Source organism: Canis lupus, chromosome 27, assembly GCF_048164855.1.
Source record: "Canis lupus baileyi chromosome 27, mCanLup2.hap1, whole genome shotgun sequence".
NCBI classification, from domain to species: domain Eukaryota; kingdom Metazoa; phylum Chordata; class Mammalia; order Carnivora; family Canidae; genus Canis; species Canis lupus.
Genome location: NC_132864.1, coordinates 19,073,573 through 19,217,751, shown reverse-complemented (window position 1 = coordinate 19,217,751; position 144,179 = coordinate 19,073,573). Strand labels below are relative to the sequence as shown.

Sequence of the window (144,179 nt, the reverse complement as noted above, 5' to 3'; positions counted from 1 at the left end):
GCCATTTTAAAGTGAGTGGTATTTGGGGCATTCGCAGTGTTGTCCAACACTACCTCTTTCTAGTCCCAAAACATTTTCATTATTCCCAAGGGATATCCATATGCATTAAGCTGTGGCACCCCAGATGATCAGATTTTATTAGCTGTCTCCCCTTCCACTGCGGTCTGAATGCTTGTGTACCTTCCCAAGTTCATATGTTGAAACCTAACCACTCCCCCCACCCCTTCACATCCCCACCCCTGGCTGCTCCAAGGTGATGGTATTAGAAGGTGGGAACTTTGGGAGGTGATGAGGTCTTGGGGTGGGGGCAAGGCTCTCATGGATGGGATTGGTGTCCTTCCTCACCAGGAAGAAGCCAGACCACTTTGATCTTGGACTTCACAGTCTGTAGAACTGTGAGACGCGGGACACCAGGGTGGCTAAGCAGTTGAGTGTCTACCTTCGGCTCAGGACATGATCCCAAGATCCTAGGATCGAGTCCCACATCGAGCTCCTCGCAGGGAGCCTGCTTCTCCCTCTGCCTATATCTCTGCCTCTGTCTCTGTGTCTCTCATGAATAAATAAATAAAATCTTAAAAAAAAAAAGAACTGTGAGAAACACATTTCTGTTGTGTATGAAATATGTAATTATTATATATGTGGGTAAATATTTTTTACATATACATGATGATACATGATTATATATTTTTCTGCCTACAAAAACATTTGTAAAGAACTTACCCAATGTTGTTAATGGCGTTTTGTCTATGTGATGGATTATGAAGTGCCCCTTTTCTCATTTATGTATATCTATATGGATTGAATATTTTTAGCTAGTAAAACCAATACAGAGCCAAAAATTCTGTATTACTTAAATCTCTGCAGTGGTGGCAATTTCTCTTACTTGTGTCACTGTGCTAGATTCTGCAAGTGTATCCCTGACCATTCTCTCCTCGGTCCAGAGGAGTGAGTGAACCCACATCATCCTTTAAATCATGTTGCTTTCATTCCACTGAATCCTCCTTTGATCACCAATGACTCTTCCTCCCCATCTTAAAAGCCCTTTGAAAAAGCATGTTTGCTTTCTGCTGGCTTCTTTTTCTACTCTCTTGGCCAAGTCTAGGTCCTTTGGTCTATAGTTGCTGTCTCTTTCTTTCTTTTTTAAAAGACCAATTGCTGTGAAGTACGATGTTCATCGTGATATAGATGAATGCCAAAGGCATGGTCGACCAGTGTGTAATTGGATGACAGGGTCATGGGAGATGGTGCACGGTGAGAAATTTTCTGTCTCTGACATTAGAAAACCTGGAGATGTAGCGATTGTAGAAAATTGGAAGCATGAGTGGCAACCAGAGAACAAAAGGAAAATAAATCTTGGCTTGGGCCATGTGGCTGTTCTTCCTCACCTGGAGCGTCCTGCCTGGAGTGATTTCTTTACATGTCTCTTGGCACATGGTTACTCTTCTGGCTTGACTTTGAAACAGGTTTAATGGTAAGGAAATGAGACACAATTGTGTGTCTTTTTTTCCCCTATTATTCTGGTAAAATATATATAACATAAAATTTAACGTTTTAATGGTCTTGAGTATATAGTTTGGTAGCATTGAGTATATTCACAATGTGCAACCACCAACACCATCCACCTCCAGAACTTTCCCATCATCCCAAACTGAAATTCTATTCCCCTTAAACACCGACTTCTTGGTTTTCCCTCCCCCAGCCCCTGGCAACCACCACTACCCGCTGTCTCCATAAATTTGACTATTCTGGGTCATGTAAGTGCCATCATGCAGTATTTGTCCTTTTGTATTTGGCTTAGTTCACTTAGTATAACGTCTTCAAGGTATATCCACATTGTAGCATATATTAAAATTTCTGTACTTTTTAGAAAGGTTAGTGAATATTTCATTGTATGTAGATACCACATTTGGTTTATCTGGGCATCTGCTGATGAGCATTTGGGTTCTTTCCACCTTGGGGCTGTCACGAATAATGTTGCTAGAAACACGGATGTACATACATCTGTTTGAGTCCCTGCTTTCCATTCCTTTGGGCATCTATCCACAAGTGGAATGGCTGGATCAGATGATAGTTCTATGTTCAATTTCATGAGAAGCCATCACACCGCTTCCCACAGTGGCTGCACCATCATCCAGTCTCACCAGTGACAAAGCAGGAGGGCTCCAGTTTCTCTACGTCTTTACCAACACTTGTTATTTTTTCTTTTCCTTTATTTTTTTAATTTAAAAAACTTTTGATAGTAGCCATCCTAATGGGCATGATGTGGTATCTCCTTGTGGTTTGGGTTTGTATCACTTTTGTGTTGAATGCAGTCTGGGAATCTTTCTTCCTGAGGGTGTGGTTCTAGGCATCTTTTTCAGAACTCGGGAACGTGAAAATTGAGTTACAGATAAAATGTACTTTTTTAGGACTTTCCATCACAGACTGATAGGTATGCAAATTTCTTGCCTCGTTTAGGAAATTCTTTTCTCTCTACTTTAAAGCGTACAAAATTTTTTTGAAAGCCTCTTCTTTTTCTTGATTTCTTTTTTTTTTTGGTGTAAAAGTTGGAATAGAAAGTACTTTTTCTGTGTGTGCAAAGAATAAAAGAAATATATATCTCTGATTTCCTGATGTTGTCTTTCTTTGAAAAATTTTCCCAGTCCAGCTTCTGACACCTGTTTAATTGTACTAGGAGGACTGATTAGAAGCAGTTGTAAATTCTCAGTCTGTTTAGCACAGTTGACCTTTGAACATCATAGGAGTTAGGGGTGCCCACATTCTGCACTATCAAAAATCTGCATTTCACTTTTGACTCCCCCCATCAAGTATAACTACTAATAGCCTACTAGTGATTAAAAGCCTTACCAATAATAAAAACAATTAACACATATTTTGTATCTTATGGGTAGTATATGCTATATTCTTACAGTAAAGTAAGCCAGAGAAAAGAAAATGTTATTTAGAAAATCATAAGGAAGAGAAAACACATTTATAGTCTTGTGCTGTATTTACTGGAAAAAGAATCTGTGTACAAGTGAACCCATGTAGTTTAAACCTATGTTGTTCCAGGGCCAACTATAATTCTTTAAAACGTGCCCACTCACCACACCACTGTAACATGGTCTTGCCAAAAATAAACCATCTTCGAATTAATTAAGTCTCTAAATTCAACTGTAATTTGCAGGAAATATGGAGGACAGTGCTACATGTTAAAATGGCACCATGAGGGAACACCTGCAAAATTGATTTTGCATATTCCCCAGAACAAACAACCTGTGCCGGGCAGAACAACGGCTCCAGAATATTTCTACATCCAAATCTCTGGAACTTGTGAATATAGTAAGTAACCTGGCAAGAGAGAATAAGAGAGCAGGTGAGATTAAGGTTGCTAAGCAGCTGACCTTGAGATGGGGGAGATTCTCCTGGGTTACCTGGGTGGGTTCAGTGTCATAAGTGAAAGAGGGCGGGAGAATCCATTTCAGTGATGTGATGTACGAAAGAGTTGACAGGCCATCGCTGGCTTTGAAGATGAGGAAGAAGGTCGTGAGCCAAGTGACCGCCATGAGCTTGGAAAAGGCAAGCAAACAGATTCTCCCCTAGACCTTCCAGAAGGAGCACAGCCCTGGGAACAATCTTGATCTTAACCCATTGAGACCCGAGCCAGATATCTGGTCTCTGAACTGTAAGCTACTGCATTTGTGTTGTTTTAAGGCAATATTTGTGGTCATTTGTTTACAGCAAATGACTTGTGTACTTCAACAACAAAAAAAGCATGTTAGGAATGGAGACTGTAGGGGCGCCTGGGTGGCTCAGTCAAGATCCCAGGGTCCTGGGATTGAGCCCCACATTGGGCTCCCTGCTCAGTGGGAGTCTGCTTCTCCCTCTGTTTCTGTTCCTCTCCCTGGCTCATGTGCGCTCTCTCTCTCTCTCTCTCTCTCGCTCTTGCTCTCGCTCTTAAATAAATAAATAAATAAATAAATAAATAAATAAATAAAATCTTTTTTAAAAAATGGAGTCTGTAGCTAGCACAGTGCCTCCCCATGACGGTGGCCCTGGAGATCAGCCGTAGGCATACCAATGGCTTCCTGTGTCCTGCCTCTGCTTGAGGGTCCCCTCTACCTGCCTAGAAGGTAGGTGGGAAGCGCTGGGGTGTTAATGGCCAGGAACAACCTTCGATGTAGAGGGGACATGGGAGGCGGTGGGCGGAAGCTCCCATTGTTACCATCGGGTGGGCAGTTCTGAAGTGTGTGCTACAGTGTCTTGGAGGTCCCCTAGGGTACCAAGTCCAGCTGCCCAAATGGCTACGGTTTATTAATGTGCACTTTACTGGCTCCTGTACCTTCTTTGGGTTATTTTTGTGCTACCTCACCATGCTTACTGGGGTCACCTCCAAAATCAATTGTTTGTACCCAAATCTTTGTCTCTGGGTCTGCTTTTCCAGGAACTCATACAAGCACAGAGGGTAACCCAGAGATTGAGAGAGATTTAAGAGACACATCAGCCTATCACAGTCTATGCCTTGAATTACCTGGACCTTATCTGGATCCTGATTCAATACACGTTTAAAAGTCCTGAAAACAAAACAAAAGAAAAAGCAAAACCCCAACAATGCCATGAATGACATATATGAGATAAGCAGAAATCTGAACACCAGGTTGGACATTTGAAATTATTAAGAAATTATTGTTAAGTTGTTAAATTTGAGGATGTGATAATGGTGCTTTGGTTATATTAAAGTAAGAAGTTCTTACCATTTAGAGATACGTTTTGGAATAATTGTGAGTGAATTGATAGTGCGTCTGACATTTAGGATTTGCTTCAAGATAATGCAAGAGATGAAGAAAAGAGAAGGTGTGTGTATGTAGAGCAGGAATAGCTCTGAGCCGATAACCATCGAAGCTAGGAGATGCACAGAGGGGGCTCCTTTCACTACTGACTTTGCCTACTTTGATAGATGCTAGAAATTTCCAGAATTACAAAACGCCCACTCAAATTAGGTTAGAGTTAATTGTTGAGCAATTGTGACTAAAGGCATGGGCTTTGGGATCACATCAGCCTGGGTGAGTCTGACCCTCACTGATTCAGATGGTCGATTCTATGTGGGGCTAAGACAAGGGAGGTGGGGTGGAGAGAGAAATCGGGAGGGAGGTAATACAGGCAAAGAAAGTGCTTCATGAGTAAAGACACAGAAGTGACAACAGATGGGAAGAACAAGGCATGAGGCAGGGAGACTGGATTTGAGTCTGAGTCAAAGTCATGCATAATTAATAAATATAGATAATTTAAATATATGTGATATATATAATTTATATACAAATCTATAACTTAAAACTATAAATTCTAATTATATTTATAAATATGTATATAAATAGATTATTTAAATGTAAATGTATATTACGTGTTATTTATATATTTATCATTAAATACAATAAAATAATTAAATATAGAGAAACAGAGAGAGAGAGAACGGAACAGTGAAAGAGATTTTAAGGAATTGGCTCATGTGGTCTTGGGCACTGATGATTCAGTTTTTAGGGCAGGCCAGCAGGCTGGCTGGAGATGCAAGGAAGAGTTGCTCTTGCAGCTCAAGTCTGAAGGTAGCCTGGAACCTAATTTCTCCTCCCTGGAGAGGGACCTCATTCTTTTATTTATTTTTTTAAAGGACTTCACCTGATTGGGTGAGGCCCACCCACATTATGGCGATTAATCTACTTTAATCAGTCTACTGATTTATTTTATTTATTTATTTATTTATTTTTTATTTTTTTTAGTCTACTGATTTAAATGTCAATCTCATCACAATGACATCTAGACTGATGTTTGACCGAATGTCTGGGTACCACGATTTCACCAAGTTGATACGTAAAATTAACCTCCACGGGGCCATGTTGTGCTCCAGACAAGATGTGCTAAGAGTTGTAACCAAGGCATGGGCAGTGAAAATGTAGAGGTGGGGGCAGATGCGAGCACTGCTGAGGTAGTAGAATTGACAGCACTGGGTGGGGGATGGATGAGTAGACTCCGTTTCTAGTATGGGTTTTGGGGGAGATTGTGGTGATATTTAGCAAGATGGGAAGAAAGATGAGTCTAGGTTACTCCCAGGCTATTTCAGAGCAGCTGCTGTGTTCCTGGCACTGTGCTGGGTTCTTGGGATACGCAGCTCTGGAGGTCAGAAACGGGCTCACTGCACTGAAATCAAGGTGCCAGCAGGACCGTGTTCCTTCTGGAGATTCCAGGGGACAATCCGTTTCCTTGCCTATTCCAGCTTCTTGAGGCTGCACGACCCCCTTTTGCTTTCAAAGCAGCAATGGCTGGTGGGGTCTTTTTCACATCATATGACTCTGACACTGCCTCTCCTCCCTCCTTCCCTCTCCTCCCCCCACTGATTACATTGGGCCCACCCAGATAAACCAGGATAATCTCCCTACCTTACGCTCAGCTGAGCAGCAAGCTGAATTCCATCGGCTACCAGGAGTCCTCCTTGCATGTAACATAACATATTCATAGGTTCTGGGGCTTAGGATGTGGACATCTTTAGGGGTGCCTACCATACTCTCCAGTTTTCTTGTTGTTGCAATAAAATCTGCAGTTATGATGTGTGCGGTAGGAAGAGAAAAGGAGGGAAGAAGGAAGGACCCACAGTGTGTAGGAAGAAATTTCCTCCATAGATCATACCAGAATGGTGAGAGTCGTTGCCTAAAGCATCCACCTTGACCTGAAGGTTCCATTTCACTCTGGCTTCCCAAACCTGAGAATGGATCGTCCTTGGAATGTACTGGATATGTATGAATCAGTGTCTGGGGGTTATTTTCCCACTTGGTCCATCAGCTGCTGATGGATGAGCTTGGTTCCTCTTCCAGGGGAGATGCTGGGATGATGCTCATGTGATGGTGGTGCAGGGGGGTGAGGGCTCCCTTCCCCCCACTACCCTCCTTAGTGAAACGGAGCCCAACCTGTGCCTGATTTGCAGCTCCTTTCCTTGACTCTTGCTCGTCTTCTCTTTTCAAAACTCAGAAAAGAGAAAGAAGAGCATATCAGGGTGTGTGGTGGTAGGTGGTTAATTAAGGACACAGGTTTCAGATAAAGTAACAGCGGAGCTCCCAGCCCCACTGCGCCACTCAAGAGCTGTGTGACCTTAGCAGGTCACCTACCTCCAGCCCCACCTCCTCGTCTGTAGTTTGGGTGTGGCACCCACCAGTTGCTTGGATTGGAAGAGGTAGCCGTTTGCAAAGCCCTATGCGCATATAGTAGGTGCTCAATAAATTCTCATTCTTCTTACTGTTGTGTTATTGAAATTACCTACTTCACAGCCCAGCTTAAAATTTACCTCCTCAATGGGGAATGCTTTCCTGGGACCCTATTTCTGACCACAACTGGACTCTGCATTGTCCTAGAACAGTCAGTCTGTGCTCCATCGTTGCAGCCTGGAGGACATTTCTGACTTGGCAAGTTCCTGGGCAGCAGGGACCGAGCTTGCTGATGTAGGTCTAGGACTTGCACCCGGCAGGTGTTGGGCAAAGTCCTGGAGAGAATTCGTGGCCAGCTGCATGGCTTGTGAGCCTGGCTCACCAGAAGTCTCTTTCTCATGTTTTCCACATTATAAGAGTGAGAGATGATGGAAACAGGGCTTTGGGCCCCTCAGCCCTTTAATCGGGAGACTCCCACTTTGTCTGAAGCACCCCAGGTATATTTAGCATTACCCAAATTAATACCCAGCTACCAGAATAACCTCTAAACATAACCCTGGCCATCTCACTCCCTTGCCCCGAGGCTCCTCTACACCCATAGGATAACCTCAAGCTCATTAACCCTGACACGCAGGGTCCTCCCTGACCAGTCACCCAGCCAGTGTCACCTCTCCCTCTTCCCACCTCTCTTCTTCTCCCAGAAGTCTTGGTTTCCTTGAATGCACCATTTCCTCACTCACCTCTGGAAGCTCTCTGGCTGAAGCTCCCTGCCTTTTGCACTGTTCCCTCCCAGTCTTTGGCCAACTCCAATCACTTTTAAGCTTCAACCTAAACCTCACCTCCTCCTGGACGCCTTCCATGATACCTCCATGCTAGGTGCTCCTGCTCTGCCCTCCAGATGGCCCTGAGCGCTCTCTTTCCCAGAGCTCACTGCATCTCATGACAACAGCCTCATCCTTGTCTGTCTCCCAGGGACCCAGGTGGCTCCTGCAGGTGGAGACTGGGTCTCTTTCATTTGCTGCTGTGGCCTGCGGTAGTTTCTTGGGACTGCTATAACAAAACACCACAAAAACCAGGTGGCCTAGAGCAACAGAAATGCATTCTCTCACGGTTCAAGAGGCCAGACGTCTAAAACCAGGGTGTCAGCAGGGCTGGTTCTTCTCGCCAGCTCCAGGGAGACTCTGTTCCGGGCCCTCCCCCAGCTCCTGGCGTTGCCTCGATCCTTGGCATTTCTCGGCTTGTGGCTGCATCACCCCGATCCTGGCCTCTGTCATCACATGGCCCCTTTCCCTGCCTGTCCCCTCCTCTTCTTATAAAGACGCCCCGGCCTCCCAAACCCAGTAGATTCCAATTTAACTCGGTTAGGTTACATCTGCAAAGACCCTACTTCCAAACAAGGTTACGTTCACTGGTGCCAGCGCTGAGGATTTGGGCTTATCCTTCTGGGTGACAAAATGCAACCCAGGACAGTGCCTCCCACATCTACTCATCGTGCGTCTTTGATGAACCAATGACGGCAGAGAGAAAGGTGCGCGACCAGGACTCCCAGTTTCTGCAGGAAAAGCCCACCCTCGGTGTTGGTAGGTGAAAGGCTCAGGCTCACAGCCTCCCCCTCTGCACCGGGTGCTGCTCGGGGAGCAGGGGGCCTTGGTGGCCGGCGGGGACCCTGGGCAGCAGCCCCCGCCCCCACCGGCCGGCCGCGCTGCGGTGGGGCCCGGGGCACCGCTTTATGAGTTGTGATCCACTGTGGTTAATTCCCTTAATCTAGACTTGCTCGTCCACAAAGCCCAGGCCTCAAGTATTGGATTTCCCTGATCAAAGGGCAGCGTGCGGGGGGCGGCGCGGGGGGCTGGCGAAGCTCGTAAACGGCGGCCTGCGGGGATGGGCCGGTCGATGGCCCGGCGGCCCGTGAAATACGACTGGCTGCTTCTGGCTGCTTCTGGGATTTACGGCTGGGCCTGCGTCCGCGCTGCTTAATGCATTGACCTTTGCCATCTAGCAATTCGGGAACTGGCGCTGGTGGGGCCGGGAGCTAATTCCGTGGATTAAAGCAGAAGGAGCCCCCAGTGCCTGGAAGTGTAAGGGACACTTGAAGCTCCAGCCAAATGTCCCTGGCCATCCCCCTCGCCCAGGCTGAGCGGGCTTGGGCTCTTCTCCTGCACCCCCCCACCCTCCCACCCGAAGAGAGGGAAGAAGTGCCTTTGGCCAGACACAGTTTCCCTGCCTCCTCTGGCCTCTAGTTACTTAACTACTCCCTCTTCTGAGCTCCACGGTGCGGCCCATCTGTTTCTTCCCCCTGGGATGCTCTTCCTTCTGCACCCTTGCCTTGGATGTCTCACCTCCTCCGGGGAGTCTTCCTGACCCCCAAATCTTGCTAATGTCCTTGCCGTGACCCTGAGGTGGCCTCGAAATTGTCATTGTGATTTTTCTAGGCTTGCCACCCAGCAGACTGTAAGTTGCTTAAAGGCAGGAGGTGGATTGTTGCCCAAATCACCCAGACACAGAGCCAGGGCCGTGGCCCACACTTGATGGATATTTATTGCGTGAACGAATCAAGAGAAGCCCAGTGACAACGGAGGGTGCAGCTGACAGTTTCTGGTGATGCTATAATTGCATTTGGTATGTTGAGTCTTTTGACCAACCTTCCTCTGTCTGTGACTTGGTTTCTTCTCGAGTAAGTTGGGAATAAGGAGAGTGCTAAGCACACAGTGCTGTCATCAGTGCATTCATTCAACAAACGTTTGTTGAGGGCTTACAGTGTGCAGGCGCTGATCTAGGCGCTGGGGGCGTAGCAGTGAGCAAAACAAAGATCACTGCCCTGGTGGGTTGGTGACATCCTTGGAGGGGGAGGGATCATAGAGGAGCTGGTCAAGGAGAAAAAATACCAGAAGTGGGATATGAAGTGTTAGGATAAGGGTGGGTTGGAATTTTGGAAGTACTAGGAAGAGAGACAAGCAGCTTTCTGGGGGAGAGCACTGGAGACAGGGGAGCAGCCAGTGCAAAGGTCCTGGGGCAGGAGTCTGCCTCCTGTGCTTGTGGAAGAGCATGGAGGCTGGTAGAATGTAAAGGAGTGAATGAGCTGGGAGGAGGGAAGGAATGAAGGCAGAGGGGTAACTGAGGCTAAAATGAGTTAATATGAATCAGCACAGTGATGAACATTACCTCAGTCCATTCACACTAGAGAGTTCTTTGCAACTGTTAAAAGCAACAAGGTGGATTTGCATGGGCTGAAATAGGTAGGTCTCCAAGGCATGTTTTTAAATGGGAAAACACATTTTAGAAATACATACATATATATTAAAAATATTGTATTTCATAGTATTTAAAAAATTAAATGAGGGGCACCTGGGTGGCTCAGTTGGTAAGCATCTGCCTTCAGCTCAGGTCATGATCCTGGAATTCTGGGATCAAGCCCCACATCGGGCTCCCTGCTCAGCGAGGAGTCTGCTTCTCCCTCTCCCTCTGCCCCTTCCCCTGCTCATGCTCTCTCTCTGTCTCAAATGAAAACATAAAATCTTTAAAAAATTAAATTAGTGCATCTATGCATGCAGTATAAATGCACAAGAGAACATCTGGAAAGATACGTACTAAAATATTAATGGTTTCCACATCCGGAGAGGAGATAGGACTGGGGATGGAAAGGGTATCCTGAACTATTTCACTTTTTATGCATCTTTGCATTGGGTAAGGTTTTTACAACCACCACATTCTTGGATGTTGCTTGAGTGATACATTTATTTTTGAAGGTTTCAATACTCCTTTGTGGAAGAGCACAAGGTGGTCCAAAGGGCCCAGTGACCCACCTACCTACCCTGGAATTCCAACGACGTGTGCATTTCATGGGGAGCTAGCCAGAGTCATGGGATCATGAATCAGGGCCCTTGGAACTCTTCAGAAGTACCAGAGTGCTTGGTAAGCGCTGGTGTTGTGCTATTTGGGTTTATAAATCCTGACTTCTGGTAAGTCTTAATAAGCCATGCAGCAGCTCCTGGACAGAGTTCTTAGTTGAAAAGTACAGACCAAAAACCTATGGCATTTCACATCTTTTGCCCATGAGAACCAAACAGAGACTGGAATTTTGTGATTAATTCAAGGTCCACCAGAAACCTAGGGGGACTGGTTCTCTGGGAGCCAGCAATGTTTATTTCAGGGAAAGCTGTGCTTACAGATTTGGGCAAGGTTATCCTAGGGAATCAGGCCAGAAAAGAGCACGTCAGCATGGTAGGATGTAGAGAGCTCAATACCCTATAAAGCTTGAGGCTCGTGTTTCATCTTTGGGGAGGGCTTGGGGTGTTCTCTTTGGTAGTTTCCTAGTGTTGGCCCCATCTTTCTCTTGCTAGAAGCCTCCAGAGTGGAAAGACAGGGCCTACCCTCAGCCCCAGGGTTGGACCCTGACTGGCTCAAGTCACATTAACTAGCCCCATTCCTCTTAGGAGTGATTGTATCAGGTTGAGTGTATATCTAAAACTGTCAGATCTGAGCTAGAACCTCTTGTGACTGCAAGAATGCCCAGCCTTCGGATGAAGGGGACACTAGGTAAGGCAGAGTCAGAGAAGGAAAGAGACTGGATCCTGATGACAACACTGAACACCTAGATCAAGCTGCTCCTGAATCTTTCCTTTCTGCTATGTGTGTGATTTTTTAAAATAGAGGCTGACAGTGAGGTAGGAAACCATGAAAAGATATGCAGAAAACATCAGGATATTGCTAAGCGATTAAGCAAATGTGAAAAGGCTGGATACTGTATGAGTCCAACTATCTGTCATTTTAGAAAAGGCAAAGCTATGAAGACAGTAAAAGGACCAGTCATTGACAGGAGGCAGAGGGAAGCAGTAGCAGAGCACAGAGGATTTTCAGGGCCCTGAAACTATCTGCATGACACTGTAGTGGTGGATACACCTCATTATATATTTGTTAAAGCCTGTAGGATATACGCTGCCAAGTATGAGCCCTAATACAAACTACCGGCTTTTATTAATATCAGTTCATCACTTGCAACAAATGTACTGCACTAATGCAAGAGGTTAATAACAGAGTAAACCGAGGTGGGGTGTATGGGGGGGGGCATGGGTACGCGTGGCATGGAGAACTCTGTACTTCCTGCACAACTTCTCTGGAAATCTCAAATAAAATAAAGATTATTACCAAAAAATAATAATAATAAAAAAGGCAGGAGCTGTGTTTGCTGTGTTTTTTGAAAATGTTGTTGATTACAGGTAGGACCTTTTTGGGAGTTGGTGACAGCCACACCCTCCAGAATGGGATGGAGCCCACTGTCTGCATAGCTAGGCACTAGAGTCATGATCTGCAAGGTCTATAGGTTTTGATCCTACACTGCTCTTGGTAAGATTGCCAGTGCCTGTATACCTATTTAGGTGCGACTGCGTACATGAACAACAGTGTTCATTTATTAGGTTCTGTCCTCATATCCCTCTAATAGCAAAACTTGTGAAGGGTTTGTGTGCAGGTAGTTTACCTGGATGGGATCCCAGGTAGCAAGAGTGAAGGAGTAGGCGAATGGGGAGACGGGACAGAGGCAAAGTCAACATAATGATGTGTTTGTGAGTGGATTGTCCGTGAGGACAACTGGGCTTGATTTTGTCACTGGGCATCATCTGTCCAGAGGCTTAGAAGCTGGGATATTTCTCCATCTGTGCCTGCAACCCATCAGGAGTTACCTCCTAGACCATCAACACCCCTGCCCTTCCAGCTATGCTTTGCAGGGGTGCAGCAAGCTCTCCAGAAGTCGGCCAAGGCCCTGGGGCACAAAGCAGAAAGCTTCCAGGACTGAATGGAAGGTGGTGTGCTGGCAATGAAGACTCATATTGCACACAACCACTTGTCACAGTTGCAGCTGCAACTGAGCACGTCACAGGCATGGAACTTAGGGAACCAGAATATCTGCCACATTGCAAATGCACGGCAGGTGGAGCACAGCATGTGCGCAAGATGGGAACTTCCATTAGCATGGCATACAAAAGCAAGCGTAGCTCCAAGTCTTGCTGGTTTTCTGGCTCCCTGGGGGATCAACTTGTGTGCCTTCGAGCTTGTGCACCCCACTTCGGAGATCTGCTCCATAGAACACTGTCCACTTCTGCTATTCTACAACAGCTATGTTGGCTAAGCAGAAGCCATTTTTTTTTTCTTTTGGGGATTCACTGGCTATTTTAAATAGGAACAACGAGATACCACTGCATACCTATTAGGATGGTGCAAATCCAGAATATTGACACCGCCAAATGCTGGTGAGGACGTAGAGCAACAGGAATCCGTTCCCTGCTGGTGGAGATGAACGATGTCATAGCCACTTCGGAAGGCAGTTTATCAGTTCCTTATAAAACTGAACACATTCTTACCATACGATCCAGCAATCCTACTCCTTGGTATTTACCCAAAGGAGTTGAACACTTCGGTCCATACTAAAACCTACACACAGAGGTTTATAGCAGCTTTATTTATAATTGCCCATGCTTGGAAGTGACCAAGATGTCTTTCAGGAAAAGGAAAGGATAAATAAACTGTGGTCTGTCCACACAATGGAAGAGTATTCAGCGCTAAAAGGAGATGAGCTATCAAGCCATGAAAAGGCATGGATAAAGCTTCACTGCATAGGAATAAGTGAAAGAAGCCAACCTGAAAAGGCTGCTTTCTGTTTGATTCTAATCATAGAACACTCTGGAAAAGGCAACCCTATGGAGACAGTAAATAGATGAGTGGTGGCCAGGCATTGAGGCTTTGGGGGGCAGGGAGGGATGCAGAGGCGGAGCACAGACCATTTTCAGCACAGCGAAGTCCCCCTGTACGATACTACGATGGTGAACACATGTCATTATGCATTTGTCCAAACTCTTAGAACATACACCACCAAGAGCGAGCACATGGCAGGGGAATGTAAAGTATGGCCCCTGGGTGATGATGACGTGTCCATGCAGGCTGGTGGATTGTAACACACGTACCCTCCTGTGGGAGGTGTTGGTAACGGAGGAGGCCATGCCTGCCTAGGGGCGATGGGTACATAGGAAATGTCTGCACTTTCTGGTCAATTTTCTGTGAACTTAATATCGCTCTGAAGAACAAATCTATCAAGCCAACACTAAATATCAGAATCTTTCCTATAAGCATCTCAATTTCTCAGTCACCTTAAAAAGTTAGGAGATGAGGCTCCTGGGTGGCTCAGCGGTTGAGCATCTCCCTTTGGCTTGGGGCGTGATCCTGGGGTCCTGAGATCGAGTCCTGCATCAGGCTCCCCACAGGGAGCCTGCTTCTCCCTTTGCCTGTGTCTCTGCCTCTCATTCCGGCTTTCTCATGAATAAATAAATAAAAATCTTAATAATAATAAAAAAAGACTAGGAGATGTAGCCGCACTGGGCTCATGTCCTGATTGACAGCAAATGGCAGAAAGGGAGGCGAGGTGACCCTTTCCGATGGGGCATGTGGCTTCTCGTTTGCCACAGTCCCCACTGCTCCAGTTTGTCTGTTTATTAAGGATTCACACTCAGATATTTGTTTTCATTGGTTTGTGTTGCTCACACAGCATTGTCAGAGGAGGACACACAGGAAAGGGTCCAGGGTGCAGGGCAGGGCAGTGTCACCGTGGGCAGGAGGACTGGGCGGAAACTCCCAGGCTCCACGCTCTCCTTCCTCAGTGGACCAGTGTGCTTGGGCTGGGTTCAGCGGGACCTGCTGCACGTAGGCCTCCAGGAGGGGGACTCTGTGCCCTGGGGTTCTACAGAGTTACAGAGAAGAGCTGGCTGGTTATGGACAGATGGGGTCTTCCAGGTGTAGGGACAGAGCTGCTGGAGAGAGAAGCGTCCTGATCTCAGATGATCTCACTTAGGGGAGCTTGCATCCAGGACAACCTGTGCTGCCCAGTACAGCACGGCCTGCCATAGGTGGCTACGGAGCCACCTGAAGTGTGGGTAGTCCAAGCTGAGATGCGCCCTGGGTGTCACACACACACTCGCTTTCAAAGACTTACAAATGACACCACACAGAGACTATCGGATATTACTTAGGTTGATTGCATGTTGAAGGGATACCATTCCTCCTCTACGTATAAGATGCTTTGGTGCCGAAAGCTGTTCATGGAGACAGGCTGTACAGGCGGCTGCTAGAATGGAGTGAGATAAAATTGGTAGAAGACTTGCAGACTGTAGGTGCACGAAAAGTGTTTGTTAGTTTGAAATAAAGGATTGTACACACCCATGGGTTTGAAAAAAAAATGAAACCTTCCTATTTATAGAGTAGTGAGTATGCGCCAAGCGCTTTACACAGACCATCTCATTCAATTCTTCTACTGTTCCTAGGAGACTAGAAACATCCCTGTTTTATAAATGAGATACAGAGACGTTAAGTAAGTTGCCTAAGGTCACACAGCTGGTAAGCAGCAGAGATAGGATTTGAACCCAGGTATGCACAGCCTTCCCATACATCCTTCCGGTTTATCTTGGGATGATGAGTCAAGGGGTACTGGGGGGCAATGTACTATTTTCTCGATTTGGTCTTTATCTGGTTTCCAAGTGGCAGGTGGTATAATCCAGATTAATTTAGATACACCTTTATACGAATAAGTTAGGAAGCGTTCATCCCCACTCTGGGTCTGTGATAGTGGTCGGTGACATTCTCAGAGGAAAGTTCTCTAAGGTTACAAAAGCTGGGCCAGCAGCTTCCTTACTCTCTTCTCTGGGCTGTGGCCTGGAGGACTCTACATGGCAACAGAGCTGCGCTCCATGTACAGAGCCGGTTTGGGTATCTGCTATCCTGCTTCTAGGGCTCAAGTGTAGGCAAAGCTCCTAAAGAGAGAGCCCAGACGCCACGGGCTCCAAACCCTCTGGGTTTCTTGGAGATAGTTTGATGCACTAGCTCAGACTCAGCTTCCCCTCTGACCTCACACGAGGTCCTGGATGGAGTAATGGGGAGGCCTTGGACTTTTAAGCCACAAAGACAGCGTTGAAATGCCAGCCCTGCCACCCTGCCACTTACCAGGGGTCCCACCAATGACCTGATCTTTCTGGCCTTCTGTTCTCTTGCCTGTAAATGGGTTAACAGTAATTTTTACTTGACTAAGGACTTTTAAGGGTGTTGTATTTCTCATATTTTCTGAAGTTTTACACACCACCGATGTCTATTATTCCTTCAAAAAATATTGGAGTGCCAACTATGGTCTGAGCACCACTCAGGTGCAGAGGACATAGCGGTGAATAAGGCAGACCGCTCAGGGGATGCACCTTCTGGTTTTGAGAGCAGGACAGGAAAGAAGCAGTAAGTACCATAAAGTCAATTAAAGCAGGATTAGGAGACTCTTTTACAAATAGTGATGAAAGGCCTCTCTGATAAGGCGACATTTGGGCAGAGACAGGTAGGAAGTGAGGGAGCGAGGCATGTAAATATGGGAGCAAGGGTGTTCCAGACACAGAAGTGCAGCTATGCTGTGCCTATTCAGAGAACATCAGGGAGGCTGACATGGCTCAAGCAGATTGGGTGAAGGAGAGGGGGTAGAAAATGAAGTCGGAAAGGTCAAGGGCACCTGATCCTGCAGTAGACCATGGTAGGGACTTTGGATTCCACTCTGAGCAAGACGGGGGCTGTGGGAGGGTTTTGCACAGCGGAGGGACCTGATCTGACTTAGATTTTATGAGGCCACCTCTAGTGGCTGTGCTGAGGCTGGACTGAAGGGAGCAAAGGTGGAGGAAGAGGACATAGCGGATAATTGCACTAATAATATACATCAGATTATTAACGATGCTTTAGGGAAACAAAAAAAAACCCCACTGTATTGATTGTATGCATCTGTTTTAATGCATATTTGGATTTCAGACCTTTTTCTGAGAATCAAAGAAATATGACAGTTACAGTTTTAATTGAAAGGGTCTGTACTGGGAACTCAGTGTTTTTTCCCTTTGCTTCCAAGTTTGATCTGCACTGGCGCTGATCATAGTAGGTTTCCGTAGCCTCACTGGAATGCATTACAGAGCACGTCTTTATTCACATGCATTAACTTATTTGATCTGTTGAGAGAGATTTCAGAAACTAGATTATTACAGTTTTGTGACTGGCAATAGGAGGCATGCTCAGTGATGTATTCCTGAATACGGGATTCTGGTTAATCCAACATTTTGTGGACTGAGCTTCATGCTTTACGACATTCAGGGAGGACACTTTAAGTCTAATGAAGGCAGGATGGGAACTGAACCTTAAAGAACCTGTTTGGCCCTGCAGAATTTTCTAGGTCCTCACTACTCCCTGCAAATGTCTGAGGACCAGCGGCATTGGCATCACTTGGGACTTTGTAAGAATGCATAGTCTCAGGTGTTGACCAGAATCTCCATTTTAACAAGATCCTCAGGAGATGTCTATGGTTTTTGACAACACGAGAAGTACAGGTTCAGTTTGAGGGATTTGCCCTAGATTAATGGTTCTCAACCCTGGCTGTGCATTAGTAACCTTGTGGAAGACAGATGCTGAGATGCTCCGCATAAGCCTTGCCTCCTGGTATTTACACCCAGGGTGTAATTCCCTCCCTGTGAGCATGGGGGAGGACATGTGACTTGCACATGGCAAGAAGATGGGACGTCATGTCTATGCTAGGTTACATAAGATCTAACTTCTGTCTCACTAGCAGGCTCTCTCCCTTGCTAGCTTCTGTGATGCAAGGGGCCAGGCTGGGAAGGCCCATGTGGGCAAAAAACCAAAGGTGGCCTTCTGCCAACAGCCATCAAGAAATTGGAACGACATCAGAGTTTCAGGAGAGTGGATCTTTCCCCAGCTGAGCCTTCAGATGTGACCCCCGCTCCAGCCAAAGCCTTGATTGTTGCCTTGTGAAAGATGCTGGAGCAGAAAGAAGCTCCAGCTGAGTCATGTCCAGATTCCTGACCCCCTAAAACATGAGATAATAAATGTGTGTTGTTTCGAGCTCCTTCCATTGTGGCAATTTGTTATACCGCAGCAGAAAATCTTAAAAAGAGAACAAACACAAGAACAGCTACAGTTCAGCATCCAAGGTCATCTTCTGGCAATTAAATTGGTGTCTCCAGGGGTTGGTCCCAGCAATGGTATTTAAGAGACTCTCCCCATATGATGTTGATGCACAGCTGAGGCTGAGGAGCCCTGCCCCAGACACTGCTGTTGGAAAGCTGTCTCCAATGATTATAGGTTCACTGTGTGCCCTCCCCCTGCCTCCCTACCCCAATCCGTGGTCACTTGAGCTTTCCGATTGCTCACACCTGGGCTAGCGAGAATATAATTTTTTCTCCAGTTTTCTTCCACTTGTCTCACTCTGGCATGAGGGGGTTCTGGTAGCCTTTCTGTCAGGAAGACAAAACCTTTGGGAAGATGGCATTGCTGCCACGATGTGTGATGCTGTCATCCAACCATCCAACCATCCAACCATCCATCCATCCATCCTTGGGAAAGGACCCTAATGCAGAGCCTGGGGCCGAAGAGGCTGGAGCCTCCATCCGCTGGGCCTTTGAAATCAGAGCTTTCATATCATATTCACACATCTGAAACAAATCAGAGGAGGAAGGACAGACACAAGGTAATGGCTCAGATGGACTCTGGCAGAATGGATGTCCTGAGGACAGATGAGAGAAGGCCTACAGTGACTTTCCTGTGTCCTCTTAATGGGTCAGGCTGTTTTCCAGAGTGGGCCAGTCTGCCACCATCACCCAGTCGAGATATCGGGAACACAACCTGGGACACCCTGTGTCGCCCAGCCAGCTGCTTTACGACTTGGCCTGCCACTCCCCTGGCTTATCCCGGGTCATGTTTTCCAAAGATAAGCAGTTAAGGGGCATGTCGGAGACAGGGGATTTATGGCCTAGAAACTCGACTTCCCTGCCCTAGGTGGCTGTCCCCTGACCTCGCCTGGGGCTTCCAAGACTGACCTGTGGAAGAATAATGTTTATAAGAGGATTTCCAGGAAGCCAGGTCAAGGGGAGGGGGGTGGTCCACACCTGAGAACCATGCAATCTTGAGAACTTGAAAATCTTGAAAAGAGCTTGAGCATTAACCAGTGGTGCTCTTGCACAAAATGCTGTAAGAATGTAGGATCCAACAGCCTAGGTTTCAAAAGCTGGCTCTGTCACTTGGGCAAGTGGCTTAATGAGCCACATCGTTCTCATCTGTAAAATGGGGAGACTAAGAACACTTAAGCGAGCTGCAATGTATGTCAGTGCCGCTCACAGCAGCATGGTATCTGAAAAGAATAAGTTCTCAACAAAATCTATTGCCCCACTTTTTCCTGTCACAGCTGGGGGCACGGGAGTTGAGGTGTCCAATGGGGGTACAATATCCTGGGGATGCTCCTGCAGAGTGGAGGGGGGCACACAAAATATCCCAGCAGAAGTCTGCCTGTCTGCTGGCTGATAACCTGTGTGAACAGACTTTTCCACACATTCAAGGATCTATACATTCTTTTCCCCAGGAACCAATGGCTCAATCACGGATAGTTTCTTTCCTGTTGTCCCAAAGCTTGTTTATTAAGGGTCTTTTCAAAATGGCCAGGTGCCTTGTCTTGTGACTGCACAGGACTTTTGTTTTCATGAGGCAAGTTCTTGCACACGAAGCCTCATCATTCGGCATCGTGGGGACCCTGCCCAGCAAGGTGTGAGAGTAAGACTCAGGACGAGGACTATCATCACGACAGCACAGCACAGGCTGACCTGGGGCTACACCGGGGGCCTCACTGGGGTTTTTCCTACACTTCCCATGGCAGTCTGGGCGAGCTTTTCACAAAACAGTGGTTTTAATGTTTTGTTTGTTTGTTTATTTGTTTGTTTTACAAAATGAGGAATGGAGGCTCAGAGAGTAAAGGTCAACACAGCCAGGACTCTAGATCCAGAGACGAGAATGCAGTATGGCTCCTGATCCATAACCAGTGACTTCCTACAAATGAAATTCCTGATAACCATGAATTATTATTCCTCCTTTGCCACTTGAGAGTGCAGACCCCAGGTTCCAGGTCCTGGAAGCTCCTCCTGGAAAGGTCCTCAGTTTGGGAGCGTGGACTTAGTGGGATGGTGTCCCCATGAGACCGAGGATGGCCCCAGAGTGGCAGGTGGAGGCAGCAGAAATTAGCACCGGTTTGGGAGCCAGGAAAGAGGAGTCCCAGTCCTGGCTTTCGCACTTGTGAGCCCTGTTTCGGAAAACCCTTTGGGTTTTCGTGGTCTCAGTTACCCTTTGTAAAATGGGGATGACAATACTTAACCTTGAAAGCTGGAAGGGAACCATACCTGGAAAAGCCAAGTGCTATTTAGATGCAAATGATGATATTATTCTGGCCTAACCAGTTGTCCTGGGAACTGTGCTCAGGTCATGCACACTGACCCATCCTCACCTTATTCCAACTCCCTTTCCAAACACTCCTTGTTGTCTTTTGGTTTGTGGAAGAAAGCAAACAAAGCAAAAGCCCCAGACTTCAAGTTAAAGCACTTTAAGGACTTTCTTTGCTGCTTGAACAGATGACTTAATCTCCTTGACCTGGGTTTCCTACCTGGGAATGGGATAAGCCAGTCTCACGGGTGTGTGGAGGGTGCTGAGCGAGTCAATCCATGCAGAGCACTTGTACAGTGCCTGACACCAAGGATGTGCTCAAGACATGTTAGTTCTGTTATTAAAGATTAATGTTTCCCAAGTCTTAGGGGACTCACCCCTGCCCTCTTCCATTTCTCCACTCCCCTTCTCCCTCTGTCCTCCAGCAAAACTCCCTGTAACCACAGGGCCTTTGCACAGCTGCCTGGAAACCTCTCCATTCCCCTGCTGGCCTGATTAACTCCTCCTCCTTTTCTTTAGCCTTCTACAATCTATCCCCTCTCCTGAACTCCATGGGCAGATGCCTCTGTAAACACTCTTATCATGCTGTTAACTTCCCTTAGGTCTACTCATTTATGATTTTTTTTTAAAGATTTTATTTATTTATTCATGGAAGACACAGAGAGAGAGGCAGAGACACAGGCAGAGGGAGAAGCAGGCTCCATGCAGGGAACCTGATGTGGGCCTTGATCCCGGGTCTCCAGGATCACATCCTGGGCTGAAGGCGGCGCTAACCCGCTGAGCCACCAGGGCTGCCCTCATTTATGATTTGAAATAATGTATTTATCTGTATGGTAAATAGATCTGTTAGTTCTGTGATGGAGAATTGTATATTCTCCCTTTTTATGTTTCCAGAGCCTAGAACCACTCCTGACACATAAAGATGCTCAATAACTATTGAAAGAATGAATAAAGGAACATATAAAGTGATCTTTCTGCTTGGGTCTGAGGGTACAATGGAGCTTGTGAAGTCCCTGCATCCAGTTTCTCAACAGAACAGTACGATTAGCTTGAGGTCACTGGTGAGATTTATGAGTGCCCCACAACTCCTGGTGCAATTCTGGGAAGCAAGGGCCGTGTCCTCAGGCCACTTTCCCACGGCTCTGGGGTAGGAGGAAGTTGCCCACAGTGTTCTCCTCCTTTGTGGTCCAGAAAAATCTTTGGATGATGGGTGGATGCCCTAGGAGAGATGCCAAAGAGAATGTCTGGGGGCTGACTGGGATGTAGGGAGACGAGAAAGGATGGGTCCCTTTATATCTTTCTTCCACAGTCAGAGAAGCCTGTGGTTAGTACTAATGTTTCCAGCTCACCCAATAAAAATAAGAAAAACAAAAACAAAAACAAAACCCCCTGGAGACCATATAAATGCTTCTTGTATGCCTAGAACGGTGCCTGGCCCACAGAAGGGTGTGGCAATGAATGAAATGAATGAATGAATACCAGGCATTGTATTAAGCACGATCCACACAGAATTTCATTTTATCCGCAGAACAGTCTTGCAAGGGAGGCTCTATTATTGTTACTCCCATTTTATAGAAAAGCAAACAGGTTAGAGAGATGCACTGTTGTGTTTCAGGTACTCTTAGTATTAGAAGGAATGTGATCTCTCTCTCTCTCTCTCTCTCTCTACCTCTCTGCATTTCTCCTGCCTGTGTCTGGGATCCCTGACTTCACCATGTCATCTGGAATCTTCTCTACTTTTTTCCTGCTTCTCCCAGCCCCCACCCGATGCCTGGGGCACGTTGGTGAGGATGGCATGTTGTACCTTGGACATTTGTTTCAGGGTGTGGGGATAATCTGTTTGGGGATCAAATTGACAGGCTTGTTGGACTGTTAGTGACAACAGCTACTGTTTACTGAGCCCTACCCTGAGTACATCCTCTTCCCAAATCTCCCTGTCCTCCCTGGGAGGGAGGTGTTGTCTTTGGACCCATTTTAAAAATGAGAAACAGAGGCTTACAGAGGAGAAATGAGGCGGCTTGCCTGGCATCACATCTGTGCTAGTTTCGAGGACAGCGAACATCAGTGGCTTAAGACAAAAGAAATTCATTCTTTTAGTTCAGGAGGCAGGGAGTCTGGAATCAAGCTGTCAGCAGGATGGGCCACGCGCCCTCCGGAGGGTCTGGGGAGGATCCTTTCTCATGTCTTCAGCTTCCGGTGGCTCCTGGTGTTCAGTCTCTGCCTCCGTCTTCCTCTGGTTTCTCTGTATCTCCTCTCTTTTCTGTCTCACATAAGGACGCCCATCAAAGGATATGGAGCCCTCCCAATCCAGGTTGACCTCAACTCGAGATGCTTACATTAATAACCTCTGCAAAGACCCTTATTCCAAACAGGGCCACATTCTGAGGTCCCAGGTAGACATATCTCTTGAGGGCTGGGGCGCTATTTAACCCACTACAAGGTCTGCCAAGTGCCGGAGCAGAGAATTAACACCAGACTGGACACACTCCAAAGCCCATGCATTAAACTGACACATGATACTTAGAACATTCACAAAAGTAGTGAGCTTTCTTTAACTTATTAGGGACCCATGGTTCTTGACTTTGGGCATCACAGGATATTGAGTCTCATCAAAAGAGATTCATAATTTTCAAACAAAGAGAAGAAACTTGACTTTGTGTCTAGAGATCTCTTCCCCGCCCCCTCCTTGCCACCACACACCACTGGACTGGCCACCAGGTGTGTCTGAGCTGTCTCTGCCTCCCTACCATCACATCTTTCACACCTCCAGGTGCGTCCTCGTGCCCTACCCTGTGACCCAGATGGAAGCCGTTATGGTGGCATTTTAGGCTGGAGCACAGGGGAATATTGTGATTACCTCTCATGGGGAATGTTTAGTCTACAAGCCATTTTCATTTGCAGGATGCACAGAAGGAAATTAGAAGAGCCTCCACACTGTTTTCCACAATGGTTGCACCAATTTGCATTCCCACCATCCATGCCCTTGAGTCTCCTTCCTTCCACATCCTGACCAACAACACCTGTTAGCTCTTGTCTTTTTGATAATGGCCATTCTGCCAAGGTGTGAGGTGATATCACCTGTGGCTTCAATTTGCATTTCCCCATCATTAGTGATATGAGCATCTTTTCAGATATCTACTGGCTTTTTGTATGCTTTTTTGGAGAAATGTCTATCCTGGTCTTTTGCCCAGATTTTAATTGGGCTATTTTTTTGTTTGTTTGTTTGTTTGTTTTTGTACTGTCAAGTTGTTTGACTTTCTTACATATTTTAGATACTGATCTCTTATCAGGTATATGGTTTACACATTATTTTCTCCCATTCTAAATTTTCAATTATGCAAGATGAGTAAGCTCTGGAGATCTCATAGTTAACATTGTATAATTGAAATTTGTGAAGAGTAGATCTCAAGTGTCCTCAACACACACGCATTCAAGCAGTTGGAGGTGATGGGTATGCTAATTAGCTTGATTATGGTGATTGTTTTACAATGTATATGTCTATCAAGATGTTAAATTATATGCCTTAAATATATACAATTTCTATTTGTGTATACGAAAAAGGAAATTAGTGTAAGAATGAGAGATTTGTGCCAACCCTGGGGCCTGGCAGGCTTCGTCAGCCATACAAAAATTTGACTTAAGAGTTGGTGGGATGTTGGGGACTTTGGGAAAGAGGCAGGTGAGATCTTCCACTTTGGCATTCTGCTTAGGTGATGGATTTACATTGTGGATTTTTTGCCTTTATGATCTTAGAACCTTTTCTTGTATCTACCTTCCTAATAGCCCTGAAAGAAGACAGAAACAAATACCAGCCAGGAATAAAAGAGCAGGAGCGTGGGAGCGGTCAAACAGGATATTCAGAGTCCAGAATAAATTGAAGGTTGGCTGATTCTCAAGTTCTTATGCACAATTGACCCAAACGCAGTCCCTCTTGGAAGAAGAGGGTCAAAACCTGTCTTGTGTTCTTTTCTGTTGTAAGGCGCTATGATTAAAAATCAGGCTCAGGAATCAGAGCTGAATCAGAAACCCAGGCTGCTTCTCATTTACTGGCTGTGCAACCTTTGGCAAGTGTCTTAAGGCTGCTGAGCCTCAGTTTTGGAATCTGTACAAAGTGAATATTAACATCAGGCTTATTGTGGGTATTCGATGAACTGCCAGGGATAGACTGCTCAGCCCAGTGCCTGGTGCAGAGATAACACTCAAAAAATGTCCGTTCTGTTGCTTGTCCCTGCCTTGTCCACCAGTCAGCCAAGCCATCGTTCCCTGATTTCTTCTCAGATCCCAGTGAGGTGGTGATTCATGCTCCTTCTCCCACCCAAATAGGGCAGCTGGCTCAATTTCCCGGTACTCTGTGTCCCTGGGCTCTGATCCCATCGTGAGATTGCCACCCTGTTCCCACCTCACCGTGCAGCAAGCAGCCTTTTCTCTGCTTGTTTGTTCTTTCCTGTTTGCTGAGAGTTGATGTCATTAGTTTAATACCGGCTCCCAGACATTAGGCTCTGCGTCTCTGTAACTTGCTCTGTGTTTATACTACAAGGATGCTTAATAGTGTTTGGTGACGACGGTGTACTACAAATGACAGCTGAGTCAAGAATGCTTTCCCACTGGCCTGAATCAGCCAAGGGAGGGCTTTAACCATCATTCTTACCGCAAACAGATGTTTAGCACATAATAGATGCTAGGTGGGAGGGATGTAAAGATGATGAGGATAGGTTTCTATCTTGTTTGTTTATCTGTAGAATCTGAGCTTTTGGAGGTCAGGGACCATGTTTTGAGCCCTGTCACAAAGTCCAGTGCTTAACAAAGTGTCTGGCACATAATGAGTGGCAAATACGTATTTGTTTTTTTCACTGTTCACTGTTCATTTGAGAATTATTTTTGAACTACCTACAGTATATGAGCCTTTGTGCTAGGTTTTGGGAATACAACAGTAAACAGTAAAAACATAAACAGTAAAAAAAGGCAGTCTTTTTTTAGGGGGGGTATGACAGATGTGTAAATGAGTAATTAAATTCACAGTGGCAAGTCCTAAAGTAGAAGGGCAATGGCACACATAGAACACTTAGTCAGTGCTCCTCTCATATATAAACATTTGATCTAGGTTTTTTTTTTTTAAGATTTTATTTATTCATGAGAGACACATAGAGAGACAGAGACACAGGCAGAGGAAGAAGACATCTCCCCTGAGGGAGCCTGATGTGGGACTTGATCCTAGGATCCCAGGACTAGAACCTGAGCTCAAGGCAGATGCTCAACTGCTGAGCCACCCAGGCATCCCTTGAGCTAGGTTTTGATGGAGAAGTGGGAGTCTACCAGATGGAGAAGGTGGTTCCATGCAGAGGACCAACATGTAGAACCTGGTGTTTTATGGAATAGCAAATGGCCTGTTATGACCAGAGCTCACAAGATGAGTGAGGGAATGAATCTGGAAAGATAATTTTAAGGCAAAAGGTAGCAATGAACGGATTTACATGGAATGCCTTAGTCAGATTTGTGTTTTCTAAAGACTGCTGTAGAGGTAGAATGGAGGATGGGTTGGGGATTTTTAACAGAAGCTTCTCTTGGTGGACATGGTGGAAAAACTCAGAGCCAGAAGACCTTCCGTATCCAATGGAACCTAACTTTCTGACTTGTAGCTTTTGTCAATAGTGTAAATAATCCCACTATGGCTGATTTCAAGCTATCAGCATGGTGTCACCAAATGCAAAGTTGGAAAGAGATGTGTATCATTTTTTTGTGAACCTTTTTGTGAACACGGTAGAAAATATCAGAGCCAAAATATTTCCCTGTGTCCCTTATAGAGCAGGCTCTATAGGGATAATGTTGGGGAAAGCTATGGAAGATGTACACAGGTAGCCCAAATGTGAGGTGGTATGTAGAGGGTACACCAACATTCAATCCACTCTTTTTCCATAAGCATTACCCGTGCAAGGGTTTGTCCTTCTAGACGTACGGTTTGGATGGGATTATCTGACACCCTGCTCCAAGCACCAGTAAGTGCAAGCAATGAGTGAATCCCCTCCTCAGACTCCAGTCATCGGCTTAGGGATGCGTATTTAGCTAATCAGAACCTGTGATATGAAGAAGATGCTTATTTGGGTTTCTGATAAAGACAGATTTTTTTTTTTTATCCTTTCCAAGGGAGCCACCAGAGGAGATCCTCCTTCTTCCTCAGAATGAGCAACCATGTCACTAACAGAAAGGAAGCTCCCAGAGCATGAGAAGGCACTGTATGAAAGTTCAAATCTAACACTTTCCAAGACAGAGTGGAGAGATGGAGAGAAGCTGGGTGCTTGTTTTAACTCCTGGGTATTTCTTTTAATTTACCTCATCTGATACGGATATTTTGGTTGTGTGGACCAATAAGTCTCCACTTTTGGTTAAGCCTATGTGTCAGTTGAGTTTCTATTCTTTCCAGCTGATGGTATGATCCTCACTTTTCACCGACAACCACTACCACCTTTATGACCCACTTAACTTATGAAATGACCAACTCTGAATGCACAGCCTGTCGAAAAGGCAGATCAAGCAACTACAACCTTGAGAAGATTTGAATAGTGCACCTTGTTATTGGGTAGACAAGGCTGTGAATCCACCCTAGTGGCATTCTAGAAGACATGGATTGGGTTTCAATGGCATTATTATTTACACATAGATGTGTAAGCATTTGCTATGTGTTACACCCTGTTCTAGGGGTTCAAGATGTAGCAGAGAACAAAAATCTGGTTTCCTAAAGTGGACACACCTTCTTATCTATTTGCTGGTTGAACTCCAGGCAACTATCTCAAGTGAGCAGGGGATATCTGATGGCCTTCTTTGCAGAAGAGGAAAAGCAAGGCTTAGAGAAGTAATTTACTGAGTAATTACTGAGTAATTTACTGAGGTCTCCAGCTTGTATGTGGTAGAACAGTGTCAAGAATCCAGGTCTCTAGACTTCTTTTGTGGTGTCCCTTCATTACAGCTGGCAACTGTGACCTTTTACCTATAAGCACACCCAGAATCCTCTTGTCCTTTCTTTTCTGAGCACATTGTTTATGTTGGATCTTTTCTGCTTGCCTCTCCATCTCCACTCCTCATCTTTCTTTGTGTCCTCTGCCTAAGTAGCTGACCTATGTGGATGGAATCAGTAGGCTCCTTTGCCCTCTGTCTTCTGGCTGGGTTTGACCAGTGGTGTCCCTGGAAGGAGATGGGAGGGAGGAAGGAGAAGGAGATTGCTATACTTATTCCATTGCCTCCCTCCCTTCTGTGTTGCCTTGGTCTGTCTGTGTCCTTGGACTCAAGGTTGCTACTTCTAACCAGGAAGCCCTTGCTACCCGACTCCCTTTCCTTGGGTCTGGTAACCACCTATGTGTTTTCCTCTCAGCCCCAGGAATGTACGTACCATTAGGCTTTTCAGCACTTAAGTCATGAGTTGCAGAGAACAAGAAGGGGTAGAGTACAGTGACAATGTCTGTACCTGAGAAGGAATTGCAGACCGGGGCTCCAGGGGATGACGTGAAGAACAGGCCATGTGACCTGGGTGACCACTGGGGCAAGGAGGATGGAAACACCCTTGAAACAGATCTGAACCCAATTTACAGCCTGGAGCTCAGAATCACAATCTAGAGCCTAAAGTCCATCCTAGCTCAGCTGGGCACAATCAGTTTACAGATCTGTGAGCATGAGAATAACCAGTTGTTCTTATAATCCAGTGAATTTGGGGACAGTTTGTTATGCAGCATTGTTGTGTCCTTGCTGACTAATACAGATGGCTGGGGTCACTTGGGTGATGGCTCTCATATGCAGCACTGTTGGATCATCACCCCTTGGTGTTTGCTAAAACAGTCAACTTTCCCATTGCAATGTTTCTAGCATAGTCATGGGACTGCCCACGAGCCTCATGCAGAATTTTAACCCTGTTCTTTCTTTTCCTGATAACTTCTGTACACCATGGTGGATGGGCCTTATGAGCATGTCATTGGGAACAAGACCTATGGGGCAATGAATTAAAGAGCAGGAAGTCCTTCCCCTCCCACTTTTCACTCCCCTTTTCTGCTCCCCATTAAGCCATGAAAGTTAGCATACCTCAGAGCTTTGAGTGACTCAGAATTCATTTGGGAGAAGGATACATGGATGGTGACATGTGGAAGAAGTTACTTATCCAACATGGATGATGTCATTGAAATGGAGGAAGGCAGAAGCCCGCCAAACCAGTAAGGGACATTTCCTCTAGGAAACAGCGTGCCCTGATGTATGGAGTGTTTGACTGTGTTCGGCACGAACACAACTTAGCTTTTCTTTTTATGAAAGCAATAAGCATTTATAAAATTCCACCTCTTCCACCCTTCACCTAACTTATGAGCCCTTTAGCTATAACCTTCTTGTGACCCGCAGCTTATATAGACCCAAGTCATTTAAAACTCAATCCAAAGTGAAACACGTTTCAGCCATGGTAAAATTAATTCCCTCACTCACCATTGGTCTGGACCTCATGGGGGAATCTGTGGCTTGAGGGGGGCTGGGGAACAGCAAAGAAGGAGAGTTTTGTGAATAGAAAGAGGCTTCTAACAGGAAAGATATTTATAAAGCTGCATTTGGGTACTGTTCAGTTTGGAAGGAATTTGTTATAATGGCAATATATAAATCTTTGAATGGCCTCATAAATCATAGCGTCAGGCTCAGCCAATCAGAAGCCATGAAAACCTGGCGCTTTGGAGCACTCAATCGTTACTAGAAAGATCCTGTGTGGCTCCTTGGAAGTGGAATCGGAAAATCTGGCTACATTTGGGGGTGTGTGGAATGTCTTGAATTACTTCTCAAACATTTTAGATTTGATAAAACCCAAGACACGGCTTTTCCAGCCCCACTTCCCTTCTTCTCCACCTCCAATAATTATTAAACCCATGTGTACATCAAGAGAGGCTTAATCCATGTGTTTCTGATTCATTTACACTTAACTCATCAAAATATTGTTTTTAAAGGGCTGTTTGTTGTCCAAAAAGCCTTTTCCCCTAAAGCTTGAAAGCTTAACTTCGCAGAAGCAGGAAGCTGCTTTTTGCCAAGAGTAAATGGGTGAGAAGTCCAAAGGGCTCGGGGTTTTGAAGTATGTGTAACGAATGTTCAAACAGGTTCTGAGCGGAGCCAAGTCTACTTTTCTATCTCTGAGAAATCTCAAGAGAGCCGTGGGGTGGAAGTTTCAAGGAACATCATCTCTTCTCAAACCCCATGAAATTGCATTCCAATGAGAATCAGGGCCAAACCAACCAGAAATACAAGATGCAGGGATGGGGGAGACTGAGGACAGTGACCCTGTGAAATGAGAACAGATATGCCTTGAATGTTAGGAAAAAAGCCACATGTCTTATGTCACAGCAAAGGTCACTAATGGTGCTTTTTTGTAGTGTTGTCTGACTGAAGGGCTGACATCATTGTGTTCTTACCCTGCTTCAGGCAGGGGTGTCCACACTTGCCATGTGTAAGGACTCACCTGACACCCTGATGAAGGTGGTACTATGAGTATCTCTATTTTACAGAGGAGGAAACTGAGTCATGGAAAAGTGGACTTCCTCTTTGGATAGGAAAAAATGAGGTGGGGTTTCAAACCCAGTTCATCAGCCTCTAAGACCTTTCTTAGAGGTCCTCTTTCTTTGTGTCCCTACACTGTGTGTGGCTTGTTTGTGACTGTTTCATTCATTAAACAGATGTGGATGGAGATCCTGCTACATGTTGGTCACTGGAGATTCTATATAAAGGAAGCGGTATAGTCCCTACCCCCGTGGAATGTAATTTGATGGTGGCAGACACACACATCAAGCAAAATGATCAATTTGAGCTCTGAGAAGTGCGCAGGTGTAATAAGGATGACTTGACTTGGGGTGGGGGGTGGGAGCAAGGTATACTTGATCTGGGGAATCAGGGAAGACAGTCTTGTGTATGTGACATTTTCATTCCAGGTTAGAGGATGGTATTATGAGTTGAATTGTGTCTGCCCTCACTCCCCCAATTTATGTTGAAATCCTAACCCCCAGAACCTCAGGAAGTGACTTTACTTGGAGATTGGATGATTGTGGATGTAATTTGTTAAGATGAAGTCATCCTGAAGACCCCTAGTCCAATATGACTGGTGTCCTTAGAAGAAGGAGAAATTTGAAGACAGACAAGCACACAGGGAGAACATCATGTGAGCATGAAGGCAGAGATTGTGGTGCTGCATCTACAGGCCAAAGCATGCCAGATATTGGCAGCAAACCACCAGATGCTGGGAGGGAGGCATAGACCTAGTACCTTCAGAAGGAACATGGCTCTGTCCACATCTTGATCGTGAATGTCTAGCAGCTAGAATGGTGAGACAGCCCAAGAAGTGGGTTTTAGTTGCTCAGTTTGTAGTGCTTTGTGATGGACACTCTAGCGAACTCATGCAGGTGGGAAGGTGTTAGTCAGGTGAAGAGGGATGGGAGGGAAGATTGAGTGAAAAGGAAGAGAAATCCAGAAAGAAGAGTGGGCATGTTCCAAAGCCCTGAGTGGGGAAGGAGCTTGATGCATGTTGGGATGTGGAACCAGGGGGGTGGAGAGGGAACAGGTGAAGATGGGGCAGATGGAAACCAGACTCTGGCATCTCTAATACGTAATGTGGCATCCATACTGGGGAATTGTGAAGGCTTTAACCAGCAAAGGGCCTTACGTAGGGAGGGACATGACTGGGTGTGAGCATTAGAAACAGTGCTCTGGCTACTGTGTGGAGGTTGAACTTGGGTGACAGTATGCAAGGATGGATGTAGAATTATTTGAACCTACTGTGGTTGCTCCCAGGAGTTTCAGCTAAAGTGTTCAGCTTGGTTGTCCCTAAAAGGCCATTTTCATCAAACCATTTCTCTACCCAGAGACATTTATTCACTCATGAAGTTGTCTTTTCCTTTTAATATGCTGGGTTCGGAAACCTCACTGTCCAATATGGTAGCTGCATGTGGCTTTTGAGATGAAAATGAAATAAAATTAAATATTTAATTCCTCCGTCTCAGCGAGATCAAATGTGCCTGAGACACATCATTGTGGAAAGTTTTATTGGACAGCCCTAACCCAGGGAAGCAGAGGAATAAGAGACCATCTCTACTTTGCTTTTAGATCAGTAACAAAATCTCAGGTGTTGGATTTTATGGACCAGTAAGAATTTCTAAAAATAGGTTAAGAGACTGGAAAGTCAACTTAGAGAACTGGAGAAGGTATTTGCAGTGCTCGTGGCAGAGAAGGGGCTCTGTGCAGAACAAATAAAGAACTCTCCCCAGATCAGAACACAATTTGAACAGGCACTTTCCAAAGGAGAGCGTCCAGAGAGTCAATATGTTTGTGAAGAGGTGCTCAATCTTATCAGTAGTCAGAATGCCAATTAAAGCCACAATAAGATACTACTCACATCCACCAGAGTGGCTCAGATTAAAAAGACTCTCAATACTAAGTGTTGGTGAGGATGTGGAGTGACTGTTGCTTTCATAACGGCTGGAGAGGTTGTCATGGGCACAGCCTCTTTGGAAGGGAGTTTAGTATTATCCACTAAAGATGGGGTGGCCATATCATTTATTATTCAAACTGGTTTACTTTGGGAAGCAAAGGGAGTTGGTTAAATGGCTCAACAGGCATTGATGAGGACTTATCCTAAGGGTATATAGCTGACCTAACCAAAGTTGAATGTATTTATACCTATGATTCAGGATTGCCACACCTCAGTGTGTGTGTGTGTGTGTGTGTGTGTGTGTGTATCAGCAGGAATGTATACCTGAGTGACAAAATGCATGTACAATGTGTTCCTAGCAGCACTATTGGTAATAGCTCCAAACCAGCAACAACTAGAATTGCCCATCATGCAGTGGAATACTGTATCAACAAAAATCAACGAGCTTGTGTTGGATACAACAATGTGGGTGAATATCAGAAACATGTTGGACAAAACCAAACCCAAGGTACAAAAGAACATAATTCCATTCAGAAAACTGAAAACAGGAGTATTATATCAGAAATCAGGCTGGGAGTTTCCTTTGGAGAGGAGGGACCTGGCAATGAAAAACAAGGGACATGAGGGAAACTTCTGGGATGCCAGTGATATTTGATTTTTTGAGCTGAATGGTGGTTACGTAGGTGTTCATTTTATGACAATTCTGTTGTAGAGCCTCCTTTTGGGCTCTTTTCTCTGTGTGTGCCATATTGTATAATTAGAGATTAAAGCAAAAATATTATCTGGGGCTTGTCATAGAGATGTTAGGTTTTTATTTTGCCTAACAAATGAATTTAAAAGAATGATGGTTACCTTCCTTCCTATAAAACCAGCACTTTATGAAGGAAAAATAATTAGACACCAAAGTAGAAGGGACATAATTTCCAAATTAAGGGAAGTTCTGTGAATTGGATAGGTTTTGTGTTTTGAAGAACTTACTAGATTGATGTTACTTTAATTGTTTCACAGAGGGCTGATAAAAACTTCAACACAGTCTGGCATTTGGAAATCTTATTAGTAGTCAGAATGCCAATTAGTGGCTATTGGCTTAGTGGGGCCTATTCACTGGCTCCTCATCACTTTCACAGGGTTTCCAACGTCTCTTCTTTGGAACTGAAGATGTCTTATGAAATAAATCAGGGAAGTGCTGGAGGTTAAACAAAGACCAACAGGTTTTCTTGCTGCCGGACTTATCAGAGCCTTTACTATTGCTCACTTTGACTCTAGGAGATGCATAGAAAATGCAGCACTTCCCAATCTTGTTTGCTGATAGAACCATGATTCGGTTGAACAGGGACAGGTGATCCAGGCAACATACTTTGGAGACTCTAAGAGAACATATGTAGCCCACAAAGCTTAAAATATTTATTATCTGGACCTTTACAGAAAAAGTTTGTTGACTCCTAGCCTAAGAGGATGTGGTCTTAACTCTTAAAGTTCAAAACTTTCCAGAATCTGGCCCTCTCCAATCTGCTTTTCAGTGTTATCTTTCTGTATCAGTCTCCTGTGTATGATACATCTGCTTCAGTCACGTGCATTCAGCAAAACTCTTCTGCTCTGTGCCTTTCCTTAAGCTATTCTCCTTGGCTGGACAGAGGGACCCCCTTTTCACCCCTGTCCCTTTCTCATTTCACAACCCTGGCTCAAGAGCCTTCTTCTCCGGGAAGCCTTTCCTGATTTTTCATCTCCATTCGACTCAGGACATCAGCTTCCTGAATCTCTCATTGCTCTTGCATTGAGTTCTTTAACGGTGGTTCCTGCATATGCTACTTAGGGATAAATTGATTAGAACAGAAAGCCCAGATTTTGTGTGCGTAAACAAGTTAGGTATTGATTTCTCTCTTTTGGAAATCCAGAGGTGAGCAGACAAGATTGAGCCTGCTGCTTTGCCATGGAAGCTTCCACTTCCAAAGTGACCTCATAGCCCAGTATGGATGCTTTGGGCCAAGCCATCATATCCTCATTCCAGCCAGCTAAAAAGTGAAGGTGTTTTGCCTTATATCCTTTTGACTAGAACTCAGAAATTAGTTACATGATTATACCTTGGTATGAGGAAGTTGAGAACTGTAGCCTCTCCACACCGACCCCAGGCATCACGTGTCTAAGGCTAGGGAGGACAACTGACCATGCGTTCCATGCACTGTGAGCTCTTCTGACTGTGTCCGCTTCAGCTCTGAGCCCTAGCATATCACCTGCAGTAACAACACTAGTTTTGCTTTGAGGGAGCCACCCTTCTCCCAAGGGTAGAATGCCAACTGAAGTGCTGTCTTCCCTTAGTTGTGGGCTGAGGGTGAGACTCAGGAAGATCAGCCAGGCTCTCCAGAAAACTGAAGTCTTGGGTGGATGCAAAACTAAATAGGGTTGGAGCTGATTTGTCCAGACTGCAGTGCCTTGAAGAGTGCCACCACCAGCTCCTGGCCCTGGCCGCGGTGCCCTGCTTCTTGTCTTTTTGGAGGCATTTCTTCAGGGTGAGTGGGCCACCCAGTAACTTTCCAAGAATGTCCTGTTTTGCTTACATTGCCCAGAGTTGGCATTTGTTGCTCATAGCTGAGAAAATCCTAAAGGAATACTCTTGTGTCATCAGGGCTGAAGAGTGGATGAATGGAATCAATCAGTCTGAATCATAAAGCGCTCCCCACGCTGGCCTCAGATGACTGTCGTGTTTGACCTGGATCAGGACACGGATGATTTACGTGACATGAGGCGCCATTCAAAGAGGAGGGAACCACTGAGCTCACAGGGTTTTAGATGTCACAACCCCAAGTCCCCTGGCCTAGGAGGGTCTCGTGTTTTACTTTCTTGTCAGATTCATAAATCTGAGATGAAGAAGGTAAAAAAAAAAAAAAAAAAAAAAAACCAAAACAAAACTAAGTAAACTCCCTGGAGGCTCCTGCCAGATATTTCCCTGGGATGGATTATTTATCTTTGGATGCTCATCGGTCGGGATCTTTGCAGACGTTGCCTCTGCTATTAAACATGCTTATTTCTGGACCATCAGAGTCACCTTAGAGTGTGAGACCATCAGGCAAACCTGTTAAAACCTGGAACTCTCAAATATTAGACAGCCACCCTCACCTTTCCTAATGTGGGGTAAGGTCAGCAGTGTCTCTGCAGACCTTCCTGCCTTGCCCGGCCAACACCAATGTCACTCCATCCTAGTCCCTGCAGGCTTTCGAGAAATTCAGGCAAATGCCAACTCATGAGCATTTAACTTATGATAAGTGGGAGTGAACCAACCAACTTATGGTTGGTGGGAGTGAATATGCATTTTACCATAGAAGCAATACCTGTGCAGAGTGAGAGGCATAGAAGGATCTCGTCACACACATAACAATTCCCATATATATCTTTATAGAGACATGAATATATATGGAAGTGTGTATGTGTGAGTGTAATTATATATAAATATATAATATATAATGAAATATAATAGTATATGATTTATTATATATATGTTAGAAGAACATACACCAAATTGTTAATTTTTGTATGATGGGATAGTGAGCGATTTCTCTTTCCACCATTTTTATTTACATTAAAAATGTTTTCCCTTCAATGAACATGATTAGTTGTATAATTAATCAACAAATAATTACATACCTATGAACAGATAAATATATTTTCTAAAGGTATTGCATGGGGATCCCTGGGTGGCGCAGCGGTTTGGCGCCTGCCTTTGGCCCAGGGCGCGATCCTGGAGATCTGGGATCGAATCCCACATCAGGCTCCCGGTGCATGGAGCCTGCTTCTCCCTCTGCCTATGTCTCTGCCCCTCTCTCTCTCTGTGACTATCATAAATTAATAAAAAATTAAAAAAAAATAAAGGTATTGCATGTCGCAGATCAGCACTCTTAATAATTTAACTGCAGTGGTTTTAGAATTAATATTTACAAACCAACCCAAACAATGATTTTACGAGTAAGCTTATTTAAAGGACAGCTTCTGAGTATAGCATTAGATTGGAACTACATGAATGCAGGGGTGTTTTTGACTGTGTATGATATTGTGGGTATTTAGCATATAATAAAGAAGGCAGGCAGGCAGGAGGGGAAGAAGGGACCATGTGGCACGGTGGAGGGAGATTCGAAGATGGAGTGAGCATGTTAGGCTTTTAACTTGACCTCCGTCTTGACCAAGGTGTGTGGCCTTGAGCAAGTCATCTCCCCCTTGGGCCTTGGCTTTCCCATTTATAAAATGAGAAGAGAGAACCAAACTGTTCTAGATCAGGGGTTGGCACACTCTGATCTGCGGGCCCATTCTGGCCCTCTACTTGTTTTTATCAATAAAGATTTATCAGAACAACCCATGTTCATATCTTTACATATTGTCTACGGCTGCTTTCAGGCTACACTGGCAGAGTTGCGTAGTTGGAAAGTCTACACTATTTACTGTCTGACCCCTGACAGGCGTTTGCTGATCCCTGGTTTGGAGGACTCTCAAGTGAATATGCATGAGAATCCGTATTGCCTACTGTTTGGTTCTCTCTGTTGAATAGGGTTTGTCTTTTGTCATGGGGAGGGAAGGTGGTACGGGACTGCCTATGAACTTCTGTGAGCCACCTTGGTGTATGGGCTTATGTCCTCACTCTCCTGACTGCTGCTAGAGGATGAGCAGAGTTGACTCATCAGGGAGGAGGAATCTGAGGGGTGGAGACAGAAGAATCTGCCTTTCAGGTGATGCTCCTCCTGTTAGAAGATTGCCTGAGTAATTCGTTGTCCTGTCAGCATCTTTAAACGATCTGTAAAATAGATACTCAGAGCCTTCCTGTCCTGTCTCTTACGCCAGCTTATGGAAGGTTCTGAACAGTGTCCTTCATCGATCGTTGGAAACATTTTTCCTTCCTGTGTAAAATCATCACCATCATTTTCCTGAAGACGATCAGGCCATGCCTATTCTGCATGTGTGTGTTTTTCCCTCTGTTGGAGTCTCCTTGCTCTTGGGGTGTGGGGGCTCCTGAATTATAAATTATATTCTTTTCTTTGCCTTTTAATTTGATCCATGGAGGCTGAAACCTTTTCGACTGACCCCTGCACTTTCCCCACTCTGGGCTTTGCAGGCAAGACAGTTCTAATTTTCTGGGCAGATGACCCCTTGCTACACCAGCTGTGTGCCTCATCACATTCCAGAGCCTTCTCCCCACCAAACATAGCACCAATTCAGAAGTATCCACAATTTGATTCCTTGGGAAAGACCGACCTCTGGTTCTGAAGGCCTGGAGACCCTGAGGCAGGGGGTTACCAGTGCTGGTAACTGACCCCCTTCCTGGGACATTGCAAGAGCTTATTACCAAGGACCCACTCAGCTCCCACTGAAGCACACCAGCCACGCCTCAGTGTACTGCTTGGTCTTGCATCCCCAGGGGAAGCTGTCCCCACTTGACTCCGATTTCTGGGATGAGCTGAACACAAAACAAAGACCAAGCATTTCTGAGTTTCCTCCCTTCTGAGCCTTTCTGACTGATAAGCCTTTTCCAGATCCAAATCTTTTTCCTGAACCTTGCCTCTGCTGCCCAACAGCCGCTGCGTTTCTCTGCAGCTGTTAGGGGAAGTTGGTTTGCGTGCAAGACAAGGGAGGGGGTGATGTGGTTGTGTTTTGCATATGACTCCACGTCTTTTAATGTCTTTCTTCTGAGGATGAAATAAAATGATGGGTACCAAGTGTTTTGTAGAGCAGTGAGTCTTGATGTACAACGTTCACATGGATCTGTTAAGATGCAAGTCCTGATGCTCTAGGTCTGGGTGGGGCCGGGGCTTCTGCATTTTTGAGAAGCTCCCAGGTGATGCTGCTGCTGCTGGTCTGAGAATCCCACTTTGAATAACAAGGTGAGGTAACGTAACAAGGCTTGAATAAATGGCATCTGACCAGATAAATGTTGGCCCCACTTACAAGTACACCAGACCCTCAGTAGCCCCTGATAGTGACAAGATGTGGGGCAGGGATCTAAAGCCGCATCTGCTGAAGCAGCCTGTGACAGTGCACGCGGGACTTCTGGTATACTTACATTATTTTTTTTAAGATTTATTTATTTGATTTTGTTATTTATTTGATTCTCTCTAGAAGTGGTGGCAGTGGGGGGATTCAGTGGGAGAGATAGAGACAGTATCTCAAGCCGACTCCACACTGAGCATAGAACCTGATGCTGGGCTCCATCTCACCACTGTGAGATCATGACTGAGCCAAAACCAAGAGTTGGATGCTAGACCAACTGTGCCACACAGCGCCCCTGGGTATTCTTAGATTATTGAGGATGGCCTATGGCTGGAAGGTGAGTGGTTCTTCTGTTCAAGCAACAGATAGTTACTGAGTGCTACTCCTCCTTCAAGCACAGTGATAATTCTAAGTTTTGGCTGAAGAGGTTTTAATATGACCTCATCTCTCTCTCGGGGTGTTTGTGTCTGTGTCTCCTATCTGAAAGGCTCTTGTTGTATGGCCCGTGCTGGCCTTTTAGGTCTCAGATCAAATGTCACCTCTTCTTAGAGACCAGTCCTGACCATCTAATCAAAAGTACCCCTGCCATAGTTCTCCACCATGTCACCCTATTTACTTCCGAACCTTTATTGATCTTCAAAATGGTTTTGTCCATTTCTTTTTTTTTAATCTTTATTTATTTATGATAGAGAGAGAGAGAGAGAGAGAAAGAGCGAGGCAGAGACACAGGAAGAGGGAGAAGCAGGCTCCATGCCGGGAGCCTGATGTGGGACTCGATCCCGGGACTCCGGGATCGCGCCCTGGGCCAAAGGCAGGCGCTGAACCGCTGAGCCACCCAGGGATCCCCCAGGTTTTGTCCATTTCTTGACTGTCTGTCTCTCCCCACTAGAACATCAGCCCCTTGAGAACAGGACTTGCTAGCCCTTGTTTACTGGGCATAATACCAGGTATATGGTGGGCCCTCAATAGATGCTTGTTGAATGAATGAATGACCCAGAAGAAAGATATACTAAACAAGGTTAACAGGGATAATGTTTAACTGACTTCAGTAATTCATTAGGACCACGCATACCCAGCAGGGTTTACAAAGCATCTACTGATGCAGTTATGAGGAATTAGTCTTACTTGGCCAGTAAAAGCTGCTCCCATTAAGACCTCTGTGGTACATCGGTATTAGCCGAGTATTAGCTAATATGTTTAATTGAAAGCCACAAAACCAGATACATTTGGTGCCATATCAAAACACCACAGACTGGGTGGATTAAACATTAGAAAATTTATTTCTCACAGTTCTGGAGGCTAGAAGTCCAACATCAAAGTGCCCGCAGGGTTGGTTTCTTGTGAGACCTCCTTCTTTGGCTTCCAGATAGCCACCTGCTCATTGTGTCCTCACATGGCCTTTTCCCTATGAGTGTGGAGAGAGAGACAGAGAGACACACTTCCTTTTCTTATAAGGTCACCAGCCCATGCTTACAACCTCATTTAGCCTTACTTTCTTAAGGGGGCTTATCTCCAAATACAGTCACATTGAGGGTTGGGGCTTCATCATAGGAATCGGGGAGGGGGGCACAATCCATAACACCTGTTTTTAAGAGATTTTGACTTAGGCAAACTCAAGCTAAATGGGCTCATGATAAAAATATAAGGGGAATCCAGGACAGCTTCTTGGTGGAAGGGGCCCTGGGTCCTCAGAAGCTAGTGTGTGATTTATAGTCCACTGTTCCACAAAGCTGTGCATGTGTATTGTACAACTTGATGAGTTTAGACTTGAGTATCCTCCTAACCTCTTTATTTTTATTTTATTATTTTATTTTTTATGATAAGAACACCAATTCAAGATCTTCTCTTGCAACAAAATTTTAAGCATGCAATACACTGTTCGGTCTAATCACTATGGTGTATGGAAAATCTCTAGGACATAATCACCTTGTAGATCTGAAAATGTGTACTCTGAGGACTGTTTCCCTGTTTCCCCCTCCCCAAGCTCCCGGTGACCACCATTGTACGTCCACTTCTAGGAGTCTGACTATTTTAGATTCCTGATGTAAGTGAGATCTTTTGAGTCCAGCTTATTTCATTTTGCACAATGGCCTCCAGGTTCATTCATATTGTCACTAATGGCAAACTTTCCTTCGTTTTTAAGGCTGAATAACGTACATCATATATATGGATATGCTGCATTCTCTTTACCCATTCATCTGTGGATGGACGTTTAGGTTCCTCTGTCTTGATTATGCGAATAATGCTGCAACGAATGTGGGAGTGAAGACATCTCTTTGAGATCCCAACTTCAATTCATTTGGATAAATATCCAGGAGTGGGATTGCTGGATTGTATGGTGTTTGCATTTTTAATTTCTGAGGAACTGCGGTTTTCCATCATAGCTGCACCAATTTACATCCCCGCCAACAGTACACGAGGGTTCTCTTCTCTCCATATCCTCGCCAACACTTAACTCTTGTCTTTTTGATGATAGCCATCCTAACAGGTGTGAAGTGACACATCACTGTGGTTTTGATTCACATTTCCCTGATGATGAGTGAGGTTGAGCACCTTCTCATATATGTGCTGACCACCTGTATGTCTTCTCTGGAGAAATGTCTATTCAGATCCTTCGCTTATTGGGTTGTTTTTTGCTATGGAGTGGTAGGAGTTCCTTACACAATTTGGATATCAACCCTTTACCAGATACACAGTTTGCAAACATTTTCTCTCATTCTATGGGTTGCCTTTTCACATGGTTGATTTTTTCCTTTGCTGTGCAGGAGATTTTTAGTTTGATGTGGATCCTTTTTTTTTTTCTTCTTCTGTTGCCTGTGTTTTGTCTTGCTTCTAATTGCATTCTTCTTCACCTCCAGTAGTCCATTATTTTTCCCCTTTCACAAGTCTTATCACCTGTTACCTTAATGGCTTTCTTTAAAAAAAAAATCTCTAAGCTCCCAGGGGCAGGGAGTTTGCACAGGACATTTTCCATGTTGCTCACTGCTGCAATTCCAGAGTCTCAAGGCACTCGGTGATTTTTTTTTTTCCTGGCTTAAAAGGACCGTGTAATCCCGTGTTATAATAGAGGGGTGCATTTAGAAACTCCAGAGCTTAGGGAACTATCTTGATTCCTTTCATTTGGGAAACCAATGAATATTCGTTGAGTGTTTATCATGTGCTGGGCACTTGTCAGGCTTTGGGGACACAGCAGTAACAAGAGAGACAAGGTCCCTGCCCTCATGAGGTTGCCTTCTACTGAGGAGAGAGGGATGATACACTCAACAAAGCAAATTAATTACAAAGAGAATTTTAGATAGTGACAAGTTCCCTCAAGAAAGTTCAACAGAATCACGTAGAAGAGAGTCGGCACACAGGATTTATTAGAGGAGTGAATGAATGCGTGAATGAATGAATAGAAACTATACACAAGGCTTTCCTGATTGGGGATTCCACTTAAGCAATCTATCCACATGCTGCAGGACAATCATCCACGCTCCCTACGTTCCCACAAACTAGTGCTGCTTTTTTAAGTATTCACCTTCTGTTGAATATTAATACCAGCCAAGTGAGTATCCTAAGTATAAAGCTGGATTAAATCTCACAAACCGAACACATCCAGATCAAGAAGCAGAACGTTATCAGCACTTTCACAACCCCCCTTGTGCTCCTTTCTCACCATTATTAACCCCATCCTGACCTGCAGCATTTGCTGGGTTTTAAACCCGTAGGCTTATCGAGATTGGAGTGGAAGGCTAAACAGCATGACTTCCCATTTGCAGTGCACGCTTTTGCAAATAGAGGACCGCAACCTGGGACATCTCCCCGAGTAACAGGCATCCGCTCTGTGCCGGCAAACGTGCTAGTGGGCACCTGTCTCCTCTCCTAACAGCAGCGTCAGCAGCTATACTCTCTCCTTTTAGTTCTAGCCGACAGCTTTTGGCAGATTAGGAATTCCAAGGATACTTCTGGACACCAACGGCCTCAGCACTCATGGTAAACCTTTCCACATGCAGGCTGCATGAGCATCAGGGAGCCAATGGAAATATTTTGCTCTCGGTTGATATCATTAAACATCTTCCCCTCTCTGCTGCTTTTGTTTTATTTTAAAATCCTGACTCAAATCTGTTTTGCCAGGTTTGAGTAGAGATGCAGGAGGATGTTCGAATCAAGTCCCCCACCTCTCTGGGAAAAATTCGGGAGTGTTATGTCAAAGGCCACATGACTAGTTTGTTTCTGGGGAGGGTTGGAAATGAGTTTCTTAGGATCTACCTTCCTGCCCAGAAGGGCTCAGGCCCTGCCCTCAAGTCTTAGCCAGAAGCCCTGGGGTTAATCTTCCTAAATGACAATTAACAGGTGGGACATCTTGAAATCCCTGCGGCAAGACCTCTAGGCCTATAAATCTGCAATGGGACCAATGCTCTGAATTCTTAATCAAGCCTGTTTCCTTTATTAATCTCCAAGAGCGGCAGTGATTTATAAGACGGGCTTCCATTTGGTCCAGAAAATGAAATTCATTTCACAAACTCCAAATCAATTGGCCACGATACTTTCCTATTTCATGCTCTGCGTCACACTGATCTCTTAACTTGATTGTTCTATTACTAAGAATTCACTTAAAAGCCTCTGCTGTGTCTCTTTGCCTCACAAAAACAATATTAGCCCCGGCACACTGATCACTATGGATGCTGAGATGGAGGCTTTCAGACACTTCAATTAAAAAGGGACAGGGGATGAGCTGCAAAAGAGGGAGAGGTTCACAGAAATTTGAATCACCCTGTGCTGAGAACTGATGGAGACCCGAGGGGTGGTGGGGAGCCCATTCAAATGTGGGTTTCTGGGTGCCACCCAAGCCCTGCTGAATCAGTCCCTCTGGGAATGGGAAAATGCTTTTCTTGAGAACCCTACACAGGAAGTCCAAGATTCTAGGGACAGAGGGATCTTGTCAGGTAAGTAAAGCCGGCTTGTGTGGTCATTCAACAAATGTTCGCTGAGCACCTCCTATGTGCCAGGCACTGTGGTAGGTGCCTGGAATACATCAGTGAACAACTAGACAAGAATCTCTAGCTTCATGGACATGGTGACCACTTAATCATGGAAAAAAAATAATTATTGACACTCATCTGAATTATTAGCACTCATATGAATATGCATAAGGATATCTTCTCTGGTCCTCAGCGTGGCTCTAAGTAGTGGGGAGTGCTGCCCCTCTCTTAGAGATAGGAACATAGGGACTAGAAAAGTCAAGTTACCCAAGGTCGATACAGAGAAGAAGTGGAGCAGAGAGCTGAACTAGCCTGCTGCATGCCTGGACCGGCTTCCGGGCTTAAAGCGGGGATGGTATAGGACAAAGCACACGGCCAGTTCTTCTGTTCAAGCAACTAACAGTTAACTAAGCATCTGCTATGAATAGGCCCCTTCCTCAGAGGTGGGGACCCAAGGGTGGGCGAGATACCACGTCCTGCAGATGAGAGAGGCACATGAAGGCATAAAGGAAGTGCTAAGGGCTGCAGTGCGGTTCGCACGGGTTGCTCAGGGGTGCACCTGGCTGGGGCTCCTGGCCAGGGCTTTGGGTGGGGGGTCTACAAAGGATTCGCGTAGGAGGTGCGCACATGGGAGCTGGCTGGGCCGTGGGAATGGCGTGGGCAGTGGGGAACCGTGTGTGCAGTGGTTCTCACGTTTTCGGCCTGGCTGGAGGGGCCGCTGGTTGATGAAGCAGGAGAGGAAGCAGAGGCCAAGTCCTGGAGAGCCCCGACAGTTGCTAAGGAGTCTGGACCTTCTTGAGGGCATTTGGAAGACATTGAGTAGTTTGAGAGTTTCAGACTTCAATCTCAGAAAGAACCTTCGTGTCCGAATGGATTCTGTAGAAAACGAGTTTAGGTGGAGTGAGAAGACCACTTGGGCAGGCAGGTCAGAGGCGATGGGAAGAAACGCGCCCCAGGGTTGTCTCAGCAACCCCACACCTGAGTCTGTCCAGAGGTGGAGACGGTCGGGAAACTGCTCTTCAGGGAAATGGTACGAGGGTACCCCTCAGCGGGGATGTAGCCATCTGATACGAATTAGTCACACTTGAGAGTGGCTTCCAGGAGGCAAGAGCCAGGACGAGGCAGGCGCTGCTGGTTCCATGATGTAGATCCTGGTAGCCGGGAGCCTTGTCCGTGCTAATAATCTCCAGATCATTTGGGCCGTATACACGCATTACCCAGCCAATGGCCCACTCGGCTGGGGCAAGAGGCCACGGGCCAGGAGCACGCCACATCCCTTGTGGGGTTTGTCGGATTCAGGGTATTTTTGCTGGTAGCAGGGGGAAGTGAAGAGCAGGGATGTGTAGGCAGAACGAGTGTTGGCCCCGCTAATGGGTGCCGCCTGGTGACCTTTGGGTGATAATGGTGTCAGGCACACGATAAAGATGTGATGGCAGGAAACACCCTATGTTTACAGAGCAATTTTCTCAGCATGGGTTCAAAGTGCAAAGTGCCTGTGTTAATTTGGAAATCCTCAGAGCAGCTCAGAAATGTGAGAGCATGTCTATAATAGCCGGGGTGCTATTGCTGGAGGTCTGAGTGCCGCAGTGTGTCACGTCGTGGTCGTCATCGCTATCAACCTCAGCGTCACCATCGTCACCATCATCATCGTCGCCTTCCCTCCACTCCTTGGAATCTCCTGTGAGCCAAACTGTGCTGATATCATTTCCTATGCCTGTATCCTCACAGTGACCACAAGGCTCTGCAGGATCTGACCCTTTGAATCTTCTCTGCGTCCCACCCTATTCACTCTCCAGCCTCAGTGACCTACCTCCTTGCTGCATTTGACTGTATTGGACATGCTGCCACCTCAGGACCTTTGCACGGGCTATTCTCTCTGACTCCCCCCCCCCCCCCACACTCTCACTCACCTTCTTCAAGTCCCTGCTCAAATATCTCCTTCTTGGGGAGACTCACCCTGACCACCTTATTTAATACTGGACCATTTTTCTCTCTCCCATACTCCTAATCCTGCTACTTTGTTCTACTTTCCTTCCAGAGAGCTTATCTTCTAACACTCAAAATAATTTATGTCTTTCTTAATGTTTATTATCTGTTTCCCCTTATGGGCATATGAACTTTCGGAGAATATAAGCTCCATAATGATGGAGAATTTTATTGGTTTTGTTGCTTTTTATATTCCCCAGTGCTGAGCACCATATTGAGAAGGTATAGGTATGCGCAGTTGATTATATGACTAATCTAACCCATAGAGTAATTCTATAAGGTAGAGGTTAGTTAGCCTCCTTTTATAGAGGAGGAAACTGAGGTTCATCCATTATCTCCAGGTGACATAGGAGAGTGGCTGATTTGAACATAGTTCTGATTCCAAAGAAGCCCCTGCCTACCGCTCTTTGTTGGGTTGAATCAAGGGAGGGGCATTGGGAAATCATTCAGCTAAGCCTAAAGTTACTTGATATGAAGAAAGAGATTCATCTTTCTGGAACCCTACCTGCATGTTTCCTATAGAGTCAAGCCTCTTCTCATTAGCAGCTGGTTTTTGATGTACCATGTGAGACATGGTGAAGCCACTTGTGTTGGAAAAATCTCGAAGGATCAGTATATTTCAGCATATCAGGAAGTGGGGTAAAACTCCAGGAGGAGATAAACCTGTCTAGATGACATCTCATGGGAATCACTGAAATCCTTCCTGCCTCTGCTCACCATCACTGAGATCTAGAATTTTCCATGTGGGAACCTAGAACACTTTGCTGTACTGACCTTATTGATGAGGTTTATAGGGACCCTTTGTTTCCCCTGACTTCTCTTTGAAGGACCTCCTCTGCTCACAAGTCACACGGCTTGGGTAGGGCTCAAGTCACACCTGCTCCCATCAGATCCAAAGCTGGGCATGAGACTAGGTCTGGCCTATGGGGGTGATCCATCCCTGGGCCCTGGTGACTGGTGGTGAGACACAAATGGGTCTAATGAGAATCTGCTCTGGGACTTTTTGCTGGAGCCCTCGAGAAAGAGTGATTCTGTTTTCCAGCAGGGAAATCCCATCCATTACCACCTGTCTGTGAGTTTAGCCCTCCTGGGTGGGAGCAGGGTGAAGCATTTTCCAAGCCTGTGTACAGTAAAAAGTTAGGGGAGTAAAGGAGCAATGGCAGTCCAGTCTGGGCCTTTGCATTTCTTCCTGTTCTTCCATCCTATGGGGCTGGGCGTTGATATGCTGCTGACCAGCAGCCGAGAATAGCCTGGCGCTGATCCCAGAGGCTGTCCTCCCCCATCAAGGACTCGGAGGACAGAACAATCTATGCCCTGTAGCAGTAGGTTTTCCACCTCGCACCTGATAAGCTGGAGCTGAATTTAACGAAAGCCCATCAGATGGGACACATTTTCAGGAATAAGACGCTCCTCTCGGTCCCACTGGAGGGTGATGGAGACACTGGTGGACTTAATGCGTTGCTGGCCCAGACCCAGGCTCTGGCAGTCCATTCCTCTCAAATTCCTCTGTAATCAGCTAAATTAGCCCATTGATAGAGCAGCTCATCAAGGGGCAGCTTGGAGGAGGGAGTGATGGACGGTCACCTTTTCAAGGAGCTCTGGGCTGGGGGATAAATGGCCTATTTACTCATGAGGTTGCAATTGAGTGCTCTCCCTAGGTCAATAATTTTTCCTTTCTTGCCCTCACTCTTCCTGGTCCTGGGCAGAAAAGAGGCCCATGCCACATCAGGTCTGACTCCTTCCTGAGCCGGAGCACAAAGCTGGTGCTTAACCCCCTCATTGCTGCCTGAGCACAGATGTTCTCTTAGGAGGGAGATCTCACCTTTATAAATACCTCCCATGCCCGATGGTAATGGGAGAGACCTCCCCACAATTATCCCACAGGATAGACAGAGTTGCGAATACATAGGTCCCTATAAAATCTCTCCTATTACGGGGTACTCCCATAAATATTTTATTTAGAGTAGCAAAGTCCTATTTGGGAATGATTTGAAATTCAAGGCTGGTTCTCTGTGGGGTTCCCACATTCACGTGTCAGAACCAGAGAGATGTGAGGGTGATTCCAGGAGCTATGACTCAGAACTGCCAGTGTTTGATGTCATGCAAACAAGCCTTCTTACGCTCACTTTACAAACAGCTCTGTAAGCAGTGATGTCGTAGAGATCGCAAATAGACAATTACAGGATAAAGAGGGGAAAACATAGCTGTCTCAACTGTCCCCACATTACAAGCGCCAGTACCTGTGGCCCAGGACCACATTTCCAGGGATGGGCACAGGATGTGCGTTTCTAAGCAACATATGTAGGAGTGAACGTGACATGAATTGGAACATCATGCAAGATCGTACCGAAAAGTGGCTTTCTTAGGACAAAGATGTAGGCAAAGAATTTGAAGTAAAGTGTTCCCTGATCTGTATGAGTGAGAGAAAGTAGATTCCCTACCTCAGCGTTCTTTTACGATATATGTCATTTTAAAATATGTCAAGTTTAATAAATTTTATATGATAAGTAAATATGTGACTCCTTCATCTAGTTTCTTAAAGTCTGGAAGCTCAATTAATGTATATAGGACTTTTAAAGATTGCTTTTAGATCTTCTCAACGGGAAAAGCGTGGATCACCTTAGATGTTGGAGCCATCTTCTATTTGGACGTGTCTTACATTCAGATGCATGTCAGAGGATCTTGGGTATTTCTGAGGGCCCAGGGGTAGTTTCTGGAGAGATCTGGATAATTTTTCTTGTGGTGTTAGCTTTAAACGTGTTTAACCTTTCCTACTGTTTTAAATGCACTTGGAAAAGCAAGCTAGAAAAAAGAACGCATGTTTGTTTTAGGATAGCATTTCCCAAAGTGAACTCCGTTCTGGGATATGCTTCATAAGAAAATAGTTCCATGATCAAATAAGTTTGGGCCATGCTGCACTCAATTGCACTCTCTTTGACATATCAAAAGCTCTGGTAAGTCCTGCAATAAGGGAACCTACGAATCAAAAAGAATTTAACCTAGGACTCCCTAAATTTATCATACTTTGAAAGTCTTTTCTTACAAAACACTTATTACCATCACACAAAACAAAACAGAGTGGTATCCAAGAAACAATTCAGGAAACCCTGAACTAGGGGTACCAAAATTTCAAGGGGGGGGGGGGACTCACAAAATATGAAAGAAATTGCATGATTCATTGGTGATATTTAGATAGTTGAGGGCGTCTAGGTATTTAACTGACCACAGTCAAAGTCTATCTCTTTCCCTCTGACAGAGTCTGCAGGCTGTTACCGTGTGCTCCGTGGTAGACTTGGACTCAAATTCTGGCCTTGCTGCTAAGTCCTGTGTGCTCTTGGGCAGGTGTCTTCCCCTCTCTGAGCCTCAGTTACCTCCTTTGTAAAAAAAGGGAACCAATAAGTACTCTCCTTAAAGGATTTCTATGGAAGTTGAAATGAGATGGTGCAGAAGTAGCTAGCATCGTGCCCGACACTCCTAAGTGCCCAGGCAATGATCTCCACTATTTGCTGCAATATTTCCTCTCAAAGCCCGTGAACTTTGTTGGCTTGTTCACGTGGCTCAGCTTCATTTGTTCAGGTTTCTGGAATTGAGCTGAGAAAAGAGAATGTGGGATTTAGAAAATTTGGGCAGATTTTACTGTCAAGGTATATATCTGGGAGAATGCAAATGACCTCCTGATTCCTACCTGAGAGAATCAGGGAGACTCACTTCCTGTTCTCCACTCCACACGGGGGTACCCCCCCCCAGGAGTGTGGCCGCATCATAACTAGCTCACCAGAAATGAGACTGTTGGAAAGTTCAGAATTCATGGGATTCCTTTTAGGAGAGAGGTCAGCTTTGTTCATTAAAACACACACACACAGCACTTCATTGTATTTTAATGACAAGAGTCAAATGCACACATTGTAGAAATTCAGATATGTATGTGTTTGCTGTGAACGGTGAGAACCTTCCTTTCATCAGTGTTATTCTCCGGAGGTGAACTTTGCCAGGTTTGTTTCCTTGTGGGTCTTTCCTATATAAAGGCAAACAACAATGACAACAATAATAACAAGAAGCATTTTTTTTTTCAGTGCTTAATATGTGTCAAGCAAATGAAAATGTTTTCCACGTACTCTCACTTCACTTCTACATCACTGTGGATGTAGGAACTACAGTTTCACCTTATTTTAAGGTGAGGCAATTGGCATTCAGAGAGGTTAAGAAAACCCAAGATCACAGTTAGCCACTAGTGGGGCTGGAATGTGAACTCCAGTTTGTTCAATGAGGGTCTGCATCCTTAATCATTAACACACACACACACATACAGGCACGCACCCTCATCTCCAACCCACAATTTCTTTTTTTTTTAAGATTTTATTTATTTATTTATGAGAGACCCAGAGAGAGAGAGAGAGAGAGGTAGAGAGAGAAGCAGGCTCCATGCAGGAAGCCTGATGTGGGACTTGATCCTGGGACTCTGGGATCAGGCCCCGGGCCAAAGGTAGATACACAACTACTGAGCCACCCAGGTGTCCCCACAATTTCTATCACTGTATAGGATCACATTATCCCCAGTGGTCTGCAACTCTTTTTTTCCTTAACAGTACATCATGAACACCCTTCCTTGACAGGACCTATAGCTCTCACTGCTTCAACATCTAGGCAAGATTCCATTATGGGGATGAACATAATTTATTTAACCAGTTCCCTGCTGATAGGCATTTGTCCATTTGCAACTCTGTACTGTCCCTCCTCGGCCCCAGAAGGGCTGGGCTTCCTCCAGCTCTCGGGCTTTAAGAGGAGACTCAGCAGAGTGTCTCCATCAATCTAAGCGAGTGGTCTTTAAAAATACATAACCCAAAAAATAAGGCTCCATTAAACAAACTTATAAAATATGAATGGGTTGCTTACCCTGCCCCTTGTCCAAGAACATAAGGGTCATCCCCTTGCACCTTAGGAAGGTGAGGCTTCTAGGGTCTCTCTGTGTATTTACAAGAGGGGTGTCACCCTGCCGAGGTGCTGGGGCTTGAGTCCAGTGAGACTGTGAACCTCAAATGGGAAAGGAGGTAATTTGCTGAGCTACGAAGCACAGCTAAAACGTGCCTAAGTGTGTGTAGGTGCATATGTGTGTTCATGCGCGCATGTGTCAAATCACACGCTAACCCAAAATGTGTTCAGATTAGCTCTTAGTGAAGCGGTGGATTGACCAGACACCTGTGCAGAGGCAGGGTCCTTTATGGTTAAGGCTGTGGACATGAAGCCAGCCTGCTTGGTTTGGAGGCCGTGTGCCAGCTTTGTAATCTTGGGCAAGTCACTCAATCTCTCTGTCTCAGCTTTCTCGTCTAGAAAATGAGAGCAGTGACACTCCCTACCCTGCAGGATGATTGTGAGGATCGAATGAGTTCAACAGGTACAGCAGTAAGCACCTGCATGCAGGTAGTATTACACCTGGGGTGGTTGGTATTGGTCTTAGATTTGCGTACGCCATTTAAAATCTTTCAGAATTACGCAGCTAACACATGGTCAGCGCAAAAGCAGGATTGATTAGGAAAGTAAGACACCACACCTTTGCTCCCTCAATCACCTGGAGCTCCACCATCTAGGAAAATCCACTGTGAACATTTTGGTTTGTAACATTCTAAACATTTTCCTTTGTGGGTATATGGCTTCTCTTTTGCACACCCACACGTGCACTCATACCCACACACTTACATTAGATATATGATGTCATTATATAAAACTTCTAGCTCAGGTACTCCTTTATAACTCATTTTTTTTTCACCTCAAACATTATCAACACGCCCACTGTGTTCTTTTGTTAGGGCTCCCATCACAAAGCAGCACAGACTGGGTGGCTTAAACAAGGGAAATGTATTTTCACAATTCTGGAGACTGGCAGTCTGAGATCGGGGTGTGAGCAGGGTGTGAGCTTTTGAAGCCTTTCGCCCTGGCTTGTGGATGGCCTTCTTCCCCGTGTCCTCACATGGTCTTCCCTCTGTGTGCATCTGTGTCCTACTCCTCTTCTTGTAGGGACACTAGTCGTATTAGATTAGGACCTAATGAACTCATTTTAACGTAATCACTTCTGCAGAGATTGTCTCTAAACACTGTCGTATTCTCAGGTACAGGGGCTTAGGACCTCAACATATGAATTTTGAGATGATACCACCCAGCTCATAATACCCATTATTGGGTCATTGATCACAAATACACAGGGATCCCAAGTACATATTATCTGTGTGAAGACTGGTCAGCTGGTATTGGTTGGGTGGAAAGGTCAGTGTTCAGAAGGGTTCTGAGGTCCTCTCTAAGCACACTGGAAAAGATGAAGCTAATGCCTGGTGTAAGTGAAAGCCTAGGGAGTGCTGCTACACTTGCAGTGGATTGTCCTTTGGGCTGAACCCAACGTGAGCTGACCTGCTTTATGGTTTGGTTTTACCCCATCACATCACAGAGAGCCATGCAGTGTGGTAGCCACATCCAAAATGTGACTTTGCCCACAGTGGTTCCTCTCATTCTCACCACTAGAGTGATAATGATGGTTGAGGATAGATGGACGTGGTCGGGTCCACGGCGCTGACAGTCCTGGCCAGGTATCTCTCAGCTCTGAAGAATCACCTGCAACTGGCCAGACTGGTCACCTCACTTCCCCTGCTGAAATGACCCCATTGCTTTGAGATCATTTGACAATGGGGGCCAATGCTTATTCTGCTGTAGCATTGGTAAATGAGGTCTGCTTTGGGGCAAAGAAATAAGACTGGCTCACAATTTCTTTTTTGAGAGACCTTAATTCGTCAATAGTTCTTATTACATTCTTCCAGTGATTTGGGGAGGTGCAAGAAATAACTTGTGGAAATAAAGCCTTCTGTATCATTAATTTCTTCCTTCCTTTCGTATCTTTTAATTCAACAGATATTTATTGAGAGCTTAACGTACAAAGCATTATAGCCCATTTAAGAAATGCAGGAAATGAAACAGAGGAAAGGTTAGGACCTTTCTCGTACTTGATGGTTAGTCCATTTTTCTTGACTCCCATCTCATTAATCTTTTTCTTCCTCTCTTGTGCAGAAACGTTGCTATCTCAGAGACATGAGGAAGATCCTGGCTCTGTGAAGAGTGAGACAACATGTCAGCAATCAGGGGAAGGTCCTAGTGATCAAATTTAGTTCCCTCATTACTCAGATGGTGAAATGGAACTTGCAAGAAATTAAATAATTTGTCAAGGTCATACAAGTAGCTGTTGGCAGAGGGTGAGCAGGGAGCTAGGCATCCTCATTCTCACCTTTATCTCACTCTTGTGCACCCCAATTATGACTCTCTTGGTCTCTGGAAAGTCCCAAATGCATAGAAAATCAGATCCCATTTCATTAGCATTTGTAAAGAGGAGTTACATTCGGATTCTCTCCACCTAAAGGAAATTGCCAGACATTCACCTGAAATGCTTGCACGTGGTTTTTCAGAAGGGCTGAAGGACTTTGCTAACTTACCTATGAAGGAGCATCTGGTTCACCTTGTCTCCATTCTTATTGGATGTAGCCGTTCACACTAAGAACAAACCACAGACACTAAGCTTTTCCTAATTCCATAGAGGGAAAATGGCATTGGAGTTGTTTCCATTCTTACTCTTGATTTACAGCGTGGTTAGGTATTTTCTGATATGTTAATTGCCTATAGATATTTATTCTGTTTTGGGTTGCATATGCATATGTTTTTTGCACATTTTCCTATCATGGGATTTTAATTTTTCTTATTTATTTGTAAGTATACTTTGTGTAGGAATTTTAATAGCTATTTTTAAAATTAAAATGTTAACCTTCTAGATGCTGCAAATATTCAGCATAGATTTTTGCACATGATCAAGAGAATTTTTAAAAATTTAATCTTTTCTATCCAAGTGGTTATTCCACCAACTCTCTTTCTCCTAATTTTGCATATTTTGCCCATTTTTTCTTGAATAGACCCTTTGGAGTTTTGGACTTCTAAATCTCTACTTCTTTTTTTTTCCTCCTCTTTTCTTCTTTATTAATAGTTCTTTGTATCTTCCTGTGGGTTTTTGTTGTTGTTGTTGTTGTTGTTCTTTTCTAACTTCCCGGATTGATGCTCAGCTCACTTACTTGTATCCTTTTAAACACAACGATGGTAACATTTAATACTATGACTTGTGCTTCTAATTACAGCTTTGGGCACATCCCTTTCGATGTTAAAAATACCCAGTATCCTCATCACTGTTATTTTTCTTGTTGTAATTGTCGGTTTTGTTTCAAATTATTTGGGAGCATGGCTTTAAATTTCTAAGTGGTCAAGGTTTTAAAAAACACTTAGAGTAATTTCTAGTTTTATTACCTTGTGGTCAGACAATCCAATTCTGAGTCATTGTTCATTGCTTGACGTCCTGAGCTCAGATGCTCACCTATCTGACACAGGTCTGAGAATGCCTCTGCTCTTTGGGAGCTTAAAGTCAGAAAAGCCCTTTGACCCAGGATGGATTTGAAACTGCTGAAATCCCCAGAGGGTTCCTGTCTGTAGTATGGATTATAGGGATGGTTGTTGAGAAGAGCAGGGTTAGAAGGGTTAGAAGCTTCAGAATCTGCTTTTTTAATCTCTCTGCTCCATATATATTTTAAATCTGGAAGGTACCTGGTGATATCAGAGGCTAGAATTTTCTCTCTTTAGGTAGACTGAAGTCTAAAAGATATGGAACATAATGTTCCCTCTCTGCAGGGATCCAGGGTTGAAAGCTACTCATGCTCCTTCATTCAGAGAGAGTTCCAGAACTGAATATATTCCTTGGAGATCTTAATATACCTTGTATGGGTTCCCACTATATTCTAAAAGAACTGTTGGTACAGTTGATTACTGGCTACCCATAAAATTGAGTTTTAAGAAGGAGCCTAGCTAGTTGGCTGAACCTACTTTCTAAATTCACTGGAAATGCATGTTGTTGAACCATGGATTTTCATTTGAAGAAAAAAGTGTTGCCCATTATAGACTCCACTTAAAAAAATACAGCAAGGGAGAGATTTTTATTTCCATATGGATTATGTTAAGGGATGTGTGTGTGTATGTGTACACATACATAAGAAAGAGAAATGGCCCTATTATGGGAAGCCTCATTAAAGAGGCCTGGAAAAGGTTAGTCCATTTGCAGACTATACATCTTAATCTCCCCACACAGCATAGGAACCTGGAAGGCGAGAGAGAATCTACAGCCAGAGAGACCTTGGCTTTAGTCCAAGTGCTGGATCAAGTAGACCTTGCCTTTTCCCGCCGGCTACCCCTCATTAGCACTCTATATTAACCTAGAGAAACAGTTCTCCCAAGGGGCTCCAGGAAATGGGAGGACATGCAAGCCAGTTCAGAGTGGGGGAGACCCAAGTCTCCCCTCTGGTTGCTGCTCATTTGCTGGCAGGTGCATCTGGGGATTGGGCCCCTAAATGTTGGGGAGAGGAAGCCAGGAGCGTGCTATAGCTTAAAGCAGTGCTGATAGGTTGAGCGGCCTTTCACCTGTTGCTGGCTGGTTCTCATCTGTGTTAACAGCTTCCAACTGGCCTCATTATTTGAGAAACTGGAAGCCTTTGGACAAGGGCCCTAAGCTGGTTCTGCACATGCCCCCAGATCCTCTCAAGGCACTTTTAAGTTTCCATGTTGCAATGCAGAGGCGTGGGAAGGAGGCATGAGCTGGCTTCTGGCTGGAGGCTTTACCCAAAGTGCAACCTGTGACTGGTTACTCACGCTTCCCACCCTCAGTTTCCCTATGTGAAATGTGTGTGTGTGTGTGTGTGTGTGTGTTGGGGGGTATGTGGGAGGTGGAAACAGCAATTCCACTTACTTCTAAAGTCATAAGGATTAAGGAGAGAAGGAAGACAGCAAATTTTTATTTTCATTTATTTTGTATATGGTGTGTCAGGCTTTGGACTGGTGCTTTCATGGAGATGCTCAGAACATTACTCCTTCTTTATCCTCTGCAGTGCAGCTTCCCCTCTCCCTTGTCCCCTTCTCCATCTTCCCACCTAGTCTGTACCAGGCATTCCTGCCACCGTTACTCAGCCCCTGGCTCTCCAAAGCGTGACCCATTGACCAGCACCATTGGTGTCACCCAGAAGCTTGTTAGAAATGCAGAGTCTCTGGCCCTGCCTCAGATCTACTGAATTAGACACTGCATTTTAACCAGATCCCCAGGTGACTCCTGTGCAAGGTGAGGTTATTGGTGCTGCCCAACAGACTCTTCTTCACTGGGTGTGTGTATTTGTAACATCTGGGAAGCTCTCATTGAGTAACTTCTGGGCATTCTCATCAACAAAAGGAGACACTGAATGTGCCATTCATAAAGGTTGAGGCACAAAGGGGACCCAGTTCTGGATACACATGTTCTCTCTTTGTCACTACTCTTTCAAGTTTTTCATGTATATCTGAGTACATCAAGAGGAAAGACTGTACTTGGAGCCTCTATGTCCTTAACACCTTGTAAAAAGTACCTGAATATGCAGGCAATAGCAGAGTAGCTGCCCAAGGCAAGGTTAAAAATGTTTCTGGCAACTGAAGACAATTAAATCCAGGGAAAGTGAGAGGGAGTCACCGGGAGTGTTTGAGCCTGAGAGTCCTACATCCAGATGTTTTCCTAAATATCTGGTCTTCTTAGTTAAAAGTAAGCTCCTTGACAGAGCAAAGCTATATTCAAAGCTTCAGCCTCCAGCCCCTAGGGATGCACAATATGTGGCCCAATATTTATTGCCTCAACCTGGATTTTAGAACCTGAGAGCAGGAGGGTATCATTGAGATACTCAAGGATAAGAAACACATTGCAAACATGCTCCTCTTTACCTGTGCCCAGGGCAGACATCACTAATCAATTACCACACTCTCCTACAAGGAGCCCAGACTTGGATCCAGCACTGTAGACTGTTGCCAGCTGATCAGAACTACCTTGGCCTGCATCAGCGTAGTTGGCCTGAGTCCAGATCTGTGTGCCAGATTTGCTGTCTATTGGGTCAGTTCCTGAACAATCCAGTTGAATGTTCCCACAAACTAAGAATTGGTAATAGTTATGGATTTAATGAGGATGATAAAATGTGATTTTGGTAAGAGAGCAAACTTACTCCTTGAGTATGAAATCGGAGGCAAGAACTCTCTCAAATAATTGATTCTGCCAGGAGAGATGCAACACTGGACCTGTCCTTCTTGTTATTCCAACACCCAGCATCTTAATTTTCTTCAGGAAAAACCCAACTTAAGAGTTCAACTTAAGCAGCTCAGGTGGGATAGATAGATACCACCTCTCTGGTCCAGAGGCTAGCACGTGACCGACCAGTCAGAGTGTTCCATCCTTCTGACATCCCTTCTGCCCCTCAGGGGGTATGTGACCCAAGCCATGTGTGTTAGACTACCTGACAAGGTTTAGTCCCAACTTGAAGAGGGTCAAGAGTAAGTCTTTGACTTGGTGGCAGGTTGCTGGCCCTGGGATGAGTGACTTGCCCCCTGGGCTAGGTCATGCTTCAGTGCTTACCATTAAAGAAATAGGAACTTTTTGCGTAGGTGGACATGCTTGTACTTACTTGGGTAGTGGAAACTACCGGCCAACCTATGCATCTCACCAGCTACTTCTTATTTAACATGTGTCCACATGTTTTATTTTATTAGTCTAGTTTTTTTTAAAGATGCTGCATCCTACAAGATCCACAGATGGATGCTAAGACAAGCAGGTCAAAGTTTGAGAAGCCAGATATTTGTGTAATTTCAACTATTGTATCTCAAGATATTTATTAATTACAAACAGGTGAATAGTAACTTTATAGTGGAGAACCATGGCAGACAGCTTATTAACCATGTGACCAAAGTTAATGTCATTAGTACTTAGACAGCTCATCTTACACCGCTTGTCATGATGGGCTGAGAAGGATACCATGTTATTTCTGGGGCATTTTTTGCCTCAGATGCAAAACCTCCATCCAATCATGAGAAAAATCAGTAAGTCCAAAGGGAGGAATTTTCTACCAAAAAAATCCAGCTGGTTCTCTCTAAAAGTGTCACAAAAAGGTACCTCACTAGCGCAGTAGGTAATGTGTCAGTCTCATAGAAGTGTCACAAAAGATCAAGACAGACAATGGGATTGTCACATATTGAGGAAGATTAAAGAGGTATGTTAACTAAACATCATGTGGAATCCTGGTTGGATCCTGGGATGGAAAAAAAGACAATGAAAAGCTAGAGAAATCCAGATAAAGTCAATAGATTCATTGATAGTATTGTATGAATGTTAACTTTCTGGTTTTGACCATTATACTTTGGTCATGTAACATGTTAGCATTTGAAACTGGGTGAAGGGTATATGGGAACTCTCTGTACTATTTTTTTACCACTTTTCTGTGAGTCTGAAGTTATTTAAAAATAAAAAGTTAAAGGAAAAAAACCCTGATGCTGCATTTTTATTTATTTGTAAGCCAAGAAGGTAGAACACTGGCATTTTCACACACTGCTGGTGAGGTGACAAATCGAGAAATATATAGAGAGGGTTAGCATTATATATCAAAAGCCTTAAACATGAGAACTCCTTTGACCTGGCAGTCACACCTTTAGAAATTGACTAAAAAAATAATAAAACTCAACAGAACAAAACAAAACAACAAACAGGACAAGGATGCAAAATACGGACAAAGATGTTCACTGCTGTGTTGTTTATAACACCGAACAATTGGAAACAGACTTAAAATAATGGGTAGCTATTCAGAAAAATGAGGTAAATGTGTTTATATTGCTAGGGAGAGATGCCTATCTATTTAAGTGAAAAATGTAGGCAACAAAGTATGCATAGTGTAATCTTATTTATCTAAAAAAAGAAAAAGCCATAAAAAGGCTGGAAGCACACATCAAACTGGCAACCACAGATTTCTATGGGAGGTGAGATTAAGGGGACATTTAAATTTTCTCTATATTTGAATCATAACAGTCATCATATATATAATATTATAATGTATCATAATATATTATGTATGTATTATATGTATACTATATGTCAAGGGAAAAATGAAGATATGCATTTTTGAACAACAGACACATGGACGTCTATGAGGAATATAAGAAGTCAGCCTCTCCCTTTGCTCCCCCTGTCAGTGGGGTTTTCCATGTGTGGTTCCAGACTTATCAAGCCCTTATCTGCCTGCAGCAGCTGGAGTGGCGAACCCTGCCAATGGCAGGTCATAAGCCTATTAGCAAACCTGCAGAATTGCAGGTGTTTTTGTTGACTGTGAACTCAGAGTAAAGGTGAAGGTGTGGGTCCGTCCGGGTAATCTCCAGGCAGGAAGTGATCTGGCCCCCTTGAGGTGGGCTTCTGAAAGTTTGAGACCTCCAGTGGGGACTCAAGACTCAGAGTGGGGAAGGAGGAGGGAATTCAGATGGTAAGAAAGGAAGCAGAAGAGAGTCCCTTGTGAACCTGGGAAGGACCTGGGAAGGACCACCACCTGACTCCTACTGTCCATGGAGAGATGGTGAATAGGGACTTTGGGGGAAAGATGAACTGATGGGGTGGGGGTGGAATTCAGTAGTAGGGCCAACAGCCACCTATAGCCAGAGACATGGAGAATGTACAGAGAAAGAGCTGTCAATCTGATGTTTGGGCAAGTCATGTAATCTCTTTAAGCCTCAGTTTCTCCATCTGTAAAATGGTCATACCATCTATGTGTGGTTGTCATGATGTAAAATGTAATAATGTAGAGGCAGCACTTAGCTCCGTGCCTGGCGTCTAGAAAGTGCTCCCAAATGGTACTTATAATGAACATTTCTGTTACTGGGCATCTTCCCTTTGGTCTTTTCTCACGGCCCCAACCAACTTGGGCCCCTGCCTTGCCTTATCTATGGTTTGTACTAAATACTTTGACCCACAATTACATATCACCTTCAATGGTTTCGTAAGTGTTCTGTACATGGTTTCCTCATATCTATGCCCTTCTCTCTGATTTGAGACTTCTCTCTGATTCGAAACCCAATATTCCACGTTAACTGCCAGATACAGCAGTGAGCATAGTGAAATAGCTTGGCCAGTAATAATGTCATAAATCGGTTAGAATTTGTCAGTTTCTGGGCCTTTCTAGGTGGGGTGCTGTTGGTCTGACTTCCAAGCTGGAATCAAATGCCTTCTTAAAATCAGAAAAGTTCTTAAATTTCTCTCCAGAACAATCCCTTAAAGGCAAAAGTGGGGAAGACCCAGATTTTCTGGGTAGTAACAGTGTATATAGAGGCCCTTGTTGATAATTTGAACACAAAATTATGAATGAGAAATTCCTAGGGCCTGGCAAGGAGCGTGTGTGTGTGTGTGTGTGTGTGTGTGTGTGTGTCCATATACAACAGTGCCATCCAGGATATGTCCAAGAATTGGAGTCATAGAGAGAAGTACCTCTGTGTGTAGTCTGGATGTTTGTCTATTCACTCACGAAAGTGTTAAAAACAGCTAAAGAGTGCAGCTTCGGTCCTTGTCCCTGCCTTCCTCATTTCTCTGGAATCACTTGTCTACTTCAAAGGGCCTGTGGAAAGTCCTCTCTTCCTGGCCCCAGGCTAGGAGCGGAGCACACGGAACAGAAGGAGGTGTTAACGCTGCTGCTGGCCTCACAGAGCCCACGGCCTAGTAGGGAGATGTGGGGAGACGGGTGCCCCAAGGGGCAATGACAGTGCAGGGTGATCCTCGCCCGGAGGATCAGGGTGGGGGGGGGTGCGCATCTAACCTGATGGTGGGAGTGAGTGCTTTCCAGGCTGAGATATGATGACAAGTTGCTGCCTGGAGAAGGTGAGGGTGGGGTGGGCAGGAGAGGTGCCCCAGGTGGGTGGGGACTGGAGACCTGAGCAAGGGGAACCTGCTGGGGGCTCCACAGTGGGGCAGGGAGGGGGAATCGACGATCCCTCCTGGGATAGGCCTGCTTGCCCCCACCTCTGCCCTTTCTGTTCTCTTTCCTCTGCCCTGACACCTCTTCCCACCCCGTCCACCCCAAATCTCAGAGGGAGAGCTGGAACACTCACTCGGGCAGTCAACAGTGACGCTCAGTGAAAGGGACACCGTGCCTTAAGCACAGAGCACAGCTTGACGCTCATTCTCCACGTGAGCCAAGGAAGAAGCGAGACAGGAAAGACTCCACACCTTAGCTCAGGCTGTGCCCCCCACCCCCACCTGAAGGCCATGAGCTGCTTTGGATTCAGAGTTGTCCCCACCTTTAGGGTAAAGGTCACTGCCTATGTGAAGCCTTCAATTCTTTGATTTCCAAGATGGAACTAACTTGCTGTTCCCCCAGCCACCCTTAGCCCCTCCAAGCCCTTGTACCTGCGTTTTAGCACTTAAAAGTCATTCAGCTGTGCACGGCAATAGTAAAGTGTGGCTGTCAGGAGCTTGGGCCTGGGAGTCAGACTCGGGAGGGGTCCAATGCCAGCTCTCTCTCTGATTTGCTGTGTGACCTTGGCCTGGTTACCTGACTCCTCTGAGCCACACTTTCCCCAGATGTTAAACAGACCAAATTTTGTAGAGATGTGGCACACATAAGGCATTGGGTGCAATGCTTGGCATACAGCCACCGCCAGAGCATTAGGAACAGCCACCAACCAGGGGTTTCCCTACCTCCTCCCTCACTGTGGGCCTCCTGAGGACAGGTCCCATCCCTTCTTCGCTGCTGCATTATAATAAGTGCCGGTTAATACTTAAACTGAAGCAAGCCTGGAGACTGCCTTCTCTACCCAGAACGGATTCCTCAGCAGCCTCCCTGGGGTCCTGCCATGGATTCCTTATTTCTTCTTTCAGTGAACTATTTATTGAATATGAGGCTCCAAGGGATTTGGGAGTATACAAGCCCAGCCACATAGAGATTATAGCTTATGGGGGAAAGGCTGGTATTAAAACAAGGACCCAAGCAATTATTTAAATATTATTGTGATAAGTTCCAGGAGGTATAGGCAAAGAGACCATCAAAGTATATGAAAGGGGCCCTTGATCCACTCTGGGAAGGGGGTGGCCAGTAAAGTGTTCCCAAGGAAGGGAAGTCAGAGGAATCCGGAAGATGCGTAGGAGTTACATGAGGGAAGGACTTTCAAGGCAGAGGGAATGGCTTGTGCAAAGATCCCCGGATAGACCTGAGCAGAGAATGTTAGTGAAAATGAAGGAAGGCCAATAATGTGGCCAGAGTTCAAGGCCAAAGGCAACATGGGAGGGGTAGGATCAGAGAAGTAGACAGGAACAATACCCTTTTGGCCATGGTGAGAAATCTGGACTTTATTTTGGGGATGATGGTCCCGAAAGAGCACTGGGGCCCGAATGGGCACTCGGGTGCCTTCAGAACCCCCGAGAATGCTGGAATGCCCCTGGCCCCTCTCCCACCTGGGGCTTATCAGAGAAATGTCTCAAGCATGGGAATTCCCATTTAAGGCCCAGGATGTGGCCAGCTCATCACCCGGTCCCCTGCAATGGCACGAACCAAGGAGGCATGGAGAGGGGGAGCAGAGGTGGGAAAATGACCGAGAATGGTGGGGATTTCCACAACTTCCTTCACACACCACGGGTAGGCCGAACCAGCAACGAGGACATTGTAGAGCAGCAGAGGCAGTGAGATTCACTTAAATCCCTGCCATGTGCTGGACAAGTTACTGAACTTGTCTAAACCTCAGTTTTCACCTCTGTAAAATGGGTATAAGAAGAGGGAGCATCTCATGGGACTTTTAGGAAATTACCTGAGATAATACAAATGTTTAGCACAATGTGGTGCTCAGCCTGTGCCCAGTTACTCCCCCAGCCAGGAGATGCTATCCCCCCTCCGAGAAAAACCCAAAAACATCAGGCCATGGTTGGCTACTGCGTCACCTTCCTGTTGTTGCTGTTGATGTTTTATCTGTAAGCATCTTTTGCATTTCTATTAGTTAAACGTTTGGGAGAGTATCTTTTTAAGCTTGGAACATGGAAGAAGAGTCTCCATAGCGGTTGTGTGTGGCTTCAGATCCCACTGGTGTGGAATCCTTTCCTTCCTAGCAAAGCTCCTCTTGCACCCTCAGTAACGTTCTCTACTCAGTCCCGTCCATGGCTTAGGCCCATGCTGCCTCCACCTGAAATACCCTTTCCGTCTCCTCTGGTCCAAATTCCATTAGTCTTTAGGACTCACTTCAATCACACCACCTTCCTGAACCCTCTAAATGTTCTACTCATCTATGCTTTCTTCAAAGCCTTATACATCTGTAATTTTATTCTTTCAATTTTGTCTGTCTTACTTTCTTTACTTGATCGTTGAGGTCAGAAAGAGGAGTCCTTCCTCATAGCTGCAAAATGGCTACAAGGGACCCAGACATCACATCCTCTCAGCTTCATTATCCAGAGGAAAAGAGTTTTGAGCTTCACTGGCAGGATTTGGGTCAAAGTTTATCTATGAACCAATCATGGTACCCACAGGATGCACAGGGTGATTAGGTTAGATTGGTGATTGGCAAAATTGTTCTTAGAGGGCCAGTTAGTAAATATTTTAGGCTGTAGATCATATGATCTCCACTGCAACTATAAACTCTGCTGTTACGTTAGAGCATGAAAAAAGTCACAGGCCATAGGAAAATGAATGGCCATGTCTGTATCTCAATCAAATTTATTTACAAAAGCAAGTGACTGACTCATGGGCTGTAGTTTGCTGACTCCTGGCTAAGACCAATTAAAGCCCCATGCTTGCAGCGAGATGAACCCAAACCAGATAGTCTGAGTGTGTGAAGAGTGAAATTCAGGGTGCTATTTTACCACAGGAAAAGGCAGGAAAAAAGCAACATATTGGCTACAAGAATCATTGTCAAGTAAGGGTCTCCAAGCCATCAATCGATCTCATTCAGTGTGTTTAAGTAGTAAGAAGGGAACCAAGTTTGTGGGCTTAGAGAACTGCCTTATTCCCAAGGGCTCCTCCATACTTCACGGGGAGGGGGCAGTTGGCTGGAAAACGCTCTCATTTATGTATACCCTCTAGCTTTCCAACACACTTTCAAATTTATGATTTCAAGGTCATAAAGGCCAAGTGCAGAAGAAGGTCAAGCACGGGATTATCCTCATTTTTTACAGATGTGGAGACTTAACTTCTAGGTGTGAAATGGAAGTCTTGAAGCAAGAAACAGTACATTTTAAATACTGGTCATAGAAGATGAGTAGCCATCCTACAAATACCCATACGTACCTCTGTACCACTGCTTCCCGCCCATCCTCATGGCAGACATCATTAATCCATCACTGCACTCTTTCCCACTGAGCTTGGAGGGTGTCTCCGAATCCTTACCATAACAGGGCTGGAGGCAGCCACCCACATTTGCTCTGGGTTAGCACATAAGAGAAAACACAATTGTTGATTTGAGTTGATCATGTAGTGCTCGTGGAATTACCAAGTTACTCAATGCTCTCACTTGTGGCTGTTATTTCAGTGCTTACTATCTACCTGGAGTCATGCTCATCTCATTTCTTTTTCAGAAGAATTCTGGGTAGGTGTCACAGATTCCCTAGTGCCCTTTTCACATCTACTCCAGTCCATTCTGATTTCAGCCTCATTGTGGTGGACAGTTCCCTGTGAACTCAGACACACCTCACGGTGACAATCGCAAGGAGCGACTCTATTTTGGCATTTGTCCCAGGGCCTTCTCTGATGTCCTGAGAGCCTGCTAGGTGGTACTCAGGCTCTGTGGAGAAGTGCAGGGACTTAACCAATGGATGATGAGAGTCACTGAAGAAAAACCACAGCCTCCTATACCCCGGGGTATAGTTCTGAGATGCATTCTGTATGCTTCTCAGGAGGTCCCTGCAAAATCAAGACGCTATTGCCTATGGCAGAAACCATGATAACACACTCACAAAAATGGCTTTTCTCCCTTTCTTCATTTGCTCACTCCTGCTTCTTGGGATTGCTTTTCCAATAAGTTTGTGCACGCAAGTTTGTGACTTAGGCTCTGTTTTTCAAGAGAATGCCCAGAACGACTAGGACAATTAGGACACCAGCTAGGTCAACCATGAGTCTCCATTTTATCTATCAGAAAACCAACTCCAGCCATTCAGGGGACTTCTCCAAGGTCACACAGCTGGTTTTTCTGATCCTAGACTTCATGTTCTTATCCGCCAGGCAGTACTGCTCTACCAACAGGACTTCAGATCACAGATGGGCACCAAGCAATAGTGTTCTCGTACATTCAGTGCTACATTTTGGTTGGTGAGAGAAGCTAATTGGATTTGACAGAGAGGAAGAGAGACAGTTTTCTCTCCTAAAAATAGCCTTGTTTTTAGTCATCCCATTCAGGAGCAACCATGCTCACCCAGGGAAACACTACCAATGTTTCAGAATTTCTAGGTAATTAAAGCACTCCACTAAGTCAAATCCCATGAGAAGAGTATGGCAGAGATAAGCACTTGAAAGCCCACAAAAAGGAAATTCCAGGGTCCTGGAATTGAGCCCTGCATTGAGCTCCCTGCTCAGCGGGGAGTCTGCTTCTGTCTCTCTCTGCCCTTTCCCTCTGCTCATGCTCACTTTGTCTCAAATAAATAAATAAAACAAAATATTTTTAAAAACCATACAAATCCCAACCATCATGAACATGGTCTCATGATCTCCTTTTGATCCTCAAAACGACCCTAGGAGGCAGGCTCAGCAGATATTATTCCCACTTGATGCATGACAAAGCTGGGGCTGGGGACAGGGAGTGACTTGCCCAAGGATTGCTGGTAAATGACAGAGCTAGGAATGCTATCAAAATGTCCCCTTTCCTGGTTCAGCCACTAACCAAGATATTATGTCCTCACTTTATTTTTATTTAAAGTTTTATTTATTTATTCATGAGAGACACACAGAGAGAGGCAGGGACATAAGCAGAGGAAGAAGCAGGGTCCCTGTGGGGAGCCTGATGTGGGACTCGATCCCAGGACCCCAGGATTACGACCTGAGCCAAAGACAGACACTCAGCTACTGAGCCACCCACGTGCCCCTACGTCTTCACTTTAAATACCATCACAGAAGTGCTAACGTTTACTGATTCTCACTGAGTGCCAGCCCCGACTCTAGGCATTTCACGTATGTAGTCTCATCTATCCCCCCACCATGACCCAGTGAGGCATGTTTATTTGTAATCCAATTTTACAAATGAGGAATATGAACCTCAGAGAGGATAAGCCACTATCCAAGGCCACTGAGTTCTTAGGTGGCAAATTTAGGATTTAAAGAGCCTTCCCTGAACTCCATGGAATGGATCCTCCAGCAGGAAGGATTTTCTGTTACCAGAGAAGAGAAAAAGAAATATAAGACTGACAAGACAATAATATCGTGTGCAGATGCTTAACTCTGGTGGGGAAGGGGAATCAAGGAAGCTTCCGGAAGAGGTAACATCTGTTCTGAGGGCTAAATGAGAGTGAGGCAGCCAATGAATGAGCAGAGGGCACTGGGATGAGGCTGCTCCAAGCAAAGGGGCAGCAGACTCAGATGCCCCAGGGGCTAGGCGTGCTGCAATCATTTTGATACACCCATGGGATGGGTTAGAAAGAAGCAGGTAAAAGAAATGGACCCAAAGAGGCCAGACGATGAAATGCTTTGTATACCACAATGAGGCCTTTGGACTTGAGCTTGTAGACAATGGGGAGCCACTGAAGGGTGTAGGCAGGGAGACATGATCAAATCTCTGGTTTAGGAAGATGGTTTTGGGAAAACTGTCTTGGTCACTCACAGCTGCATCCTGAGTGCCTACAACAGCAGTTGGCACATGGTAGGTATTCGATACACAGCCCCTGAACAGCTAGCCTGAGTACAGATTGCTATGAGAAAAATAGAAGGACCGACTGACTCCTGATATGTTTTAGTCTCATTCTTGACTCTGGAACAAACCTGGAGCCAACCTGGAGTCAGCCTGGAAGCCAACCTGGAAGCCAAGGTTATTAGAATCTCTGTCTCTCTCCTCCAGGATAAAAAGTAACACTGAGCCTAGGTTTAGAAATGCTTTCAGATTGGGGTTCAAAGCAGTGTGACAAGAATACCACTTGTTATCTTTCTCATCCTCTCTGCTTTCAAAAGCCTCTGACCTGTTTTATTCGTATCCATCAGATACGAATGGCAGGCCATTCGTATGGCAGGCAGGCCACCGCCTGCCTCATTTTCTTAGCTTCACCTTTGCGTTTACAGGTGGCCTGACCTATTTGCCCTCTGCACACAGGGGTGTTGATTCTTGGAGGTGAAGGGAGCCAACTGGATGCCTGGCCTCTGCCCTGGGAATAGCCACCACTCTCTTGAGATCAAACTACCTATAAGCCTTGGAGTTGCAGAAAGGAGACATTCCTTGTGTAGCAGGATGTGCCTGGGGTTAGTTCAGGAACTTTTTTTTTAAGGTTTTATTTATTTATTCATGAGAGACACAGAGAGAGAGAGAGGCAGAGACACAGGCAGAGGGAGAAGCAGGCTTCATGCAGGGAGCCTGATGTGGGACTCGATCCCAGGACTCCAGGATCATGACCTGAGCCAAAGGCAGATGCTCAACCCCTGTGCCACCCACGCGTCCCTAACTCCAGAACTTATAGGGTCAGGCAACCCCCTTGACAAATAAGAGCAGGAAGAGGGGAGAGAAAAAGCTATAGAAAGTGCTGACATCCAAGCCTATGTGTCATTGAGGTGGGGCACAGTCTACTCTAACAGGTAAACCTTAAAGTTACACAAAATGAGTTCAAATCTCCAGGCTCTGGCAATTATTGTGTGGCAAATTAATTGCTCTATGCCTTTACCTTCTAGCACAGTTGTGTGTATGAAGGCCAAAGGGCTTCAATAAGTGGTAATTACTGCCATAATAATTATTATTAATGTTTTTGGGGGTTGAGATGGGTGGTCAGGAAGGGATGCCAAGAAGAGATCTTAAGACAGACTCCTGGTGTTAGGGTTGGACTAGAGGTGATCTGACCCAATTATTTCATTTTACAGATGGGGAAACTGAGGCCCAACAGATGGCCGAGCCTGGGGTTAGTTACGTGAGGCACTGAGGAACTGCAAAGAGGAGACCTTTGCAGGAGACTGCGTCTGGAGCCAGTTAGCCCCGCCAAAAGCTTTCAGAAATTACAAGGCCACAAAAATGCTTTTTGGCTTGAAGCATCCAAATGGGCCCCACCCATCTTGCTTAGAGTCGGGCCTCCTTCTTCTCACTACTGGACCCTGTGTTGCCAGCCTGGTGAGTATGAATCTCTCTCTCTCTCTTTTTAAAAATAATTTGTTCTTGAAATTATTTAGAATGACTGGGTCTTTTTGTATGGGAATTAGAGCTTTGAAAGTCTTGGTTTATGGCATGACCTTTCCCTACTACTCATAAGATGTCTTCCTCCCTCCCTCCCTCCCTCCCTCCCTCCCTCCCTCCCTTCCTTCCTTCCTTCCTTCCTTCCTTCCTTCCTTCCTTCCTTCCTTCCTTCCCTCTTTCCTTCCTTCCCACTTTCCTTCCCTTCTTCCCTCCCCCACTTCCTCCCTCCTTCCCTCCCTCCCCTCTTCCAACACTGCAGCATTCAGGGCATTGTGCTAGGCACTGTGCCAAGGGCGGGGTCAAAGAATCACTGGTTTGCACGTTTACAGCATTTCTCAAGTTCATCTTATGTGCCTGGCCTTGTGCCAAGGACCCTGGGCACTCAGGATGCAGCAGGAAACAAAACAGCCTTCGTTTCTGTGCGCATGGCACGTGCCTTCTAGTATTTCCCATTTTAGAAATTGTACATTTAGTCTGAGTTGGTTGTTCTCAGTGAGAAAGGCTGGTGTGGGGCAAGGTGGGCAGGGCCCAAACACGGTGAGGGGCTTGGAGTTCATTGTGAGGGCAGGGGGCAACCACTGAGGGGTTTCTAGCAGGCGAGGGTCACACTCAGACTCATGTTTGGGAGCGGCGGTGATTTCTTCCCCCACCAGACTAACCTGTGTCTCTTGAAGCATCAGGTATTTCTCCCTTGTTGCAGTGATCACAATAGAAAAGAAATAATTAATGGTGTAATTGTTAAATTTAGCTTTTTGTGGGAGGTTATAATCTCCAGGTGGACAGGGCTGGGTTGGTCTTGTTCGTTTTTATGCCTCCGGCATGCAGGACAGTGCCTGGCACATAGTATGCACAATAAATAAATATTGGTTGAATTACAAAATGAGGGATAGAGAGAATAAAGGGGCTGATGGAGGAGGGGTGGTGAAGGACAAGGGAGGGAATGAATGAATGAACCAACAGGTGAATGAATGAAATTGCTGGCTGCAGTGTTTGGACCGTGATCAGACAAAGAGGCCTAAATCCAGCTGATACCATCTGGGTTTTGCAGGGTAAACCCTCCTCTGGCGTAGTCTCTTAATGGCCTTTTCAGCAGGCATAGGCCTTATGAATCATTTATTGGTCTTGCTCCATGTCAAGTGGAAAATCATTTTCATCACTGTGTCTACTCTGATCAATTGCTCCTGGCTGTGTCGCTAGAGCTCCGTGTTTGAGGAGCTGTGGGAGGACGCTGGGGCCCTGTGAACTCTGGAATCTGTTTGCAATGTCTGCCAGGAGACCTTAGGGGAAAGAGCATCACCTGTGCTTCCTCTTGGTTAGCTTTGGGCCCTGGTGGCAGATGTCCCCTGGCAGTAAAGCTCCTTTGAATCCTAAAACCAATTTCTCTCTCATTATTAGGAGAACTCACTGCTCTTTGGGGACGTGGCTGACCTAAAATATCAATTCTGCTCTCCCTACTTGGAGTGAACTATGTGAATTTTTCTCCTCTCTCATCCTCCTCCTTCCCTCCAACCCTGGTTTCTCCCGGGCTTCATCACGAGCCCCTTGAGGCACTACTTAGTCCCAACTGGGAAACTAAATGGACAGATTCAGTAGGTTATTTTGCCTCTTGGGCTGAAACCAGAGAGTAAATCAACTCCCCTAGGGAGAATTTCTCAAAGTGCACTGTGGGGCCAGTGGCAATAGGATCAGTGGGAGCTACTGGTTAAAAAGCAGCTTTGTGGAACTTACCTTCCTCCCTTACCTCTCAGTTAAACACCAGGCAGGTGGCATCATCCCTAAAAGGCAGTGAATGGGGTCTGGTGAGGACAGTGATTTCCTCAGCGTTGTAAAATGAGCCAGGGGTGGAGAGGAGGCCGACATGACCTACAGTTCCCAGTTCCCTTCAGCCAAATCCTGTTCCACTTATTTTTAGCTTGGAGTGGTGGAAGAGGCGATGGGTCAGCACTGGGGCCATGGATTTCTGATTTCAGCTACGCCGGTTATTAGTATATAACTCGGGGGCCTCAGTTTCCCCAGCTGTAAACTGAGTCAGTTAACACCATCACCACCATGCCCTTCCCTGTTAGAATCATCACGGCCACCATCATGACAATCGCCATTGGCATCATCTTCACCACCGTCTTCACCATGACCACCACCATCTTCACCGTTGTGGCCACCGCCTGCCATCATTCCCACCGTCCCCATTCGCCCCACCTCCTCCACCCTCATCCCTATCCTGGTAGCACTCACTGAGCGTGCTGTGTGCTCAGGCCCTCTGCCTAAAGCCCACCACGACCCTGTGAGGCAGTTGGGTACGTCTCTATCCAGGATACAGACGCACCTCGTGTTATTGCGCTTCGCCTATTGCGCTTGGCAGATACAGTATTTTCTACAAGTTGAAGGTTTGTGGTCACCCTGCCTCGAGTGGGTCTATTGGCCCCATTTTCCCAGCAGCCTCTGCTCACTTTGTGTTACATTTTGGTAATTCTCGCAATATTTCAGACTTCTTCGTTATCGTTACCCTTGTTGTGGTGCTCTGTGATGGGAGATTATGACTCGCTGGAAGCTCAGACGATGGTTAGCTTTTTTTTTTTGCAATAAAGTGGTTTAAAAAAATTAAGCGATGCACATGTTTTTTTAGGATGTAAAGCTATTGCACATTTAATATACTACAGTACAGCGTAAAAGTAACTTTTACATGCACTGGAAAACCAAAACATTCATTTGGCTCTTTATGGCGATGTTTGCTTTGTGGCAGCCGTCTGGAACCAGGCCTGTGACATCTCTGCTGTCTGCTGTGCTGTTGTCCTGATTTTCCAGGCGAGGACACAGGGGCTCAGGGAGCTCGAAGCCCCACTTTCCCAGGGAGTGGTAGAGTCTGAGTCACACCCAGGCTGCTTTTGCTCTTTGCAAGCAAACTCATGAAACTGCTCCAAATGATCTCTTAAGAGATCCAGATTTTATTTATTTATTTATTTATTTATTTATTTATTTATTTTTAAAGATTTTATTTATTTATTTATTCATGAGAGACACACACACAGAGAGAGAGGCAGAAACACAGGCAGAGGGAGAAGCAGGCTCCATGCAGGGAGCCCAATGTGGGACTTGAACCCCGGGACCCTAGGATCGCGCCCTGGGCTGAAAGCAGGCGCCAGACCGCTGAGCCACCCAGGGATCCCCAAGACATCCAGATTTTAAATCCATCCCAGAATTTAGAATTACTAGTGCCTTTTTCAGCTTGGGGATCTCTCTGGGTACAGACAGACAGAACACTGGATGGTTTTTTAAGAATGTGTTTCTTGCTTGAGTGAGGAGTGTTGGATGATAAGGTTATTTTATGGGACCCATTGTTGGAGAACCTCCTTGACTTTGAGGTAAACTGAAGCCCAGAGAGACACACCTTGTCCACCAACACACAGCAAACTAAGGTCAGTCTTAGAAGCAATTCAGGTTTCCCCAGGCAGGAAGAAAATTGGCAACCAGTCCCCTCACTAGTTTTCCCTATGCTCACAAGGGCAAGGAATTGGAAGGCAGGGTTTGACATCAAGAGTCTGGGTTCAAAATCTTGCTATTTTCTTTGCTATTGTATGGTCTTGGTTGGCAAGTGGTTGTACTCTCTGGGCCTGTTTTGTGACCTATAAAATGGGGAGCATAGTGCCTTCCTCATTATGGGACTATAAGCATAAAATAAGGTATACAAGGTACTTACTTAACATGGGACCTAGGATGTAGGAAATACTTGCTATACCACGATTACATTATTACAATGCACTGTAGTTTATAAATACGTGTCACATAGAACATAGTGTGACTATATCTCATATTAAATTAATTACTGCTCACAGCTTTCTCCCCTCTGCCCACCATTTTTTTTTTTCTCCAAGATACCATTCCATTGGGAAGAAAAAGGCAAATACAAAATGCAATGAATCCAAAATTCTTGCTTTAACAAGGCCTGCAGATTTTCAGTGCAACAAGGTAAACTGCTGAAATTGTGTCATGAGCCACCTCAAGATGTTCCCTGCCTTACATCTGTGTGCGGCTGAGAAATTGACTTTTTCCCTCCTAGCCAAATTATTAATTAGTTGCCTTATTGACTAATTTCTAAGCACTCAGTCAAATTAGGTAACCCATCCAATTTGAACGGGAGAACAGCAAAAAGCTTTAATTCATCCATTTTTCAATTGGGTGCATGTCATTGTCTGGAAACAAGGCCTCAAAACTCCACTCGAGCGTGGAAAACCCAGGGACGGTGAATTTTGAGAAGTCTTATCTTCATTTCTTCATTTCTTCGTGTACTTGATTTCCTATAATCCCAGTTTTAAGATGGGTAAGAGTGAGCTTGAAAAGCTATGACCTCTTCCAGGATTAAATATTCACTGTTGCGTGCCTCCTGTGACTTGGGTACTTTTGCTGATTAGGAATCATTATTAGGCACTTTTTATGCCGTTCTCCTGTACATTCTTTGTTATCCAGACCCACGAGATGTCAGGAGTGGAAGGGGCTGTCCTCGTGTTGTGTTTCAATCACAGTGTTTTTCATATAGCTGCTTGCTTTTAAGATCCTCATCTTCTCTGATGTTTTCTAGGATGGAAGGCAGTGAATATTGCTGTTGTTTTTACAAAGGTAGGGATATTAAGGTACAGAAAGTCTTAGCTGTTTCTGAAGAGTGACAAACACTTCCCCAACCCCTCGTATTGGCAGAGATCCTAAAACAAGCCTTTGAGAGTGAAACAAAGACCAAACGTCTACTGGCTTGTCGACCTGGCTCAGAGGCAGGTACTTTTCTCTTTCCCTTCTGGGTAGTACCGAACTACCAGTCTACGCATCGGAAGGAGCCCATGAGTCCCCTCTTTTGCCCATCGGAGTAGGGTGGCCCAAGTAGGGAGGCCCAAACCCCAGCACCTTCTTTGAAAATCCTCCTGGGGGAATCAAAACAAACACATCATGGCAAGCGGGCTTTCCATCTGGGGAGGACTGCCTGGCACCACCCTTCCATTTCAAACGTGCTTTTGATTTGCCTTTATTGGCTAGTGAAAAGAATCATTTACTAGTCAAGAGCCAGGCAGTGACAAAGGAATTCAGGTAAATTAGTTTCAGTTCTTACGTAGACAGTCCTCCTCCTTTGGAATTTGAGCTTTAGAAAATAAAGCCTTCTTACCACTGATTTCCTTCACCCACCCCTCCCTTAAGCCTTTTAAAAAGGATTTTTCTTCCCTTTTAAATCTCTTCAAGAAAGAGTTTCTTTTCTTTCATACAGAGGGGTTGAGGGAATTAAATTCACCAAAATATCCTAACATCGGTGGATGCAGAAAATTCAATGAAATCCAAATTAGGTGCATTAAAAAAAAAAAAAAAGTTATTTTGCCGGGATCCTTAAAATATGCAGACATACACCAAGAGAGAGCTTCAAAGCCCATTTTAATAACTAACTACTTAGCAGCTCAAAGCATCCACTCCCAGCCCCTTTCGCCCCAGCCCCAGATACTTAAAATGCAGTTAAAGTTTAAGTTTTTAGTCCCTGAAAATATCAACAGTCACTTGTACAGAAGCAGCGTGCAGCGTCCATAAAATCTACAAGCCTGGTTTTCCATTACGCCGCTGTAATTAACAATCCAGTAGTAAATTAATGATCTGGAATCTACAAATGGTGCGGAACTGGGGAGCCGAAATATTTAGAAAGGGCTCCTGACGGTGTGCTGGGCTCTAGAATCTGAGTTTGTAACTGGAACTTTCATAAAGGTGCAATTCCCTGAATGTTAATGTTTTTCCGGGTGTATTGACAAATAAGGGGGATCCCTCACCTCCGGTTCTCCACTTTTGCATTCTATCTATCATTTCCTTTTCATTTGCTCTGTATTCTTGGTGGTTTCCCTCCGCTCAGAAACCCCACGATTCTATGATTTTTTTTCCTCTCTTGGTAAGTTCTTTTTTTGCTGAAAAAGGAATTGTTTCCCCAGAAAACATTCAGTCACCGGGGCTAAAATGCAATATATACATTTCAGGTGAGACGAAACATGTACCAGCAAAGATAAAAAAATATATATATATACGTGGAGAAACAAAAGGAAAAAAAAAAGGCAACCCTCGCAAGGCTGCCTAATGTTTAAATAACAATTTGGTGTTTAGACATGAGAGGTTGGCAGTCAGGAAATTTGAGGTTCCCGCAGACATTCTGGGCTCTTAAATCTGTTGTCAGTAAAGAGGCACAATGGTGTGAATTTTTAGCAGAACATCAGTTGGACTTCGAATTTCCTGGGTTTTTGTTGGATCGTATCACAGTGAAACATTATATTCTTTCCCCCCCAAATATATATCTAATTTCCTTTACAGAGGGCAAAAAAAAAAAAAAATATTTTTCCCACCAGGGTACAAGAAAACACACATTATCTTTCCCAATGGGGCATTATCTATTATTGGGTATTTTGAGAGCTAAAAACATGTACAAAAATAATGTTCCAGACCCGTTTATTGTGTTTTGTCAGATAAAAAAAGCTGATTTTGATTTATTATTTCATGTAGATATTATGTAGACGTCCGTGTTTGACATTTCCTGAGAAATATTTCCGTTTCTGAGGTCTCTAAAAAAAAAAAAAAAAAAAAAAACCTGCATATTTTAAAAGACTTTAGGTTCCTTTTCTGTGTGTGTATATTTGGTGGCAGATGAGGGGGAGGTGCTTTCTAAAGCCCTTCATGTTGAAAATGTTTATTAACTTAAAAGAATTTACTGGGAAATTATGAACTTTATAAAAGACAGACATTTCTTGAGAGTCAATTGCTTCCAATAATCCCTTTTTTTAAAGCCATTTTTTCCAGTCTTTCTTCCTATAATTACCGAATGTTTTAAATGTAATTATACCTTGACGTATCTCGTGATTTAAAATGGACCTTTGAGAATGATAGTAAAGTGGTTTTGCATTTCGTAGGTCAATAAAATCAAAAGCAGTTAAAAAAAATAAGTATACAACTGGATTTGTTATTCTTTCAAAATCAGTCATACATATAGACCTTTTCCGAGGGTAGGGGGGAGCGAGAGGTGGGTGAAATTTCAGATTGGAACGAAGTTATAACCCACATCAGGAAAATCGGCCCTTTAATGAAAGAAATGAAAAAGACTTAATCACCCAAGCCCCTCCAAAGTGACACTTCAAATTACATCAGAACTCTACCCAGTAAGGCAAAATGAGAGTCTTTCATCTGAAAAATGAAATACCTAATGATTTCAATGAGTTCTTACCTCCCTAAATTTGAGATCTGCCTAGAGCTTGGATTTCTTTTAGATCTAGAAAAATATTTTGGGAAATGACTCTCTTCTCTTGTTTTCTACTCCCTTCACCAAACCACCTTACCCTTTTTTTTTTTACATGAAGATAATTTGTTTTCTCTGGAAGAGTGGGGTGACGGTGGGAGAAGAGCAATGTAGTTACAGAAAAATACCAAATGGCATTTCCTAGCTATCTGAGAATATTAACGTTTGAGTGGGTCAGACCTGCCCAGGGGCAGAAGGCATAACTTAAGATCATTTTTCTCAGCTGAGTTTTAATGATTGAATGGATTTGTCTGAAGAAAAAAAAAAAAAAGAAAAGAAAAGAAAAGAAAATGATTTAAATGTAGGAAGAGAGCCTAATGAACTAGTTAACATTCTTAGTATCAGGAAAGTCTAACCCATTCATAAATAAACAATTTTAAACCGCCTTTTTACCCACATGCATACACTCTCTCTTTCAGCTCCCTTTAGCAATTTGGAGTACAGGAGATTAAAGTCTTTTGGAAATTTCCAAGGTCAGACCTCAACTAAAATAGGATTAAGGGGGTAAGGGGGAAGGAAAAAAAAAAAAAAACACACACACCAAGAGAAGGGTTTTATTCCCTCCTGCCCCCTCCTCCTTAACTATCTGAAATAAATCGGAAGTTATTTCTCGAAATCCTCCTTTCCCCTGGCCAGAGGCAGCTCTTCAAAAGGTTCTGAGATTGTTTAAAATTTTTCCAATCCCCTTCTGCCCCCCTCCCTTCCCTCCCCATTGTAAGAAAAACAAGTAAAGAGTGGGGACGTTGGTCGGAGCTGGAAGTTAGGGTCCCTTGCAGGCAGTACTCCAGGGGGCACTGTGACATCAGGAACTTGGCCTGGGAGGGACTGCTAGTTTGAGGGTTGCCGAAAAGAAGACAAAGTCTCCCAACTTTGCAGCCCCTTTCTCTTTAGAGTACCAAGCCAGTATTCCAACAAAGGAAATGAAAAGGGAAACTGTGTTTCCCTTCTTTCTGTGTTTTATACGTAATGTTTAATTGCTGCATCAAGGACAGACACAGCTTTGAATAGGAGAACATACAGGGATTAAACAGCTCGGTAAATGTTTGTCCCTATTTCTTTCCCTCCCCTCCCTCCCTCCTTCCTTTCCTTCCTTCCTTCCTTCCTTCCTTCCTTCCTTCCTTCCTTCCTTCCTTCTTTCCATCCTTTTTCCCTCCCTCCTCTCTTTTTCACCCCCCTACGATTACTTCTTTCTTTCTTTCTTTCTTTCTTTCTTTCTTTCTTTCTTTCTTTCTTTCTTTCTTTCTTTCTTTTTCTTTCTTTCTTTCTTCTTTCTCATTTTCCCTTCTGTCACCTTCCTGCCTTTCTCTGCCTTTTTGGGATGCCTCTCTACACATAAACAACAAAAACCACAACATCTTTCGATCTACCTTGGTTGCATTTCTTCGTGTTCTTAATTTGATCCATTCCTCTTAAAAGTCTTCCTAGGCGCTGCTTGCCTGTTCATTCATCAGATTTGAGCAAGGAGCAAGCCTTCTCAGTACATTTTGATAGATCTTAACAGTAATTATGCAGCAACTTCAAAGCAAAACTGTTTGTGTGCTTTTCCCCTGTCTTTTTCTCTATCTTCTGCGCAGGCTCTCTCTTTCTCAATCCTAACCCCACTAAATCCAAACAAAAAATCCTTTTCAAACAGGGCAGAAAATTGGGTTGAAGTTAGCAGCTGGTATTTCAAATGTACGATGATTGCAGAAACCTCCCCAAATTTCTGGCGTTGGGTGGGGGGGCGGTGCGGGGTGGGGGGGAGAGGGGAAAAAAATGAAAGAACCCTGTAAAGAAATAGAACTTCTTTTTTAAAAGAGAAAAGAAATAGAACTTCTTACTTGACGAGTTTCAATTAAAAATGCTATTTGATCATGCCTCAAAATTTCAACATGTTAGACCAGGGACCATGAATAATATGCAATAGCAGAGAAAGAGAGAGACTCAGACATACATTTAATTCGGATCTGCCAGTATGGAATCGGGTGCTGACATAGCCTGGTTCCTAAAGTGAATGATTTGGTCCCAGCAAACTCGTGCCTTTGGAAGGGCTATTTTACCGCAAAGAGCAAACATTTTAAATAAAATCTTTACATCTTAAAACATTAAAAAAAAAAAAAACACAAAACACGAAACCAAAAACAAACCCACCCAATTCTGCCTTTGTGTCTGCCTTTAAATAATCAGGACCCGGTTTCCAGGTTTCAAGAGGAAAAAAAAAAAAAAACACAACCCATTCATTCAATAACATAATGAACAGCAAAGTTGGATGTTTCATTGACGAAATGTTTTCCAGGGATTTTGACTTTATTATAAATGAGGGTTTATCTCAGGAACTAAAAATACTTGAAAGGAAGGAAATGAACGAAGGAGCTGAAAATACTAGGAACTATTAACAAATCCTCCTTTTGCAGAGAGGACTGAAGCTTGTGGGTGCCTCTGAAAGCCTGAGCAAAGCACAAAGAAAAGAAACCATTAGAATCCCAAGGACTTGTTCAGTGTAGAAAGCTTGTGGACGTCCAGCCAGAGCACAGGCCTTCTCCAGGGCAGGCCCTTCTAAGCACGGGGACCGCGACATGGACAGTCTCCCATAGATCTGTCTAAACGTATGTAGGTGATCATTGAGGAAAACTTCCATAGGGTGCAGTTAGAGCAAGAATATCTGACTTTCGTGTGTCATCTCGACATGCTTCCTGGAGAACGTTACAAAAAAAATGCGTCATGGGTTCTTTTGAAGAAACGTGTCCCCTACCCTCTGTCAATTCTGCGAGCCTACAGTCTGAACCCCAAAGGGATATAGGACAAGGGAGCTCGAAAGCAGCACAGTTTGTTTTCTGTCTCAGGATAGGCAACATTCTTTAAAAAGGAGAAGCTCCAGTATTTTCTCTGTGTTTTACTAGGCTCCAAAAATGTAATAATCTGGAGAAAAGAAATAAGCCCGTAAGATCTTAAGTAAAGAATTCCTATTTTTCACATGAAACATATCAACCTAATCCCCCAAATATATGTTCGTCGGTTGCATTCTTGCTCCTTTGGAAACAGGCTCATTCATTTCAGTTTTATTTTATTCCTATATATATATTTTATTATTATTATTATTATTATTATTATTATTATTATTATTATTATTATGCCTTTGTTGTGTTAAGCTCTCATAAACTTGCTAGGGGGCCATAAATCCCTTTGCAAATTATGATACACTGATTTAGGGGTCCTGATTACGAGTGTGTAAAACCAAAGTTCCCAAGACTTTATTATTATCATTCACCAGTATAACACTGTAACAACAACAACCACGACGATAATAAAAGCAATTATAAGCAGAACCAATCTCTCCCAGTTTCCTGATTATGTCTTTAAATGCTTCAAAAAAAAAAGGTTAAAGAGAAGGAGGCTTTACTTCTAAATGCCTATTACAAATAATAGGATATTAATAGTCATAACCGTTTGTTCTCATGCCTGAAGCTACTATCAAATTCTTCTGGCAGTTTTGAAATGGGGGGACATTTAGTGGTTTGGGCAATGCACGAAGCTGTCTTATAAAAATGGCCAGCAGATGGCACTCCACCCCTGGTTACTGTGGTTGGGACTTTTTTTTTTTTTTTTTTGGGGTGATGTTCTTGGTCTTCTGGAGGAGGGTGTGGACAGGCACTTTGGGGCTGATTCTGGGTAGTCAACAATACCATCAAGAGACTTTGAGAAGGAGGAAATGAGTCCAGCTGAGGAGCTGTCTTTGGAGGTTGTGGGGCTGGCTTGCTTTTTTTCCGTGTGGGTGTCTTTTGGCCTGCCACCACGGAGCAGAAAACAAGACTGTGACTTTGTAGGATTATCCAAATCCTTGCAGGCATTCGGGGAAAAAATGGATTCTTTGATTAGTGGTGTCATTACAACACCTTCCCGTACCCTGTGGTAATGAAAGGCATTTTGGTTTTTCTCAAACCTTTTTAACCAACATTTTTGGCTAAAAAAGGAAAAAAAAAAAAAAGCAAAGACAAAGCAAGATAGACCATGAACACAGAGTGAAATGATCTGAATCAAAACGAGAGGCATGAATTATCAAAGGATTTTTCTTGACCACTTCTCAGTGAGCAGCAAGGCAGGGAAGCGCGATCTAGATCCCCCAATACTGTGATTTGTGGGTCAGCTGATGCCTAAGGAGTCATTGTTACAGAGCATTTTAAATTGGACAGTCATCCAGATCTGAGGGGTATTTGGCCACCATACTCTGGGGAGAAAGGGAAGAAAAGGAAGTTTTCATTTTCGTGGAGGCTCCAAGGTTTTCATAACATAGCTTCCAAATGCAGTTAAAAAAAAAAAACAAAAAAAAAAACCTCAAGAAATTGGAACTTGGCCAATCAGAGCCAAAGAGGCAAATAACCAGGAAACAATGGCTATCAGGAATGTATTAGCAACAGAAATAACACAGCTTCTTCACGATACATCCTGGAGTCACTGTAAACCAGGTTTTTGTCTTGTCTGCATTTGCTGAGGCCCCACATTTCTGTAAGACAGAAACCTCTATTTTTGTTTATCTGACCTACTATTTTAGGATTACAAAATCTGAGTGAGAAAAGACGGTGGTCTCACACAAACCATCATTCAAGAAGGGAACGGACTCCTCTGCAGGAGTAATAATTGCCGGTGGTTGGTACTTTGTGGACACCGGGAGCCATGCTCGGTGCCTGGTGTATATCATCTCATTTAATCTTCACGAAACTTCCCAAGAGGGGTCTGTGACTATCCCACGTTACAGACAAACCTCAGAGGGGTTAGTGCACTTGCCCAAGATCACACAGCCTGCAAGGTTCGAAGACAGAATTCAAACACCAGGCAGAGTGAGCTTCAAACTAAAATAGCTAAACATGGTTTTCAAGCATACATTTTGAGGCAAGAAAGCATTCTTTCTATTAATGAAGAAAACCTGCTGAGCCAGAAGTCCCTCGCACTTTTCTTAGAATTATGGCCTGGAGAAGAGAGGTTTGAGATACAGTGAGAGCAGAAGTGGAAACTTCCTGCCCTTGAGGATCCATGCAGGTGGGGACATGGCAACTCCCAGAGAGAAGAAAGATTCCGAAGTCCATTTACCTGGTAAGTACCACAGGTCAGAGCAAGCGAAGGGTAGCAAGGACCTTTCCTGGGACTCTGAAATTTAGAGGGAAAGGACACTCCTGGTTTTTAAGTCTTTGCCACCTGGTTCCCACTGCCTGTTTTTACTCAAGCTCTGGCTCTTTAGCAGTTGCTGGGCAGAAAGACAGAACCCAAAGCCAAGGAAAGCGAGCACTTCTTCCAAGAATCTCTACTTTCCCACCTTCTGTGCCTTTTTTTCTCACACCTACCTTCTCCATGACCTGGAAGGCTCGTTCCCAGTGGATTAATTGGAAGGCGACATCTGCTGTTCAGGCTGTGGGGCAAAGGCAGTGCTTAGCGAGCTGTGAGCAGTCCAGTTGGGCTGGCATTGCCTTGTAGGGACAAGTTTATCCCCTGGTTCCCTGTTGGGACCACGATGGGGGACATTTGGTCTTCCATGCATCCTGGGGCACCTGCAGGATCATGGTCAGTACTCTGCAGTTCAGCCATTTGTTTTTAAAAGATTTTATTTATTTAATCATGAGAGAGACACACACACATAGAGGCAGAGGGAGAAGCAGGCTCCCTGTGGTGAGCCCGATGTGGACCCGATCTCTAGGACCCCAGGATTATGCTCTGAGCCAAAGGCAGATGCTCAATCAGTGAACCACCCAGGTGTCTCATGCAGTTTAACCATTTGAATGAGGAAAAATCATTCTCCCTGTACTTTCTTCTGTGTACTTTCTCCTTGGATGCTATGCTACCTCCGCCACCCTACCCCATTCATTGATACTTATCCTGTTCCCTCAACAACTGTTCACGGAGGGCCTATTCTATGCCAGAGGGCCTCAGATTCACAGCATTCAGGATGGTGAAGGGGATGGAGAAATAAAGGGGCATTTACAATAGGGTGCCAGTGCTGGAGGGCATACACTGTGATAGTGCTGGAGAGGGCACTTAATTCAGTTCTTGCAGTAGGTCTGGAGGGGTGGAGCAAGGTAGGCTTCCTGGGGGAGGTGACGTGCAAGACCTGACACTGAGTAGAATTAATGGAGTGAAGATGACAAAGGGACACAGAGGATGTTTCAGGCATGGGGAAGAGAACATTGAAAGGAGCTCATGGGGAAGGGAGGAAGCAGGATGCTGGAAGCGGCAGATAAGTTACTTGACTGGGGCCCACGAGGGGCAGAGTTGAGGTCAGAGAGTATGCAGAATTGAGGTCTGTGAGCCACGCATTTTCCAGATGGCAATGGGGAGCTATGGAAGAGTTTAGGGCGAAGGGTCGACCCAACCAACTCCAGCTCTGTGTCTGTGGATTGGAAGAATCATGTTTTCCAAAGGAACATCATCCTTCCAAAATATAGATGCCATCTCCGCTTCACAGTGACTGTCGCCCCAGGCTCTAGGATGCAGGGACTCAAAGAGAAGAAGGCACAGAATCTCTGTGCCAACTGAGTTGTAAACGGTCAAACCAAAGCAGAACACAAGGGCCGGTATGCCCATCCCAGGAGCTGCAAACATCAGGAAGAAATACAACAAACCCAGCGACACAGTATCTTACAGATCGTTCTTGGTACTGTTTTGGGGAGGGGAAGCTAGATCTCAATGAGAAATGACTTTTGGCAGTTCACAGCGAACAGCCCACGCAGACAAAAGAAACAGATTTTTAAAGACACAGATTAAAAAAAAAAAAAAAAAAAAAGACATGGAGGCTGTTTTTTGTTTTTTTTTTATCTTTTTTTCCTCCCCAAAAAGGACCTTCTACCACAAGCATCTTTTTTACAAAGGGAAAACATCTTGCATGTTGTGACCGATTTCCCGTCTGCCCGGCTGTCCTTCTTCCATGGAAGTAATTGGGGGAGAAAGGTCTGCGGAGCATACGCTTTGATGTTTGGGGGAGGGGGGCACCTTTTCAACAAATGTCCGCCGCAGACACAGTGATTGAGAAAGGCACATCCGTTTTGGAAAATGCCTGCTAATTAAATGAATGTTTTCAACTGGAAAGCATGTCTGAGCTGTTAAGATACATCCCTGATGAAGTTGGAAGGAATGCTTTAGATGTTGGCCTGAGATGGGTGTTTCACATACCTTGGCCTCTTCGGGTCTCTGATACTACTACATCTTATTCATTCACTCATTCACCCACTCATTGGGCAAATGTTTGTGGAGCCCCTCCGTGCCAGGCACTGTGGTAGGCGTATTCAGCTGAGAGCGGAGCTTGTTTTCTAGTGCACAAGACAGAGCTTCGTTAAGAAGCTTTTTGTGTCAAATGTTCTTACCACTACACCTGAATCCAGAAGGGCCTCAGTTGGGTCTTTGGAGGCCAGCAGACATGGGTCCCAGTCCAGTCTCCCTTGTTTATGACCCATGGGACCTTGGGCAATGGCTTAGCACCTTCCGGGCTCAGTCTTTCCATCTTGGAAATGGTCCTAATGATGGGGCCTGTTTTCTAGGGAGAGAGTGAATAGCACATGAGATGGGGCATGGAAAATGCTTAGTTAAGCATTTGATCCATAGCAAGATCTTGACACATGCCAGTGTGTCAAGCCACATGCAAGTGTGTCATGATACGCCATAAGGCTTATTATGAAGATCAAGGACCTCAAAGTACTTTTATTTTTTTAAAGATTTTATTTACTTATTTATTCATGAGACAGAGAGAGAGAGACAGGCAGAAACATAGGCAGAGGGAGGAGCCATTGCCCTGCGGGGAGCCTGATGTGGGACTCAATGCCAGGACCCTGGGATCACGATCTGAGTCGAAGGTAGATACCCAACCACTGAGCCACCGAGGTGTCCCTCAAAGTACTTTTAAAGCGTAAACGTATACTCATTGTGGAGAAAAATCTAACAGCTATAGAAGTCCCTCAAAAAAAAAAAAAAAAAAGTGGAGGTTGTTCCCTTCCCCTACAGCCAGTGCCACCTATATATTAATGAAGGCTGCAAGTCACTGCCAGCCCCATGTGGCCTCAGCATGAGAGGGGAATCTACTGACTTAATACTCTACAAAGTCCAGGGTAGATAGATCTTCACACGCAGCTGCATCCAGAGATCAAAGCACAGTCAGCTTCTGTTTCTCTTACGGTCCCCATGGCGTCTTCAGAGTTGGGTTCTCCTTAGGCAGGTTCACCCTCCTGGCCTTAAAGATGACCCCAAGGGACCTCCAGACTCACCTCCTACCAAAGGAAAGAAGTGTCCTTGCTTCTTGATCAACGCAAGGCCCTGGCTTGACTCTGATTGGCTGGCTTGGGTCCTGAGCAGCCTGGTCCACTGGGCGGGGAGGGGTGGGGAAGCTGCGCTCTTATTGTCCAGGTCTGGGTCACATGCCCATCAGGCCAGCTGGGGAGGGCCGGTGGAATCGACCCATCCAAATCACCTGGACTGAAAGAGGGAGCATAGAAATTAGCTGGGGTTACCTGGAAATGGAGTCGCATGTTGCCAAGACCTGTAGATGCTGATCGCGGACATCCCAGAGGCTGTAACTTTTGGTGACACTCTGGTGTGTGCACTTGTGAACTTTTTCTTTATGTGGATATCTTTTTAAATTCCTATCTAATGTGTGTGCCTATCTACATATGATAATAGTCTATGCATGTGTACATTTTCACATATATTCCCCAAACGGGAAACTTGTCTTATTCATTTAACAAATGTATAGTTATATCATGGCCATCTTGGTACATTTGGGCAAATTGTGTTAATTTTTTTTAAATTGTGTTAATTTAAATAAGATTTTTAAAACTCAAAGAATCCTTGAGCTCATTTGGCCAAAGTGCCTCCATTTAACAGATGGAGAAACTAAGGTCCTCAGGTGAAAGAATCTTGTTCAAGGGCATTAAACGACTCTATTCTGCCCCTGAAGCTGCGAGACTGTCTTCCTCTTTAAGCTACTTTCTAGTGACCTCCATGAGCTCTGGGCAGCTGGGGTCCATAAGGGAGCCTCACACAAGAAGTATCGAGTGCAGGAGAGGAGGAAAGCTGAGTTTTTCTTTAAAAAGAGTTTTTTGAGTGTCTGTGCCTTGCCTTAGTTGACTTTTATTGCATACTGAGAGTTGGATCTAGCTGGTATTCTGGGGATGGTAAATATTGGACAAGAGAGTCTTTGATGAGCCTGGAAGTAAATGATAATTACTGGTAAGCTCACGGTAAGAAAAAAATCTGTGTGTGTGTGTGTGTGTGTGTGTGTATCTCCAAACTGATTTAACTGTGGGGGATGAGTAATCAGGCACACAAGTCTATAAAGAGCTTCTTTAAAGAGTCTATAAAGAACTTCCCTAACTAGGAGTTCACTGCCCTGAATTTTATTAATGGAAGAAGGGCTCATTATACCATTAGTTGTATGTGGCCATTTAAATTAAAATTAATTAGAATTAAAAATTCACTTTCTTAGCTCCACTAGCCTCATTTCCAGTGATCAGCAGCCACATGTGGGAGGTGGAGACCATGGTAAACAGCACAGATATGGAGCTTTTTTCTCTGATCACAGAAAGGGCTGTGGGGCAGTGTTGCCGTAGGTCAATATTTCGTAAAATAGCATCCGCCTCTCCACTTGCATCTGAACCATCTGGTAAGAGGGCGCTTGGTGAGAGGAAGATTTCTGGGCTCCGCGCCAGGCAGATTGCACCAGAAGTTATTTGGAGGTGGGCTGGGAATCTGCATTTTGAAAAAATACATCTCCCTGATGTTTTGAATGTACATTTAAGTCTGAGAAGCACAAGAAAGACAGAAAAGGATAAAGACACTGGGGGTAACAAGAAGTAGGCTAAAAGTGTTTGACGGGACCCATTGCCTGTCACAGAATAATCAGGGATGACAGTCAATTGGGTCTACAAGGCAATGGATGATTCATATCTGAGGTCATCACTCCATTGTCAGGGAAGCCTTCAAGGACACACTCATTATGAAAAGTTCCTTTGAAGGATCTGCTAGGTGGGCTCAGGGGAGATAGCATCATGAAATTGCAAAGGAGGACCCAATCAATGGTGTATGCCCTTTCCCTCCAAAGTTTCCATGCAACCCGTCACTGTTGTGCATGCTTTTCTTTCCTCATGTCTAACAATGAAAACCGTCTCACACTGAATCCACAGGGTTGTATATAAATTTTGTATGTGCAGTTCCTTGGTGTCACTTTTGTTTCCTTTTCAAGTTATAGCACGAAACACTACTTTATAAAATATTCTGTAGCAATGATCCCTTAGATGTTCTCCATGAGATTTGATCCAAAGGAGAAACCGTCTTTCTAGTGGTGTTGGGTTTATCCACCCATCATCTCATTGCCCCTGCTCTACCCTTTCTTCCTCCTTTCACACCATTCCTCTCCAGGGTGGTTGTTTGCTCCTCTCAGTTGCTGGAACTCATCCCATTCTTTGCACATTCTGTTCCCTCAGCCTGGAACAGTCTTCTCCTATCCATGGGAGAGTAGGCTTCTCATGGCCACTCTCATCATCTCGCAGGCATCTCTGCAGATAACTTGTCTTCAGAGAAGTTTTCCCCACCAGCTCATCTAGGTAGGGTTTCCCCTACCTCCTTGTTTCCTGTCCCTGAGCCTGGCTCTCACTTTTGTTGCTTTGGGAATAAGAAAAAGGTGAATTTTAAGAGCCACAGAGATCGATTTACAACAATGAAGGCAGAGAGGGATGTAGAACAGCAAGTGGACAGAAGCAGAAAAGAGAGGAAGACAAAGCCAGGGAGAAAGCACAGAAACAGAATGAGCAACAGGGGGCACGAAGAGATGGAAAGTTAGAGAACCCCCCAACACCTACTAGAGAGGGCCAAAGATGAACGTGGCACCCTGCTGAGTGAAATAAGTCAATCTGTTTTCTGAAAGGTATTGCTCCTCTGAAAGTTCGACTTTTTATGATTTACAGGAAAATGAAATGTAAGTCCTCGCGACTGATGGACGAACTGGCTTCGTCTGGAGCTGGGCTTTCCGAGAGGGTAGCTGCTCAGCCCGGGAGGCTGCTCAGATCAAAGGGACGTGTGTCTTAAATGCAAATAAAGCACCAGGCTGGATTTTGAAGATTTAGGGGGGGGGGGGGGAAGAAGCTGTAACATAGCTCATTGATAACTTTTACATTGATTACATGTTGAAAGTGATAGCATTGAGGGCATATTGAATTAAGTAAAATCAAAATTAACCTTCCTTCCTTCCTTCCTTCCTTCCTTCCTTCCTTCCTTCCTTCCTTCCTTCCTTCCTTCCTTCTCTCTCTCTCTTTCTTTCTCTCTCTTACTTTCTTTTTTTTAATGTGGCTACTAGAAAATTTAAAATAATGGATGTGGTCTGTGTTGTTTTTCTGTTGGCTAGTGCTATCCTAGATCCTCGCCCTGTCCAGGTCCCATGACTGTGGCTGGACATTTATGCACAAGACAGTGAAAAAAACAGAGCAAGTGTCCCTCCCTTCTCTCTGGAGTGAAGCCTCTATTCGTCCCCCTGTCCCTTCCCTACGTCTCCTGTGGTCGGAGGAGCCCCATCTGTGGCTCGTCTAGGTTTGCTCATTAAGTGGCAGTGTGTACAAAGCCCCTTTGAGGCCACCCTTCCTGTCACCCAGCCCGGGGCCTTGGGCGTGGACTATTCAGGGCCAGGCAGCCTTTTCTTGGAAGCGCTGAGCTGCCTCTTGGAACAGCCACTCACCAGGTGATTCTTTGCGGCTCCCAGTTCCTAAGAACTTCTTTCGAAAGCAGAAATGTTTCAAGTGAGTTTGGACAGACAAGTGTATTTACTGGAACAAATATTTTGCTCTTTGTCATCCCTCGATTATATCTGGCTACACTTTTCTCTCTGAACTGAGTCGAGAACGAGTTCATTTAAAGCTTGAAAATATTCATCTTCTCTTTCATTCTGGCCCTGTCTTCCTCTCAACAGCAATGTTCGTGCTTGGCTCAGAGCCTGCTTCTTCCACTTGTGCACACTTTCTCTCCTTGGTTTGTTTTCCAGAACAATTTCGCTTCCCTTTGGCCTGTGTTCGACTCTGGTTTCTATAAATCAGTCTATCTTATGATGATGATGATAATGATGATGATGATGATGATATGGCATGGGGAAGTACTTTCACATAACTTGATCATTTGGTATATGGGATCTTTGAGGTGGGGTTGGGAAAAAGAGCTTTGTGTGCAGTCACCATAGAATGAGTGCTACTCTGGAGTATATTCAGCGTGAAGAGCTTTTCCAAATTCATGTCACTTAATATGTCCCATAGCTTCATCAAGCAGATGCCATCCCCTCAGAACAAACTGAGGCTCAGAGCAATGAAATATCTCCCCCCCGCCCCACGGTCTTGCAGCTAGCCAGTGATGGAGCACAGATTTGGGTCTAGGTCTCTGGACTCTAAAGTCTATGCTTTTTGAACTTGGCCACAGCAACTTCTTGCAAGATACATCCATGAAGGCAAGAGATACAAAAGCAAAAATGAACTATTGGGACTTCATCAAGATAAGAATCTTCTACACAGCAAAAGAAACAGTCAACAAAACTAAAAGACAACCTACAGAATGGGAGAAGATATTTGCAAATGACCTATCAGTTAAAGGACTAGTATCCAAGATCTATAAAGAACTTATTAAACTCAACAGCAAAGAAACAAACAATCCAATCATGAAATGGGCAAAAGACATGAAGAGAAATCTCACAGAGGAAGACATAGACGGCCAACACACACATGAGAACATGCTCCGCATCACTTACCATCAGGGAAATACAAATCCAAACCACAATGAGATACCACCTCACACCAGGGAGAATGGGGAAAATTAACAAGACAGGAAGCAACAAATGTTGGAGAGGATGTGGGGAAAGGGGACCCTCTTACACTGCTGGTGGGAATGTGAACTGGTGCAGCCACTCTGGAAAACTGTGTGGAAGTTCCTCAAAGAGTTAAAAATAGATGTGCCCTTCGACCCAGCTGTTGCACTGCTGGGGATTTACCCCAAAGATAAAGATACAGATGCAGTGAAATGCCAGGACACCTGCACCCCAATGTTTCTAGCAGCAATGTCCACAATAGCCAAACTGTGGAAGGAGCCTCGGTGTCCATCGAAAGATGACTGGATAAAGAAGCTGTGGTCTATGTATACAATGGAGTATTACTCAGCCATTAGAAATGACAAATACCCCCTATTTGCTCCGATGTGGATGGACATGGAGGGAATTTTGCTGAGTGAAATAAGTCAATCAGAAAAGGACAAACGTTATATAGTCTCATTCATTTGGGGAATATAAAAATTAGTGAAAGGGAATAAAGGGAAATGAGAGAAAATGAGTGAAAATATCAGTGAGAGTGACAAAACATGAGAGATATCTAACTCTGGGAAATGAACAAGGAGTAGTGGAAGGGGAGGTGGGCGGGGGGGGTTGGGGTGACTGGGTGATGGGCATGAGGGGGGCACTTGGTGGGATGAGCACTGGGTGTTATGCTATATGTTGGCAAATTGAACTCCAATAAAAAATTTTAAAAAAATAAAGCAAATAATTTAAATATGAAAAATAAATAAATAAAGTCTGTGCTTTTAACAATTCATGTCCTCCATGTGTTCATACCAGGACCACAAGTAAGGACACGGTAGCACAAAGAGTTTAAGACTTGTAATTGTTCAGGTTCAGGTGTTAGCAAACCCAACTGAAATTGGATTTCACACAAAAGGAAATGCAATATAACTGAAAGCTTGACAATGTGGGTGAGGGGGTTCAGGCAAGTGTTGATCTAGGAGCTCAGTGTTTTTAAAGAATGTGATCTTACCGTTTTAAATTTCTCAGTCACTCAGCAAACACTCATTAGTACTGACTGCTAACCCAACACTGTGCTAGATTCTGGATATGGATAAGATCTGGTCCCAGCCAGGGAGGCCTCGGCTCCTAAAGAGTCTGATAGTTGGAACAAAATCCCAATAGAGCTTGGTATCTGTTCTCTCTCTCTCTCTCTCTCTCTCTCGCCCTGTTTTAGATACTTTAACACTACATTACAGATACAATTGAGTGTTCTGGTGAACCCCTCCATCCTTCCCTAATATGTAGAAGAGATATAAATGGACCTACTCTGGATGCACTGTGTTTAGAAGCTTGTAATCTTATTCATTTGGCCCCTACCAAGTGTTCAGGGTCCCCTCTGCGCTAATGTGGTGGTTTTTGAGGAATTCCATGTGGTTTTCTGTGGTCTATGAAGCAAAATTTTAAAACTAGTTTTTTAATTATTAACTTTTTTATTAGACTATAACGTACATGCAGAAGAAATGCACATATCATAAAGCAGGATTCAGTGAATTTTCACAAAACAATCCTTGGAAACAATACCCAGATCAAGAAATAGAACATTCCAGTCCCTTCCCTGGTCTTGACCATGCCAACAAGAATGGTGTGTTCTGCTTTCAACACCATAGATTACTTTCGCTTGTTTTCTACTGTATCCAAATAGAATCATATAGTGTGTACTCTACTGGGCATAGCATCTTGAATTCGATATTATGTTTGCAAGACTTCTGCTTTAGTTTTCATGGCAGTTTAATAGTTCTTCTTATGACTATCCCATAATTCATTTAATTGATCTTGTATTGTTAGAAGTAATTAGGCTGTTTGTAACTTTTGCTTCAATGTTTTCTTTTTCTTTTTGTTTTATTTATTGGGAATCAATGCATTTGCCCAAAGCAATGATAGAGTATTGATTAGACTGTATAGCTTGGAAGCTTGGAAGCAACAGAACCAACCCTGGCTTGCTCCAGACAGTGGTGGGTTCATCAGAGATGCTCAGAGAACTGAAAAGAAGGCTGAGGAGTCAGGCGAGAAGACGTGGTGGGCAGTCATGCCATCCTACCAGGTAGTATCTGGCAATACACAGCGACAATCCACCGAAGGGAAATTGGAGTGGGAAGAGGCTGGATGGTCAAAAACCAATGTCCCTTCTGGTGCACCTTTTAACTCTGCAGGAACCTGGGGTTGAAAGAGATGTTTGGGGGAAGAAAGTTCCTCCCAGTAGCCTGGAAACACCATATGGACTGGCTTACCAATTTCTAAGACTGCCCCTGGGTTGTCTCACTGTGGCATGTTCCAGGATGGAGATATTGGGTAGGCAGGATTTCTCAAACTTTTCTTCTCCAGGAACTCCATGTGTATCACAGGAGTGTGACAGGAATCTCAGATGGGCCTGAGGGTATTGTTTTCTATTTGTCTTCAAAACCTTTATTTTGGCTTTATTTTTAAAATATGTGTGAGCTTTGCATTCCACTCCATGTATATCCATAGTTTGTATACCATAAGAATAACTATGTCCTCTAAATTCTCAAATAAGTGGATACTATAGGACCCTGTTACTCAAAGTGTGGTATGTGCACCAGCAGCCTGAGCATCACTTAGGGCCTGTGAGAAGCTCAGAGTCTCAGCATTTTAACACAATCCCTAGTTGATTCACACGCTTATGAAAGTTTGAGTAGCACTGCATTATGATTCATTCATTCATTCTTTCACTCAGCAAACATAGATAAGATGCCCATCACATTTATAGCTCAGCTTAATGCTTGGAGGAAAGGATGACGGTGACAGAAATGATGATGATAAGTGAACACTTAAATAGCCAAGTGTTGGGATGCCTGGGTGGCACAGTAGGTTAAGCGTCCAACTCTTGGTTTCAGCTCAAATTGTGATCTCAGGTTGTGAGATCAAGCCCTGCGTTAGGCTCCCCACTCAGTGCAGAGTCTGCTTGAGATTCTTTCTCCCTCTCGCCCTCACCCTGCTTACACAGACTCTCTATAAAATAAATAAATACGTCTTAAAAAGTAGTGAGACATTATTTTAAGCTCCTTATATGTGTTCGCTCATCTAACCATCATCATGAACTGTCCTTGGAGACAAATTCCACCATATTCTCCATTTTACAGATAAGGAAACTGAGGCAGGGAAAATTGGTTAACTTACCCAAGATGATGCATCAGAGCTTAGATTCAAACCCATGAAGCCCAGCTCTGGAGTTCTTGTCTTTCATCATTATGTTCTAGATAAGACAGGGATCTACCCTAGAAGACCATGGCCACTGCCATTGCAGGGTTACTTTTCCCTACAAAATTCCTAGGATCTTCTATCTAAAATACATATCCTGTTCTGAGCTTTGCACATCTAATTGTTTTTCTTCAGTGATTTGTTGGGGACCCAGCTAGGCATTGTTCTGTGGATTCATTCTCTGAGGATGATGACAGCCCACCCTCAACCACTCACACCTCTGCTTTTCTACACAAGCTCCTTCTGCCTGGAGATCCCAGTCTCCCTCTACCTCTGATCCCTTGATGGGACCTCTTGTGACTTTATGCTCATCCTCATTGCACTGTGTTTTTCTCTTTGGGTCCTCTCATTCTTCTCTTCTTGCCTGGCACTTACTACATCTTTTCAAATACCACCCAAGTCTGTAAACCTCTTGTTAACTTACATGCACATGCACACACCCATGTTCACTCATATGTACATGCAGATGCATGTGCACTTCTAATTCATTCATAGCATCCTACTTACTCACATACTTACACTATTGACACACACACATAACACACATCCATCTATCCAATACACATTCACTGACATACCACTCATTCACATACACACTCAAACATGTATAGAAACACACAACCCTATACACTTTCCTTGACAAATTCACTCAAACACAGATTTGTACACTCACACACACCAGCAGATTCTCTATCATAGACACATATCGGGGCCTTGTTGGCTGCCATTCATAAAGAACTTTGCAATGATGTCAGAGAGGAAAAGTTCAAATGAAAATCAGATCCGGTAATTACAGGATTTTCTACACGCACATTTTTTTTTTTTCCAGGGCTGGACTTGAAAATGAAAGAGGCCCAGGAGATGAGAGCCTTTCCTGGGGGTTGGGAAGTAAGTAAAAAAACCACATTTAAGGGAGTGAGAAAAACTCCCTAAACTGTTCTTAAGAAATGCTTGATGAAGAAGAGAACTGGAGACATAACTTTGTTGTCAACCATTAGGTTTGATGTTTGCGTTGTTGAGTGGTGACATTTTGTGGGTTTTTCAAGGACAAAGCCAAAGTCTTTCCCTTTTAAGGCCTTGTTTCATCTAGGGCAAAACTCTGATTATCATCCAGATCAATTCCTTTTTGCAAACATCTCAAGTATCTAATATGTACTGAACATTGGATAAGCCACTTGGAGTACACAGATAACTAAGGGATGTCTACAATGGTAGGGGAAATAGGTAAGTATAAGCCAGATGAACTAGTTGCAAGGGGTTGAAAACTAGCTGAAGCTAGTAAGGGTGTCTGGCTTCAAACACTGCTGGATCCAGGAGCTCAGAGAGATAGTTATCACATAATCACACTAAAGGGGTGACACTCTCAGATGTGATCACTTGGGCTGCAGGATGGGGAATAGACTGGGACAAGAGTAGAAGCTGGAAGGCCAGTTTCAAAGGGAGGCCACTACAGTGGTCCAGGGAGAAACACATGGTGGCTTGAGCTAGGTGTGAAGCTAGAAATAAGTGAATGGATATGGGAAACAGAGATGAGAAAAAGTGCAAACACTTGGTAGTGGAGGATGGCAGGTGCAGGGGTAAGGAATAGGGAAGTACCAAGAGTAATTTGTAAGTTCCTGACTACCCATCTGGCTAGCTGGCTGAGATAGGTTATTTCTCTTACCTTAGCCAAGAGAGATGGGTATAAAAATTCTGAATTAGAAATCACAGTCTTTTCTTTTTCTTCACTGTTGTAATATAACTGACAAATAAAAATGTAATATATTTAAAACATACAATGTGATGATTTGATACATGGACACATTGTGAAAGGATCCCCACTACTGAGTTAATAAGCACATTCATCACCTCATGTATTCCCCCCCCCCTTTTTTTGTGGTGAGAACTCTTAAGTTCTACTCTCTTAGTAAATTTCAATTATACAACAGAGCATTATCAAATATAGTCACTGTGTCATATGTTAAATCCTCAGACCTGATTCATCTCATAACTGAAAGTTTGTAACTTTTTAGCCAGTGTCTCTATTTTCCCCACCCCAACCCCTGGCAACCACCATTTTATCCAATATGGGTTCAACTGTTTTTAATTAAAAAGATTTTTTTAGATTCTGCATATTAAGTGAGATCATGCAGTACTTGTCTTTGTCTGGATTCTTTCACTTAGCAGAATGCTTTCCAGGTTCATCCATGTGATTGTAAATGGCAGGATTTTCTTCTTTTCTAAGGCTGAATGATATTTTATTTCAGGTATACACCACATTTTATTTATCCATTCACCCATTGATGTGCATTTAGGTTGTTTCCATGTCTCGGCCATTGTGAATAATGTTGCAATGAACACAGGACATTGGATATCTCTTTGGGAGAGTGACTTCATTTTCTTCCTATATATATGCAGAAGCAGGATTGCTGGATTGTAGGGTGGTTCTATTTTTAATTTTTTGAAGAAACTCCGTATTATTTTCTACAGTGGCTGCACCAGTTTGCACTCCCACCAACAGCACCCCAAGGTCCTCTTTTTTCCACATCCTTACCAACTCGTGGTATTTTCTGTTTCTTGATAACAGCCATCCTAACAGGTGTGATGTGATATCTCACTGTGGTTTTGATTTTCATTTCCCTAATGATGAGTGATATGGAGTACCTTTTCATATATCTAATGGTCATCTTCTTTAGGAAAAAAAATGTCTATTCCAGTCCATTTTGTAATTGGGTTTTTTATTGATTAACTAATTAATTCTTATTTTTGCTACCAAGTTGTAGGAGTTCCTTGTATATTTTGGATATTATCCAATAAGTGGTTGCCAAATATTTTCTCCCATTCTGTAAGTTGTTTTTTCATTTTGTTGGTTATTTCTAAGTGTCCATCCAACCAGGAAGTGTATAATCTCTACATCAGGGGGGCAGTTTTGTTTTATTTTTTCAGGAAATCCCCACAGGAGTCATGAGAGTCAAGGATGAGGGAAATTATGCTAACAGAGTGGTATTAGTCATAGTAGCAACGGTAACAGTGGGAGGCATCATATAGCTGCTAGGAGCACAGGATCTACATACAGCCAGCCTACCTACTTGCATTCAAGTCTCAGTACAGTCTCTTACTAGGTAGTTGACCTTGGGCAAATGACTCTCCTCTCCTGTTGCTTCGCTTCCTCATCTTTAAAATGGGGTGGAGTTGCCAATCTCAGATAATTGTCCCAAAGATTAAATGAGACAATACATGCAAAATGTCTAAACTCACATGTACATATAGTAAGCACTCAATAAAGATGAGTTATAGTCATTATTATCATGTACACCTTTCTCACAGATGGTGTGGTGTGGTGATAGTGGAGGTCACCCTAGCTGCTCATTTTTCTTGACCTTGATATGAAAGACTTTTGCATTTCCCTGCCACTTGGAATTAGGAATAACCATGGCCAAATGATTTACTTTGGCCACAACATGTAAGTAGAAATGATGTGTCACTTCTCAGTGGAAGTTTTATTTCATATATTATTATTTCTAAGTATGTATGTATATATGTATGCATGTATGTATGTATTTATTTATTTATTTATTTATTTGAGAGAGAGAGTAAGTAGAAGAAGGGAGAGGGACAAGCAGACTCCGAACTGAGCAAGGAGCCCTATATGGGGCTTGATCCCATGACACTGAGATCATGACCTGAGCCAGAATCAAGAGTTGGATGCTTAATCAACTGGGTCACCCAGGAACTCCTAGGTGGAAGTTTAAAGCCAGTACGCAAATTATCACATCTATCGTCCTCTCTGACGTGGTGACCTGCAAGATTCTGGATGTTGGCTACTTTGTCAGTCCAGTACCAGAATGAGAACATAAGGAACAGAGTCCTCAGCTGACCTGTGATAAAAAATATCCTGTGAATGGAAAATAAAGCTTGGCTGTTTTAAGGTCCTGAAACTGGGGCCTGTTTGTTACTGCAGCAAAATCCATCCTATCTTGACTGACAAAATGATGGGCACTAGAAACCAAACCATAGGAACCTTTGTTCTTCAAATAAATATTTCAGAGGTTCATACCTCCATCACATTTTACAATTATCCTATTATATAGGTCCAAATAAAGATGAGGGGGGAAACTTCCTTAGCTTTTGGAAAGAAATTCTACTTAGCTTTGAAATACTCTGAAGTGGATTCTTACTGAAAAAAAAAAAAACTGGGCTTGATGGAAAGTGCACAGCTTTCATATATAATGAAAATGGAAGTGGGTATCACAGCATATGTGAAAAGGAAATTTATGAAAACCACAGAATGTTTTAAGAGGTTAAAGGTAAAAGCAAATGGGCTTATTATGTATCAGTTAAATAAACGTGGGCTTCTTGAACCAGAATGGGAGAAGATCTGGTCATCATCCAACTTTTTAGAGATATATTTAAAATATGACATTAGGTGCATGTGGAGGTTTTGCTTCTGTCACCATCCTAAACATAATGTCTAAGAGCAGAGACTTACTTAGAGACCAGACCGAGAAACAAATGTCTCAGAAAATTGAAATCAAACCCAGGATTCCAGGAGGGTTTGTGGATCTTAAAAAACTAGGGATTTAATCCTAATCACGATCTATGAGGTCTTTCTTCCCTCTCAATTTCAGAAATGTACTTAATGCTGCACATATTTACTACAGGCCTTGGAGATGATGTCTTTTGGGCATGAGACACTCCCAATCCTCTTTCTTGACAGAAAGTATTTTGGGGTGTGTGATTAACATAGGAATTAATTTCTAGGCTTTTGTGGCTTGGTTGCTGATGTCATCTGGTAACAGTGGAACAGATTCACAGTCTGCCGGGCACTCATGTAGGCTTGGCTGTGTTTTGCATGCCATGTCAGTGGGAATATGATTTCCTGGAGTACATGTATGCAGAGCCATGGTATTAAGTGACCATAATAGTAAAGAGCCCTGCTTTGGCAAGGGACACTTTGATTAATAAAGGCTTACATATCCTGTCTCTGTAACTAGATTCTTAGGGTAGAAGCCACGCAGTTTTTGTGAGAAGGCAGATCTGAGTTTAAATCCTGTTTTTACCACTTCCTAGGGAGGTGAACTTTAACCTCATGAGTGTCAGCTTCCTCATATGCAAAATGAAGAAAATGATGAAACCAATCTCCTGAGGTTTCTTGTCGGGATTCAAATCCATTAGCTCAGTTTCTGATAAATAATAAGAGGACAATATAACATATATTTACATTCTGTATACACCGTAGGGAGATGCAAAGAGCCTTGCAACACAAGTCCCAGCTTCAAACCCAAGTTTGGTTGCTGATTAGCTTGGAGGGGTCACTCCAGTCTTACCTTGGTGGTCTTTAAAAATGTGCTTTGTGACACCAGTCTTTGGTCTGTCCCTGCTTGGGTTTGTGGTATAAGGTGATCATCTAGGTGATATCCTAAATATTTATCAATCCGTGTAGCATGGGGATGGACCAACTGGAACAGATGTTGGACAGATGCTGGCTTGAGCAAGTAGGATGGCCACTCTGAATATCTGCCCTGGGTGAAGGCATTCTGTAAAACATGAGACATGGCCCAGATGCAAAGGATCCATCCCTATTGTAGTTAATCCATGGGTAAAGTGAAGATGGACATGGTTTCTACAAATAATAGATATCTTGTAATATGGGCACCTCAGAAAGGGCTGAGTCAATCAAGACTCTCAGTCGAAAGCAACAGAATTCTGACTCAGTGGGATAAAGTGAAAAGGAACTTGTAAGCTTAACTTACTGGAAAAAAAAATCAGTTGGTAGATTTGAATTTAGGTGTGGCTGCATCCAAAGGCTCAAATGATAGATTAGAAGCTTAGTTTTATACTATTTACTCTTCATTCCTTCTTCCCTTTGCATGGACTCCAACCTTGGGTAGGTTTTCCCTTCATATTACCCTGACAAGATGGCACCAACACTGCCAGGTTCATATACTATTCTCCTAGCTTGAAGTACACCAGAAAGGGAGCTCCTCTTTTCCCAATAGACCCCCCCAAAAAAAGACCTAGAATTACTTCCTTTACTGCCTATCAATTGTCACTTGCCCATCTCTGAACCAATCCCTATCTATTGGGATGCATGGCTTTGCTTGGCAGTGTCTGCTTCACATGTGTACTGCAGAGGTGAGAGTCTTTAACCACATGGACTGGGGGGAGAGGTACATTCCCACTGAAGGGACAAGTGGATACCAACCAAGCTAAAGCAACAGCTGTCCATTACCTTGGTGTAATGCAAAGGAGTTAGGGAACTACAAGATTGTATTGTCCTTTTCAGTCTTGGCCATTCCCCATTCGTCATGAATCCATGGCCCTCAGATTAAAACAAAGACTGTTGTGTCTGAATTCCTTCCTCTAAGAATTCAGCTAGTCTACAAGGCTCTGCTTCCATTCATTAATACATGAGAACATGGATTTGTCATCCCACTTCCTTCTTGACCACAGAGGACAGCCTGGAGAAGATGCTTCAGGGTCGGGCATTGGTGGGATGTGGTGGCTGATGTCATATGGGTTTGACCTGCTCTTTAAGACTGCATTTGCAAAGCTTTGGAATCATAAAGGAAAGGAAAAACCACAACGTGATCATCCAGGCATTTCTTTCTTGCCTCTTATTTTTCCTCAAAGCTGTGGTACTTCGAGGGAAATTTAATCCTTATGTTTCTGTTTAATTTGTAGTATACTTAGGTCATCAAAATGGAGCCTATAAAGAGCCATTTGATGTCCAGGAAGAATTATGAGCTTGTATATAAGCATCTTAAAATGTGTGTGTGCTCATGCATGTGTGTGTGAGTGAATGTGTGTATGTACGTTAGCGCTTGAGATTTACCTCTTCAAAGCTCTGTGTTCCATTAGGTATGAACTCATCAGAAAATCAAGTTCAAGCCTCAAAGGTAGATAGAAAGATGTATAGAGAGACTTTACTTCTTTTCTTTTTCAGAACTACATAAAGAATAATAGAAGCATTATGCATGCTTCCTTAGGCCAGACAATCAAAGGTTGGGTGTCACTTCCAATGACAATTTTGGGTAGAGTTTTCTAGATTCATTGTCTGTATTTTCTCACCTCCCACTCTTAACTCTCTCCAGTCCAGCTTACATCCCCACTTTTCCACCCATGCCCATCTCCATACTGTCCTTGAACACCTCCATGACATTGCTAAGTAAAATGGGTTATGCCCATCATACTTGACCATCCAATGGATAGTTTTCTTTCTCAGGTGATGTTACCTCTCAGCAGCATATGACATGAACAAATGCACTTCTCTCTTGATACAGCTCCTCATTTGGTTTGAATAATTTCATGATTTCCCACTAAACTCCTGATTTACCTGACCTCTCTGCTCACTGCTCCTCCATCACCCTTGCCTTATCCTCCTCCTCAACACTGCCTTTAGGTATTGGAGGTCCTCTGGCCTCAGTCCCTATATTCTCTCCTGAGGTGACTTCATCCACTCCTGTGGATTCAAAGCCATCTCTGTACTAGTGGTTCCTAAATTTATATCTGTCTCCCAGGCAGCTGCTTTGAGCTCCAGGGAATATAACCAAATGGCTCTACACATGTCCACATGGGTATCTCAAAGGCACAAGAGCCATAGCACATTTAGGATTGAAGTCATCACCTTCGATCCTGATCCTCTCAGTCTGTTTGTTCCTTGGTGTTCTTGCCTTCGTGGAAGACACATTTTAGAATCTTATTCTTTTGTCCGTCTTTCATCGCCACCTTAGTCCTAGTTACCACCATTTACCACCAGCACCATTACCACCATTTCATGTCCAGGGTGTTCCATTCTCATGCTTTCTCTGCAGGTATGGCTGTCTTTTAAAGCACTAATGATGGGGGCACATGGGTGGCTCAGTGGTTGGTTGAGCCTTCAGCTCAGGGCATGGTCCTGGAGTGCCAGGATTGAGTAGCACATCAGGCTCCTCTCAAGGACCCTACTTCTCCCTCTGCCTATGTCTTGGCCTCTCTCTCTCTGTGTCTCTCATGAACAAATGAATAAAATCTTAAAAAAAAAATAAAGCACTAATGACATCTTGACATGCCGCCTCTCATGGAAGAGCTGTCAATGGTTTCCCATTGTGCTTAGGACAAAAATGAAGATCTTTCACAGTGTTTACCCTGTCCCCTTTGCATCCTGGGCTGCAGCCATTCTGGGTTCTTTTCCTTAAAATTGCCATCCTCTTCCTACAATGGGCATTTTGCACGTGCTGTTCCATCTGTCTAGAATCCTCCTCCCCCGCCCCCCGCCATGTACCTAGGTAACTCCTAGTCATCATTCTGACCTTATTGTAAGGGTCACCACTCTGGGGAAATGTCCCTTGACCTTATGTCCTAGGGCAGATGACTCTGTTTTCTGTATCCATAAAATTGTGCTCCTTTCCCTTTGAACATTTATCTTGGCTTACAATTATATTTCAATATATATGTATGAAATATGTTATCTCATATAGGACACTTGTATTTGAGGTATTAGATCATATCTTGATTTAATATTACATATAGAGAACATATTTTCATATATAACATATATATGTTAATATTTCTCATTAGACTTCGAGAACAGAAATCATGCTTGTCTTAATAGTCACTATATTTTCAGTATAGCACATTTTGGGACATATAATAGGTATTTCAAATTAGTTGAGGTTCATCAGTCTGGTGGCTTTGAAAATGCACCACTCAGATCTCCTGCTATGGGACATATTGGCTGATGGCCCCAGTTGCCTTCCCTCTGAATCCATCACCACATTTGCATAGAGATCATGCTTCCCCTGGACTGTCTCAGCCAGTAACAGCCCTTTCAAGGGAAAATGATGAAGGTCTATTCCTGTGGAATGTGTGACTCCTCTAATAGGAGGTTTGAGGACTTGTCATTGGCCTGGCCAAAATATGTTGGAAATGAGCTGCAGTCCAAGACTCTTCTTATCTCATTCTGCTCCCTTTGTTCTCTCTTTGTTTCCATGGGTGCGAGACCTGCATCATGGTCTGAAGAATCACTGATTTTTCCTGCTCCCTCTCCTTCCTTTTTCAGGCATTTCCCTAGTAAATCTCTTGCAGGTCTACTCTTATTATAGTGTCTACATTTTTGGAGGACCCAAATGAACACAGTTCATACCAAGAGTGATCCAAGAAAGCAGACCGTAAGATGAGGATTTGGGATTGGCCCTCTCACAGCCTAGAAGACAAAGAGGACTCCCTCTCAAGAGGGATGTGAGTCACCGATAGTCCTTGATGCAAGGTGGCAGTCCAATAGCTGAAGATTTCACATGTGGTGACCAATATACCAGTGGAGGAGACATCATTGGAGATTTGAAAGATATGGAGGGGCAATGCTTTCTACAACAGTGGAGTTGGGTGGTTACTGAGTTACACTGATGCTCTGAAAAGGAATAATGAGAATCTGACTGTCAGTAACAAACAGTTGAAGGCTAAGTGTGAGAGTCAAGGAGTCCTTTTGGTACCTTACAAGGAGGACTGTATTTCCTGCAGTGTTTGAGAAAACCTAACCAGATATCAGACTAAGATTCTGGTAGAGTAGCAGAGCCCCAGAAAGGTTTCAGTGCTCAGCTGTGGCAAATCTTTTCCAATAATACCAGGGTCACCACTGGGAAGATCTAGGTTTCTGACATATGGGAGAGAGACATCTAGATGGATGTCCCTGAATATTTAGGCTCTCTAGACTTTGAATCCCCAGAGCTTGAAGAGTTGGCTGGCCCCTTTCTAGGAAGTGCCTGAAATTCCTCCAGGCTGGAAGATGCAGACATCTTGCCCTTGCATGATGTCTGCCACTGTCTCCTTCCCTAAACTTCTTCAAAATGGAGATGAAGCTGGGACCCTTATTTCACCTGCTCAGCTACTATGGGCAGGTCTCGGGGCTCAGAGGCCTGGGGGAATAGATGTCCCATCCCCACCCGAGCAGTGTTACTCACCTACCTCCTCTCCTGAATGACAGGTCAATAGTGAGGGTTCAGACCCAGCATAGCCTGGGGAGAATAATGGAGGAAGAGCTCAAGCTTGGTTATGGGTGAGTAGGTGAGAAAACAAAGAACTGGAAAGATTAGGTGATGTGTCAAAATCATCAAAAGGTGTGTTAGAGTTGACTTTTACTTAACTATAATATAAATCACAAAGACGGCTCTTCCTTTTACCTGGTTAGTTGCAGTGCTAAAGAGTAACTCAGAGTATATAATCCCAGCTGTCCTGGTCATCACTGTCATCATTACCAAGTCATGTTTGGCACTAGAATGCTAACTTACCTATTGAAAGAGCAGTCTGTATCAAGCCCTGTGATAAGCATTAGAACTGGCTTCATGCTTACTGCTTACAACAGCCCTGTGGGTTGTATGTGAATACTCTCTCCAGCTTCAGAAATGGAAATTGGGAATTAGAGACAAAGCATTTGCCCAACCCCACCGTGTTGACAGGCAGCAGAACGAAGATGAAACTGAAAGTCTGCCACTGGGGGTTGGAATTCTTGCCCGTGATGCTACTTCTATGAACAGACTGGAATTCTAATAAGCCCACAATATTTCAGATACTCTGTTTTTAAATTAAACCTAGCAGGAGAAAAATGACCGAATCCTTTTCCCACTCCACAAATACAAACATAGCCAAGTACCTGTCAAACATTGGAAGTGTAGCCCTAACAGCCTCCCCAGCCCTCTGGTTTGATGGGATGGGCCTACCAATACTCCCATTGTTTTAGTTGGAGAAACTGAGTCTCAGGCCCCTTGAGGAGCCTGTGGGTGTTGTTGGGGCCATCACTCAGGCCTGAGGCGTCTCTGTCAGGGTTTTATTGAGCAGAGCTGCCTGCCGCCATATGCATTTAAATAATGAACAAGGATCAATACCTGTCTCTGTTCTTGTCCACATTCCCTTGATGATGGCTCAAGAACAGGAGGCCAGATTCACCACGAAACTTCAGCCTGCAGTGGAAGCTCATTATAGCCTTGCTGAAGCTAAATTTTCCTCATTGAGAACCACGAGAGACATTAAAAGGGATGATAGGAGAGGTCAGAGGGAATTCACCGGGATCTAAATCTTGAATGCCAGTGAGCTAATGCGGCTAGTTTCCATAAACAGACATCCATCCATCAACAAATGTTTATTCAATAGTCAACATCAACCCAGCTATGAGGCAGGATAGCCCAGTAGTTAAAGCGTGCTCTGGATCCAGGCAGATCTGAGGTCAAATTCCATTTCTGCCATTTACTAGCTGTGGGAATTTGGGCAGGTCCTTTTGCTTTCATCTTTTCTCGTCTCTCTTCGTTCTTCACAAATTTATGTAGGTATAGCCCAGAAAAAGTAGTGTTTATAGTGCATAATGTTCAGTGATTACATTATATATATGTAATATATATATCACATTCGTGTGTATAACCACTATTCAGATCAGGAGATAGCACCCCATAATATTCCCTCATGCTGCTTCCAGACCTATTCTCCCACCAAGAGGCAATCATTACCCTGACTTCCATCTTCCATTGGTTAGTCTTTGAAATTCTCGTACACGGCGCTACACAGAATAGACTCTTCTAGATGTGGTTCATTTCACTCAGTACAATATCTGTGAGTTTCATCTGTGTTGCTGTGCGTGTGTAGCAATAGTTTATCTCCTATTTCGACAGGGTATTCCATTGTATGAATATAGCACCACGTACTCATTCATTCTTCTGTTGATATGTGTTTGTAAATAAACATGTTAGGAACATTTCTGTGCTTTTCTTGTGACATGTGCTGTCACTTCTCCTGGGGACATAGCGAGGAGTGGAGTGGATAGGCCATTTTGCTTCTGTGTTTGGAGCTTCAGTTTCCTTATTTAATCTTCTTAGATTAAATGAGGTACGTGGCCTAACGTATATTAATCACTCCGTAATTGTAAGAATTATTCTCATTACGGGTTTTCATGCGACAAGCTTGGAGTATCCTCTTTTGACCTAACTGCTTCTCAGAAACAGTGAGAATTCTTTGATCCAGGACCCAGAGTGACTGTGAGGTTGGTTTGAGCAGCCAGGTGTTTGTGTGGGTTCTGCATGGAAAGTTGAGGTATGGCTTCACTTCCCTCACTTCCCACCTGCCCAAGGCCACAGTGGGTTCCTCCCACCCATTCTCACTAAGGGAGCACTTCTTCACCATTGACTTTATTTCATCAGATCACAGAGAGAGCCAATGCTTTGCTACCTCCCTTCAGCCAGCTAGGGCAACAGACCATGGTCTCCAAAGATGAGTTCTTTTTGTAGCTTTGTTTTCTTTTTTGAAATCGCTGCCCTAAAACAATACGTAGATTAGCCAAGTAAGATTCTAAAAGAATCAAGACACTGATGCCAAAGGAATTTGGAGTGTCCTCTTGGCCTCAACAGCTAAGAACAGGGCACGTGAGAGTCCCTGGGACCTTCCCTCCCCGCCGGGCCATGGCCATGCCCTTGAGTCTACATGAGCAGAAACTCGGGCAGACCTAAACGGATTGTGGTTGGAGTCAGAAGACAGCCTCGGAGATGTAATAAATCAAGGACGATTGTAAAGGTGCTTTGTGTTCTAGGATGTTGAAACATCTCTCTCTGCCTAATGGAACCTTCCCCAAGGCGCTATTAACTGTAGGCATAGGTTAACATGAAGAACCACTCTCTGCCCCATCCCCTTTTTCTTCTGCAAATAATGGAATAATATTTCATCTCCAAAAATAGCCTGTTGGGCTTGGAACATGTTCCTTTTCCCTCCCAGGGCTCCACGGGATTATTGGATTATGAAGCAAAGGGTTTTTTCAGGCTTGTTGGCATGGCTACCTGGTGTCAGAGGACAGAATGCCAATGTTAGCTGAAGTGCATGGACTCTCTCAGCTTTAATAGTATCAGACACCAAAGTTCCAGGCACTGTGCTGGGTGTGTTTGTGGTCTCAACTTATCCTTCCAATGACCTTATTATAAAACAAAGTCTCCCTTTCCCCTTTTCACTTTGACATAAAGAAGCAAGTGGGTCATCACCCTAGACCATGCAGTAGGAAGAAGGTAGGTGAGAATTCCACAGGCCATGCCTTCCATAGGGAAAATATGTCATTGGCAAATGGTGGTTACCATGGCTGAAGTTTAAATTTGGGATTCCTGAGATTTCCCACTGATATCTACTTACTTTCCTAAAAAGAACTATATGGTGCCCCTTTCATCTAAGCCAATGTCTGACAAAATCGAAGCTTGGTAGCTGTGGCCAAACTAACCTTCACCCAGCACTCCGCAAAATAAAATGGTGCTTCCCCCAGCCTGCTTTGTGTGTTCCTTCCCAGATGAAGAATTGACCTCTTCTCCTGATTTCCCACTTGATGGTAGAGATCTATTGCTTTGACCATCCTGCCTTCTGGACAGCCCTTCTCTGCTCCGTGCAGGAGCAGGAAATACGACAGCTTTTAGTACCAAAAAGGTATTTACACACTGTTGTAGTAATATTGTATCTATTTATAAAATGGACTTCTCCAAAAGCAAATTAAAATAGGTTCCTCAGGTGACCCAAAATGAAAACCACTATTTCCATGTTTCGTTAAATCAAACTACAGAATGCAATTAAAAATATTTTACATTAAAATCTTGGCTTTGTATGTCTTTTAGAAGGTTAATACCTGGGGATGGAAATTACTAGTGATTTCTGGTTTTGTTTTTATTTCTCAAACCATTAGACCATGCAATACATATAAAAATAGAATTATAAACACATTTATGTCCAGAAGTCACTCTATTCCACAGTATATTAGAACACATTGACATTTTCCATATCATATTCTTTTATCTTAAATTTTACAGTATATTAAGCTCATAAAAGACTTCAAAGACTCCTTCCCTATTCGGCCTGGCTATTTAGGGCATCTCTATCCCCTTGGATGTGGTGGATTGATTCAGGGCAAACATGTGAGTCCTCTGCTGAGATTGGGGGAATTCTGGGATGCAGTGGGTTTCCCTTCTTTAGAAATTATGAGCTTCTCTAGGAATAATCTAAGCCTGGTGTTGTTAAGAGCCATCTTTTGTTTTATGTCAATTAGACCCAGAAGAAATGTGAAAGTAATGGAGGAGGAAAGAAGGTACGAGAGATGGAGACAGAGAGACAGAGATAGAAAAAGACAGAGAGGAATCTAAGGAAATATTCTAATAGAACTTTGGGTTCAGCTAGGCCTAAAGCTTCTCTCTTGGTTATCTGGGGCACCCACGGAGATGTGCCGCTCAAGTCTCTCCTCTGTGAGTATCAAGTTGGAAGCCTCAAACGTGTGCAACTTGGGTTCCTTTGTCCTTCAGAAGTATCTACTCCTTCAGAGTAGATCTCCTGACTGTCTGACCCTGTCTTGGCTTCTGTTTTCTGTAGGAACAGGGAAAAACACACCAACCAGTACATTCCATTTTTGCTTAAGCTCATTTGAATTGGCTCTCTGTCATTTGCAACCCAAGGAATCCTATTACAGAAGTGGGATTGAGTATGTAAAGCTGCTTGGGAAGCCATAGGTCCTGCAGAGCTATTGGTTACACTTACTATTATTCTCGAGATTGTCTACGAGAGTTATATGACAAGAAGTTAAGAGTAACTCCTCTACAGGGGGCCTTGTGCCTCCCTAGGAAAGTCTAGAGGGTGGAAAAGCCATGGAGGGTAGTGAGATTGTGGATGGGGCTCAACACACAGTTCAGTATTTCCTGGGACCATCTAGACGGTTGATGTTTAAATCCAAGTCTCTCATCCTGTGTCCATCCTGGAGTTGAAATCCGAGTTTTTTGGCAATTGGTGCTTGGATAGCTCTCAGGCACTGGTGGTGCTTGGAGAGCTCTCAGCCACTGGGAATTCTACTGGTCTAAAGGGGCAGCATATCATTCTTCCCCAGCCCTCTATTTTTCCCCTATGTAATGTTCCTCAGCTTAAGGAATGCCCTACAGTGAATCCAGTAGTTTAGGACAAAAATCTGGGAATCATTCTTGGTTCCTTCCTCTCCTCCCTCCCTCCCCATTTCATCAATCGCAATTTCCCCTTTATGAAAAGACTCATTACCTTCTTTCCTGCCCCCTAAGTAAGGCACAGAGCGCATTAGCCTCTGCCTGCCCCGTGGAAGTTACTCCCAAACATTAACTGTTCATTTCCATTCCCATTACCCCCAAATCTGGCATCATATAGACTTTCATAAGTCAATAATCAGCTTTTAAAAAATTACTAAGAGATTGTTTGTTTTAATGAAATTCAGAAGGTGGCTTATCCCCCCATGTTCTCTCAGGAAGAGACCCCCCTTCCTCTCTTACCCAGAACAAAAGGAACAACGCTTGGAGAGAAATCAACTTCACATGCCCGAGCACTGCTTCGTCAACCTTGGAAGGTCACAAGCAATGTAATTCTAAAACTCACCAGGAGACTGGCATTGGGTCACCAACTGAGTCTTTTGCCAAATTAAGTAGGATTTTATTTTATCTTATTTTATTTATTAAAAAGATTTAATTTGTTTATTCACGAGAGACAGAGAGAGGCAGAGACACAGGCAGAGGGAGAAGGAGGCTCCCTGCAGGGAGCCCGAGATGGGACTTGATCCCAGGACCCGGAGATCACACCCTGAGCCAAAGGCAGATGGTCAACCACTGAGCCACCCAGGTGCCCCTTAAGTAGGATTTTCAACACCGCTGTCTGCAAGAGCTAGCTGTCTGCAAGCTGTAAATGTGCACCTTGGTCAAAATGGTGACTGTAAAGTTTCAGTCCTGAGGTCGAGTTGCTTTGGTAGAAAGATCCGTCCAGACTTTCAGTCCTCTTCTACCCCCATCACAGTCCACCTTGGTGCCGCACGGGTCGCTTAACCTCTTATGCCCTCTGTCCTTTCCCTTTTGCATCCTCCTTCCTGGCGGCTGTATTTCCCTCCCTTTCTCTGATTTTGGCATCAGAAAGGTTTCCTCCTACCCTCTCCTCTGATTGTCCAGGAAATAGAAGCCTGTCGTCCAGAGGCCAAGGATCAGTGGACCCGGGGCACCTGAACTGCCTGACATCCTTTTGCTGGCAGAAGAAGGAGAGGAGAGGCTGGCAAGCACTGGCCACTCAGGGCCCGTGCAAAAGAGGCAATCTTTTCAAAACAGTAGGTATAGAAAAAACAGGATCTTTAGAATAAAGGACAATCCTGGGTATTGACTCCATTCTCCTCTGTGAACAGCTAGTGACATTTCCTTTCCTTTTCAGTTTGTCATCGGCTGGTGCAAGCCTAGGGGTCCTCTAGTTAGCTTCCTCCAGGTGATTTTTGCCTCTCTTTCCAGGCACCCCAAACCCCCAGAGAACAAAACCCTTCCAAAGCCACTGAATGACTTTCCTCTTTGTGGGAGGCAGGGAGGCAAGCGGCTCAGACTCGGTCTGTCTCCCCTTCTTGTTCCATCACTCATCTGTACTGGAGCTCCGGGGGAGCCCTTGGTCATAGGAGGATCCCCACCATGTGTATAGGAACCGTGTAGGGAAACGAGAAGTCCACTTCTCTGAGGGGTTTCCTGACCCAAAGACAGAACACAGATCTCAAAGATATGACAAGAAACGGGACTGAATCACTTGAATCTGTTTGGACTTGTCAGCTCACCGGAGTTACACTGTGACTTCAGTCCTCCACTGCCCCCCCAAACCGCTTCTGCCACCTTTTTCCTGGGACAGCCAATCATGCCCTAATGCACAGCATCTTTTTACATTTTTTAATTAATTAATTTATTTATTTTTTTAAATTTTTTTTTTATTTATTTATTATGAGAGTCTCACAGAGAGAGAGAGAGAGAGAGAGAGAGAGAGAGAGGCAGAGACACAGGCAGAGGGAGAAGCAGGCTCCATGCACCGGGAGCCCGACGTGGGATTCGATCCCGGGTCTCCAGGATCGCGCCCTGGGCCAAAGGCAGGCGCCAAACCGCTGCGCCACCCAGGGATCCCTAATTTATTTTTTACAATAAAAATGACATCTTCATTTTAAGCTCCCTGGACTTCTTCTTTTCTCTGGAAGGAACTACTACCCTGCTGACTCTGAGATGGTGAGCTGCCACCTTGCATCTAGTAAAAGTGTTCGGTGTGTGTGTGGAGAGGATAAGGCTCTGCAGTGACCTGGGGTTTCATAACTTGATAATATACTTCTTGAGATCTTAATGGTGGTGGCCACTGTACATGGATGATTGTAGTTCACCCCTATGACAAACATGAAGGCAGGCAGCATTAGCCATATGTTACAGGTAAGGACACTGAGGATCACAGAGGTTCAGGTTCGTTCCCAGGGGCACTCAGCTGATAAGTGGTAGAGCCAGGTCCAAACCCGTGGTCCAAGACCCATGTGCTTCCTGCAGACATCACGATGTGATTGCCCTTCCGAGCAATGTCTGTTACCTCTTCTTGTCTAACTTACATCTGGTTGGACTAAGACTCGGGCCCAGATGACGTAAAGGAAGCTGTGCAGTGGAGGAGCGGGGAAACTTCCTACTTCGGTGGGAGGTTACATATGGGGTCACGCTTTGAGTTTCATCCCCATGACATTTGCTTATGGATCCAACCATCCTTCTTCTCAACTAAACTCTTCCTCATCTCCAGAATTTAGAGTTTGTTCAGATAAGGCCTTCAGGGCTGCTGGTGGTGATGGTGGTGGCAGTATCGGTTGTACCCACATTCTCCCCATTTCACAGATGAGAAAACTGAGGCACACGGGGTTTGCCCAGGTGGTGAGGGCAAGATGCAGGATTTGTATTTGAGATGCAGGGAAGATGCTGAATCTGTGTGCTTCAGCAAGGATCGGAGTGATGAGAAGGCTGTAGAGAGAGCATTGGCGGTATCGGGGGTGCCGCTGGTGGGGGATTTTCCCTGCTTCCAAAGGTTGCCCTTGACCACGTGTCTGGGGGCGGGTGGCGATTCTGGGGCCAATGCCATCACCCCAGCAGGGATGTTTATAGACGGGGATGTCTCCTCCCCTCCCAGGAGGGTGTGCTCCTTACACCCTTTGGGCTCCAAGAACCCAGTTCCAAACATATCAGCAACTTCAAAAAGAAAAACAAAAACAACTCAAGCTCAGTCTCTTAGGAAACAACAACAAGAAAAAAAGGCAACAAGAAACCTCTCCCATCCATCTGTAACCAAATATATTTTGTGCTTGGTTTCCTTGGGCGGCCTTCTCTTAACAGCTTCTAATTCACAGAGACACAAAACATAAAACAATTTAAGGCATTGGCACACTCAACTCGGCAAGGCGGTTTATTCCCAGGGGAGCGTTTTTGGCAGGGGCCTTCCGACGTCGGCTTAGCTGGAGGCTGGGAGGCTCACGGGACGAAGGAAGGAAGGTGTTTTGCTTGTGCTGTTCCCTGAGTGCCAAGCTGAGAGGTATTTGAGCTAAGTGGCTGACCTGATCATTATCCAGTGGGTAATTACAGCCAGTTGTGGAGGAAGGGCCGTGCAGAGCCCTAAACGGCCTCCACGCCAGCTGGGAAGAGCCTCACCCGGGAATGGATTTATGGCTGGCGGTGCAGAGTGGGACGTGGGCTTCGGCTTGGGCGTCGGGGAGGGCAGCAGCTTCTCCCTCCTTCTCTGCCTCTCTCTCTCTCTCCCTTTAATCTCGACTTCAGAAGGGAAGGAGTCGGTCATTAATTCATTTGGATTTGGAATCTGGGCTTTTTCATGTGAGAGAGGCAGGAACCACGAGGATTTTGTCTCAAGTATACGGTGTTCAGTTAATATTTACTGAGTGAAACGAGTGCATCCATAAACGAGTGTTAATATACTAGAAGCTAATATTTACTGAACGCTTCCGGTGTGCCAAAGCCCCATTATAAATCCTTTGCTTGTACTGTGCAATGGATTCCCATTATTACCCAGGTTTTACAGATAAGGAAACCGAGGCAGAGAGGTGGGTGATTTACCTAAGGTCACACAGCTGGAGGGTCCGAGTGGGTTTTCAGGCCTACGAAGCCAACCACACGCTGTATTCTGGAGGGAGGGATGGATGGATGGATGGATGGATGGATGGATGGATGGATGGAAGCCCTACATCGGAATAATAGGTGACTTTGGGAGAAATTCAAGTCCGTTCCACCTGTTTTCAGTGGACAAGGGAAGCTTCTAAAGAAGCCTAGGTTTAAGCAGCGAGTTTGTGGCAAAACCAGGTTTTCTGACATATCTGCCAAAGTGCCTGCAACCTCTCCCTTGTGCCTTCAAAAAGCCTCTAAGCCTTAGACGACTGAATTTTCACCAGGCTTGGGTACCCAGAGGGAAGCAGACACACAGACCTGACCCCAAGGAGGGTGGCCAAGCATCCCCGTTGGCCCAGGACTGAGAAGTTTCCCAGAGCATGCTTAAACTGGGAGGAGGGCACGTGGGCACCTGGGCCGAGTTGGCCCCCGCCGCATTTGTGTTACGAAAACTCTGACAAATATGTAACACCTATCGGAGCCCGTGTAATGTAAAGCCTTTCAGGAATGCCACCCAATGCAGGGGGCGGGGGCTGGGCTCTGGCGTCAGACAGACGTGGTGTGGGATCTTACCTGCTCCACTGCCTTAGCAGCAAGTTGCCTTGGGCACGTTACTGACCTCTCTGAACCTCAGTGTCATCTTCTATAAAGTAGGGATGACGCTTAACTCTACTTCGGGGGGTTGTGGTGAGGTTGGAATGGGACAGTGAGATATAAGGTAAGCCACTCTGCAAGTGTGCTCTATACTGTCGAAGGTACCCTAAGGACACACAGAATTGGGCCCCTAACGGGCTCTCACCACGTAATTCTAGCTACAGGTCACGGCAGGCTCTAAAGCAACGCTCAGCTGGCTGCCAGCTCATCTTCCCTACCAGGCATGCTTTTCTGTGTCCCTCCCCAGGCTTGCAGACTCAAAGGCACACAGGGCCAGGCATGAACTGAACCCGCTATGCCCGGATTCTCCCCCTGTGGGGTTAGCACAACAACCCCATGGAGGAGTGATTGATGATTCTTATCCCCAGTTTTCAGATAAATAAACTGAGACCCAGGAAGGTAGAGAGAGACCTGCCCAAGGTCACTCACATAATAAGTGGGAGAGGCAAGATCTGAACCCGGGCAGCAGTCTGTCTCTGGGCCCTTGAGCACGAGACTGCTCGCCGTTTCCTGACTGCCTTGAATCCCATTAAACTCATTCCCTCTTATTTTGCATTTCAGTTTTTCCCCTCTGTTTTCCAGTTTTTACAATTTTATTTTACAGTTCCTGAAACAACACCGGGTGAATGTCCTTCGGGCTAAACCAGGGTTTCTCAGCCTTGGCACCCTGGACATTTTGGGGTGGGCGAGGCTTTGTTGTGGTGGCTTGTACGGAGGCCCGGTGCTGTGCACTGAGGATGGTGAGCAGCATCCCTGGCTCCCACCCACTAGGTGCCAATAGCACCCTCTCCCCATGAGCCGTGACTACCCAATTTATCTCCAGACCTCACCAAGGGTCCCTTGGGTGGGAGGAGCAAAATTGCTCCCAATTGAGAACCATTGATCCACACCTTCGTATTTTGAAGTGATCATCTCCTGGGTCCCAGTGTGTGTGCTATTTTTTTTTTTTTTAAGATTCTTGATACATAAGGCCAAACTGTCTTCCCCAAAGATGTGCCAGTTTATAAGACTGCCTGCCGTGCACAAGAATGCTGTTCCTGACGTGTGTACCAATGACCAGTACTACCCAATGCGTTCTTAGGGAATCCCTGAGAAGTACTTACAGGTTTCTGGGTCTGCAAGAATGGAGAAGTGCTAGTAGATGACCCAGAGCCACCACTCCAAGTAGGGGAATCTGAGGCCAGAAGGGGCAGTGCCTTGCCGCAGGTCACACAGGGGATGAGCCATCCAGCTGGGGTCCTTGAGCGTTGGTGAAGAGCACCTGGTACCCGTAAGCTGGCACCCTGGACAATGGCCTCAATCATTCCAAATTAGAATGCTTCCTTGAGGCAAATGTTATTTCCAGGATTTTCCTCCCAGGTGGTGTGCGATTCCATAAAAAAATTTTTTTTTATTGTGCTGGCTGTGGATAAAGGCAGTGCTTTGGTGGTGAGGCAGGGAGTGATGTATTCTGGGGAGTTGAGGAGCCGGTAAAAGTTTATGGGCTTGCAGCCTGCCACGGACCGGGTTTATTGTCCTTTGTAAATTCTCTGCCATTTTTCCCCCTTTGAAGTCAGGAGCAATGGAGTCCGTGGCCTAATTGATACAGGATGGGAAGAGGCTGGGGATGCTCACAAGAGATAGGGCTGGCATGTTCCTGCAACTGCCCGCTGTTCGGTTCATGAGCTCCTCAGAGGGGATGATCTGTGGATCCAGCTCCACTTAGAATAAGCCCAAGTGCCTCCGGAGGACCTTCATGCCCCGGCCTGCACTAGCTCTTGGGCTTCGTCTCCCACCTCTCCTCTTGGGCTCAACATGCTGCAGCCATGAAGGCCACCTCTCCTTGCCTTGCCTATATCTGTTGCCACAGGGCCTTTGCATCTGCTGTTTCCCTCTGCCTGGGACTCCCTTTCTCAAGTTCTTTTCACAGCTAACTCCTTTGATTTTGTAAGGCTTCTGCTCATCTACCACCAACTCCTTGCTTTAAGGAGAGTCTCCCCTGCTCCAGTCACAATTTATCATATGGAGTTAATCTGTCTCCTTTTTTATACTCATTATGTGAAATGTCCTTATGTGTTTACTTGTGCATGACCTGGTCTCTCTACTGAGGACGGGGACCTTGCCTGTCTGGTTTGCAGACTTACTTCTGGTAGCTGGAACAATGAGCATAGAAAAAATACTCATTCGGGAGGGAGCACCTCCTGTAAGACTGGGAGAGACATGATCAAAGCAGGGAAATAACATATGGGCACATACAATACCCACAAGGAAGCAAATACAGGTGGTGTTGGATGCGAGACATGCTATGACCATTCTGAGGAGGGCCCTGGGGGCCCTGAAACATTTTCCTGTAGGAGGTGGTGTTTGAACTGGACCTTCAAGAATGCAGAGAGTTTACATGAATGGGAAGGAGTGGGTGAAGCATTTCACTCAGTGGGAAAGGCTAAGGTTTGCTCTGGAGATGGACACACAACCGTCTGGTCAAGGAGACAGTAGCAGCAGATGACATGCAACATTATGTGTATGTGTTTGTGTGTTGGATGGATTTTGGGACTTGAGTCTCACGTGAGGATTTGCATGGTGCATGACATGGGGCTTAAGGGCATGAGATATCTGGACTTAGATGCAGCTGAGGTTTAAATCTGAGTCCTTGGCCAAGTTACTTAGACTTTCTGGGGCTCAACTTTCCTCATCTTGAAAATGGGGCTCCATCATATACAATACCGCATAGAGGTTCTATAAGGATTCAATGAGTAGTACACATAAAATGCTTAGGAATGGGATGAATAGGGCCAAAAAATGTTAGTGATCATAGTTAATGTCAATAATATCACCTAAATTAATAGGGCATTTTAACTACCACTACTGTAAATACAGGTCTATTGGCTTCTCATTTCACAGATGGGAAAACTGAGGGCAAAAGTCACCGGTGGCTTGCTCAATGTCCCAAATTTGTTCAACGGCAGGGATCTGAACCTCTCTGCCCCCCCTTCTCCCTGTCTCCATCTGGACTCTTGTGCCCACAGCTCCAGATCTTGCCTCTCATGGAGTTCTGTCCATAGTCATGGGATGGCCATCCCCAGGCAACATTTGACCACTTCACCTTGCTCAGACACTCCGCAGGTTGGAAGGTGACCTGTGACTTTTTTTAAACATTTTTTTTAATTTTTATTTATTTATGATAGTCACACAGAGAGAGAGAGGGAGGCAGAGACACAAGCAGAGGGAGAAGCAGGCTCCATGCACCGGGAGCCTGATGTGGGATTCGATCCCGGGTCTCCAGGATCGCGCCCTGGGCCAAAGGCAGGCGCCAAACCACTGCGCCACCCAGGGATCCCACCTGTGACTTTTTTTTATCTCTCTCGGCAATGCCCCAATCTCCTCCCCATTCTTTTAGGAGATTTTGGTAGTGACTTTGCATTCCTTTTGTGCTACTTTGTGGCCCAGCACTGGGCCCTTCCCATCCCTTGTAGGATGCAGATGCTGCTTGTCACTCCCCATGACCTGGATCCATTAGACCTTCCCAGCTCATCTCTTGCCACGCCCAAGATGCGACCCTCCACACACCTCACCCCTTCTCACCTCTGCGCCTTTGCTCACGCCCTGCTCAGGGACTAGTAACCCCTCCCTGCTCTTTGCCTGGCCACTAGCACTCTTGAAGACTCAGCCCCACGCAGGGCAGGGCTTACTTCTCTCCTCAGGCTTCCTCAGCACAGGGCTCACGCACTCCACTCATATCATGGACCCAAGAGTCTTTCTCTGAGCCCCGGGCGGAGACCAGACCTTATTTGTCTATTTTGGAATCCTCTATACTTAGCCTTGTATCTGTTACAGAGTAGGAACTCAGGTAGTTTGTAAACAAGTGAATGAATGAACGAACACGTGAATAAATTGAGAATAATATCCCCAAACCCATTCAAAGACCATGAGCTTGGAAAAAACATCAAGATCTGTGCCTAGCTCTGGGTTTGCTGAGCCTCAGCAGCACATGGCACATTCACTCAAGGTGGACCTGGCTTCCAGGAGAGGCTAATAACAAAAGGACTCCCAAGATAACCCAGAACAAGGAGGTCCTCCAAAGGCTCCTTTTTTCTCTCTTGTGCTCATAGGAGGTGCCTCATCAATGTCTGTTGAGTGAGTTACTAAATGTAGGCATGGATGAGGGCAGCCATACATTAGAACTGTGGGCTCCCCGAGTCAAGAGACTGGTTTGTGGTCCATCTAGCGTGCCCAGCTTCAGGAAAGTGCTCGGTATGCAGGGGGCCCTTGGATTCCGGGAGTCAGGGAAACTTCCATCGGCCCCTGCACCGATCAACCCACACCCGTAGCCCGAGCATCATAGAGAACACAACTGCCCTTCATACTCCACAGTCGGGGTTTTCTCTGCCTTTGCAAAGTTCTTTTCACTCCTGTGGTCTGAAGCCAGTTCCTTAACATTGTGTAAACATGGTTTGGTGCGGTTTGAAAATGTATTTTAAAAATGTCACTAATTACCCCATGGCCTGTAACCACTCTTTCAGGGCCGTAATTGGCCTGTCATGTAAATACCTAATTAGGGGTCTTGGAAAATGGGGCGGATGGGAGGACCTGGCCTCCCAAGGCCCCCTGGCTGCTTCTCCCTCTCTGGGCCCCGAGGGAGACACCGGGGTCCCCTGCGTCAGTGGCCGGAGGAGGAGGGACACACTCGGGCTGCAGCAGGGGCCAGTGCTCTGTGGCCCCCTGGCCGGGGCTGGGGCCTGCTCGCATCCGCACGCAGGGAATTCTCAAGCTACCAAGCTTAATGGGAACCAACTGCCCCAACCCCTCCTCCACCCTCCATGCCCAGGGAATGTGCTCATTTCAACTCAAATGACTCACAGATGTGTCTCTGGCTCCCCACTTTCCTTTTCTCCCCAAATAGCCGGGCTTGCAGTGGATCTGCCCTTACCGTAAGAACATCTACGTCTGAGTCAGGGCAGACCAGGGGAGGCTGGCAAACTCACAGGTGAACCCATTTCAAGGATTCAACACAACGTGCCCCACACACCACACGTTCTTCCTTCTTGACGCCTCAAAGGACAAGGGATGATGTTTTGTTTGCTCTGGATAAAAACAGCTTTTCATCCCAGACAAGATTTTGGGCACCAACTTTTATCTGCCTCCTTGGAGATTTCTTTTTTATGACTTCCCATCTGTGTGCAAAGGGCAGAAGTATATCGATTGCATCTGGTCAGACAGTAGCCATTATTTCAGAGATGTGGCAGGAAAATGAGCAATGTCCACGTCCCTTGAGCTTGTTCGGCTTCAAAGCTTTTCCCCGTAACCAGACCCCTGGCTGGATGGTGGGGTGATCTTCAGGAGCTTGGGGGTTGCCTAGGCCTGTGAAGGGCCGGGCGCCGCGGATCCCAGCTGTGCTGATGTGAGCAACAGATGCTTTGCATCGTCTCTTCGAGGTCATTCTCTGTGCACTTGAGATGATTTGCTGTTCCTTGTCCTTGTCTGTTCTTTGGGAGGCCAGAGCAGGGGCCTGGGTGACAGCAAGAAGTGGTCAGGTCCCAGATTAGAAGATGCTCCTTGGTTGTAAGGTGAGGGGGTGGGTACCAGTTACCAAGTGTCTACCAGGTGCCCATATAATGTGGAGGTTTATGGGGCGGGAAGGCGAGCAAGCATTAAATGACAGACCTGCCTCTACTGAGCTTCGCGAGCTTGGTCCAGCCTTTTATCCTTCCCAGCCACAGTGTTCTTATCGAGAAAATGGGTATGGTAATGGACTAGCAAGGGATTTGGTAGAAGGATGGAATGAGACCAGCGTCTAGCTCCAAGCGGAGCCCTCCACGAGTGGTCCTGATGACTTACTGGTCTGTCTTCTCATCTGTAAAATGGGGAAACAGCATCTACTTCATTGGATTGAGGGAAGTTTAAATAATTTATGTGTGTAAAGCACTTAGCACAGTGCCTGACAAACTCTTAGGGGTCAATATTTCATCATTACTTTGGCAACTCATGGTTTACTATTACCTTCTTCTCACTTAAATATTTTCTCCATTAGCAGGCTTGGAAATTGTTGCACAGGGGAATTAAGTGACTTGCTCAAGGTGATGCAGCCAGGAAGCAGCAGAGCTGGAACTGGACTCCAGGTACACGTGATTCTGAGTCAGAGGCCCTGTCCTCCCGCTTGTGTTCATTCAGGAGGGGCTGAGGCTGTGTGGGCAAGCCATGGTCACAAGGAACTTTCCTGGGCCTCAGTCGCAAGAAAAGAGGCAAATGCCTAAGGAAAGAGCACAATTCCTGGAAATATTAAGCGTGTGAAGATTTTGTGTGGCCAGGAGCGTGATGTATATATACAAGGGCAGGGAGGAAGGAGACATGTGGGAAAAGGACATGTATTTTTGTTTATTGCACTGAAAAGAAGCCAAAATGATGAATTCATGCTTCTGATATTTTCATTTCTTTTGGTGGACATTTCTTTTGCTTCCATGACGATAAAACAATTTATGAAGGTAAGTGACGTGTCAACGCTTTTCATCATAGTGCCAATAAAGAACACCTAGTGGATTATCTTTCCTTGGATGTCTTTAAAAGAGGCTTTTCTCATGGTGGGGCAATACTAGTTGTTCAGTAAATGATGACTCAATTGAGTGTGATATTTTATAATCATCAAATTAGCACATAATGTTAACAAAAATTTGGAAATTGAGAAAAATAAAAGAGTTCTTTAGAAATGACTCACTCACAGTTCTCATTCCCAAACATAACTCTTAACATTTTAGTGTGTTTTCATTTGAGTGTTTTTCTTTAATAGTTTAAAAAAAAAAAAGCCCACATGACTTTAATGATACTATAAAGGTAATATTGCCTCCTGCCTTTTCCTGCGGTATGTTTAACATGGCCCTTTCTGTATCATTGTGTAGGTTTTTCTGAACCAATGTGTAGGAACTCATCGAAGGTGGGATGCACCAAAGTTGATAATTTCTCCAGGCCTGATACTTTCCCCAACAACGTGGCAATGAATGTCTTTTTTTTGCATGTTTTTTCCTTTCTTCCCTTCCCCTCTTTTTTTTTTTTTTTTTTTTCTTAATGCTTGGAATTCTCTTTGGATGAATTCTTAGAAGAAAAACACCAAGCTCAAGCTGTGAACATTTAAAGCTTGAATAGGTATTGCCAATTTCCCCCCCGGGGAGATTCCATGTGCCATCCTGAAGTCCCTCTCATTTTTCAGTTTCATAACCATGGGGACAGCATAGAGACAGCATATAGTCATCTGTCACTCGTTGAGCAACATCCATTGACCGCTCACTTCGTGCAAGGTCTTGCTGGTGTTTCTCAAGGCTTCACCCTTGGGTCTTCCCAGCTCTGAGTCAGAAGTCACAATGAATCAAAGATGTGACCACCCTCACATGGTCAACTTTTCTCTGGGAACTGGCCCTCCAACTGTTTGAGGGAGTGCCCAGGGGTGGTCCAGCATTTTCAGGAAGGCCATCCTGATGGGTTAGAGCACCCAGCTTTTGTGGGACAAAAGCAGCAAATGCTCATTGTCTGAGCTCCTTGGAGCAAATACTTAAGTGTCCCAGTAAGCATTAAAGCACTCCACCTCCTCCCTACCACTTCTCTCGGACAAAGCTTTTATATGGAGCATGAGCACCCATAAATAACAGACCAACCTATAAATAAATACAGCTGGGAGCCTACAAAAGCCCTTGACAAATGCTGTTTATTTAATTTCTCAAGTGTGGTCCATTTGAGATCCAATTGGAAAGGCCCGCTAAGCTTTTAAAAGGCCAGCTTATGTGCTTAATCTAGATTCCCCTTTGAGGGGCCATCCTGCCATCTCCCCCACACCTGCTTAGCTCAATAAAACAGCACGGCTATCTACAGGGGCAGGGATCTGGGACAAAGATGTGTTTTCCGGGTCCTCCCCAAAGAGGGGACTCAACTCTGGACAGGTCAAAGTCACTCTATCATTACTCTTGCTGTAATCTAGCCAGTCCGATCCTTCCTCATTATTCATTTACTAGGTGGGAAGGTCCTCCTTAACTGCCTCCAGAGGAGTGAAAAAAAACAGTGGTAAGAGCAATGTAGAGCCAGTGTGGGCCTCTTGCTACAAAGTGTCTAAATCATTATTTTACGGGCAAGTAAACAGGGCGGCACATCTCAGAAGAACATGATGGGCATCCAGATGGCCACACTTGCCCAGCTCCTTCCTGCCCCAGGACTTTTGTTCATGTTCTTCCTTCTGTGTGAGATGCCCTTCTCCTCATCCTCATCTGACTCACTTGATTCATCCTTCAATAAGCGGCCAGTACGCCACTTCTTCTGAGAAGCCTTCCCTGCCTTATATAGGTCTTCCCACCCAAAGAAACAGATGGCCAGTTTCCTTGTCATACATTTTTACAGCATTCCGTGCCTCTCTTATAATCCAGCCCACCATTTCAATTAAATTATTCATTGTACAATGTTTGCTGATTACCTGTCTTGCTCACTCAACTATCACCTCCCACCTGCTACTCCCAAATCTGAGCCATCATCATGTTGCACCTGAGCAAATGCAGAAGGTTCCTTAGGGCTCTTGGCACTCCTTGGCCTCTGCCCCTCAAGTCTCTGCTTACCGCAGCAGCCAGAGGATCCTTTGAAAACATAAGCCACACTGTGTCCCTCCTCTGCTCAGAACCTCCCAGAGGCTTTTGTCTCACCCTTTCCATGGCCTGCCAGGCTCTACAAGATCTGGCTCCCATGACCTCTTTGACATCATTTCTGGTCACTCTCCTCTTGCTCACTTTGTTACAGCCACACTGGTCTCTCTGAGGTTCTAGATGAGTTCAAGCACAGTCTGGCTCCTCTCAAAAAGTAGCTGTGGGGCTTTCTTCCTCATTGTCAAATCCCTACTCAAATAGCATCTTATCCAAGAGGCCTTCCTGGTCACTGGTCACTACACCCATCCTGGGGAACTGTTTGCTCCCATTTACCACACCTCACATGTCCTACATTTTTGTCTTTGGCAAAGCAAGAGGGCCAAGCTTATTGCTCTATCCTTACTGCTAGACCAGTCCCTGACACATAGTAGGCGGTCCATTAAAAGATTTGGCATAAATGAATGTATAACAATGAAGCTCCTCACACATGCTTGGACAACTGAATTCTTGAGACGGGCCTTTTTGATCTTGTACAGGATTTATTAGTAGATGTCTGTGCATCTTGTCTTTTTATTTTTCTGGGCAAAGCTTCTACAGTGAAGGTCTTAGAGATTTCTGGTGGAGTATTGCTAGGAGGCAGGGAGGTGCTCCCCAGAAAACACCTAAGATGGGGAGAAGAATGGAATCATCTGGGAAAAATGGAGCCAATATGAGCAGTGCTCACATCTGTCTGGGCAAATAGCTGGGGATGCCGCTGCAGGTCAACTTGTCATGAGGCTCTGTGGTATATGGGCTTGTCTGTCAGCTGCTGGAGGAAAAGTGTAGAGCAGAGCCAGCCAATGGTGAGCTCAGCTCAGATTGCGCTAAAGTATTGAGTCTTAACCATCATCAGATTTCATAAGGGATTCTTTTATTACATTCTTTGAGGGGCGAGGCTTTGTTTGCCTACATGAAAAAGTCCCAGCTTGGTATTTATCCTAGGAGGCAGGACAGGGCAATAGAGAGTGTGACTCTGAATTCAGATGGCCCTTGCTACTTGACGGGATGAGCACTGGGTGTTATTCTGTATGTTGGCAAATTGAACACCAATAAAAAATAAATTTATTATTAAATTAAAAAAAAAGATGGTCCTTGGTTCGAATCCTGGCTTTATCACTCAGTAGCTATTTCCATGACCTTTGTTGGGCAAGTCACTTTATCCCTTTGAGTTTTATTTTCCCCAAAAGACATTGTACTTCTGTCCAAGGATCCGCTTACCTCCTGGACTTCATCTGGAACTTCTCTCAGTTACTGTGCTCCAGCCACATTGGCTTCCTTTTTATTCCTTGAGGTTGTCCTGCCTTAGGACCTTTGCAGTTGTCCTTCTTCATGCTAGAATGTTTGCTCCCAGTCCTGTAGAGCTGATTCTATATCATTATTGAGATCTCAGGTGAAATGTCACCACCTCAAAGAGGTCCTCCCTAGCCACTTCATCAAAAGTTGCCTCTGGACAACTAATAATAGGCTGTTATGTTTTCATTGTAGCTTTTAACACCATCTAAAAAGATCTTATATGTATTTACTCACTAATTTACTGTTTGTCTCTTACCGTGCACAAAAATTAAGTTCCACATGAATAGATACTTGCTTTTGTTTCACTGCTGTGTCTTTAGCACCTTGAACAGTGCCTGGCACACAGTAGGTACTCAATAAATATTTGCTGGAAGAATGCATGACTGGTTTATTATAAGGAAGAACTGGGTTGTGGAAGCATAATTGTAGAAACGACCGCAATTCTCTACCCCTCTTTATCCTTTGCAGTGATTTCACAGCTCCTTCTATCCAAAGGTGGAGTTACTTGCCTTACCCTTGAATCTAACTGGGCTTGGGACTTAAGACCCATAAATGCTGTAGATACAGCAGCATGCCTGCTCCAGTTCTAGGCTTCAAGAGGTCTTGCAGACTTCCAGTCTAACTCTTGGAACACCGACCTCGCTATGAGTCATGTGGTCCAGTCACCCCTGTTACCTTAACAGCCAATCAATAGCCAGGCTTGTAAGTGAGGTCAATGATGGTAGCAGCCCCTAGCCAACCTACCAGCTGTGCACAGACACAGGGGAAAACCAGCAGAGATCAGGCAAACTTGGCCCAGATCAGCAGCTCCAACCAGCTAAGACATAGATTCATAAAAAGCCACTGAGTTTCAGAGATGTTTGTTATGCAGCAATAGCTAGCTGATGCCTGGCACACTGTAGATACTCTATAAATGGTAGTTATTCATCGATGTGGGAGATATGCACTCCTTGGTACACAAGGGGGCCTTTTCTACTTGGGGAGTCATAAGTTTACAGTAAGATGTGTAACCTTATGTTGACCAGGAGGTGTGCATCCCCCTAGGCCCTGAGCAGCCTGTTCCTGCTATTAGCAAATATCCCTCCAGTCTTGCACTTGGTCCCTTGACCTTAAGGTCAGAAGAGCAATTGAGGAGCCTTATACAGATCTGGCTCTTTGTTTGACCTGAATAATACATGCATTTTCCTGTTTCTATGATGTTTTTAGGCCTCTGATTTATGGCGATGAACATGCCCCTGTGTTTGCCCTGGCTTTTGTTAATGACCTATCATGAATTATCCACAGAAGAAATGTTAAAGGAGCTAATTAGGCATTAACCTTACATTATAGATCAACCACACAATTGGATCCTTCACAGCTATGATTTTGACAGCACAAAGCATTAAGTATTGATGGTCCCAGGAAGGGCCAAGCGGGTGAAGGGTGGTGGGGGGAGCAAAATCCAGGGCGAGAGGGCCACAATGAAGATGCCTCCATGCAAGCCTGCGCTGGGAGGGGAAATCAGTGGCATGCAGTGAACTGCCTGGGGTTTGAACCCTAATGTATCTGCTTATTAACTGTGTGATCTCATAAAACAAGGAATGATAACAATTCTCTCACAGAGTTTTGAGGAGTGAGACACCATGTCATAAGACCTGCCATGTACTCAGCCCTCAAAAAATATTCTTTCCTATCCCTCCTCTCCTTTTGGAAAATTTGTCTTTTAGGGCTCAGAACCAAAGATTAGTCACTCTACCTCCTGTGCCCCTTTGTGAAGACAAGCCATGTTTAATTCCTGATAGAATCAAGTTAGCACCTGATCACAAGTGATGCACAGATTAGCAGAGTCAAGTTGGATAAAATCCTTTTAATAAGTAGCTCGGTGACCCTGGACAATAATGACATTATGAATAGATAATCTACATATTTATTATATAAAAATAATATATGCAATATATATTTATTATAGGAAATAATATTATATATTTATTATAGAAAAAATACATTTATTATATAAAATAATATATATCTTTATTATATACATATTTATTACATATGAACAATATATCATATGTTTATTACATATATCAACATATATATTATATATTATTACATATAAAGATATATATTTATTACATACAAAGAATACATAGCATATTTTATGCATAAATAAAATAAAAAACATATATTTATTACATATACATAATATAAAATATAAACTTATTACAGATAACTAATATATATTTGTCATATATATTTAGTATTATGTAAATAATATATATTTATTATATATGATATAGATATTATTTTATAGCTTATAGAATACATTCTTATCCAAGTCACTTACTCTTTCTGGGACACCGTTCCCAGTTATAAGATGCATATATATGGGTTATGGCTGGTCTGCCTACATGCCCTTCTAAGGAAAACTATCCTGGCCTGAGTCTTCACACTGTAGGTGGCCACGTTGTGCATCACACGACCACACTCCCTTCACTTGCCCTACCATTACTGATTGGATGAAAACTGGGCACCTGACCAAGGACAGTCAATCAGTAAGCTTGCCCAGGAGCAGGCTTGGGCCTGAATCAGCCAAGTTATGCCTTAGGAATTTGAACTAGTGGCACCAAGTGTGGGGAAGGGAGAAGGTGAGAGGGACCCTGGGGCACACGGAAACCAGTTGGTGCAACCTGGTGAAGGACAGAAAGGTTACAAGGCTGAGGGCGATGAAGCAGATTAGGAGTGGGCATGGCGGGGGGGGCAGAATGGGGAGGGAGAGAGGGAGAAGGAGACAGGAGGAGGACGAAGAGGAAGGAAGAGAGGGATAAAAGAGGAAGGGGATGGATGGGAGAGGTGACAGGAATTGAGAAACTGCTTTGGGTCCTAAGAGATTCTGCTTCCATTTCTTTTTTTTTTTAAATAATAAATTTATTTTTTATTGGTGTTCAATTTGCCAACATACAGAATAACACCCAGTGCTCATCCTGTCAGGTGTCCCCCTCAGTGCCCGTCACCCATTCACCCCCACCCGCCGGCCCTCCTCCCCTTCCACCACCCCTAGTCATTTCCCAGAGTTAGGAGTCTTCATGTTCTGTCTCCCTTTCTGATATTTCCTACCCATTTCTTCTCCCTTCCCTTCTATTCCCTTTCACTATTATTTATATTCACCAAATGAATGAGAACATACACTGTTTGTCCTCCGATTGACTTACTTCACTCAGCATAATACCCTCCAGTTCCATCCACGTCGAAGCAAATGGTGGGTCTTTGTTGTTTCTAATGGCTGAGGAATATTCCATTGTATACATAGACCACAGCTTCTTTATCCATTCATCTTTCGATGGACACCGAGGCTCCTTCCACAGTTTGGCCATTGTGGACATTGCTGCTAGAAACATCGGGGTGCAGGTGTCCCGGCGTTTCACTGCATCTGTATCTTTGGGGTAAATCCCCAGCAGTGCAATTGCTGGGTCGTAGGGCAGGTCTATTTTTAACTCTTTGAGGAACCTCCACACATTTTCCAGAGTGGCTGCACCAGTTCACATTCCCACCAACAGTGTAAGAGGGTTCCCTTTCTCCGCATCCTCTCCAACATTTGTTGTTTCCTGTCTTGTTAATTTTCCCCATTCTCCCTGGTGTGAGGTGGTGTCTCATTGTGGTTTGGATTTGTATTTCCCTGATGGCAAGTGATACGGAGCATTTCCTCATGTACATGTTGGCCATGTCTATGTCTTCCTCTGTGAGATTTCTGTTCATGTCTTTTGCTCATTTCATGATTGGATTATTTGTTTCTTTGCTGTTGAGTTTAATAAGTTCTTTATAGATCTCGGAAACTAGCCCTTTATCTGATACGTCATTTGCAAATATCTTCTCCCATTCTGTAGGTTGTCTTTGAGTTTTGTTGACTGTATCCTTTGCTGTGCAAAAGCTTCTTATCTTGATGAAGTCCCAATAGTTCATTTTTGCTTTTGTTTCTTTTGCCTTCGTGGATGTATCTTGCAAGAAGTTACTGTGGCCGAGTTCAAAAAGGGTGTTGCCTGTGTTCTCCTCTAGGATTTTTATGGAATCTTGTCTCACATTTAGATCTTTCATCCATTTTGAGTTTATCTTTGTGTGTGGTGCAAGAGAGTGGTCTAGTTTCATTCTTCTGCATGTGGATGTCCAATGTTCCCAGCACCATTTACTGAAGAGACTGTCTTTATTCCAATGGATAGTCTTTCCTCCTTTATCGAATATTAGTTGACCATAAAGTTGAGGGTCCACTTCTGGGTTCTCTATTCTGTTCCATTGATCTATGTGTCTGTTTTTGTGCCAGGACCACACTATTTTGATGACCACAGCCCTGCTTCCATTTCTAGCCTCTGCATATCCTCACCTTCTTTTCTGTTTTAAGCTGCTATGACAGGACTCGGTACAGCAATCTTCTAAGTCAGAGTATTGCGCTTTCTGTGCTCTGCACCGTGTATCTTTGGCATGCCCTGAAGACAAAGAGGGCACGTACAATTTCATTGAAAATAAGTGGATTGATCCACTTATTTTCCAACAGGACTGGGTCTTCTGACCCCCCAGTCCTGATGGAAGTTAACCATGAACTCATGCCTTTTGCTTGCTAACCTCATGGAGGAGCAATCCAGTATTGGACGGGAGCTGGGTGGATTGCCCCATGGTGAATGGTGGACTCCACAGATGTACGAAGCTCCCCATCCCCTCAAGGAGTGGATGCCAGACCACATCACGTGGGGCCAGGTGTGCTTGTAAGATAAGCATCCACAAAGGCCCCTGGCCATTGCACCAGTGCAGATGATGCATGTTAACCATTTTTAAGGGTACCATTCAGTGGCATTATGTATGTTCACTTTTGTGCAGCCCTCACCAGCACCTATCTCTAGAACGTTTTCATGGTCCAAACTGGAACTCTGTGCCCATACCCCCTTCCCTGTCTATGATTTACTATAAGGAATTGGCTCACATAATCTTGGGAGCTGAGAGGTCTTGCAAACTGCTGTTGGCCAGTTGGAGGACAGGAGAACTGGCTGTGTGGTTCCACATAGGGGCCAAAGGCCTGAGGACTAGGAGGGCTGTGAGTTCTAGTCCGAGCAGGAGAAAGCTATCTCCACATAATGGTCAGATACAGAACCAACCTCCCTTTCCTCTGCCGTTTTGTTCTATGCAGGTCATGATGTTTTCAAAGTCCATCATACAAAGTAACATGTCAGCAGGCTGAATCACATTCCATGGTATGGAGAGACCACATTTTGTTTATTCACTCATCTGTCGATGAACATTTGGGTTGTTTGCATTGCTTCACTGCCCAGGCAGAAGAAATACTAAAGTCTGAAATCAGGGCCTGTTTTGGGGGAGGTCAGAGCATGCAGTGGCTTCAAGCTACCTGTTGCCTCCAGGAACGCCTCACTCTGTGGCTTCCTGCCGTGGAGAGCATGTTAGGGTTCAAAAAGCTGTGGCTGGAACTCCACTTTCTCCACTATCTTGACATTCAGATCCCAGTGTCTTCTAACTGGAAGGGCTGTCCTTGAAGCCATCTGAGCAGATCTGATCTTCCACTCTTGCTTCAGTCTTCCTCTCCTTTCTCTAGCATCCCCTTTCACTAGAGAGATTTCTCAGAGAAAATTGCTTCTTTTTTTTCTTTTTTTTTTGGGGGGGGGGACTTGCTTCTGAAGGGGAGTCCCTCCATAGTAGATCAGAGGAGGACAAAATTCTGGACTTTTATGCCTTCAACAAAGGTTGGGACTTCTCCAGATGGGAAGGCCTCTGCTTTCTGCGTCCCAGGTGGGGGAATCTGAGCCCATTTAAATTTTCAAGGAGAAGGAGAGTGTGGTCCCATCCTTGTGACTCACCTGACAAACACTTCCTGAGCACCTACCATATTCTAGGCTTTGCGTTCTTGTGTCTGTGGGTGTAGCGATGTCCATTGGTTGCCCTCGTAGCACTCAGAGAGTTGAAGGAATGAGAGAGACAAGTCAAATGACTGACTCTTCAGCAGGGTTAGTGCTGTGATGGTGAGAGGCATGGGGCGTCATGAGAGCAGATAAAAGGCACATGGAATGCAGGGAGGGCTTCCTGGAGGAAAGGGTGTGACCTACAAGAAATGTTCAAGGACACAAAAAATGTAGCCCAAGAAATAGAGAAGGCACGCCAGGTGGAAGAAACAGAAAGTGCAAAGGATCTGAAACAAAAGCAGGGCTTTTTGGGAACTGCAGGCAATTCAGCATTGCTGGGGAGGGGAGTCGGTGAGGGACAGGGGATGTGGGAGACAGAGCTGAGAAGGTGAGCAGGGGTCAGGTAGGAAGGCTCCTCTAGGCTGTGTTAAGGAGTTTGGGTTTGATCTCAAGACCATGGGAGCTACGGAGAGACATTTGGCTGAAGAGGGAGTGACACAGATTTGCTTTTGGAAGGTTCCCCTCAGCTGCCACAGAGCGCAGCCTCTACCTGGCTGGACTGGAGAATGGCGGAGGCTGGGACACCATCAGAAGATAAAACCAGTCCCATATTCAGCAGCCTGTCATCAGCAACAGAGGTGGGCTCCATCAGCACATCGAACCTCTGTTAAACACCAACGGTGACCCAGCGTGGTGCTGAGCCACCCACTTGGATGACAGGAATCAGCCCCAAGATGGCTGATGCCTGAGGAAGGGCCTCCCCATGGAGACGTGATGACCAAGGAGGAGAGAAAATAGATTTGAAGATGTAGACGCGGGGAGGGGGTGGTTCCCTGGAGAGGACGGGAGAGAAAGGTAGAAAGGTCAGCCGGGGCTTCAGCTTGGCATGAAGATTTATAACCTCCCGGCTCTTGCTCTGGCCCCCTCCCCATGCCCGCCCCCTTTCTCCTTCTGGCGGCATGTTCTAGAGACACACATTATCTCTATTAATACCAGCCATAAGGTCATTACTCAGGCACCAACTTTTCCTCCAGCATAAATATTTATACAGGACTGACCTGTGACTGCTGCGTTTTTGTTTTATTTGATTCCTGCCGCCTTTTGTGTCTTGCTAGTCTGTCGGCTAACGTGTTTAGCTCCTCTGTCTGGAAGCTTCGGAGCCAGCCAAGTCTCTGGGAATGGAAAAGGGGGGTGGTGGGTGGGGGGGAGAGGCGAGAAGGAGGAGGAGGAGGAGGCAGGCGGGTACCACTTGCCTGACACCAGCGAAAACCCAGCTGGGTGGATGTGAGGATGTCTTGGTGGGCTGTTTAGCCACAGGCTGGCAAAGCCCTAAAAGAAAGGGTTCTTTCCTCCCTCATTCCTGTGATAACCTCTGCATCCCCCCAAAACCCCAGGTCAGAAGCAGACTTCCCATGAAACCATCAAAGTGAATGCATCAAAACCCCTGTATCTGTGAGACCCCTATCTCTGATTCCCAGGGATCCCGATGGGGATCTAGCAAAATGTCCCAAGGGTCATGGATTCTAATAATATTTGCAACAGCCAGGCCTTTCTGTGGGCTTCCTCTTACAGGTCCGCACAACTGAATGAGCTACAGGTTCCCCCAACCTAGACCTGCTTTCTGTTTGTGGTGATGACACGTGGTTCTTCTGCTGGGAGTAAATTCCTATGTAAATATTGCTTAAAAGAATCATAGTAATAGTAATATCAGCAACAACCATGATAACAACTATTACTTTCAGAGTGGGTATTGCACGCCAGGCTCTCACTGAATTCTCGCGATGACCTTGACAGAGGCATTTTATCCCTAAGACATGGATGAGGAGTTGGGGGGCTTAAGGAGGTGAAGTGTTTAGCCCAGTGTCCCACAGTTAGTAAGTGGGGGACCTACGATCTTGACCCCACTTTACTCTAACCCTCTTAAAGTGGGACTCATTGGAATAATATAGAGCATGCCTCCTAGGCACCAGGCATTGAATATTTATTTATTTCACACTGGATATCTAACTATCTTGCAAGGTGGGAGGGGACACTGGTTCCATCCTGCAAAGGAGAAAGCAGAGGCACAGGGAGGGAAGTGATGTTGCTAAATCTATAGCAGATACACTGCAAAACAGACTCCCACACCCGCTGTGGCTGACTCTTCCCCAGCTCCATCGTCACGACTCTGCTGCAAACAGTGGCTGGCCAGGAATGTCCCCTAACACAGAGTTCCGTTTGGTAGTTCAGTGAAGGGTGATGCTTTCTCCTCTTTCTTGTATGCTGTTTTGACAGTCTTATAAAGGAAATTTCATGCATTTCGTAAAGAAAAAATGGAGATTCCAGAGAATTCTTTCTTTCTCTCTGCGAGTGGACTGGCCAGGAGGCCAACAAGACAGTCACGTGTCAGAGTGCGATGGGCACTGGTGAAATTGCAGTGTGAGATGTCTGGGCAAGAACAGAGGATGGGTGTTTTAAAGGGCTGTCTCTCTGCTCCCAGATTTCCATCCACTTCAGCAGCCTGCCCTGTGGCCAAGACCTCACCCTTCAATGACTGCCAAGACCTGTTAAATCATGGCAACTTCTTTTAAGGCCAGAGATGTGTCGATTCCACTCTTGATGAGCCCTCAGCACCTAGCATAGTTCATGGTACTGAGTAGGTGCTTAATAAATATTCATTGTGTAAATGAATGAGGGAATAAATGACCTTTCACCAGGGACCACCTCTCAGAAGCATGTGAATGTTGATGAAAGTTCCAAAAATCAGAAATGTCCTTAAAGATCTAAGGGGCCAGAGTACACTTCAAAGGATACTAACGCAGAGCACAGCGGGAGAGATCTGGGAATTTGGGTTTGGACAAATGGCTATCTCCCTCAATAACCAGCGGTGAGACTTTGGGAAGTTGTTCCTTCCCTCTGAGCTTGTGTCTTCCCATCTGGAGAAATTAGGGGCTATCTGTAAGGGTTCTCAGTGGGGAGGCTGGGTGATGCCATGAACGGTGAAACACTATAATTGGAACAATAGCCAGACTTCCTGGGCTCAGGTCACTGCTTCCTCAGGACCAGTTGTGTGATCAGACTGCAAGTGACTCAGTCTTTCTCCATCTGGGGAATGGGAAAAGTCATGGTACCTAACTCACCGAGATTCTGCAAGGATTAAATTAGGTGATACATATCAAATGTAAAGATCTTAGAGCAATGCGGCAGGAAGTACATGAGCTAAACGCATGTTGTATATGATGATTATTTGCATCTATGAGTGGGAGATATTGCATTCATATTATGTCCATAAGAGTAATCGTACTAGTGAGGTGTTTATAATATGTAAGGCATTATTTCCTTTGCTTCTTGCAAAATTCTGTAAGAAATTTATCTTTACTTTCATCAGTTGCATTTTGCAGATGGAGTAAAAGAACCTAAGCCACTTGACTAAAGTGACATAGCATCTTCATAAGGGGGCAGATATCAACCTAAGTTTGACATCAAAGTCTGGTTACATATTCAGAATTCATCAAGGCAAGGCAAGTAATTCAGTGGGTGAAGGAAACCTGGCCTAAGATAAGAGATAAGCAACTGCAGGTGTGTTGGTCAAGCATGATTTTAGTTGGGTTACATCGTCTTTTAAATTTATACAGGTTCTCAAACTTGGCCGCCATTTGAATCATGTAAGGATTTTTTTTTTTTAAATAGTAACGTGGGGCATCATCCCCAGAGAATGTAACATAATTGATGTAGGGATTGGCACCTGAGGGCAGGAATTTAATAAATTCCCCAGTTGATCCTAATGTGTAGCCAAGATTGAAAGACAATATTCAAGAGCATTGAGTGAGCCAAAAAATACCCCACAAAAAAACAAAAAACATGCTAGGTGCCATATTCTGCTAAGGAATCACCAATCTGCAATTTTACATAAAGACACAATCTCTTTGCCTGAGATTAATCAATCCACCTAGCCATTCATCCACCCATCATCTACCCACCTACACACCTACCTACCCATTTACCCTCCTAGATAGCCATGCTCTCATTAATCTATCCTTCCATCTGTCAATCCATCCATCCACCAATCTCTCCATCCCCCTTCCATCCATCCATCCATCCATCCATCCATCCATCTACCCATCTATCCATCCATCCACCCATTCTCCAACTCCCCTTCCCCCATCATCCATCCATCCATCCATCCATCCATCCATCCTTACAGTCATCCATTCATTCATCTGCCTATCTACCAACCCACCCATTCATCTACTTAGCCACCAACTCACCTATATGTTTGCCCATCTACCTGCTCACTCATCCATCTTTCCTCTATTTATCCTCCCTCCCTCCGTTTCTCCTTCCTTCCTCCCTCCCCTCCCTTCCTTCCCTCTTTAATTTGGCCTCTTCTCGCCCCAGACCACAGCCTGGGCTGACCCTCAGAGCAGTTTTTCTTGCAGCGTAAATAGCCTCTTCCTCTCCTCTTCTAAATGTTTCTCTTCCACGACTAAGGTGCTAGTGAACTTCTTGGAGGTGCCTGGGCGGAAGTGAGCCAGAGAAAGAAAAGAAATCTGTTTCTGGTTTTCCCTGGATGACCTTTCTTTCCCGAGGAAGTCTCTTATAAACACTTTCAGCACGGCGGATGCCAAGACTTTTGAATGGCTCCTCCAAGTCGAAAGGCAATCTCAAGTGCATACCTGGTGTGCGATGATCTGGATCCAGAGGGAGGTTTAAGTGAGGCACTGACCGTGCAACCCAGGGCCAGCCCCAGGGTCTTCCTCCCCTCCCATAGCTGACAGTGCAAGGGCAGGATCCCAAAGGCTGTTCCTGAGCTTCTGACATGACTTTCTCCTTCAAGAGTCTGTCCCCACCTGAACTTCTACAGCAGAGTTTGTTACCCTTGGCACTACTGCTACTTTGGCCCAGATAATTCTTTGTTGGGGGGACTGTCTTGAGCATTGTAGGATGTTTAGCAGCACCGCTGATCTGTCCGCTGTATACATCAGCAGCACCCTACCCTCCTTCTCAAGTTGTGACACCCAAAAATATCTTCAGCCATGATCAGCTTTCTTTTGGAGGGAAAATTGCCCCTGGCTGAGATCCACTGTTTTAAACCAAGCTCATGGTCATTGGCAGGATGTCACCCCCTGGGACATTCTCTTTCCTTGTGAATGATAATTAATTATAATAATAGTTTCCAAAATCATTAGACATGTTGTCCTTTCTGGTAATAACAGTAACAATGTAGTAATAATTGCAATGATGCTGTTGATGATACTAATGGCACTCACTGTGTGCTGGGCCTTGCATTTATATCAAACAGTGGTTCTCATCCATGTTGTAGATCATAATCACCCAGAGTTTTAAAATTCACAATGTCCATGGGCCACCTGGATAGCTCAGTCAGTTGAGTATCTGATTCTTGGTTTCTGCTCAGGTCATGATTTCATGGGTTGTAGGATCAAGCCCCTCATTGGGCTCGGTGCTCAGAGTCTGCTTGGGATTCTTTCCGTCTTCTTCTCTCTACTCCTCTGCCCCCTCCTCACTTTCTCTCTCTCTCTTAAATGAATAAATCTTAAAAAAATAAAATAAAATGTACAGTGCCCTGGAACACCTTCAATTATATCAGGATCTCTGGGAGTGGGGGTGGTGGCATCAGTATTTTTAGGGCTCCTGAGGGGATTCCAAAGTATAGCCATGCTATAGAACCTCTAGTCCAGGTTTGCCTGAGACATTTACTGTTTACACCTGCTGTCCTAGAACAACTGTAACATTTACTTCTCAACATGCCCTGGTTTGGACAATAGATTATGCAGTCACCCATCCTGTATCTTAGAAATCTTACCAATTCTTATAGCTAGGTAGAGTCATTATCCCCAGATATATCTGTGGAGAGCTGAGACCCGTGGAGATGAAATTGTTGGCTCAAGGTTGCACAACTTGTAAATGGTGGAGTTAGGATTTGAACCCAAATCCAGTCCTACCTCAGAACTGGGCCTACTGAACCCTGTGCTCTACTGTCTCTTAAACCAGCCTCCCTGGAGGGGTTCCTATGTATATTAAGCAGATGAGTCTTTATGAAGAGTTGGTCTGTGAGGAGGGCTATTTTTCCTGTGCAATGACAACATTCTCATTTTTCAAGATCCTAAAGGGTCTTTGAGATAAGCATGTGCATATTTTTTTCCTTCCTGGAATGTTCGTTTTTGTTGTTGGTTTTTGGCGTGTGAAAGCCACACACTTTTTTCAATTGGTAGGAGCTTGGCTGTGCTGTGGTAACAATTCCCAAACCTTGGTGGGTTTAAAAACAAACCAAGAAAAAATAGTTTCATTTCTCTTTTATGCTACCTGTCCATCTTGGATCAGCAAGTGGGGCTCTGCTTGTCATGGTCATTCTGTGTGGGACCTTGGCTGACAGAGCAGATGATCCCAGACACAACTGGTCTCACGCTGGACATTTCAATGCTGCAGCTCAGGAGTGACACCTGCCACTGTGCTCACAACACGTTGGCCAGAACTGGTCATATGGCCTTACCAAAACAGAAGAGGCCAGAAAATAAAATCTTGCTATATGCACCTTGCAGTTAGAGAGCTAGGAACACAAGGTAAACAGCAGAGACGACAACCACCTACATGTTTATCAAAGAAAATTTGGAAAATGCAGAAAACCTCAAACAAGATTAAATGCCTGCTATAGATGGAATGTTTGTGTGCCCCCGAAAATTCCTATGTTGACACCTAACCCTCAAGGTGATGGCATTTGGAAGTGGAGCCTCTAGAAGGTGATTAAGTCATGAGGCTGGAGGCTTTGTGATGAGACTGGTGCCCTCATAAAAGACCCTTCAACAAGCTCCCTTGCCTGCTTCTGCCATGTGAGGGCACAGCAAGCAGATAGTCATCTATGAACCAGGAAGTGGGCTTTCGCCAGACACAGAATCTTCTGGCACCTTGATCTTGGAATTCCAGCTTCCAGAACTTTGAGAAATAAATATCTGTTGCATAAGCCGCCCAGTCCATGATATTTTGTTGCAGCCACCTTAGATAACACCCAATTCCACCTCCTACAGGATAGTCTCTATTACATCGTTAACATTTTGCTTTGGATCCTTTTTGTTTGTCTTTCTTTGGAGACATATACACATACACAGAGCGGAATTAAGATTATTCTGTACACGCTGCTTTTCTCATTTAGCGATATAATTCTCCTATAGTTTCTCTGATCCTGAAATAGTTTTCAATACATGATCTTCGGAATTGAAAACTATTCCATTGTAAGACTATCCCTAACTTGATTTAATTGGTTTTCCATTGTTGGATTTTAAGCCATTCCTGGTTTTCCTGTAATTGTGTAATGATCACTTTACACATAAATCTCTGTGTGTCTCTGATTATTTCCTCAGGTTAAAGTTTCAGGAGAGGAATTCATCACCTGATTAATAGAAATATTTTGGATAAATGTGATAAATTACTTCCATGAGGTTATACCAGCTTATGCTTCGGCAGGTAGTCCGTGAGAATGCCCTTCTCCCTGCCTCTCCCCAGTGTTAGCCAATACCATGTCTTTATACATTTTGCTAACCTTGAGAAGGAAATAAGTTCTGTCTCTATTTTCTTTGCATTTCTTTATTTGCTAGAGAGGCCAAATGTTTTTTTTTTAATATATGCTTACTAGCCTTTTGTAGTTTTGCTTTTATAAATTGGTTATTGATGTACTTTTCTGATTTTTCCATTAGAGCGTCTACCTTTTTGATTAATTTATAAGACTTCATTATACATTTACCATTAAAAGTTAAGCCTTTGCTCTCATAACTTAGAAATATTTTCCTTCTATTTTGTCAGTTGTCACCCCCCTCCAGATGTTTTTATTTTTGTGGGTGATTCAATGGGTTTTGATTTCTTCATGAAGTCACATCCATTAATTTTCTGCATTATTGTTCCTGCCACTACCTTTATGCTTGTGAAGGTCTTCTCCATTCATTGATTGGAGACTTGTTCATATTTAGATTCTTCACATGACCTGTTTAATCTCTTTAGCTGTTTGACCCTGCACAAGTCACTTAACCTCTCTGTGCCTCAGTTTCCTCCTCTCTAATTTGGGAATATAATAGTACCTGTTTGTAAGGTGAGTGACACAGTTGAGTCAATTCATATAATGCTTAGTGCTTGGTGCAAAGAAAGCCTATACATGTGCTGGCTTTCTATTAAGGGTATTATTAATTTTTCCCAGTAGTGTAACCAAATAAGTAATCGAGTATCCTAACAACATTTGTCGAACCATCTGGCTTTCTGATTTGTTTATTGATTTGTCTATTTTCTTTATATTAGTACTACAGTTTATATTTTTGTAGCTTTAAACTGCTCTTTAAAAAAAATAAAAAATAAACTGCTCTTTAACATGTGATGGTATAAGCACTCACATGCCCAGCTCCTAGCTTGGCTTCAAATCCTTGGCTATTTTTATCCTATTATTTATGTATTTTTGTGGGTAAGTATGGTTTTTACCACATTAACAAAAAATCCAAAGAATTGGTGAGGTTGAGAGCTGTTGATGAGTCCTTGCTCCACGGTGGCAGAAAAAAAGCTGGGAAAAACATCGATATATTTTTTTGTTTTGTTTTGTTTTTTCATAAATTTATTTTTTATTGGTGTTCAATTTGCCAACATATAGAATAACACCCAGTGCTCATCCATCAAATCCCCCCCTCAGTGCCCGTCACCCAGTCACTCCCACCCCCCGCCCACCTCCCTTTCTACCACCCCTAGTTCGTTTCCCAGAGTTAGGAGTCTTTATGTTCTGTCTCCCTTTCTGATATTTCCCACTCACTTTTTCTCCTTTCCCCTTTATTCCCTTTCACTATTTTTTATATTCCCAAATGAATGAGACCATATAATGTTTGTCTTTTTCTGATTGACTTACTTCACTCAGCATAATACCCTCCAGTTCCATCCACATTGAAGCAAATGGTGGGTATTTGTCGTTTCTAATGGCTGAGGAATATTCCATTGTATACATAAACCACATCTTCTTTATCCATTCATCTTTCGATGGACCCCGAGGCTCCTTCCACAGTTTGGCCATTGTGGACATTGCTGCTAGAAACATCGGGGTGCAGGTGTCCCGGCGTTTCATTGCATCTGTATCTTTGGGGTAAATCCCCAACAGTGCAATTGCTGGGTCGTAGGGCAGGTCTATTTTTAACTCTTTGAGGAACTTCCACACAGTTTTCCAGAGTGGCTGCACCAGTTCACATTCCCACCAACAGTGCAGGAGGGTTTCCCTTTCTCCACATCCTCTCCAACATTTGTTGTTTCCTGTCTTGTTAATTTTCCCCATTCTCACTGGTGTGAGGTGGTATCTCATTGTGTGTGTGTGCTTTTTTTTATTTTGATGAATTCCTAATACTTTATTTTTGCTTTTGTTTCCTTTGCCTCGGGAGATGTAAGTAGAAAGAATTTGCTACGGCTGCCATCAAAGAGGTTGCGTTCTCCTCTAGGATTTTTATGGCTTGGGTCTCACATTTAGGGCTTTGATACATTATTTATTTTTTTACGTATTTTTTTATAGTGTTGCTGCTTAAAAAAATTTTTTTTTGTAAATTTATTTTTTATTGGTGTTCAATTTGCCAACATATAGAAATGAGTGGGAAATATCAGAAAGGGAGACAGAACATGAGAGACTCTTAACTCTGGGAAACGAACTAGGGGTGGGGGAAGGAGAGGTGGGCGGGGGGGGACGACTGGGTGACGGGCACTGAGGGGGGCACTTGATGGGATGAACATTGATATTTTGGAAGAAGTTTTGCAAACTTTGGAGTTGTTCAGAACCCAGAGTGTAAAGATTGCCAGCAAATTTAAGAATGGCTTCTGGCCTCTCCTTGAGAATGAAAGATGCCAGGCAGTCAAGAAATTTATAAATGTCACTTGATCTAGATTCTTGAAGGACCAGCACATGCTCATATGATTTCCTTGCCACCAGTGGAGTTCAAACCCTCCCATTGTATGTGAGTCTCTGCCTCTGGAAGGATATGAAATGTAGCAGCTTGATCATACCTCCACCTTGGCAAGAACTATTTTTGAATGAGAGGAGTCTGATGTGGGAAAAATTTGGTTTGAAGGCCAGCAGAGTGGGTTCTAGGCTTGGATCTGGCCTTCACCTCTGGGCTATCTTGGATAAACTGAGTTTAGACAGTTTAGACAGTTTAGGTCTCTAGACCTCACTGTCTCCATCTGTGATATGGTGAGTTGGTTGATTCATGTGCAGTAAGCTCTTCTGAGCCAGATAGTTCATGCCAGTGTGTGAAGTGGGCCCAGGTGGTAACATCCTGAGGAGAAATGATAACTGGGAGGACCAGTTAGAGGCCCTTGCCCCTCTAAAGGGTGCAGCCTTCACTCAGCTTCCACAAATTGTTGCCAGGCAGGAATGCTGGCCTGACGTTACCAGAGCTCCTTATTTTTCAAGAGAAGAGAGAAATAAAGAGTTTTATGTAAAAACCTGATTTTTGAATGTCTGCAATTAATTCAAATTTCTTACAAGCATGACATAGGCCAAACAAAGCAGTCCTGCGAGCCAACAGTGATCTCTAATCTAGTTCATCTGCAGGCTCTCTCTCTCTAGCCCCCAGTGCTGTGATTCTCTGCTTACAGGAATACCCATGGGTTCCAGAGCCCTGTCCTGGCAAGCCCAGGGAGAGCCTCAGTATAGGACAAACCGGGGCTCACTACTTTGGAGCTAGACAAGATCCACTGGCAGAAGAAAACCCAAGGGGGTTGGTCCACAAGTATCCGATGGTTCATTTTTTCCTTTCTGGCTGAGCTGCTGGGTTTCAGGTAGCAGGCTTGATTTTTATGTGCAAAGCTTAAGCTCACTAGTCAGCCTTGGCTACATGGTGCCCCATAAATCATAGGCTGTTCTTATTATAAATAAAATCCAGCCGATGCTAGAGGTGCTAAGGAAACATGGCATGGGAGAAAGCGAGACTTGAAAGTCACTGGAGACCTGTCTTGCACCCGTGAGCAAATGGTTTGAGAGTCCAACATTTTCCATGGGAATGCAGGTTTATGTTTGTTTCCACCCATCATGTACTTAGGAGTGCTCACTGTGTGCCAAACACTGTGTGGATGCTGAGGATACAAGAGGGCATAGGACAGACACCTTCCTGCCATCCTGGAATTGAGTCTATGGGAAAGGAAGGTGGCTGGGAGATAAACAATCCCTCAAAGCATGAGAAAGACAGGAACAGAGCAGAGCTTGTGGGGGAAATCTGTGGGAGGAGTCAAAGAATTATCCCCATGAGGACTGATACTTAAGTTCTCACAAGAAGGACGTGCAGAAAGCCAGCCATGCAAGGAACCGGCACGCAAGAGCCAGAGCCCAGCCAAGGACAATGTATCCAGGATGGGAGTTCCAGTGTTGAAGAACCAGTGACGTGGCTAACCAACTTGTGTGTTCATATTCCCATCTGGAAAGTGAGAGGTTCTGTTCTGGACAGTCTCTTAGGCCCTTGGAGCTCTGCAAACACACAACTCCTTGGTGACACGCTGAGATTGAGTTGGACGAGGACATTTCCACAACACCTGTTTGACCTTTGTCAGTCTGAATAATAATTTAAAGAGCAATTGTGGAAGCTGTGGAGGGTGGAACAATACTTTCCGCCTGCCGGTGTCATCTCAGGTGGTGCGGACACTGTCTGCTAAATGCGCCTCGAGAGTTGGCACCAGGTGAGAAGACTTCCTTTTCCTACTGGTGAGTTGAGAAGGGGCTGTAGTCTACTCACCATGTGCCAAACACATGTACCCTTCAATTACACAACAAATGTTTATTAAGTCCCAAGCACTGGCTTAGGCACTGGGGAGGCAGTTAAAGGGTGGGGGGGGGGAGATTCTAGGCTGATAGCTCACACGAATTACAAAATGATGGAGAAAATGATGGTGGCAAGGAGTGAGATGATAGAATGAAATAGTGTGTATATGCTTGAGAGAGACAAAGCAGGAGGGAGAGAGGGGGACAGACAGAGACAGAGAGAGAAATGAGGAGAGAGAGAGAGAAGAGAGAGAAAGCAAACCAAGGATGATACCTGAGGTTGTGTTGCCACAAATGACCACATTGAGAGGCTGATTTCTGTGGAGAGACCTGACATCAGTCATGTGAGCCCAAGGGAAGGGCATTCTAGGCATGGGGGAAGTAGCAGGTGCAAAGGCCCTGAGGTGGAAATGAGCTTGGCATGGTCAGGGAGGAAAGGCAGTGGAGTGTTGAAGCTTAGTGAGCAAGGGAGAAGTTGGCAAAGGGTCAGGGCCAGAGTAGGGAGGGTCTTTTCTTTCTACGCACAGAGACAACTTCCTGAGAGGTGTTAAGGAGGGGAGCGACATGCCCTGATTGATGTCTTACGAGAGAACGTTGACTGCTGTGGGGAGCGAAGAGGCAGGAGCAGAAGCAGAGGGAACCTGTTGAAGTCATCAGGGCAGGAGATGATGGTGACTCGCTGGCAGTGGAGACGGGGTAAGGGGTCATGTCCAGGACATCCTTTGGGAATAAAGCTGACACAATCTGCTGATGGATTGGCTACAGGTAAGCAGGGAAGCTGGTGAATCAAATATTACCCCTATATGTCTGGCTATGTATTTGTATTTATTTATATACACATTACTTCTATTTAGTTCCCACAAATATAAATATATGTTTTTCTATATACATATATAAACACATACATATGCATATACATGGGCAAATGTATATTTACATATATATTTACATTCATTCCCCATAAATATATACATTATTTATATTGAATCCCCACAACCCAGCCCTGGAGGTGGATATTATCATTCCCATATTATGGCTAGGGAAACTGAGGCATCTCTAAAGGTCAGAACTGGAGCTCAGTTCCAGGTCTGCTTGCCCCTAGAGGCAATTTGGAATCCTCTCTACTTGATTTCCTCTCTCCTCTTCCTGTTGCTCTGTTCCTTCCCCAGGGAACCGGCTTGCCACCCAGGATCCAGCCCTTTCCCCTTGCTTTGGGTGAGAGAGCTAGTTGATGCAGCTCAGTCGGGTAACCCCTGAAATGTCAGATCCTGTCAGCTCTCCTGAGGCAGAGATCAGCGGGGCAGAAAGTGCCTCTGGAACCCGCTCTGGGAAGTGTGTCTCACCAACCCTTTGAATGCTACCCGGGATCTCTGTGCCCCCTGCCCCTCCGATGGCTTCTAGCTTTCCACTGGTGACAGCTTCGATGATCTCCTGTGACAGGGGGAATATGCAGCCACAGGGATGCAGCTCCATGCCCGGGAAATGTCACCTCCAATCCATGTCACACAGGAGAGCGAAGCAATTAAAGAGCCAGCCAATTCTTGCAGCTCTGGCTCCAGGCAAACTGTGGGGGTCAGAGAGGGAGATGGGGAAGAAGGCGAAGGAAGGGTCGGCAGCAGGGAGGGGGTGCAAGTAGGGCAAGTTAGGGGAAGGTGCCCACGATCTGGCACAGAGTGGGTACACAGTAAGTGTTTGTTGAGTGAATAAATGCAGGTTGGAGTGGATGCTGCAGTGTGCCACCCAGGTCCAGCCCTTCAGAACTACTGGGCTCCTGGCTCTGGCTCTGGAGATAGTCCATTTGTCTGGCTCACAGCTGAGCCCCTCAGTAGGACCTGCCTTTGGCTGAAAAGAGCTTCTTGCCTACTCTCAGGGGGGCATCTCTACCCCCTGACTGAGCCACGAGGGTAGAGGAAAGGCCCAGTCCCATTGTGTTGATTTGAAACAGCTCTGTGGAGCCATCCTGGCTCCCCAGCTCCTTGGAGGGCTATGAGACCTTTGTTGCAATGCATGGCAGCCCGCACTCCCCCTCTGTACAATACTTGCCCCCACCCTGCCCTGGCAGGTGTTGTTCCTATGAGCAAGCCCCAGGGACCCCTCTGCGTGCCCTTCTCTGCCTCGGAGAACCCCAATCTAAGTCAAATACCAATAAGGGACAACAATCATCAGTGCAGGGCTGTTCATAAGGTTCACTTCTCCCTTCCCAGGTTAAACCCTGGGCTTGCCTTTGTTGTGGAGAATCTGGGTAATGGACAAAATGGGCTGGGGGAAAAGTTGGGAAAGAGTCACAGAGGCTTCTATGTCTCCAGAACAAAAATCTCGAGTTTAGGGAGTGGAAGAAGCCAGAAAACCTGTAAAGGTGGAGTTTCAAGGATTAATGTTTAAGAAGGGGAAAGAGAGAGAGGATGTTTCCAGGGTATAGCTAACCGCTGAATGGAGGGTCCTGAGACAGGTGAGGATGAGAATAGAATTTTGAAGATGTTTACTGAACATTTATAATGCACAGTCGTCTCCTCAGTTGGAGTTTGATGAAGGAGTGAATAGAGATGCACAACACGTTTACCTGGTTTTCTGACTCCAGAGACTGGGCTCCATGGGAGACAGGCCTTCTTTGGGTTACCAGGACAGAATGGAAAGGGTGTTCATGGCAGTCAAAGAAAGAGCATAGTTATGAATTAGCAGGAGGGATAGGAAAACAGAAGAGGAAACCCCCCCATGGCTTGGAAAAGAGTTCAACAGGAGCAAAGAAAAATAGGATGAAATCAGAGCAAGAAAGATAGGTTCATCCAGGATCAGGTAAGTCAACTGGATTAATAGCACTCAATATCCATCCTATCCTTGAAGTTGCTCTTCCTGCAGCCCTCTGTGAGCATAGGCTGCTCCTCAGACAGGGGTAGGCTCCTCATCAGTTGGAGGTGGTGTTTTAATTAGATATGGTATAGTGGCTACAACACAGAGCAATCCCCTAGCGACCCAAGAGAACCAAAAAGTTTTTTCTCTTAAGATGAGAACTAAGGGGCAGCCCGGGTGGCTCAGTGGTTTATTGCCACCTTCGGCTCAGGGCCTGATCCTGGAGACCCGGGATCGAGTCCCACGTCAGGCTCCCTGCGTGGAGCCTGCTTCTCCCTCTGCCTATGTCTCTGCCTCTCCCAGTCTCTCTCTCTCTCTCTCTCTCTCTCTCTGTGTCTCATGAATAAATAAATAAAATCTAAAAAAAAAAAAAAGATGAGAACTAAGCATAAGTAGTCCATTTGGTACGATTATCTCACAGTGATGGAGTCTCCGTCCCAAATTCCTTCTAGCTTATTTCTCTGTATTAACCTTTGGGAACCAACGTGACTGTTCCAGTTCCTGCCATAAAATTTGCATTTTGTTCAATGTGGTGAGAGAAAGGGGACATGGAAGACGGAGTCATCCACTTAAGGATAAGATCCATTGCTTCTGTTGACTTCCTATTGGACAGAACTTAGTCACATGGTCATAGATTAGAGTCAAGGGAAATCGAAAAACAGTCTTAGGTAGCCATGTGGCCAGTTAGACTTTATGGATTCTGTTACTCAAGGAAGAGTGGAGGGATGGTAATTGGGGGGTAACTGGCAGTCTCTGACACAGATGGGCATCTGATGGTGACCCAAGCATAGGCCAGCCAGGGCTGATGAAGTGGCTCATTACAGACTAAGTTTGGAGGGAAACACCCGGAAAGAGTGGGCCCTTGAGGAAGAGGAATGGAGTAGGCAGGTTCTGAGTGGGGAAGAAGCAGAGAATGATCTGTTCTTGAGCTGTGAAATCCATCTCAGTTCTCAGTTCTGAATTTAAATGTTGTTACGCATCAGTTAGGATGCTTTTGGCTGGGAAGAACAGAAAATTCAGATTGAAACAGATAATAATTAAAGTATATAGTATGTTGTGGGGGTCCAGAGGTAGGGTGGATTCAGGCATGGATTAGTTCAATGAACTAACTGTCCATGAACAGTTCAATGATGTCTCTAATGTCTCTACTGATGCAAAAACTTGGGGTCATTCTTCACTCTTTCATCTTCATCTGTGGCTTCATCCTTAGGCTGACTGGCTCTACTTGTTATCACAACATGGTAAACAACAGCTTTAAGTCAACAGGCTTCCTTGATCCTACCTGGTGGTAGTAGACATTGAGAGAGAAGAAACTGCTCTATGCTCAGGCACAAAATGCTCCTTCCAGTCAGTTAGATTGGACCAGTTTAGATAACATTCTCTCCCTGGATAATAGAAGATGCTTATTAACTTAGACTCAGCAGCTTCCGTATCTGGAGATGGAGATGGAGTGGCTACTTGGCTAAAATCAGAGTTCTGTTAGGTTTCTGTTGGGAACTGTAAAGTTTCCATTCATCTTACAATAAACTCCCATCTCCTTAAGATGGCCTGAGAGTGCTTTATCCATAAGACTCAGAATGCTTAATTAATGCACCAGTAAAAGATTCAAAGGCAAGATGCTCCAAAAGAGTTGAAGGCGGAAAGGGGAAAGAAAAGGATAGAAGGAAAGACATGGCCATACCTGCCAGTGAGCTTCCAAAATATTGAGGGAAGAAGCTGTTGCCAGTGACCTCCAAGGCCATTCAAGACAATTTGTGTGAAGGAGAGAAGACACATGGGAAGCCACTTAAGAATATCTTAGGCAACTTATAGATTAGACATGAAGAGGGGGAGTTAGAGAACTACTACTCTGTATGGCCAGAGAGACCATGAGTAGGGCAACAACTCACCATATAGGGTAAGAGCATCCAGCTGATGCCCCAGTTAATGGCTGCATTCAGGATGACATACAAGTGTCATTCTAAGAGCCAGTGTGATTTGCAGTGGCCCTTGGAGCAAACTTTGTGAAGGATCCAGAATTCTGATGAGTGACATCTTTGAACTAGTCATATTCCAGAATTTTCTTTCTTAGCTTTACTCTCTGTCTTTGTAAAACTATTCCTTGGGAGTTTGGATGTCACTTCCCTTTTGTATGACTCTTTCTGGAGATGACCTGAGTATTTTCCTGGTCCTATTCTCTAAGAAGCACTGTGTCTAAAGGACAGAGGATGGTCTGTCTGAGTTAGGGTAATCCCAGGGTTTTAGGTAAGCTCAGGGTAAACACCAGGTTTCTCACTCAGTTTTGTTATGTGTGAAATAAAGAGAATAATGTCTACTTGAGATGTGTGATCCAAGGATCAGATTTAATAGATACAATGGATCCAGGATAGCACTTACTCTGCATTTTGGGGGAAATCTTGAAAAGTGTCTTGCCCTGTTGCTCCAGTCCTCAAGATCACAGACTACCTTTTGTTCTTATGATTTCATTCATTCATCTCCTCATCCACAATGCCAACTTACAGTACAGCTTTGCTGGGGAATAAATTTGTCCTCATCTTGAACATTCAGATGCAAGTCCAAAGGCACTCTTCCTGCATGCTTGACTTTAATTTTGCTCTTTGTTTGGGTTCCTTTCAGCCAGGTTCTGGGGACTTTATATGATCTTCTTTTATTTTTTTTAAAGATTTTTATTTTATTTATTTATTTATTTATTTATTTATTTATTTATTTATGAAAGAGAGAGAGTGAGAGAGAGAGCACAAACAGAGGGGAGGAGTAGAAGGAGAGGGAGAAGGAGAAGCAGACGCCTCGCTAAGCAGAGAGCCCGATGTGGGGTTCCATCCCAGGACCCCGCAAATCATGACCTGAGCTGAAGGCGGACACTTAACCGACTGAGCCACCCAGGTGCACTATAATTTTCTTTTAAAGTGGTGCACATTTGGACATGATAAATGGAATCATGGTATTTCAAGGGCAGATCTAGGTGTTGACACTAAAAGTAACCCAAAGTGAAAGTGAAATTAAACTCAGGAGTGTCAAGAAGGGTGTCTTAGCATCTCCATCTGAATATTAGAATGAGGAGAATTAAAAAAATTTTTTTATATCAAGCAATAGCTGTCAAAGAGTATATAGAAAGCAGAGAGAGAGAGGAAGGGGGTCATTTGAAATTCTCAGATTTTATGTCCTCATCTGGATTCTCCTGCTGAGAAGCAGGCTGGACACTCAGACCTGGAAACCCATGCCAGACATCTAAGTCCTAGAAGTCCACTTCTGATGGTATTTGGCAACATTGGGCCTCTTTGGGCCAAGGGTTTAGTGCCAAGAGTAATTGTGATTTACGCCCCTAACCCCTTTGGGTGCAAAATGGTTTTGATTAGATGCATACCATGTTTATTAAGCCTTGCACAAAGCAGGCTGGGGGCTTGACTGGTCTGCCATAAAAGGGAGGGAGATTTACACGGCTCCCTGCAGGATTCATTTAATCTCTTGGGGATTTACTGACCTTCAATTAGAACTGTTAAGTACTGTTTACACGGTCCCTAATTCATACAAGACCGATGTAAGTTTGAATTTTGCTTTCATTAAGGACCTATGAATCAAGGAAATAAAAATAAAAAGTCTTTGCCAAGCAAGATGTGATTTGGTTAAAAACAAAAACAAAAAAACTGAAAGCAAAAAGCCACTGGGAGTTGAAAGCCTTACTTTGCCATAATTTAGGAGTAACCTGATACTAAAAAGGTGATCTATTATTAGGATGGATTTAAAAAGAAAAAACAAACAAACAAACAACTGATCTGAGATTATTTGCATGAAGATTAGCTTTGCAGTTTTAAGATTCTTTCTTACAGAGAGTTGGGACAAGACAGATCCCTTGATTGGTTTTGGTTGTTCAAAAATCAGGATTCCCTTCTATTTACTAGAAGGAAGAGTGCAATTCATCCCATG

At 44.7% G+C, this 144,179-nt stretch overlaps 2 long non-coding RNA genes across 3 annotated transcripts; both read left to right on the top strand.

Annotated features, from left to right (window-relative positions):
* The first annotated feature begins 8,433 nt into the window (after positions 1-8,433).
* On the top strand, positions 8,434-12,279 carry LOC140618977 (uncharacterized). Of its 2 annotated transcripts, XR_012018950.1 has the most exons (4): positions 8,434-8,749; positions 9,602-9,788; positions 10,916-11,081; positions 11,941-12,279. It is a non-coding gene; the product is annotated as an uncharacterized lncRNA (long non-coding RNA). The 2 variants fall into 2 exon arrangements; XR_012018949.1 differs by having other exon boundaries at positions 10,916-12,279.
* A 38,710-nt stretch (positions 12,280-50,989) lies between these two features.
* On the top strand, positions 50,990-116,440 carry LOC140618976 (uncharacterized). The gene is made up of 5 exons (XR_012018948.1): positions 50,990-51,108; positions 51,834-52,015; positions 66,683-66,926; positions 91,140-91,198; positions 115,865-116,440. It is a non-coding gene; the product is annotated as an uncharacterized lncRNA (long non-coding RNA).
* Positions 116,441-144,179: the final 27,739 nt, after the last annotated feature.